Source organism: Xenopus laevis, chromosome 9_10S (genome assembly GCF_017654675.1).
Source record: "Xenopus laevis strain J_2021 chromosome 9_10S, Xenopus_laevis_v10.1, whole genome shotgun sequence".
NCBI lineage: Eukaryota > Metazoa > Chordata > Amphibia > Anura > Pipidae > Xenopus > Xenopus laevis.
The window spans coordinates 47,421,341-47,565,519 of NC_054388.1; the positions used below are offsets into that span (position 1 = coordinate 47,421,341).

General features: G+C 41.9%; 2 protein-coding genes across 2 annotated transcripts in view; both read left to right on the top strand.

Annotated features, from left to right (window-relative positions):
• Positions 1-24,144: 24,144 nt before the first annotated feature.
• On the top strand, positions 24,145-100,621 carry dpp10.S (dipeptidyl-peptidase 10 (inactive) S homeolog). Its single transcript, XM_018238631.2, has 26 exons — positions 24,145-24,381; positions 51,286-51,400; positions 54,827-54,922; positions 71,970-72,064; positions 74,399-74,473; positions 82,666-82,718; positions 82,806-82,887; positions 85,174-85,294; positions 85,819-85,973; positions 86,884-86,981; positions 87,114-87,237; positions 87,825-87,863; positions 88,201-88,308; positions 88,932-89,023; positions 89,121-89,168; positions 89,747-89,868; positions 92,715-92,762; positions 93,903-94,001; positions 94,512-94,581; positions 94,869-95,063; positions 95,681-95,735; positions 96,049-96,148; positions 98,476-98,534; positions 98,615-98,687; positions 99,512-99,585; positions 99,687-100,621. The coding sequence occupies exons 1-26, from the start codon at positions 24,325-24,327 to the stop codon at positions 99,822-99,824; spliced, it is 2,391 nt and encodes a 796-aa protein (XP_018094120.1). The 5' UTR covers positions 24,145-24,324; the 3' UTR covers positions 99,825-100,621.
• A 36,629-nt stretch (positions 100,622-137,250) lies between these two features.
• ddx18.S (DEAD-box helicase 18 S homeolog) overlaps positions 137,251-144,179 on the top strand; it is a 7,624-nt gene continuing 695 nt past the window's right edge. Inside the window, exons 1-13 of the mRNA XM_018238632.2 lie at positions 137,251-137,584; positions 139,390-139,578; positions 140,200-140,337; positions 140,872-141,007; positions 141,241-141,341; positions 141,506-141,705; positions 141,993-142,107; positions 142,250-142,389; positions 143,021-143,182; positions 143,353-143,505; positions 143,599-143,712; positions 143,890-143,946; positions 144,163-144,179. The exon at positions 144,163-144,179 is cut by the window's right edge and continues 161 nt beyond it. Of these exons, the coding sequence (XP_018094121.1) occupies positions 137,491-137,584; positions 139,390-139,578; positions 140,200-140,337; positions 140,872-141,007; positions 141,241-141,341; positions 141,506-141,705; positions 141,993-142,107; positions 142,250-142,389; positions 143,021-143,182; positions 143,353-143,505; positions 143,599-143,712; positions 143,890-143,946; positions 144,163-144,179 (1,616 nt within the window). The 5' untranslated portion in view covers positions 137,251-137,490. The remainder of the gene's footprint in view (positions 137,585-139,389; positions 139,579-140,199; positions 140,338-140,871; positions 141,008-141,240; positions 141,342-141,505; positions 141,706-141,992; positions 142,108-142,249; positions 142,390-143,020; positions 143,183-143,352; positions 143,506-143,598; positions 143,713-143,889; positions 143,947-144,162) is intronic.

The following is a 144,179-nucleotide window of genomic DNA, read 5'->3' on the forward strand; positions in this document are numbered from 1 at the left end:
GAGTGTTGTTCACTCTCATCCACCATTGTTGTCGTCCATGGACATCCAGGTCTTTTTGCGTTGCTGAGTTCCCCAGTGCTTGCTTTTTCTTTCTTTCTTTCTTTCTTTCTTTCTTTCTTTCTTTCTTTCTTTCTTTCTTTCTTTCTTTCTTTCTTTCTTTCTTTCTTTCTTTCTTTCTTTCTTTCTTTCTTTCTTTCTTTCTTTCTTTCTTTCTTTCTTTCTTTCTTTCTTTCTTTCTTTCTTTCTTTCTTTCTTTCTTTCTTTCTTTCTTTCTTTCTTTCTTTCTTTCTCAGGATGTACCAAACTGTAGGTTTTGCCACTCCTAATATTGTAGCAATTTCTTGGATGGGTTTTTTTTCTGTTCTTGCAGCTTAAGGATGGCTTGTTTCACCTGCATGGAGAGCTCCTTTGACTGCATGTTGTCTGTTCACAGAAAAATCTTCCACATACAAGCACCCTCCCCTTCAAATCAACTCCAGGGCTTTTATCTGCTTCGTTGATAATGACATAACAAAGGAATTGCCCACACCTGCCCATGAAATAGCCTTTGAGTCAATGGTCCAATTACGTTTGAGCCCCTGAAATGAAGTGATTGTGTTAAAAATGGCTTTAAGGTGGTCAGATAAAGATGACCAATTTGACAATTTATCTGCCAGTGTATGTGGGCTTCCAACGGGTCTTCCCGATCGTTATCTGGCCACGATATAGATCGGGAGGGTTTCATTTTTTCGTCGGAGCCCATTACTCCTCGTAATCCCATCGTTCCGCCCTAGGGCCGAATGTTTGGATCACCCCAATATAGCCCTGCCGTTGGTGGGCATATCGGTGAAAGATCCGCTCGTTTGGCGATGTCGCCAGACGAGCGGGTCTCTTCATGTATGCCCAGCTTTAGTTCCTCACATTTTTATGCAAGCGTTTTGTTCAACCCACTCAATTAAAGCTGAAAGTCTGCAGTTCAACTGCATCTGAGTTGTTTAATTTACTATTCATTGTGGTAATGTACAAAACCAAAATTAGAAAAAAAGTTCGCTGTCCAAAGATTTATGGGCCTAACTGTATGTATGTAGAGTATGTATGTATCAAACATCAGCTTTCCACCAGTCAAGACTCCAGATATCAATGGTTTGCACACTTAAAATTTTCTCAGATCTGTTAAACACAAAACACGCAAGGCTTTGTGGGAATGGAGGAGAGGTAACACTGATACAATATAATAATGGTGTGAACAATAGAGTCAAACATATGAGGTTCCCTGATGTCAAAGGTTTGCTTTGCTGTCTCTGCAGCTGAGGTGGCTTGGGCGTGAAATCAGGGGATTACCAGGGCATTTACAGCACAATACAGAATCCAGTATCAGGAAACTGGGTCCCAACAAGTCTAATTTACATCCAAAGATGCAGTGGGCAATTTGCACTTTTCTCTGAGTTATATCTAAGGTGTTTGCGTTAAAATGAGCTCCACACACTTTCATGTAGTTGCCCTTAGTGGCGATTAGGACTTCCGCTGGGCACATTGAGCAAGAGTCAGAAGCAACACAATTACGATTAACTGAATGGCCGCTTTGCATGCACAATGATGCATGAATTATGGGGGAAAAATGGTGGTTGCATCGAAAACTGCACTTTGCTCACTACATCAGGATAAGTGAATGAGCTTAATGCCCTTTGTTATACAAAAATCTAGTTTATTGTAAGGTTCCAAACACACAAAAGAAATAATATACTAACACTTCTTTTCCTCCATCACGTGTAAAATCCTGTTCCATAGAGCTAAGTGGAGCAGCCCTTCTACTCATGCACCATTAGTGCCCAGTGTCTCCTTAGCATTTCACTTCCTCCCCAACAATGTAGCCAGTGCTGCAAACTCCTGGGAGCTGATTCAGGCTAATTAGCATGTCTTTCCTGCTCATTGGGTTTTAGCCACCTGCTTAGAGGTACCTTCAGGCACTGCGATAAGTTACTGTGTGGGACAGGCCAGCACTAGATTGCAGTACTAATGAATTACAGTAGGGCAATGTGATAGGCTCTTCCTCTACCAATTGGATTTAAAGTAGACCTGTCACCCACACATAAAAAGCTCTATAATAAAAGTAGTTTGCAAATTAAACATGGAACCCAAATTCTTTTTTTTATTAAAACATCCATACCTGTTATAAATGTTAATATCTGAGCTGTCAATCAAATCGTGAGCTAGTCTATCCCTTTGACTTTCCATTCAGCACTTCCTAGATGTCACTGCCCTCCTCCCATTCCTCTTCCCTCCTCACGCTCTATAATTGTGTAGGGCACTGCGCATGGGCACTAGGTTCCCCATTCTGGTGCATACACAAGATTTTGGGGTGATACACAATTTGTCTTAATAACAGTGTCCACAAAATGACTCCTGTCTATGTGCTGTGATTGTGTCATTCCAAGAGTGAAGGAAACAAAATGGAAATAAATGGAATGTAAGTAAATTTTATTTTCCTCAACTAACATGATAGAAAATCATTTGGAATTATTTCTTAGGATGACAGGTCCCTTTTAAGTGCATATTGCTATATTTGTAAAAGAAGTGTCCCTATAGCAGATATTGTATATTTACCTGTGCCAGAAAGGAAGGTCTTTTTGTGGCCAGATGGAGAGAGTAGATCATTGCCATGTGGGCACTCGCAAAGGTAGTCTGCCAGCTCGGCGCTATTGTATAAAGAGGAATTCTACAATTTCATAACCAGCTCCTTGGTAATTAGGGAACCTACAAAGAAATTCCTGTGACGGATGGGGAAAGGGTATTTATTATATTGGTAGAGACTGCACAACTTCAATCCCCAAGGTCCTATTGGGGATAAAAACCAATTACGAAAAATAAAAAGAAGCTGGACTGCAAAACCAATATATTAAAAGTACAATTTATTATATAATCACAAACACACTGGCCGGCCAGAAAACACAGTGAATAAATTATGAATAAATAATTCTAAAATCAGTAATAAATACAATCCAGGTGGGCAATCACTTTTCCTGTGGAGAAAAATCAATTGACTGTTCCTTGGTGTTGTTATATCCTTCGAATTTAAAAAAAAGGATGGTTGTGAGTTGTAGTTCAACAAGATAGAAAAGTTATTTCCCAGAAGTTTTTTTTTTTTTTTTGAAGCAGTGGAGTGTGCCGAGTATTTAATTGGATATAGTAAACAGGCCGGCCGGTCGATGGCTGAATTTAGAGAGCAGATTATAAAAAGGGGTAGATTGGGGCGTCCCCCACTCCCTCCTCCTTGCCAGCTGCACAGGCCCCCAAAAAAGAAGTTGGAATAATCTCACCAGATACACAGTTCCGGAATTTCTCAAGGGCACAGCCGGATTGGAACTCTCAGCAGCCTTAAGCCTGTTTCACGAATTTCTCTGCAGATGTCCTTTGCACGATTCACAATGTAAGGGCTGACGGTCCATTGGTCAGGAAACACTGACATAAGATGCCACTCTTGCCATCCTGCCCTACTGTGGCCCCACCTGTGAGATAGGAGGGATCCCTTCTTCCGCTATATGGAAACTCATTATAACACATGTAAGAATCACGTTGCCCCTCTCGGGGGTACAAAGAGATCATGGGTTCAAGAAGGCTTAGGGCTGAAAGGTAGAATTGTTCTAATGGTACATCAAAGGGAAAATGAGGACAATCCCCCAAGAATTACCCAGTGGGAAACACTCTCCCCCAATCTGCTAGTATAGAAACCTCTATGCTGTAATGCCCTTGGTCCAATAAAGGCCGTTTTATTCATGAAACAGTGGGTGCTGGACTAACTTTCTTCGCTAGTATAGAAACCTCTACCCAATACTGTATGTCTCTGAGAGAGAAGGCTACAGGGCAAAGGTCCTATCCAGGTTCTGTAGGCTTTGTACTTGTTTGGGGGAGGTTAATATGACTCATAAGGACTGTGGCCAGGGGTACAATGAGTGACCAGCCATTAATTATAAGGCTCCCATATGCATCCTTTTTGTGTCTGCAAAACTGCACTGTGTGAAGCCAGTGTAAGTGATGATGTGATAAGCACATTGCTTGCCATTGGCGAAATAACTTTGTTACAGTCACATCTGGTCCACCGTCAGTTCTAGGCACGCTAGAGATTCTAGGTGGATAACAGAAGACAGAGGTTGAAGTTCTAAGACAACAGAATATGGAGTTGGAAATTCTACAAAGACAGAAGATAGAGTTGGAGGTTTTAAGATGACACAAGATGGACCTGGAGGTTCTAAAATGACAGGTGATGGAGCTGGCTGAAAGTTCAAGACAACAGAAGGCAGAGCAGGAGGATCTAGGACAGGGGTCCCCAACTTTTTTTTTTTTACACGAGCCACATCCAAATGTAAACAGAGTTTGGGAGCAACACAAGCATGAAAAATGTTGTTGGGGGGGGGGGTACAAAATTAAGAATATGATTGGCTATTGGGTAGCCTCTATGTGGACTGGCAGCCTACAGATGGCTCTGTTTGGTAGTACATCTGGTTTTTATACAACCAAAACTTGCCTCCAAGCCTGGAATTCAAATATAAGCACCTGCTTTGAGGCCACTGGGAGCAACATCCAAGGGATTGGGGAGCAACATGTTGCTCCAGAGACACTGGTTTGGGACTACTTATCTAAGACAATGATGATCTAAGATGGAGCTTGAAGTCCTGCAAAGACAGAAGACAGGGCTGGAAGCTCTAAAATGACAAAACATGGAGCTGCAGCATCTTCCAAATATCCATTCATTTTATGTTCTGATTGTGTTTATAGTTATGTGTAACTGTCATTGCTATTGTCACTGTCTGTTTTTGTTCTCTGCACTGCTGGCTCTGACTTCTGAAATAATGTAAGGCAAAGCAACTTCATGATATCTATTCATTGTTCCTTCTCACTGGGTTTATAGTTATGTGCCACTGCCATTGTGTCTGTCACTTTCTGTTCTCTGCACTGCCTGCTCCGACTTCTGAAACATTGTAGCTCTAAGCATCTTCCCAATATCTATTCATTCCTCATTCTCACTAGGTTTATAGTTATCTGTAAATGCCATTGCTATTGCCTGTCACTGTCTGTCCATTTGTGTTATCTACACTGCTGGCTCTCACTCCTGAATCAATGTAAGTCTAAGCAAGTTCATAATATTCATTTGCTGCCCAGCCACTGTTATTTTTTTAGAAGCACTGGGGATTCACTGAACTTTTTCCCCTATAAATAAGTGTTTCCCCAGAAAGAGTATTTCCCAGAAATAAAGTATTTTTTCCAATTGCTTTCTATTTTGTATTTGTGACTGTTTTTCCAATATTGATGTGTAAAGTGTAATTTTTCACTTTCTAAAGCAGCTCGGGGGGGGTCGCCGACTCTTTAACTGTTCTAAATTGATATATTTGTTAACTTTGTCCCTGCTGAGCAGAATCCATAAGTTTCATTAAAGGCAGCTGTTAGAATTGATACAATAGTAGATACTGCCTAGAAATGTATCAACTAATTGTAGCAACTAAATGTAGCAAATCGTAACAGTTCAGCTGCTCTTGGATCACTGAGCTGCCAGACTAAGACACCAGAGACATGAACATCATACTTTAAAATTCCATTTTGGAAAAACGATTAAAAAAAAAATGGGAAGCAATTGAAAAAAAACCAAAACCTTATTTCTGGTGAAAACAATTGTTTGGAAGGTGAACAACCCCTTTAATTCTTCATTCTCACTGGGTTTATAGTTATGTTTATATGTCATTGCTATTGTCTGTCACTGTCTCTATGGGGCAAATTTACTAAAGGGCGAAGTGACTAATGCTAGCGAAAATTTGCCAGCGTGATGTAATTTCGGTACTTTGCTGATTTACTAACAGTCGCCGACGTAACTTTGCTAGCGAAGGAGATAGACTCTAGTGGTACTTTGCTCCCTAACGCCTGGTGAATTTGCGCTCTGGTGAATGGACATAACTAAGCAAGTTCACTAAGATGCAGATTTAACTGAACGTTACCTCTTGCGCCAGACTTGCATTGGCCACCTCAGAACAGGCGAAGTGCAATAGAGTAGATAGGAGTTCCTCAGAAAATTTGAAAAATATTCTAAGTCGATTTTTCGGAGGTTAGTAAATTTGCCCTTATGTCTTTTGGCCCAGCTGACTCTTACTCTTGAAACCATATAGCAAAAACCAACAAACCTGGAAAATAACTTCTGTAGACGTGCAGAAAGGGACCATCGATCCCTTTGAATTACTGTAGCTGCTTTAGTGTTATTCTTTCATTAGACACATAATTTTGAGTGGCTACATCCCTTTTTTGTTTCAAGTCAGAATTAATCGACAATTATGTACCATGTCTGAGTTAAGGCAAATCCATTGTAGTCCCTATGCCCAGACAATGCAGAGAGAGACAGTAAAGAGGAATTTGATTATTTCAGGAAACAGGTCAGAATTTTCCACTCATTGAGAAAGTTCCTTATTTCCAAGCCAGTGTATTAGTTCCCCTTTAACTGCAGTGTCGCTACCAGTTCTGCAATGACTGGTGAAAGTTACAATCATCTCTTTCAGATGTAGCTACTCGTATTTCCCTTTGATATAATTGTATGTAGTGGTGCTTTTATCATATGGTCGACATTTGGTGACATTACAGCCCCTCCTGAGCAGCTCAGCTTTAGCCAATCTCTCTTCTGCCGCAGCGTCTGTTAAATAAATGATACATTTCATTACAACATAAAAGCGCTGTCTTTTTAGGCAAATGTTCTTTTTCATGTGGTGCTGCCGTAGCCTGGCACATACTGTATAAAGCAGAGGGTCTGAATGGCCTGAAATAAATGAGAGTTGAGGATATGATTAGATTTAATTCCCATCCTGGCTCTGCCTGTAAATGACACATTTATTAACCTCCCATTCCGTGTGTTTTAACTACTCTTTCTCTGCACACAATTCCGAGAGATAAAATTAAGCGAGTGTCACGTTGAAGTGCGCAATTTCATCAGAAAGTCATTTTCTCTCTCTTTTCATTGGGAAAGCAAAGCTCTTCTTTTGATGTCAAGACCTTCCATTCTTTATGGGGGAAGTGTCACAAAGTAAAGGCAAAGCTACTTCCTTTATAACTATTACTATTCATTCCTATTCCTTATTTACTAGCACAACCAATCCCTAGGAAGAGAGGGACAAATTCAAATGAACAAACCCCCTCTATAATTTGCCATAATCACATGTATTTACATTATAGAAAATGGGAACATCATTTTGACTTGCTGGCAGATACTGAAACACAAGGAGGTGCTGTTGGCCTAACTGGAGAGAAAATGGGTTTAATGTGTCCAGTGCTGATCCCATGCACAAGGAACAAGCATGATACATGAGGTGTGTAAGAGCCAAGTAAATAGGGAGAGTTCTCACTTGTACTCCAATCCCTATGCACTTATACAGCACGTGTTTGTCTGGGTACAACCCCTCTGGAAAAGCAGGAGCATGGGGTGCCTAGGTGCTGCACCCCCTATTAATTCAGTGCACCCAATAGTGCGAAACGCGTCAGGAGGGTGTGGCTTACATGAGGTATGGAGACAGGGGTGAGACGCTGCCGTGTGCTATGTAATGAATCTAGTTATCACAATTTTGTAATGAAATTGCTTTGATGAATTTGCACAAATAAATGCCTGAAGTGAGTTACAGAGCATTTTTGTTTTGGATTAATTGCTTAGTGCTTATGGATCTAAGCATGGTGCTTACTTATAGATAGCATATAACCATATCACTATATTGTATAGATTTGGATACTCCTTGGCCAGCACCTTGGAGATGCCAGACAACCAAGAGGATCTGTTACCCTCAAATAATTAAGATTTGTTTGGGGAGGGGGCTCAATGTTTAACGATCAGATCAGAAAGCTTTCCGACTGTCGCCTCTTAAATGAAAACGATACCCCCCCAAACAATGTAGGTCTCTGTAAAAATATATTGCATAAAACAGCTCATATGTAAAACACTGCTTCATGTAAATAAATCATTTTCATAATAATATCTTTTTTTAGTAGTATGTGCCATTGGGTTATCATGAATATCATTTTAAAAAATAAGGGCCTGGGATCGTACAATTCACAGTGCACACAAACATACCAAAAAAACCATACATGTAAGGTCACATGAGCCAATTAACAGACAGAGTTCAGTCTATTGCCTCCGCACTTCATCCTGTTACAGTTAGAGTTGACAAACTTTTCCTTGTTTGTTATAGTTATACAGGAGCAGTGACCAGCTCCATGGTGTAGCTCCCACCCTTCCAAGCTATAGTCAGGTGATCCCACTGTTGAATCCCACTATAGCCAGCTTAATTATATTGCAATATATGGACAAACAATCCCTGTTTTGTTTAAAGGGTAAGTCATTTTTCAGTAGCAGTATGCACAAAATGTCTCTGTATTGATTGGGGGTATAGTTTTCATCTGAATGGCGCTGCCACAAACCCTATGCTCACCAAGGGAGGGGGATTAAAGGGTAAGCAAGTGGGCCATCACAGTGTGGCAGGCGCCTGGTTAGGATGTTTGGAGGAGCATGGAGTTAGGGTCGGGTGCACATCACTACTGATTAGTGCTCCTTTATGTCAGGACACCATACATTTATAACAAAAGACAATTCACAAGTTTATTTAAATAGTCACAAGATATTTTCAGGGTACATAGTTACAGTTACATATGTAATCCACTATACAAACCAATTATGTGACAGCATTTCTCTTAAAATTCTCAGGAAAGGATAAAAACAGTTGCGCAATCTCAGCTTTTACAAATTGGATTTTCTGCACATAGAACTTTGCCTATATAAAAATCTTGCTCCCGGCTGGGGTCTTCAAGTTTAAATTTAAAATGAGGGAGTTCTTCTTTCACTGCTGTGCGTAGTATGATATCACGTAAATGTGGCATTTTGTGTCACCGCGCCTAGTCTTCCAGCGGGACTTGGGCAGAGCAAACTTTTGCGCGTTTCCCACTGTGTGCTTTCTCAAGAATCTTTAAATAAAAGTTACTTTTTTATAAATGTGTGCTGTTCTGATATAAAGGAGCGCTAACCTGGTTAATGGAACACTTGTCCCTGTGTCTGGTAAGTGGTGGGCACTGGCAGCCCTCCAGGTCTAAGGTGTATAAATATAAAATGAAGCCCTGCTTTGTCATAGTGCATGGGTTACTCAGGGCTCCTTCTCCCACATGGGCCCTTGTTGTTGGGCACCCACAGCATTTAAACAACTATTAACAAATAATTTATCACTAAAACAACACTAAGGCCCTAGGTCCACATATAGGCATGGGGTTCCTCTGAATACCCCAGTTTCCTCCAACGCCCCAAATCAGGACCGGAACTAGGGGTAGGAAGAAGAGGTAGGAAGAAGAGGTACGTGCCTAGGGTGCAAAGCTTGGGGTGCCAGGCACATACCTCATAAACAGCCTACCCCTAGTTCACCACTGAAAAAGGTTAAGTGGTTGCAACTGTGGTCAAAGTGTGAAGGGTTGACGTGCTCATTCACACACGTGTCCTTGCTTGCACACAGCCATCCGGAAGCGCTATGTGGCTGGGGTTGCCTGGGGTGCCCAGCGGCGATTTTGGGGCTGCTGCCCCTCCTCTCCCGCTCAGCGCTTAAAAATGGAGCTTTGGAGTGGGTCTAAAGGGGGCAGCATCACTAGTGCATTGAGCGCAATAGCTCTCTTTGCACTAGCAGAGCTGAATTTCCGTGGTTAAATCCCGGAAGTTCGGCTCTTAAAGTTACAAGAGGCGGCTTTTTAGCGCCCCTTGTTACTGGCCGCTCGTTGCCACCTGAGGCAAGGGTTTCACCTTGCCTCACGGCAGGAGCTGCCCTGCCGGCACTGCCCCAAATACATACAGGCGGGTTACTTGGCTCCTGATAAAACTAGCCAGGAAAAAGCTATGGGGTTCCCAAGCAAGTCCCTGCACATCACCACTAGAGGGCAGCCTGGGCCAGTCATTGCAGTGGACCCTAGTTCTGAAGGAATGATGTGTATATGGAAGCAAACTGTTCTGTAATTAATCTGCTCTTTGACTGTAATTAAAGAATTTGCATTTAATATCAATGCCCCCACCTCCAGATCTGCACCAGTAAGTTCTTCATCAGGAATGAATTGCCTCTGCTCTGATTAAATAACAACAAGTTCTGATTTCTGAGAGGATTCACCTCTGATCTGGGCTGAATACAGAGGGAAATGGGCTTTGGATCTTGGACCTTGGATCTTGGGCTTTGCTGTAAGGCAGGAGAGGAATGACCTAGGCTTACAGGTGCAGCCGTGGGAAGGAGGTAGGATTTTTCTGGCATCAAAGATGGCTCTGACTGCGTTGTTCTGGTTCCACTGGGAGGACAAAGCAGCCAGAAACATTGATCTGAAAATGACCCTTCCAACTTGCAGAAGAGCAGAGCTGTCAACTTTCTAAATTGCTTTGCTGGGGCTGGTTTTAGGGCTTCGCTCTCCTTTAACAACTGTGTGACCGAAGCTGAGACTGACATGTGACCTGTTTCCTACCCACCCTGTCAATCATAATCATGTGTACTGAACTTATGTACTGAAACGAGGGATGATAACATGGGTAGGGGGGACAATGACATGGTGATCTGTAGGATTAGTGGATGCCGTGATTGGTACCAGCTGCAGAGTTTTCAACTGGACAGCCCAAGTAAAAACCACTAGACCTTGCAATCAATTTCCCAAGATTAGTTTTAGCTTTTATAGAAAACGATGCTATTTCAGTACAATCAGACTCAATAGTGTAAATATTACACAATTATTTAGATAAACCTTAGTATTAGGGATCCCCCGAATCCAGGTTTCAGTTCATGTTCATTCGGATTCAGCCGAATCCTTCTGCCTGGCCGAATCCTTCTGCCTGGCTGAACCAAATCAAAATCCTAATTTGCATATGCAAATTAGGGACGGGGAGGGACATTTTGTGACTTTTCATCACAAAACTAGGAAGTAAAAAATGTTTTCCTCTTCCCACCCCTAATTTCCATATGCAAGTTTGGATTCGGTATTCGGCCCAATCTTTCGCAAAGGATTCGGGGGTTCGGCCAAATCCAAATTAGTGGGTTTGGGGCATCCATACTTAGTATACAATATACACAGGTGTGATATTTCAATACAACTTCTGGGGACCATTTACTTAGCTCGAGTGAAGGAATAGAAGAAAAAAACTTCAAATTTCGAATGGTTTTTTTGGCTACTTCGACCATCGAATGGGCGACTTCGACCTTCAATTTGAACAATTCGAACTAAAAATCGTTCGACTATTCGACCATTCGATAGTCGAAGTACTGTCTCTTTAAAAAAACTTCGATCCCCTAGTTCGCCACCTAAAACCTACCGAGGCCAATGTTAGCCTATGGGGATGGTCCCCATAGGCTTCCTAACAATTTTCTGATCGAAGGATAATCCTTCAATCGATGGATTAAAATCCTTCGATCTAACCATTATTCCTTCGTTCGATCGTAGGAATAGCGCAAAATCCTTCGAGTTCGATATTCGAAGGATTTCAATTTCGGCAGTCGAATAGCGAGGGTTAATTAACCCTCGATATTCGACCATAAGTAAATTTGCCCCTTTATGTAGAACCTAAACACTGATATGAAACAATAAGTAACATTGCACACAAACATGAGATGCTCGGGAATCCTCTATTGCAAAAGACTTTAAATATCTCCTCTTCTCTCATGGGTTTTAGTAATCTGCCCTGCTGGGAGGCTGTTCCGTGGATCTATCCCCCTTTCTGTAAAGTAGTGACCCCATGTGCTGGTTTATCTGTCGAACAGTGATGAGGTTCTTGCTGATACATCGCTTTGTCCCTATAACTGAAGGACCTGACATGGGGTCCAACTCCCCAATAACTCAGAGGCCGTATAACAGAGAGTGGGAAGGGCAGACAGGGAAATGGGAAGTAGATATATGGGAATGTACTGAAATGAAACTTACTCAGGAAATCTATATTAAATCAGAGCCAGTTCCATTTCCTCCATTAAACACATTCAATTAGAGCCACGGGCACTTTCTGGGTAACACTATTTTATAATTACTTGTCACTGTATAAAAGCCCTTCTGGCAAACACCATGCAGATATTACGAGATTTCCAAACTAATATTCGCAGGGAAACCATAAATGGAATTTAACTCATTCTGGCTGGGGAAGGAATATACAATATGTAGAGTCTTACTTAACTGCTTTGTACAGAACAATTCCAAGCATCACAGAGAATCCTTCTATGAATCGTAAAGTTCCCAAGAATGGGTTAAATGCATGCAAATCTCTAGCAATAGAATATCTGGCCCTTATTTTGCATAATATTCCATCAGTAATAATGTTAGCCCGAGGGTTACAACTCCTTTAAAGCATACCTTTAAAATAAGTGAATTTAAAATTGATAAAGTTGCTACTTTTGTAGTGTACATTAGTTATGTATTTTTTTAATTCAAATATATTATATATATATTATATTATTCATGTACTGTTAACATGAATGAATTTTGTTACAACAGCACCACCTGCGGGTCATTTTCTGACCATTCTGACCACCACGTAGTCAAGGAAGTTGTCAGGAGAAAGAACAATGTTCTAGGTAGAAAAAAAATCAGAAACCTTTCTCCAGTGGCGGAACTACCGGGGGAGCAGGGGGTGTGAGCGGGCCAGGGCCCGCACCCCCTCAGGGCCCCCCGGCAGCTCACGCGCCACTGACATGCGGCCAAATGCGGCCGTACGGAGGGGGGCGGGGCCCGGCTGCGCGTCACGCACCAGGGCCCGTCCCCCTCTAGTGACGCTACTCACATCTTTTCTAACCAGAAGAACATCAGAGCAGCCTCTTTCTTTCTCCTGACAATTTTCTTGACTACTTGGTGGTCAGAATGGTCAGAAAATGACCCACGGGTGGTGCTGTTGTAACAAAATGAATTCATGTTAACAGTACATGTATCCCTTAATGTATTGGAATGAAACAAAAAAGGGGAATGAGTGATTTATCAGCATAGGAAGGGTCCATGGGGGCCACGCTTCCTCTGTGTAGCTTTTCATAACCCCACCCATATATATGTATAACCTATGGGTTTTTTCTATTATGTCCCCATATGGAATGGTGTAAGGGATTGCGGCAGTAGCAGTACAGTAGCATCAAAGAACGTTATGTTGCATGGCTCTAGTCTCCAGCTGGAGGGCCTGGTTATCACTATTTACATATAGCTGTAGCCAAAGGTATATCCATTTTTGGGGTAACCTGAATATCCAGATTAGGATTTGGGTTTACATTGATCATTGTATTTTATGAGCCAACGAATAACAAGGGTTAAGAGGAAGAATTTCTGCAGAACATTTGTTAAATATAAATGTTTCCTGCCCCCCCAGTCATGTGTCTTCCCCTTTAAAGTTATGCCACTGGGTACGTCTTTTCCCAGCATGCTTGGTGCATCCAGCCACCTCTTCCCATAACACAATGGGGCCTACTGAGACTCTTAAACTGGGCATACATAGCAAGATTGACTTATTTGGTAATTATTATTGCACTGTATGGTTCCTATAGGTGCACAGGGCACTATATGAATATGAGATCTACAGTGGTATTAATAATACTATTAATACTACTAACTATTAAGCTATTAACAGCTGCTAAACAGAGGCTAGTATGTGCCTCTCTGTGTCCCTGGATATTGAGTCTATCAGTGGGGATGAAAGATGAACTTGTCCAAGTTGGAATTCAAAATCTTTGGAACAGGGCTGGTATAAGGAGTAGGCCGAAGAGGCACATTCAAAGCTGGTGGGGGCACCAGGCACAAACCTTGTCTGCAGCCTACTCCTAGTCCAGTCTCATGTCTCCACTCCTCACTGGAGCTGTGCTGTTCCCCATGTGTGTACATGAGATTATTCGCGCATGCCTATTCTCTTGTGCACGCGTGTCAGGGGTGGGAATCGACGCGGCCTGGCCCAGCTCTGCTTTGGATGACCTGATTTTCCTTACAATTCAGCTAAATAGGAGGCTTTAGTAAAAGTCTGTGAACCATCACCCTTTTGGTTCGCACCTAAAGCTCCCCCTTCCATCAAGATACCTCTTATCCTGAACCTGTGCAGATTGTAAACCATCAGACCAACGTTTGGGTGAAGAGATTGATTAAAATGGCATAGGCACAAATTATGTCTGTGTTGTGGCGAAACTGGCCCTGTTATTTGTTATTTTCCTCTATTTGTAATCATCCTGTGGCTTATTCTCCGTTACAGACCGTGTTCTTTTCTTTACAAAATTCGTATCAATTTCGACCGAAACAATCAGGAACACTACTTTGTATACTTACCTTCAGCCCTCAACTTTCCAGCATTAAAAGTATAATTAACAAACACCTTCCAATATTGCAGACAGGTGATAAACTTAAAACCATTTTAGGTTCAAGATGTAAATTTTTCACCAGGAAGTTCACACTAGGAAAGAGTTTATCACCTAGTGTGGTCTGTGATACAAAAAAATCAAATCCCCACTTGGCTTTCCTATCAGGGCACATTTAAATGTCGCTCTATACGTTGCAATTTATGTTCCTATATGCTTTGTGGTGACAGTTTACATTACAAACAAAAGTTACAAAATAGGACAATATATCAATTGCAGCACAAAAAATGTCATATATCTTATTACATGCAAAAATTGCAATATGTGGGACAGACTTCTCGTTGTCTGAGAGAAAGAATCAGAGAACACGTCTCTGACATTCGGAACAAGAAATCCAAAACATTTTATTCCTGCACAAATGGAAATACTAACCATTTCCAAATACAAGGAATTGAGTGAGTTACAGTACCCTGTAGAGGTGGGCTTATTTTACTAAGAATACTTAAATGGGAAGTTTTTTGGATATTTACCCTTGACACCAGGTTGCCCAAAGGCATGAACTCAGATTTCGATGTGTCTTGTTATTATGATTAGAGATACAACCATATGTATATTTAGGTACAGTTCTTAGTACTCTATCCCTGTTTATATTCATACTTTGTATAGGATCTGTTTATACTCATTTCTTTTTTTCTCTCTCTTCTTTCCCTCCACCATTTCCCTTTGTTTGGAATGGGGTGGCCCTTACATAATGATTTCCATATAATGATATTTGATGCCCAGAACCCCTCACAAGCTTTCAACTACCAACAGAAAATGCATGTATATAAAAAGAAAGAGGCTCAATACTTTTCAGATATATATACTTTCATCCATATTTATATATTCATATTTATATTTTCATATACCTTTTTAACATTCATAATAATATCCAAAGACTCGTTTTATACAATTACCATATATCTTGGATTCTCATATTTATACTCAAATATAAGTAAATTTCTCGTATACATTTTTCTCAAATTATTTATTCATCTACATGTATACATATTTTACTGGATAATTTTTCATAAGCGATTGTATAATCATCTTGATTAGTGATAATTGTTTTTATCTTTATATTGTATTGTTTTTTATTATTATCATTTTTTTGTATTTTTTGTATTTCTTGTAATTGGACACGTGTTGCCTTTAAATTTGGATTACATGTGTTATGTGATGTCATTTTCACTTTTCTCCTCCCCCTCCTTTTTGATTGGTGGCTCAGCCTTTAAATACTGATCCATGATTAAGTGTCCTAGTGACATGAAATTTGTCAGGTGAGAGATGTACCTGCCTTAATAAAAATCATAAGGAACAGCTGAATTTGGATGTAGTAGCTTCTCTATTATTTGCAGTACTCCCTTGACTCTGTAAACATAACCCACTCATTTATTGGGTTTTGTCGAGATTGACTTTCTGGTTCTGTTTTCCATTCTGAATTCTGCTGTAAATCTTTTGTTCAACTGAACTTTTGTCTGGCATTTCAATTCTGTTTGAACAAATATATCCTTTATCAGAAAAGTCCTTAAAGGCTATCTCTAAGAAAATGTGTTTGTGGGAAAGAATCAATTCCATGTTCCTCTTGTTCCAGAACTGCCTAACTAAGATTTTCTAAATTGTCAAGATTAATGAAGGGATCAAGTGAAAGAGCAGTTTTTGTTTGTATAAACGTATAGGAACTGCAAACCATATACTGATTTACCATGTACACTGACTCGCCATGGATACAGATGGTGCCATACTTATTGATAATCTGGCTCTGGCTACTAACTAACTGTCGGTGCACACTAGGTTAATAAAAAAATATATAATGTCCAATGTAGAACAACAGACACAGTTCTAAAATAGTGCCCATATCAGGGCTTATATTGCAATCGATGGATACACCACATGCCCCTCTCTTACACGTGACATAAAACCTCCATAAAAACACATATTCACAAAGTGAATGATGTACTGATCTTCCTGCTATATGGGGAACCCACACATCCATGATGTAAGTCACAAGCACATTATAATAGTTCTCTTCTATATAAAAAGCCTGCATATCTGTGATGTAAGTAAACGATATTGCTAATAGTAGCTGTGCACAGTACTTAGCATAAACATTCTATCTCACCATTCCTGGAAAGGCTGCATCATCCACCTGAGGCACTGGCACATCAGCACAGTGGTATTCAAGTTTCATAGCCAAACCATTACCATTTCCACAGAAGTGTTTCCATCAATGTGTGTTTAAAGCAACATACCGCCAACATGCGTTTCGTCCTACCAAGTAGGGGCTTTTTCAAGGCTCAATAAGTCCACATCATCAAACATGCCTTTTGGACTATGCAACACTCCAGTCACATTTCAACATTTTGCAAATGATGCTCTTTGAGATTTCCTTGACATCTTATCTTGATGATATTTTCATTTTCTAAAATTGGAGAAATTTCTTCGAAGAGCATCCAAATAAACTCTAAGAAAATTCCTGCTAGTTTAGACTGGCCTGCACCTATTTCTGAACTAACACATTCAAATCAAAAACTTATCTGGACATCCTGTTACATTTTTTAGATTTTTAGAGGCATGCTGCCCAGCCGCATCTAGCTGAGTTGGGGGGGGGGGGGAGGGGGCACAGGAGGCGGCTGGCCTAGTCGTGCATAATTTGGAAATCCAGCACTGATTGTGAATTATGATGTTTCTACATATCTTCTTGAAGATGACAACCATCTGATTCTTATATGTACCAACCAACAAAATCTCTGCTCAGAACCAGACACGTCACTGGGCAATGTTTTTCAGGAGATTCTATTTTCACATAACTTATCGCCCAATAGCAACAACATTAAAGCTAATGCATTATTCACATGTATTATTCTGATCCTGTTCTAAAATCTTCACCTAACACAATTCTTAAGCCAAGTGATTTTTTCCTTATTTAAACATTGATAACTAGTTGTGGGCCAATTTGCGCCATTTCGCTTCGCCGAAAATGTTGCGAATTTCGCACGAAATTCGCGAAACGGCGAAAAATTAGCGAAACGGCGAAAAATTCACGAAACGGTGCCGGCGTCTCGTTTTTGACGCCGGCGCCCGTTTTTGACGCCGGCGCCCGTTTTTTACCGCGAATTTTTGCGGGCGTTTCGCGAATTTATTCGCTGGCGGCGAATCGCGCAAATTCGCCGCGAATTTGAAAATGCCTCGCCAGGCTTTTTCAGGCGACTGTTGAAAAGCGCATCGCCTCGTGTGGTTAGCACAGGCGTTTTTACATAGGCGCCCATACAAAACTGTCGCCTGCGCCGGTCGCGGCGACTGTCGCTGCGCTTTGTCGCCGCGACCGCAAACGCGTCGCTATCTCCCCGTGTGGACTAGCCCTAAAGGGCAATTCCCCATCATTAGCAAAACTATAATAACTGGAAAAAAACACAGAAATGTGTTCAAACTTTCATAACCTGCCAAATTTTGTAAAATGAACATGCTAATTAGGGGGTGTGGCTAAAAAATGGGCATAGTCAAAAAAAAAATCACTATTCTCCTGTATTCTTTCCTGTTGTAACCCGGCTCAGGGCTGTCCAACTGGGAGGGTCGGTCCTTGTGTGGCCCCCCATATGAAAGTCTGCCTGCTGTGACTGCTTTCCTTGTTTATGCCTTAAAAATTATCAGTAGATTAACTGGCCCCTGCATTGTTTGCACCTCAAATTCAGACAGTAAACTCAGACAGTAAACTCACACCTGTAATCCCCCCCCCAGACCCAAACTGAAAGTGCCCACTTTGTTCACCTGTTCACATTTCAGACAAACTGTTGGAGGGGCACCAGCATTGTGTCACTGTATGTTGAACAGTAGGAACTGTCCATCTTAGAGTTCTGAAAGGTTTCCCTGTCTCCTGCTCTATTCTGCCTTCCCTATGCTCCCTGTTTGTGCCATACTCTGCCTGTCCAAGTTTGCCTGTGTGTGCCATACTCTGCCTGCCCTATGCTCTGTGTGTGCCATACTCTGCCTGCCCTATGCTCCCTGCGTGTGCCATACTCTGCTTTCCCTGTGCTCACTGTGTGTGCCATACTCTGCCTGCCCTATGCTCTGTGTGTGTGCCATAATGCCCTATGCTCCCTGGGTGCCATATTCTCATACCTCCCAACTGTCCCTTTTTCGGAGGGACAGTCCCTCTGTTGACAACTCAACCCACAGTCCCTCATTTGTACTGGAAAGTCCCTCTTTTCTCTGCACTGAACAGCCAGAAAAAGAAACAAAGTCTCTCCCTTAATAGGCTTTTAGCAGAGAGTCCAGAACAGCTAACAGGTGCAAATAAGATACTTTGTAACAAATTTGAGACACAAAAACACAGTTTATATAAGGAGAAATATTTTCAAAATTTCATAACCTGCCAAATTTTGTAAAACAAACATGGTAATTAGGGGGTGTGGCCACAGAAAGGGGTGTGGTCAAAAATGTGCTGTGCTACGTGCGGAAAAAAATTTTTTGTCCCTCTTTTTACTTCCAAAATGTTGGGAGGTATGTATTCTGCCTGCCCTAGGCTACCCATGGGACGTGAGCCTGGTAGGATTGTTAGCATTCGGAAATTGTTGTTAGGGGCCCCTAAGGTATTTAATCATGTGCTGGGAGTGCTGTGTTATCCACAGGGGAGGGGGAAGCATATGGATTTATGGGTATGTTTTAATATGATTTTTTTAATAATGAAAACCAAATGCAAATGGTCTGACTCTATATCACTCTCTACATCATATAAAAAGTTAACACAAAGGCGAACAACCCCTTCAACTATTAGGCTACATGAATATGTATTGTTGCTGGGGTACTAAAGTATGTATGAACTAGAATTTATAAAGGTGCTAGAATATTTATTGTTACTAGGGAATTTATAAACTAGAAGTTCCCAGGTTAGTACTAAGGTAGAATAATTTATACCCAGTGGAGAGGTTGTGCAGACAGTCGGAGGGACTGATAAGGGTTAAGTTTGGGTGAAATTACTGCAAATAATCAGTATTTTTGGTGTCTGATTGGGAGAGATCGGCCCATCGACGCTGGAAACAACCTTGGCTGATATTTTATTCATAGGAAACAGTTCACAGCGCGTTGCCTTAAGTGATTCCTGCTGGGTGTGGATGTGAATTTACTGCCTTTAAATTCAGCTTTGCCTCTACGTGTCCTTGGATCGGCAGTTACTTCCCACTCCCCCAACAAAATGCTACTGAGAACCTCAGGTGGGGCCAAAAAACTCATTATTTATCCATAACATTTTATTCACCCCTGCCACCATGCAAGGTCCACAGGAACCCTTATCATTTCTTCTGGAGGGCTGTGGTGCCAGTTTGCTTGTGAAGGGAGCAGGGAATTGGATTATTTTGGTCATATCTGTGGGAGTTGCCCTGTCACTTTTCAGCATTTCAGCGAATGGAGGTTTTACAGAAATATATGATATCAACTTTCTACTTGGTGCTCAAGGGGGAGTTTGATTTGGGTTGGGGATGTGATGGGCAAATAACTTGGCTGCACATTGGGAACACGAGTTTTAATTTATAACTGTATCTGTGCTATTAAACCAGTGGATCTAGGGGCACCATTGGCTGCACAGTGAGTATATGGTGCTGAATTAAAGGCTGTATCTGTGCTATTAAACAAGTGGATCTAGGGGCACAGTTGGCTGAACGTTGGGTATATTGCACTGAATCTATGGCTGTTTCTGTGCTATTAAACCAGCAGATGTTGGGGGGACAGTTGGTTGCATGTTGGGTATATGGCACTCCATTTATGGGTGTGTCCTTGCTATTAAACCAGCAGATGTTGGGGGCACCGTTTGCTACACATTGGTTATATGGCTGTATCAGTGCTATTAAACAAATGGATCTGGGAGCAGAGTTGGCTGCTTATTCGGTATATGGCTTTTCAATTTATGACTGTATCTGTGCTATTAAACCAGTGGATTTGGGGGAACAGTTGGCTGCACATTGGATATACAGAATTGAATTTATGCAGGTTTGGATTTGTGGCGAGGCAACCAAGGCCCGGGTCTAGGGCGGCAGGTTTTTCGGGGGAAGCATGCTGCCCAACCACACCCACATTGGTTTAGAAACACTGGGGAGACACAATAGTTTTTAAATTTCCTGTGTGCCAATCGCCATTGCTCGGGTCCCAATGAAAAATTTGAGCGAAAAAGGGAGGGGATTGGGGTGACGAACGACAGTGGGCCTAGGGGCACCTATTATGCAAATCCGGCCCTGAATTTATGGCTGTATCTGTGCTAGCAATGCCTTCAAAGAACCTCTCCTTTTTGTTTCTGGGACAATGTGTCTGTTTAATAGAAGGTATGCAAATACAGTAAATACTGTTATATGTGCATAGTTTAACCTGATTTAGCAAGGTTGGATGTAAAAATAGATGGTGCAAGGGGGTTATATAGTGCAGAATATAGGATAAATAACACATAGAGGGGTATAAGGGACAGAGTGTAGGGTACCGTATATACTCGAGTATAAGCCGAGTTTTTCAGCATCCAAAATGTGCTGAAAAAGTCTATAGTATAAGGGACAGGGGGTATATAGGACAGAGTGTAGGGTGTATAAGGGACAGGGGGTATATAGGACAGAGTGTAGGGTGTATAAGGGACAGGGGGTATATAGGACAGAGTGTAGGGGGTATAAGGGACAGGGGGGGGTATATAGGACAGAGTGTAGGGGGTATAAGGGACAGGGGGGTATATAGGACAGAGTGTAGGGGGGTATAAGGGACAGGGGGTATATAGGACAGAGTGTAGGGTGTATAAGGGACAGGGGGTATATAGGACAGAGTGTATGGTGTATAAGGGACAGGGGGTATATAGGACAGAGTGTAGGGTGTATAAGGGACAGGGGGTATATAGGACAGAGTATAGGGGGTATAAGGGACAGAAGTTATATAGTACAGAATGTAGGGTTTATAAGGGACCGGGGGTATATTGGACAGAGTGTAGGGGGTATGAGGGACAGGGGATATATAGGACAGAGTGTAAGGGGTATAAGGGACAGCGGGTATATAGGACAGAGTGGAGGGTGTATAAGGGACAGGGGGAATATATGACAGAATGTAGGGTGTATAAGGGACAGGGGGTATATAGGACAGAGTGTAGGGTGTATAAGGGACAGGGGGTATATAGGACAGAGTGTAGGGGGTTATAAGGGACAGGGGGTATATAGGACAGAGTGTAGGGTGTATAAGGGACAGGGGGTATATAGAACAGAGTGTACGGGGTATAAGGGACAGGGGGTATATAGGACAGAGTGTAGGGTGTATAAGGGACAGGGGGTATATAGGACAGAGTGTAGGTTGTATAAGGGACAGGGGGTATATAGGACAGAGTGTAGGGGGTATAAGGGACAGGGGTTATATAATACAGAATGTAGGGTGTATAAGGAACCGGGGTATATAGGACAGAGTGTAGGTGGTATAAGGGACAGGGGATATATAGGACAGAGTGTAAGGGGTATAAGGGACAGCGGGTATATAGGACAGAGTGGAGGGTGTATAAGGGACAGGGGGAATATATGACAGAATGTAGGGTGTATAAGGGACCGGGGGTATATAGGACAGAGTGTAGGGTGTATAACGGACAGGGGGTATATAGGACAGAGTGTAGGGGGTATAAGGGACAGGGGGTATATAGGACAGAGTGTAGGGGGTATAAGGGACAGGGGGTATATAGGGCAGAGTGTAGGGGTATAAAGGGACAGGGGGTATATAGGACAGAGTGTAGGGGTAATAAGGGACAGGGGGTATAATAGGACAGAGTGTAGGGGGTACAAGGGACAGGGGTATATAGGACAGAGTGTAGGGGGTATAAGGGACAGGGGGTATATAGGACAGAGTGTATGGGGTATAAGGGACAGGGGGTATATAGGACAGAGTGTAGGGTGTATAAGGGACAGGGGGTATATAGGACAGAGTGTAGGGTGTATAAGGGACAGGGGGTATATAGGACAGAGTATAGGGGGTATAAGGGACAGGGGGTATATAGGACAGAGTGTAGGGGTATAAGGGACAGGGGTATATAGGACAGAGTGTAGGGTGTATAAGGGACAGGGGGTATATAGGACAGAGTGTAGGGTGTCGAAAATTGTGGAATAGGAAGGAGCATTACAATCAGCAGTCTTAGCCGCAAAATTCCTTTATTGTCACATTTGTGACAATAAAGGAATTTTGCGGCTAAGACTGCTGATTGTAATGCTCCTTCCTATTCCACAATTTTCTGCATGAATACTAGTTTGGCCTGGCTGGTGTGGCCTAAGTAGGAAAGTGAGCTACACAGGTGGAGATCGTTTGAACAAATCTTCATTCTTGCAGAGTGTAGGGTGTATAAAGGACAGGGGGTATATAGGACAGACTGTAGGGGGTATAAGGGACAGGGGGTATATAGGACAGAGTGTAGGGTGTATAAGGGAAAGGGGGTATATAGAACAGAGTGTACGGGGTATAAGGGACAGGGGGTATATAGGACAGAGTGTAGGGTGTATAAGGGACAGGGGGTATATAGGACAGAGTGTAGGGGGTATAAGGGACAGGGATATATAGGACAGAGTGTAAGGGGTATAAGGGACAGCGGGTATATAGGACAGAGTGGAAGGTGTATAAGGGACAGGGGAATATATGACAGAATGTAGGGTGTATAAGGGACAGGGGGTATATAGGACAGAGTGTGAGGGGTTAAGAGACAGGGCGGTATATAGGACAGAGTGTTAGGGGTAATAAGGGACAGGGGTATATAGGGCAGAGTGTAGGGGGTATAAGGACAGCGGGTATATAGGACAGAGTGTAGGGGTATAAGGGAAAAGGGGTTATATAGGACAGAGTGTTTGGGTGTATAAGGGACAGGGGGTTATAAGGACAGAGTGTAGGGTGTATAAGGGACAGTGGGTACATAGGACAGAGTGTAGGGTGTATAAGGGACAGGGGGTATATAGGACAGACTGTAGGGGGTATAAGGGACAGGGGGTATATAGGACAGAGTGTAGGGTGTATAAGGGACAGGGGGTATATAGAACAGAGTGTACGGGGTATAAGGGACAGGGGGTATATAGGACAGAGTGTAGGGTGTATAAGGGACAGGGGGTATATAGGACAGAGTGTAGGGGGTATAAGGGACAGGGGATATATAGGACAGAGTGTAAGGGGTATAAGGGACAGCGGGTATATAGGACAGAGTGGAAGGTGTATAAGGGACAGGGGGAATATATGACAGAATGTAGGGTGTATAAGGGACAGGGGGTATATAGGACAGAGTGTAGGGTGTATAAGGGACAGGGGGTATATAGGACAGAGTGTAGGGGGTATAAGGGACAGGGGGTATATAGGACAGAGTGTAGGGGGTATAAGGGACAGGGGTATATAGGGCAGAGTGTAGGGGGTATAAGGGACAGCGGGTATATAGGACAGAGTGTAGGGGTATAAGGGACAGGGGGTATATAGGACAGAGTGTAGGGTGTATAAGGGACAGGGGGTATATAGGACAGAGTGTAGGGTGTATAAGGGACAGTGGGTACATAGGACAGAGTGTAGGGTGTATAAGGGACAGGGGGTATATAGGACAGAGTGTAGGACGTTGTGGCAGAGAAGGAGTGAGGGAAGATGGATAAGGAGTATATGGCAGGTAGAGAAAACAGGGAGGCAAAGAGAGCAGGGAGTCCTGTGCGGTCTCCCAGTCAGTGTATAGGACAGCACATAGACATTTATACACACACACATATATATATATATAAGGAGTCTATAGTGGAGGGGGTGCAGGGAGGGGGCTGGCAGGAGGGAGGGGCTCGGTGCAGCCGCATCTCTCCCCCCAGTGTGTCTGTGCGAATGTGTCGGTGTGTGCGTGCGAGTCGCTGCGCGAGTCCGGGAGACTGAGGGAACCGCTCGGCTTATTCCGCAGGATGCTGCCCGCTCTGCCTGCTCCGCTCTTTCTGCCCCGGGCCCCTCATTGACCGCTGCATTTACCCATAAGCCCCACATCACAATGACTGCCAGCAAGGAACAAGCAGCCGCCAGTCGGGGCCCCAATCCCCCGGAGCAGGTAAGAGCCTTCACCCCATCTCCCTCCACAGGCACCAATGGGCGAGCAGCTGTGTCCCCGGGTACCTCTCTCTTGTACAAATCATGTTGGAGGCGGCGGAGGGGGGACACCGAGATCTCCTGGGTATCGCTCAGCACTTGGGGGTTAATAACAAAATTCCCTGGCAGATTGGAAGGAATCTGTAACACAATACCCCCGGGCACCGCTAGGCACAGGAATATGTGTGGAGGGGGCAACCAGCAATATTTGATGATGAGCAGCAGTCAGAAGTGACACTCGTATATACCGTAGGCTTATATTCAGCAGCCTGGCAATGCAGGGGGGCACCATACACTTGTTATACACACTAACATATTCACATACACACACGTCTAGCTATAGCATCTATCTATTATCTATCTATATACGATGTATTATCCATCTCTGTATTATATATCTATTTATCTATCTGTTATCTATCTATCTATCTATCTATCTATCTATCATCTATCTATTCTATAATCTATCTATCTATCTATCTATCTATCTATCTATCTATCTATCTATCTATCTATCATCTATATACTTATCTATCTATCTATCTATCTATCTATCTATCTATCTATCTATCTATCTATCTATCTATCTATCATCTATCTATCTATCATCATCTATCTATCTATTATATCTATCTATCTATCTATCTATCTATCTATCTATCTATCTATCTATCTATCATCTATCTATTCTATAATCTATCTATCTATCTATCTATCTATCTATCTATCTATCTATCTATCTATCATCATCTATCTATCTATTCTATCTATCTATCTATCTATCTATCTATCTATCTATCATCTATCTATTATATAATCTATCTATCTATCTATCTATCTATCTATCCATCCATCCATCCATCCATCCATCCATCCATCCATCCATCCATCCATCCATCCATCCATCCATCCATCCATCTATCTATCTATCTATCTATCTATCTATCTATCTATCTATCATCTATATACTTATCTATCTATCTATCTATCTATCTATCTATCTATCTATCTATCTATCTATCTATCTATCTATCTATCTATTATATATCTATCACCTCACTGTTACTATTATTATACCGTTGTATAAACATGTAACACTGAATTCTTTACACAAACTGTATATAAATATTGATCTGTGCACATACTGACTTTACATACATGAAAACAAACTGTAATTACACACATGCTACTCTGTTTACGCACTTGCAACATACTGATTTCAGATGCCTGTATATTATATGGTGTAAAAAAAAACATGCTGTTTTATTTTTTTGGACTTTGAATTTAACCCTATTTAGTAAATGTGGCCCTGTCATGGACCTTTCAGAAAACTCTACATTCTGACTATTGGGAAGGTAAAAAAAAGCCTTAGCCAGGAATGAACCACCCCTGCTTAAATGCTGCAATGTATGTCCTCCCTTGCTCAAATAATGTATGTTGTCAGGTTAGCTCCTCCCATGTGTAAATGTTATTCAGTTCTAGATTAGCTCCTCTCCTGTTTAATTTCATTCAGTTGTCGTATAACTGTTTCCTTGCTTTAATTATATCTTGTTGCATGCTTAGCTCCTCCTCTGCTTAAATGTTCCTCCACTCCTTAAAGGGGAACTCATTTTGACAAATAAAAGAAAAAGTCATTCTAAGCAATTTCCCAATATCCATTCATTCCTCGTTTTCACTGGGTTTATAGTTATGTGTAACTGTCATTTCTATTGTCTGTCCCTTTTGGTCCTCAGTCTTGAAACAATGTACCAGAATCCAGATGTTTAATAGACTTGTGAAGAAGACTGTTGCAACACTGTTGCAAGAGTCACAACTAGCAGTGAAGAAATAACAGTTACATTAATAAATAACCAGTCGAAACCAGTGGCTATAGTGTTTAAAAGGCCAATAGCTATGTACAGCAGAGCAGTGCCCAGTGTATGCTGTTCAGTAGGCCACTATCAGTGTATATATAGGTTACTGGGTCAGTATTTAGTGTTTAGTATGGAACAGGGCAATATATATTGTATAGTGCACAGCTGACCAATTGCCAGTGATGCTGTTTAGTTGGCCAGTACAGGTATGGGATCTGTTATCCTGAAACCTGTTTTCCAGAAAGATCCGAATTATGGAAAAGACATTTTCCATATACTCCATTATAATCAAATAATCCAAACTTTTAAAAATGATTTCGTTTTTCTCTGTAATAATAAAATAGTACCTTTTACGTGATCCAAACTTAGATATAATCAATCCTTATTGGAAGCAAAACCAGCTTATTGGGTTTATTTAATGTTTACATGATTTTCTAGTAGACTTTAGGTATGAAGATCAAAATTACGGAAAGATCAATTACCCGGACAAACCCAGATCCCGAGCAGTCTGGATAGCAGGTCCCATACTTTGTAATTTGTGTGCAACAGACTAATACCCACTAAACACAGAAAGAAATCGGCATCTTGGTCTAACCCACGGTGAGTCGTTGACCAGCTGCTAGAAGCACCCTTGCGCCAGCACTTTATATGCTAAAATAGCATATATGCTATAAATGCTAAAAAAAAACAATATTTATACACAAAGAGAAAAATAAAAATAAAAAAGTGGGCTAATACCACTGTATAGTGTTCAAAAGGCCAAGCAGGGCAGGAACTATGGGTAGACAATATTACATACTTTTACACATAACTATAAACCCAGTGAGACAGAGGAATGAATGGACATTAGAAAGAGGCTTAGTGTTATATTGCTTCAGGAGGCAGAACCAGTAGTGTAGAGAATATAAACAGCCAAACACTGGCAGAAAATAGCAATGACAGTTACACTTTATCAGTGTAGGACTGAGGGGCTCCAGGGGCCCGCATGCACCCGCTCCAGGCCCCTGACCCCCCAACTTCAGGGCCGCCACCAGCAACAATCCCCCACCCCAATCGGCACGTACCTGCTTCTTCTTTCGGTTGGGACAGGGAGAGGCAGGTAGGAGAGATATACAACTGAATTACTAGCACTTTGCTTGAGGTCTCCCAAGAGATGTAAGGTGGCATTAGTTGTAATTTTTTGTAGTTTTCCCCAAGAGATACAAGATGGAGTTAGTAGTAGTATCTTTCGGGGTCATTCTTTATAGTGTTTTTAAGAAAGCTGACAGATTTTCATCCACTAATATATTAAACAAAGTATTTGTTAATTATCACTTGGTTTAAGCCAGGAGAAGCAGATCTGGGCCGACGGGGCCCACGAGGGTTTGTTTCCAGTGTCCCGCTAGCCCAGTATGACCCTGCACTTTGCAGGGATGGATATTCTGCTTAGAATTGAATTGTCTCTTAGCAAGCAAACCTAGTATTGGGGTGAAGTTCCCCTTTATTTTCTAATCTATAAATAGCATATCAAATGACACAAGCCCAGATCCTTAGGGAATAGTAATAAAGGAATGGAAAGTCATGCATTCACCAATCAGAATAGGAGGGTGTGAGTGACCTGAGACAGAGTCCAAATGAATTTTGGAAAAAATGTAAATACACAGAGAAATTTCACAAAGTGCTGGCCCTCTGGGTGGATTGGTTAAATGAACACTGACATGCATAATCTAGGCTGATTTAGGCCTGCCAAAAACTGGATCATTGTGGTGAATATTTTATACGCCATAGGGTGACCTGTTTTCCCTGCTTCACTGACACTGCAATAATGAATTATTTGCTGAATTGTGCCTATGCTGCCATAGAGATTATTCTTTCTCAATCACTATCTGATAGGATAACCAACACTTGGCAATTGCCCACAAAATGTCGCTCAGACAAAGTAACGCTAGAGAAAATTCGCTAGGAAATCTTCAAACTAACGAATCTTCGCTGACAAAAGTAGGGCAGTAGTGTTCTTTTGCTGAGACAAAATTCCGTATTTTGATGAATACGCGTATTCATCACAAAATAATGTCTGTCGTAGTTGCTTGAAGTATGGCGAAGATTTCAGAAGCAAAAATTTGAACAGTAAATCTGCCCCAAAGAGTGGTTAGTAGCATTTTCTTTGGAGCTTCCCCAATAGATATATGGTGGAGATAGCAGCACGATGCAATGTGAAGTTAGTAGCACTTCCCTTGATGTTTCCTAAGAGATGGGAGGTGAAGTTAGTAACAATATCCTTGTGGCTTCCCCAAGAGATAGAAGGTGGAGTTAGTAGCACTTTCTTCAGGATTATCTGAAAAGATATGCAAGTGAAGTTAGAATCATTTCCCTTGGGGTTTCCTAAGAGATGGAAGGTGAAGTTAGCAGCACTTTTCTCATGGTTTTCCAAGGGATGTAAGATGGAGTTAGTAGCACTTTCCTGGTGTTTCCTAAGTGATACAAGTTGGAGTTGGTAGGATTTTCCTTGGAAGTTCCCCAAGAGATACAAGACTGATTTAGAAGCATTTTACTTGGGTTTTTCCCAAGAGATGTAAGGTGTAGTTAGTAGTAGTTTCTTCGTGGTTTCTCCAAGTGATGTAAGGTGTAGTTAGTAGCACTTTCCTTTGGGTTTGCCTAGAAATGCTAGTAGAGATAGTAGCACATTCCTTGGGTTTTTTTTCCAAGAGATACAAGGTGGAATTAGTAGCATTTTCTTTGATGTTTCTCCAAGAGATACAAAGTGGTGTTAGTAGCATTTTCCATGGCTTTTTTCCAAGATATACAAGGCGGAGTTGGTAGCACTTTACTTCCCAAGAAATGGAAGATTGAATTAGTAGCACTTCCCTTCCCCAAGAAGTGGAAGGTTGAGTTAGTAGCACTTTTCTTGGGGTTTCAGCATGAGATGCAAGATTGAGTTAGTAGCTCTTTCCATGGGGTTTCTCAAGAGATACAAAGTGGAGCTAGTTGTACTTTCCTTGGATTTTTCAACAGAGATACAAGATCAGGTTAATAGCACTTTCCATGGGGTTTCCCAAATAGATACAAGGTAGAGTGAGTAGAACCTGTCATTGGCTTTCCCCGACAAAGTGGATTAGTATCAGTTTCCTTGTGGTTTCTCAAGAGATATAAGGTTGAGTTAGTAGCATTTTTCTGAGGGTTTCCCCAAGAGATACAAGTGTTAGCGACACTTTCCTTGGGGTTTCTCAAAAGATGTAAGGTGAATTTAGCAACACTTTCCTTCCCCAAGAAATGTAGTTAGTAGCACTTTACTTGGGGTTTCCCAATAGATACAGTAAATAGTGAAGTCTGTAGAAATTTCCTTGAGGTCTCCTGGAGCGATACACAACTGAATTACTAGCACTTTGCTTGAGCTCTCCCAAGAGATGTAAGGTGGCGTTAGTTGCAATTTTGTGGGTTTTCCCCCAAGAGATACAAGATGGAGTTAGTAGTAGTATCTTTTGGGGTCTTTCTTTATAGTGTTTTTAAGAAAACTGTCAGATTCTCATCCACTAATATATTAAACAAACATTGTATTTGTTAATTATCACTTGGTTTCAAGCCACAAATCTTGGAATGGCTGGAACAACACCTTATATGGAATTTAGCAGTGCAGTCACATATTCGATTCTGAAGGTCATTAGGGTCACAAACAACAAGGTTGTGTTTTGTTAAAAGGGTTAATGATAATATTGTGTCATGTCTGAATTTCTCTCAGGGACTTCCTGAATGCTTTAATTTTATAGAAGGGTTAAGCACATTTCTTCCTCTCCAACCAAATGAATAACAGCATTGCTGGGCAGAATTGTGATGGAAAAAAGGCTTTCTTTGGACCATGAATGCAGGTCTAGTCTTCAGCAGATAAAGAAGATGGCAAAAGGAATCACCATATTTTTCACTAGACTTATGCACCATGGTATAAGTGTTTTTTCCACTCTAACGTAAGGAGGTTTCTTCAGTACTAACATTCTACAGGTCTTTATATTGTTTAAACGTATTATTATTCTGTTCTATGTATCATATTACTATCTTGACTACTCCACCCCACTGAGTTGTGGTTTGGCTAAGCAAGAAGAAGCTTCTGGGATTGTTCATGTATTTTTTTTTTTTTAGAAAATACTTGTTTAGTACCTGACCCATCTGGGATATTGGCCTTACTTCTTGATGCATAGTTATCTGGCAAATATATTTCCTTCCCCAACTGACAGTCAATTAAGTCACTTCTAATGTATTTTCTTTTACTCTTACTCTGACTGACCATCTCAGAAATTTCCATCTCACTCTCCATCTTACCCCTTCACCTTACTTTCATCTTATTGTCCATCTAATTCTACATCTCACTCACCGACAGAACTTATCTCACTCTTCTTCTTGCTCTTCATCCAACTTTGCATCACACTCTTCATCTCTATATCCACCTATTTATCCATGTTGCTCTCACTATCCATATTTCTCTTCATCTCACTGGACATCTCTTTATCAATTAACTTTCCTTTCCATCACACTCTCCATTACAGAACTTATGTCACTTGTCTTCCTACTCTTCATCCCAATTTCCATTTCACTCTTCATCTCTTTATCCACCTCTTTATCCACATTACTCAAACTATTCATTTTACTCTGAATCTCACTGTAGATACTGTATTTTATCAACTTGCTTTCCATCTCAGTCCCCATCACAGAACTTATCTCACTCTTCCTCCTGCAATTCATCTCACTTTCCATTGCACTCTTACTCTCTTTATCTCATTATCCATATCACACTGTTAATTTTACTCTCTATCTCAGGCTAATTTCACTCATCTCATTCTCTTTATCCACCTTACTTTTCATCTCACTATTCATATTTGTCCACCTTACTCTATATCTCACTATTCATCTCAATCTTCACCTCACTTTCCAGCTCACCCTCCATCTCTTTATCCCCCTCCACACTATCAACTTATCCCCTTCACTCTCTGGGTGAGGGCCTGTGTGGATACTTTCCCTTCCCCCTTTAATCCTCATGAGAGGTGATGCTTTGTCTGCAACAGGGACCATAGTTACATTATATGTCACAACCCATATAATTATCAATTTCCCTGACCATGAGCTATCATTGTACATGGAAATGTTGGGGAGATGGCGCCTTTAGGCAGCATTGTAGAGTTGGTATGTCAGCAGACTTCTAAATGTACTCTGGATCAAACTCAACAAGCACTGAACACAAACTCTTTGCCAGAATTATTATTCTCCCTCAGTCTGAATTGCCTACAAATCTTTAACTGTTTTCTTGGGATAGTGTATCTCATTACAATGATTAATTATCACAGACGTGACCTTATTTGAAGTGTAGTCTGCCAGGAGCAAAAACGAAAGATAATTAAAATGAAATGTAAAATGTTGCTGCTGTACAGAGCACACGAAATCTGAGAAATAAAATATTGCCCTGATATGTCTTTTGTAATAAGAGGTTCTTCTCAATACACCTGCAGAATTGTGTTGTACTCTGTAGAGTTTGGGAAAACGCATGGCCTTCATTCTGACTCAAAGGTGACACAGAAGTGCTTTGGCTTTCTTCGTCCACATAATTCTATTCAATGAGCAGTGTGGTTCCTAGACACCTAACCTTTACCTGTTACTATGAATGGAATTCTTTCTTCTGTTATTGTCAAGTCTTAGAGACAGTAAACTTAGCGCATGTGAAAAAGGCGAGACATTAGATGTGAAGGTTCCCTGTGGTTTGAGATGTAATTTGGTTTGACAAGGGGAGATGCTTCCTGGATAATAAATGCCATCAAGTCACGTTGCACAGCAATTAGTCATTCTGGCCAACTCATTCCTCCTCCATGTGTACCTGATCTGGGAAGGACTGGATATACAATATAGGTACAGTGAATCCCCCGACCTGAGCAGATCTGAAAGGGCTGGAAATACAGTATATACAGTGACTCATGTTGTGTTGGGAGATGGGGAAAAGCAATTCATTGATTAAGTCAAGATCAGGGGGAAATAGTGGTAAGATGAATAGTGTTGATGGTAAGGGCAAAGAAGCTAGTCTTTTCTTTCATTCTATCTGGTTTTTCAACCCCCCATCCTGTTTCTATTTAGAGCCCCTCCATCTTGTTTACTCTTCTGATCCTCCATCCTATTTCCTCTTCCAACCTTGCCCTTTTATTTACCCTTCCCTATTCTGTCTACCTTCTCAATACTCCATCATTTCTACCTTCAAAAAGATTCATCCTGTTTCCCCATCTATTCTATCTTACCCACCAGCTCCCCACCCTGTCAACCCTTCCATTCTTTTCCCTCTTCCATCTCCACCATCTTATGACCCACTCCATCCCTCCACCTATTCCAAGGGCAACTAACATGTTTGTGTCCCGCATCCCTTACCCAGACCCCTTTCTTTTACCTCTCATTAACAATTCCCTTTCTTTTCAGTACTGCTGTAACTGTAAGTAGTGAACATGATGATATATGTATGTATATATATATATATATATATATATATATATATATATATATATATATATATATATATATATATATATATATATATATATATATATATATATAGGGATTTTATACTTACTGGAAAATCCTTTTCTAGTAGGCCCGAATTGTCAGTGCAAACGTGTGGGTTAATGTCACCTGATCTCTGGAGGCAGGACAGAAGAATAAGTCTCTTGACACCTCCCCTACTAGATAAATTGTGATTCCACCTCCCCTTGCCAGTTTGTTTCTAAAGCTTAATGAGGTGAAGTATCTCAGTGAAAAGAGGTTAAGAGAAAATTTAGTAATATAGAGAGAACCTAGTGTCCACAGACCCATACTAAAATCAGCCTGGGTGGGACTTATTGCACAGTTCGGGCCTACTAGAAAAGGATTTTCCAGTAAGTATAAAATCCCTTTTTCTCTAGTTGGCCCTCCTGTCTGTCCTGTAATTTAGGGTTTGTAATGAACAGAAACGTGTTATAACATTTAAGTTTTACAGTATAATTCAATAAAAACAGTGGAATTTTTACTATGCCAACTATAAAACATTGAAGGAATACTGTTACTGTGTAGTCATTAAACAATGAAGGCTTTACTGTGCTACCGCAGCCTGTAACACCTTGTGGCCAAACACGGTCAAAGTTAAAGCAACTTTATAAAAGTGTTAGGAGAAGCCCAAGTTGCTGCCCTGCATATCTGTTCAGCTATAGACAAGTTCTACAAGGCCCATGAAGTACTTTGTGCTCTAGTAGAGTGAGCCTTGACTTGGAATGGCTTCAGTTTCTTGTTCATTTTGTAAGTAAAATTGATTGTCTCTACTAACCATCTAGCAATGGTTCTTACGGAAACTCTTTGACCTTTGTAAGTTGTAGAGTGTGATATCAGCAGAGAGTCTGATTTCAGTAAAACTGCAGTCCAGTTTAGATATGTCCAAATTGTTCTCACCACATCTAGTTTGTGTTACTGTTTCTCTTTATCATTAGCTGGGTTTGGGCACAGGGATGGTAAAACGAACTCCTGATTGATATGAAATCCGGAGACTACCTTTGGAAGGAACCCTGGTACCATTCTGAGGACGACTTTATTCTGATACATAACGAACCATGGTTCTTTGCAAGAGAGCACCGCCATTTCTGACCCTCTTAGCTGAGGTTATTGCTATGAGGAATGCCACCTTTAGGGCCACCTTACTCCCCCTCGGTAAGTCCCAAGGGGGAGTAAGGTCTTTAAAGGACAAGGAAAGGCAAAAAAATAAAATCCTATTTTTACTTTAATGAAAAAGAAACCTATCTCTAATATACTTTAATTTAAAAATGTCTACCGTTTTTATAAGAAACCTAACTGTATGCAGTGAAATTTTCCCTTCATTTACTGCTGTGGATAGGAATTGTCAGACGGTCCCTAACTGTTGGGCAGGGAAACAATCATAGTTATGAACAGCAGGGGGAGCCCCCACCTTACTTCCCAGCCATGCAGAACTCAAGCAGCTTTGTTTTTTTCCCTGTAGGGCAGTCGGCGACTGTGTAGAGATTTGTACTGGATTTTATTTTTGCCTTTACATTCCCTTTACTGTTTCCAACTCCAGCTGCAGGGACAAAGATCATGGAGCCAGATTTAAACAGATAAACTGGGATTCTATTTGGAGGATACTTTGCTGCAGCCACTGGTTATGGAGAGTTGGAGAAAGTTTGTATTAAAGGACATGTAAACCCTAGAAACCCTTACCATGTTTTTAGGTTGGGCATATATTCCCCACACAAAATGCATCATTGTCTCTGTATTGGGTCAGGTAGTATCTGTATCCCCTATGTTAGCCTGCACTGTAGTGTTTTCCTGAATGCAAGATGAGCTTCTGGCAGATATTATTTGACTTGTGCTGTTTTGATAATTTATGATGATCCCTACGCAGCCCAGACCACAATGAGCATGTGCACAGTCTTGTCTTGCAAAGATGTTTAACAAAGTTACAAGATTGTGGTATGGTTTTTGAGCCTGGAGAAGTATCTTTATGGCCATCAAACTGAGCATGGGTAGGTTGTGGTGTCTGGCTGGACCCTGGATGAGGAGGTCTGGTCGTAGAGGTAGTGCCACGGTTTGGACACTGACATGTTGACTAAGTCCATGTACCATTGTCTGTTCAGCCAGTTGGGCGCAATGAGGATGGTTGCGACTCGCTCCTGCTTTATCTTGGCAATTATTCTGGAAAGGATTGTCAGTGGTGGGAACGCACACACCTTGTTGAAGGTTTATGGAATTACCAGTGCAAGCTGCTCCCGGATCTCTGGTCTTGACTAAGATATCTATGTCTGGTACGCCCCACTTATGTACTAGTTGTGCGAATACCTTGTCATGCAGTGCCCATTCCCCTTGGTCTATTGAATGAATACTGCTGATATGACTGGGATGGTGTTTTCTGCCCATGTCATCACCTTTGCTACCTCTGCTCCTTGTGCCTCCCTGTTTGTTGACATAGGCCACCGCTGTGGCATTGTCCGATTGTACTCAGACTGGGCGGCCTCGGAGTCTGTCGGACCAGCCCTGAAGCGCTAGGACTATCGATTGTAGTTCCAGGATGTTTATCAGAAGCTGTGATTCCTGGTATTCCCAACTCCCTTGTAGAGTGAGTGCGGTATACTGCTACCCATCCAAACTTGCAGGCGTCGGTTGTAACCACTTCCCACTCTGGTCGTGTGGAATGTGAGGACAAATGAGCATGGACTGTCCACCAGGACAAGCTGTCTCTGGTTGTGGTGAGCATGGGAATGATCTGTTGAAGATCCTGGTGATTTTTGTTCCAATGTTGGAGCAAGTTGTAGGGGTCACATGTGGAACTTTGCATACAGTATTGCTTCTAGTGCTGCTACCATGTAACCTAGTATCTGAAGACATTCTGCCACTGATACCCTGTCCTTGTAGAGGAAGGACTGAGTACTGCTGATTTAAGTTTGGACTTTGTCTTCTGTGAGTTGGACTGTCTGGTGTTTGGAGTCGAACATCAGTCCTAGAAATTGAATTCTTTGTGATGGCATGAAGGAGCTTTTGCATTGGTTTATTAACCACCGTGTTGTTGCAGGACTTGTATACAGATATCTGAGCTCTCAGGAGTAAATCGCCCAGGTATGGTAGGATGTGAATTCCTGTGCGTCATAGGTATGCCATAATTGGTGCTAGGACCTTTGTAGGACTGGTCTGAAGGAGCCTTCTTTTTTTCTCACAAAAAAGATGGAGTAGAAGCCGCAGAACTTTTGAAGTTCTGGAACTGGGGTGATGGCTCCTGCCTGTAGCAGAGAATAGATTGCTAGATCTAATGCCTTCCTTCTTAGTGGGGAGGGCAAAGGCGGAACAAATCATTTTGGAGAGGGGCTGAGAAGGGAATTTTGTATCCACTTCAACTCTTGTTGAGATAAGTCAGTTTCCTGGATTGTCTCGCTGGTTGCTGCCATTGAGTTCTATTACTTAGTGATCCCTGGTAGGCATTGTTATTTTGAAAGGATGAGGATTGAAAGGATCGATAATTTCTTTGTGGGGTAGACCATGTTTTTTTGTTAGAAAGCCTATTTGGCTGGTCCAGTCACCCTTTCTTTCCCATTGGAAGGAAGGTACTCTTACCCCTGTCACCTCTGTAATCTGTTTCAAAAAAAGGTCAAACAGTGAATCTCCTGAGAATTTGAGGTTGAGTAGTTTGTTCTTAGAACCTTTGTTGCCTGACCAGCGACGTAGCCATTAAGCCCTTCTGGCAACCACTGTACTAGCTGTGTATCTTGCCTCTAGTTGGGCTAGTATGAAGCATGAAGTTTGTCCACCTCTGCAGCTAATTGTTGTGCTGATTCAGGTGGCTGATACATCAGTTCCTGGGCCCAGTGTTTTGCTGTATGTTCCAGTCCCACTGCTGCGGTTGCTGGACCATAGGATTGCTGCTGATTGGGTATAAGCTCTTTTAAGAGCTGACTCCATGAGGTCTTTAAAAGCTGCATCCTCTGTTGAGAGAGCAGTTTTTTTTTTTTTCCATTTGAAATTTTTTATTTTTTATATATCAATATAATGCTGACATTCATCTTCATTATACAGAAATATTTACTCATCTTATAATATACCTTGTTATGCATACAATTAAATTTATAACCCCAACAAATTAAATAATAAAAGTTAAAAAAAAAATAATTACAATTTCGATTAAACAAATGAGTACACATGAGTACACATGAGGTTGTTGTAGTATGGAGTTATTGACCACTAACAATATTAAATATGACAGACCATGTAAAATATATACCATATCTTATAATCAACATCGGTCTATTCCCGTGTAAATTGGATATTTGGAGATATAAGGCTCCCAAGTTTGACGGAACTTATTTACTTCATTATTTACCAGTGCCGTTATTTTCTCCATTACCAATAGCTCCCTAATTTTAGCCTGAATAGAATCCCACATATGAGGAATAGAGCCTTTCCAATGTTTAGCTATGCACATTCTAGTAACAAGGCATATTTTAAGTATCAGTAATGCAGTAGGCTCATTATATGTTTTATTTTTTGGTAGTAGATTTAATAGAGCAATTTTAGGGCAAGGTAAAATATTTAACCTACATATCCTACATATTTCTTGAAATACCCATTTCCATACCTTTTTTACTTGAGGGCAATCCCACCACATATGCATATATGTCCCTACCTCCCCACATCCCCTAAAACATTGGGGAGAGATCGTATTTTGCATTTTATGGAGTTTTTGCGGTGTCATATACCATCTCGCAATTGTTTTATAGCCTTTCTCTTTTAATAAGGTATTTGTTGAGATCCTGAAAATATTTTGGTATATCTGACTCCAAGATTTCTCCTCTATTAAGATACCTAGGTCTTCTTCCCATTTAGTTTGAAATCCCGGAAGCCTATTAACTCCTGTGTGGATAAAGTGATCATATAATCTAGAGATAGATCCTTTAAACTTTAGACCCTGTTTACACTCCAGTTCATACCTGGTATAATTCCCATCATACCCCTCTTTTATTAAAGCCTTTATCCAATGTGATAACTGCAAATAGCTAAAACACTCACCTATGGGTATATTATAGCTTTCTATTAAACTATCAAATGATATGATCCTATTTCCAACTAGAAGATCTCCTACTCTTATAATCCCCTTTTGTATCCACCATTGAAAATACATTGTTATCTTACCAGGCTTAAATGTAGCATTTTGAAACAGGGGTGTCAACAGGGACCTTTGCCCAGATAATCCATCTCTGATTTTATGAGTTGACCACAGTCCTAGGGAATGTCCTACACAGGATGTAGCTTGTTTCTTTTCTTGCAATATGGGCACATTCCACATAGAGTCAGCCAGATTAAAATTGGGATGTAGCTCCTGTTCTAATAAGACCCACCTAGGCTTCTCTTTCTTCCTATGCCAAGCTTGGATCTGTGTAAATTGAGCTGCTTTGTAATATAAAAACAGGTCTGGCGTTCCTAATCCACCCTTATATTTACTCCTCTGTAACGTTTTTTTACTTACTCTAGCTTTTTTACCTTCCCAGATAAAATTCTCTATGGCTCTTTGTAAAATTTTTCCATTTGTCTTAGGATATTTAACGGGTAAGGTTCTAAACAAATATAAAATCTTAGATAATATGTTCATTTTTACACTATATATACGACCTAACCAGGAAATACTATATCCCTTCCATAGTATCAGATCCTTTTTTAACTTGTTTATCAGAGGTGAATAATTTAACTGCTGAGAGAGCAGTTTTTTTTTTGATAGGCGTGCAACTGCAGAATCAACTTTAGGGGTTTTATCCCATATCTTACCCTGTTCTTCTGGAATAGGGTAGGTGTTGTAAAATCGCTTGGTCAGTCCTGAACAGCGATCTGGTTGTGACCACTCAGTGTCTATAGTCTGAGTTATTGTTTTAAATATTGGGAAAGAATGTGTTTTTTTTTCATGTGCACTCCTAGTACTTTATCCGCTTTAGAAACTGCTACTGACTCATCTCTAATCTCTAGAGTCTCCATCATTGCCTTTAAGAATTTGGATGAGACCTTTGGTTTGGCAAAGGCATTTGGTTGCTCTACGTTGGAATCACTATCTGATTCTGATTCCTAATGTTTGCAAGTCAGAAGTATGGCCTAACTCCACCTTCTGGGAAAGAGGCTTTGGGTTCAGAGGAGTCTGAAATGATCTCCTGGGCCCTCCTAGCATGTGGTGTATGTGGAGGCAGTTTGGATGGGGATGGTTGTTCTTGTAGAAATGAAATCAGGCGTTCAGTTAACCCATTGTAGGTATTGTCTCTAAACAGAGAGTTATTCTCTGGAGTAGAAGAGATTTGTGGTGACAAGATTGGTGCCTCTGGTGGATTACAGTTCGAAAAATAATTGTGTTCAGATTTCCTCAGTGTGTGCTTGCATTTCCTGCATTTCACCACTTTTGGTGTGCCCTTTTAGTGGGTTTCTTTGCGGATTTGGCAGTCTGAATATCCTCCCTTAGCTCCCTCAGGTAATCTGATCTTTGCATAGTTCTGTTAATACAGAGCTCTTTTGTGGGCAATGGTAAACTCACTTGGAGCTGCAGAGCCCTGTTATGAATCTCCTGTGCTTTGGTGTAGAGTGTAAAATACTTTGTGTACCTCTGCAGAACTTCTCCAGTGTGTGTGAAGCACCGTTTGATTGTGACATCATGATGTCAAACGCATGGCATGCGGCTGTGTCAAATAATTAGTCACGTGCGTGACGCGAATGGTGCCAAAAGCTCCAGCGAATAAGGGCGACAAAACAAGGTACAATAATGGTCCCCCTTAAAAGTAGGAGAGTGACTGTAAAAAACTGTAGTTCTTTTTACCCTTACTTTATCCAGTTATACTAAAAGTGTTGGCCATAAAAAGTAATAAAAAGGTAGCTCAGCTTACAGTTTACTCCAAGTACAAGTGCTGCCGATTGGTATTGGACCTACAAACAGCATGTTGTGCACTGATTCCACTTGCTGTGATCTAAGCAAGGAGGGAATTACTGGTCTGGATGCCTTTTGTTCCTTTGTGCAGCATCTAGGGCTGACTTGCTTCTGGTGATTCCACTTGCTGCAGGCTGCTAGCAAGGAGGGAAAGACACCATACGTTGGGAGACAGTTCTGCATGCCTCCATATTCCATTAATAACTGCTCCAAGCAGTTTGCTTCAGGTGAATCCACTTGCTGCAAGATGCTGGCAAGGAGGGAATAAACACCAAATGTTGAGATATATGTCAGCATGTCCCCATCCTTGAAGGTAAAATTGTAAACCTAAGAAGAAGAAAATAAGTAAGAGTAAAACGTTTCTGTCCTTCACAAAAAACTTGCAAGGGGAGGTGGAGCCAGAGCTTATATGCTAGAGTTAGGGTCAATAGACTTATTCTTCTGTCCTGCCTCCAGAGATGAGATGAACCCACTCGTTTGCACTGACAGGAGAACCGACTAGAGAAATATATATTTATAGCTGCCAATAAGCACTTAGCTTTTAGTGGCCAAGTGCAGATAATAAGAACAAATAGGCCATAGCAACCAAGCTGCAGGTAGCTGTTACTTTCACAGTGCAGTGTCAATAAAGAGATCAAGTAACCTATAGCAACTAACAGAGTCAGACTGGGCCATCAAGACACCGGGAAAAAACCCGGTAGGACCTCTTGTGGGCCCCCCGCCAATCCGGATCTGCACCCCAATCCTTTGATTTGCTGGCTTCTTCCTGCGAGGAATGCCTGTAAAACATAGTGTGCGTGCTGGTGATGGAGGGGGCCCTGAACATAGGGTTGCCACCTTTTCTAAATTTTTTTACCGGCCGGTGGGGGGACGGGAACAAAAAGTTGCGGTCTGTGATGCAAAGGGGGCAGAGTCATGCACAGTGACGCAAAAGGGGCTGAGCAACACGCGCAATGGCCAGAAGCCTGAAAAGGTAAGTACTGAGCGAATTGGGGCGGGCCAAGGGCTTTTTCTTAAGGGTATTACAAATTACCAGCAACTGCATTGCCGCTAAATTTGTAATACTGGCCCTGGCCTTGGCAGGTGTTTTACCGGCTAGGTGGCAACCCTACCTGAACAGCCCCCCCAGTCCGACCCTGGCAACTAATCTTGAATTATCAGGGTAGTGCAGTTAGAGTAATAGAGCAATATCCAATAGGAACCAATTAGAGGTAAGCTACCACTTTCCTAGTGCAGTTGCAAGTATGAGATCAAGTAAACTATATCAACCAAACGACAGTTAGCTATTTATGGGGACCTGTCACCCAGACCTAAAAGGCTGTATAATAAAAGTCCTTTTCAAATAAAAGATGAACCCCACATTATTATTTTTTTCCTTAAAACATCCATACCTGTTATAAACATGTTTAAAATTCTTAGCTGTTAATCATTTATTGCCTGTGGGTGGGGCAGGCAGTTACTTTCACTTTCATTTCTGCACTTCCTAGACATCCCTGTACTCCACACATTCCCCCTATCTCCTTGCCATCTTTTTGAGTAGCCAGTGCACAATGAGCCATCAGATGCCATTCTGGAGCATAAACAGGAATTTGGCATGATGTAAAGCTTGCCTTAGTTACAGTATTCACAAAATGGCGCCTGCCTGCTTGCTGTGATCGTGATTTCTTAGACTAAAAGAAACAAGATTTAATCGTTTATATAGTGTAAGTGAAATTTATTGGGCTTGACTAACATCATATTATAGGATTTGGAATTATTTACTCGGGTGACAGGTCCCCTTTAATGACTTAATGCATTTAAAATAACGAGAACTATTACCTATAGCAAATCATCAGTTATCTGGCCGAGTGCAGGTAGAATAGCCAAAGCAAGAATCCCAGGGTAAATAGTTACTTGTTACTAGCTGAGTCCACTTAGTATAACAAGAGCAGACATCTGATTGGTAACTCTGAGCCCATAGAAACCAATCTATGGTTAGCTGATACTGATATAGGGTAATTAGAATAATGAGAGCAATAGTATATTCCCTTATTGGATTGATGGATTTAAAATAATGAGAGCATTACTAGTAATCAGTTTACAGTTACTAGTTAGTACACTGCTGCAATTAGAATATTGAGAGAAATAACCAACCAATCAGGAGTTAACAGTTATTCCCCTAGTGCATTTAGAATAATGAATGCAAGTAACCCATAGCAACCAATCAGCAGTTAGCTGTTGCTGACCTTGTGCGGTTAGAATAATGATAGCCGACATCTGATTGGTTACTATGGGCAACTAGATTTGAGAAAACTTTGCTTGTGTTTGTGCATGAATTATTCACATGCAGAGTCACTAGTTATTGCAGTGTTTGTATCAGGCACATTGACTGAGCTTTTCTTCTAGGAATTTCTAGTGTTCCTCTGTAGTCTTGGTGCCACTTTGGTGTCTTGGGTTGAGAGCACAAATGCCCATCTGGACTGAGATAGATTGGCATGATAAATTCAGGAGATTGTGTGGATGTTTTGGTGAGTTGGTGGCAATAATCTGGGGAACAGAGAGCTAACATTCTGGAGACTATTAAAATGTTGTGCAGATTATCTAGATATTTTCCATATTCCCTGGCCTCCCTGTGTTCCTCTCGTCATTCTGTGCAAGTGATTTTGTTTTGTTTTGTGAGGGGAAAAGCCTCTGGTGGCTGCGAATCTTGGGAGTCTGTGATTGGTCGATGGCTGTATGTTCCTGGCCAGGGGGCATTGTACAGCAACCTAATTACTGTGGCTGACAGATACAAATGAGTTAATGTTACTCCGTTGTACAGAGAATTTGATGGGAGTATAAACTAGATATGGGTAGTACGATGCAGACTGTGAGATTATTTGCAATTGGTCTATATATTTTATTAGGGAGGTTTTTGAATTATTTAGGTATTTGTTCAGCAGTACTCCAGTTTGGAATTTCAGCAGCTATCTGGTTGCTGTGGTTCAATTTACCCTAGAAACCAGGCAGTGTGAATGAAAGACTGGAGGATGAATAGGAGAGGGGATGAAGGATAAAAAAGTAACTGTAACATTATAGACTCACAAAGTAATAGGTATTTGGCTGCTAGTGTCAGTGACTCCCATTGGAATGCTTGAAAGAAAAAGAAGGCAAATAATTCAAAAACTGGAAAATATAAAATGAAGACCCAATGAACAATTGCTAGAAAAGGCCAATCTTCAACATACTAAATATTAATGTAAAGGTGGCCAAAACCTTTAGGGAGAGCTTTTTCATTCCTTTTCATTACCAAACAAAGACAATAATTGTGATATTGTTGTATATGTATACTCTCTATTTCAGCACAGTGCATGTAAAACAGTCATTGTGGTAATGAGTGTGTTCTCCTCTTGCCTGCATGGATTTCCTATGGACATGGTTGTCATCAAGCAGTGTTGGATCCAATACACCTGCCTGGTCACAGCTATGATGCAGCTAAATCTGCCCCACTTTATCCACGCCCTGCCCTTTTGGTGGAAAGAATTATGCCCCTTTTGCAGCAGCTCAGGGCCCCACAAGTTTGACAAAACTCCTGCCTATCCCCCATTCTCCCCCAAGCTGCACGTTGCGTCTTCATCCCACAGTCATGTCCTATATTTGATGCAATCAGTTTGTAGATGCGACATTTGTATTACCAACATTAGTTTTGGCGCACCCGACGTAACGCCTGCGCTTCCTTTCATTGTGTCGGAACGGAACAAGCCGCACCATGTAGTTCCAGCCTAAAGCCTTCTGAAAACAGAAGGTATTTGCTTGCCTCATGGCTCTAAAATATTAGGCTATGTCTGTGCTATAAAACCAGTGGTTCTGGATAAGGGGCGCAATTATAGATGAAGCAGACCCTGCGGCTGCAGGGAACCCAGGAGGCATAGGGTCCCCACAATGCCCTAATTCATATACAATTCCTACAAATATTGGTTAAACAGGTCAACCTCTAGACATTTTGGGGGCCTTAAAAATAATTTGCTGTGGGGCCCAGTAATATCTAGTAACGCCACTTTACTGGATGTATAGTTGGTCACAGGGACATAAAAGAGTGATTGGCATGTCTCTGCCCATAATACCTTATATGAAAATCTAACCCTTATTTTGGTTATTAAAGGTGTTTACCTTTAAGTTAACTTTTAGTATGTTATAGAATGACCAATTACAAATGACTTTCAATTTTTGAATTATCTACCTTCTTCTTCTGACTCTTTGCAGCTTTCAAGGGGGGGGGGGCCCTGACCCCATCCAAAAAACAAACGCTCTGTAAGGCTACAAATTTATTATGATTGCTACTTTGTTACTCATCTTTTTATTCTAGCCTCTCCTATTCATATTTCAGTCTCCTATTCAAATGAATGCATGATTACTAGGGTAAATTGGATCCTAGCAACCACATTGCTGAAATTGCAAACTGGAGAGTTGCTAAATTAAAAGCTAAATAACTCAAAAACCACAAATAATAAAAAATTAAAACCAATTGCAGATTGGTGACTTTATACATCGTACTAAAAGTTCATTTAAAGGTGAACAACCCCTTTAAGGCAGTGTTTGTATATGGCATGAGGCAAGTAAATACTTTCTGTTTTCAGAAGGCTTTACACTAAATATTAGCTAATAACCCTGCACTTTCATAATATGAGTTACTAACCCTGCACATCCCTAATTTTAATTACTAACTCTGCACTTCCCTAATATTATTTACTAACCCTACACTACTCTGACATTAGTTACTAACCCTGTCCGTCCCTATTATTATTTACTAACCCTGCCCATCCCTTATATTAGCTACTAACCCTGTACTTCCCTAATATTACTAAACCTGCACATCCCTGTTAGTTACTAACTCTGCACTTCCCTAATATTAGTCACTGACCCTGCACTTCCCTAATATTAGTTACTAACCCTACCCATCCCTTATATTAGATACTAACCCTGCACTACCCTAATATAAGCAACTAACCCTGCACTTCCCTGATATTAGATACTAGCCCTGTGTATCTGCAAGTTGTTTAAATGCCTCAGTTTTGCGTGTGGTTTCGTGGTTTTGTGGTTTGCATTAGTGTTGTAACTGAGCCCTGGCCCCTGGAAGGGTTTCAATTGCAAATAACCTCATAGAAAACCCCAAATATATAATGAATAGAACCTTACTTAGCTCAACCTCATTTGATATTCATTTTTAATGTCTAGCGGTTTCTGAGATATTGGCAATTTAGGCCGCTAATCCCTGGCTTTCTGCTCAGCAGTGTCGGAAACGCAAGGGTTAACCGGCTAGGCAGATAGGGTCAATGACACTCTGGTGCTCAGAACAGGGGTTTATTCCTTGGCTCCCTTACGACCAGTCTGCATATTGAGTACATGTGCAGAATTCATCAGCACAGAGCTTTTCAAGATTGTTCCCATCAGCTCCTGTATCCGTGAAGCTTACAATCAAAGGTCATTATCACATTCCCATATGCCCCTGCCCCAATGGAACTTACAAACTAAGGTCCCTATTTGTCTCTGATTTGAAAGTTATACATTCTCTTTATCTGTTATAGTCTGAATTGTTTTGGAATAGAGTGGTTCATTCTCTATTATTTTATACTGTATACACCATCCTTTATATGTAGAGTGGGAATGGCAGAGATTGGCTCCTGTTGAGTAGGAATGATGTGCTGGGACCCCTTATCACAAAGCATTAATTTCCATTGGAATTTAGAATTGTTCTATGGGAAATAAGTTTAGGGGGGGCACATGAATGGATACAAGTTTTACTTCCATGTTTGGGGGACCCTCAAGATTACAATACCTGATTACTGCAAGCTTCTCCCCTCTCAATTTATTCTCTTAGCCACTTTCATTGGGCAAAGGGGAAATAAATCTCCTGCCAAAAAGGGCACATTTTTATTTGATAAGTTCTAATTAAGCCTTCGGAATGTAAAATGATAGTAATTAATCAGCCTGTCTGAGCACATCCACCTACTGGTGCTAGGAACACAATGCGCTGCTATATTTATGAGGCACCATATGCATGACAGTTTAATGCATATTCAGGGGGGCCTTAAGGCAGGCTGCAGTGATACTGTACCCCATATTAGTGCAGACTGAGGGCTGGAGATTGTAAGAGAGAGAAAGAGAGAATATTATAACCCAGAGGGAAACCAATTCTTGAATTCTGTAGGTATTCTATAGTTCTTTCATCTCTGCCCCCCAAATCTTGTACTATAAATAATTCACCTAAGATAGTAAAATAATTGAAGGGGCCATAAATAGTATCAGTCCGCTGGGCCTGGTGTGTTGTTGTCATGGATGTTCCAGAATTCCATGCACTAGGGATTGTCAAAGCATTCAGGAATGGTGTCCTTTTCTAGGAGCTCTGGGATTTGGGTGGGGGTACTCTGTAAAAGACAGGGTTGGGTGGGTTTGGGGAGATACCTGTACAGAAGGGATTCTGTTATAGTGACCTTGAGCAGTTTTTAGCTATACTGAGATGGTGTTGTCCACATTAGTGAGGGAGGTACCTTTCCTGAGAAGGTGGCATCCACATTTTTGGCAGGGTACCTTGCCTGAGAATGTGTTGCCCACATTAGGAGAGAGGGGAATACTTTCCCTGGGAGGGATACCTTCACTGAGTGGCTGTTATTTACATTAGGACAGATCTGCACATATGCAAACCCCACACCTGCCCTAGAGGTCTTCCCACTCACTGGGAGATTTCTGCAGATGAGTTGCTAAATGTAACGCCGTCCAATAAGAAGAAGATGTGGGCAAAGGGTGATGAATTATTCAGTAGCTGAAATTTAGCCAGAAATCTGAGGCTTGTGGTGATGGGTTGAGGCTAAAGGAGGGCAGGGTGTGAAACAGGAGAACATGGTGTTTTCATTTGTGGTTTTCGTGTTTTCCTGCATGTTCAATGTATATACTCATTTATTGTACAGTTCTGCGAAATATGTTTGCATTTTATAAATACATGATATACAGGCACAATACACTCTCAACTATACACACAGTACATACAGTAGATTTACAGTATATATATATATGTTGCTGCAATCCTATTCTACGAAAACAACTCCCAGCATTCATTGTCAGCCTTGTATACACAAAGTTTGCTCCTCATGCTGTAACACTCCCTGAGTTATATTTTGACTTAAAGAGGAATTTTTGGTGGCTTCTGCATTCTCCTTAACCTGAACAAGGCGAGTCTGGGGCTTTTCAGTGCATCATAATTTTTAGCAAATCAAATCGCCCAAACTGTTTTTAAGTGGTTACCACTGGCTATGCGCTATTAGCGGTTGCTGAAAGCATTACTCCAACAGGAACTGATATCCTTCCCTTTTGTCCCCTATTGCCCTAATGCCTCTATCATCTCCTTCCACCTTTCACTATTGTCTCCATGTTGTCCTACTTTTTCCATCTTGCCCTGATGTCTCAACCTTCCCCTACTATATTGATCCTACCTTTTCTTCTCTGTCTTGCTCTACTGTAGGATATAAGGCAGCGCTCGTACACCCTGGCCTTCTGAAATAAACGCCTGGTGCACGGTGATGGAGAGATCGGCACCCTCCTAATCAGACAACTCCAAAGGATTCACTGGCACTCAAAGGCTAATGCATGCAGGGATGAATCCTTGTGTGTTTTGCAGTTGTGCAACGTTTTGGGGTTGTACCCATTTGTCTGACAACGTTGCACAACTGCAAATAAACACACACGGGTTTGTCCCTGCTTGCATTAGCCTTTGAGTGACAGTGAATCCTTTGGAGTTGTTCTACTGTCTCCATCTTTACCTATTGTGTTCTGTCTTGCCTCCATATTGTCCAACTCTCTCTATATTGCCATGCCACACTGTCTCAATAATGCCCATCTATTACCATATTATTCTACTATTACTTCTCCCTTACTGCCCTTCTGTCTTTCAGTTTTTTTCTCAGTCTTGCCATGCTGTCTATATCTTGTCTGTGACCATAATGTCCTACTGTCCTTGGTTTTTATTAAAAAGTGCCAATTTTCTCTTTGATCTCCTGCACTGACGACAGATAAAGATACAACGTTTCTGAAACTTATATAAAATAAGAGAATTTTTTTGCAGAGAGCCCAGAACACTAAGTACCTGCACTTCAATACATTTATAACAATTTAAGCTAAGCAAAGAAACAATTGTAACTGTTTAAGATAAGCAGGTCTCTTGGGATAATGGACTCAGCTTAAATGGCAATGTCACCTTCATAAGCAAAACTGTTTACACATAAAACGGCCCTAAGACTTTCATAACCTCCTTAATTTGTAAACTGGACATGATAATTAGGGGGTGTGGTACAAAAAACACGGTAGATCTTTTTGTCCCTCTTTTTTTTATCTTATTCTCCTGCCCTACTCTTTGCCCCTTTTTAGATTCATGGTAAGGCCTCACCTGGAGTGTTCAGTGCAGTTTTGGGCTCCAGTCCTTAAGAAGGATATTAATGAGTTGTGTAGAGTTTAGTGATGTACAGCTGCATTTGGAAGAGGAATGGAAGGATTGAAAGGAATGAAAGGTTGGGTTTGGAATGGGGGCAGTGAGGTTGTGGAGTGCCCTGTCAGGTGAACTTGTGATATCAGATATTTAACTGCTTGGATGGCTTCATGGATAGGCATAATATCCAGAGCAAAAGTGATCTCAAGGGCTGTAGTTAGTATTAGATATGTATGTGTATATACATTTGAATATGTAGGTGTTGAACTTAACATTTGGCTTTTTCAACCAAAATTAACTGTGTAGCTTTTCCATCTTACTTTGCTTGTCACCATTCTGTCTTTGTCTGCATCTTGCCCTATCATGTACTGTGTTGTGTCCATATTGCCAGTCATTTTGTCCTAGAGTCTCCATCTTGCTCTGCTGTTGTTATCCTGCTCTACATTATCTGTCTTGCCCTATTATCTTGCCAGGGCCACCACTGGGGTAGAGAGGGGTTTACTGTTTTGCCAGGCCTGTGAATTATTTTTACTATTCACTTGTATATGAACTACTACTTTGCCCTACTTCTTCCATCTTGCAATGTATTTTCCATATAACTGGAACTTTGTCCCAGAATGCCTGGTGGTTAATTGGCCATCCCATGTAACAAATTAGTGTAACAGTCAGTATTAATGTTGCCATTCTAAAGAGATGGGATAACCGGTAGCTCAATCTCACGTGAGCCTGCAGCTTTCTTTTAGACAGAGGGAAAACAGCACACAGACACCCTGCTTCTCTTGTTTAAAGAATACAAAACTTTATTAACACTTCTGCATTAGCAGACAAAGATCATGTCAAACGACACTGTATCAGTATCAGATTATTATGGGATCTGTATGAGAGCACACCCATTAATACATATCTTAGCAATTAAGGTGAGGTCGCTTAGCTCTGTGTTGATAAAATAGTCCCAGATTGTATATTTTGTACACGCCTATTGCCCAACGAGTCCCGTTATCTGATTTTTAAAGGAAACTGTGATTTGGGCTAATTTGTCTCTCTGCTAATTTGTCTCTCTGTGCCCCGGGCAACCCGGGCCGACTACATCACCCCCTGCGCATGCGCAGCAGCGTGGAAGCGCGAGTGCCAAGGACGCGTGAGAGTGCATGCGCAGAGGATGCGAGTCTGCAGAAGAGTGCAAACTAGCAAGAATTGCTGCCATAGCTTCTGAACACAGTGGTCCTAACTAGGGAAAGGCGTCAGAAGAGGTACGTGCCTGGCGCCCCTCTACCTTTGCGCCCTAGGCATGTGCCTCTTCTGCCTACGCTTAGTTCTGGCCCTGCTCCTGACAGCAGAATAATTATTCTGGGAAAGGGCAATAAATACAGTAGAAGTTTTATCTTAGTGGATCCTCCCGTACACGACTGAAACCCAGAACAGCAATAAAACTGCATTTATTGCAATAATTGTGTTCCTTGGTGCACCCCCAATGCCATGTGCACTGTTGCTTTTCTGATTCCTTAAACTTGGTTACAAGGCTAGTTTTTGTCTTTGGGAAAAAAGGGGAATTTACCCCAAGGACCCCCTTGCATCACAGGAAATAAACACAGAAAAATAGACCTATGTTCTTCTGTATCGGGCTGTGGATGTTGCAGTCAGACAAACCTTCCTGTTCGTCAGATTGTGCTGTAGGATTGACTGGTGGACCCTGTGCATCTTTTGTAGCCTCAGTGCTCCCAATTATCCAGAGGAAAGAAGTGGGTGCTGATGTGTCAGACTCTTATTAGATTTATGCGCCAGAGGCTGGTGTCACAGATTGGCTCTTAGCATTTCTTTTCGTTCGGCCCTTTGTACTTCCAGCTTTGAACATTCTCTCTTTTCAACTGAATCTTTTTCATTAGGAAACAATAGCAATGCAACTCAATATCCACCTTCACACTTGGGTAGTTTGCCTTGATTATTGTACAGAATCTCACAAATAATAGCCAGTTCTGATAGCAATGCTAAAATCATATTTTGCTTGGCCTGACTTTAATGTAAGCTTTGGTGGCCCCCTGGGGCCCATTCAATGGCTGTGGTGGCACCTACAGAAAAGAGGACAATAAATCTCATTAAGCTCTGAGTTCCAGAGATAACTGGTTACTGGTGGATAAAGGAGGGAGAGCAGTTACATTCAGAGTGACCCATGGGGAGTTATTAGGCCCCTATTGTAAGGCTGCTTAGAGAACTGGCCAGGATAAGTCTGTGATTAGAGTAATAAACCCTTGGCAGCTCCAGTGTTTAAACCCAGGAGGCTCTGAAGGACTGGGCCGTGTGTGGGGAAATCTCATTGGTGGTTGGATTAACACGGCTCTGTATTCTATCATTGCTTTAGTTCAGTTTACTTTATAAAAGGACGGAGGCTGTTAGAAAGGGTGGGGCTGATTTGAGTCTGTAAGAGTGATGCTAATGTAAAAAAAAGGACTGGCCCAAAGTGGCTGCATGGAATAGGTGTGGCCTGGTCAATTACCCCTGATATAAATGTTGGAATGGGGGGGACTCATGGAAGAGATTGGCACACGTTTTGCTGTAGGAGCCAGTGGGGCCCGCTCTGTTATTGGTTGGTCTTACTCTGCTTTCTAAAGACATTTGTGATTCAGGAGGAGAGCGACAGTTACCCCCGCTGAGATCTGATGTTGGGCACATAAAGCTGATTTCGTGTGATCTCCAAGCTCAGACTGAACCTTTGATTTGAGACTTTGGGAAACACATTAAAGATTCTGCTTTGGCTGCATTTAGTCTGTGTTGAGCCATTTGGGCAAATGGATTTCCTTGAAAAATATTTTAAATGGAAAAATGTCTAGTTTAACAACAAACAGGTATCAGTTTGTTGTCCTGTCTGATCCCTCAGTGTGTGTTCATCACTGTAAATGTTCCACTGTGCTGTACAGTAAACATACCATCATTCTTAGCAGAGGAGATTGTGGGGTGTTACGGTTCTTTATGAAAAATGTTGGGGGGAAAAATGCAAAAGATTTTCTTGCTTTTTTGATATGGGCTGCACACTCAGATTAAAGTTGTTGCTGCTATAAAAAAAAATCCACTAAACTTTGTTGGGTGCTCACCCTCGTCAGGGACAGCTGGTGTATAGCTATGTTTGTCTTCTGAGATCACACTCATATTTCTTGTTGTTCCTAGGAGTTGGGAGACAGCAGCCTCCCAGGGAGGAACTGGAAGGGGATCGCTATTGCTCTGCTGGTCATTTTGGTGGTCTGCTCACTAATCACAATGTCCGTCATCCTTCTGACTCCAGGTAAGAAATGAACCCAATAGTTACCCTGTTTTTCATTGTTTGTTGAATTGTGAGGAATGTCATTGTACCCTGAATCCTTAAAGTTCCCTCGAAACCAAGGGCTCAGGCCATGGAAGTAGCCCAGCCCATTATTTCTTCTCCACCAAACATTACCATTGGCACATCCAGGAAGGTAGTGTTCTGCAGGTATTTGCCCAACCCTGACTTTTTTCATCCTCTGATTAAGCCCTAAAGATAGTTCTGGTGTTGACATTGCTTTTTTGCAGACAGATGTATTTTCCAGCCAGATCTACTCTCTGCACAGTCACTTTCAGTTTAGAGTCCTGATAATGAATCCTCCTGGGGCTGCCCCTGTTTCCAGCCTGTACTCAATAGGCACACAGAGAAATACGCTGCTTAAGGTAAAAGTGGGGAAGAGCTCATACATTTTTCAGGATCTAGGGGTCTTTGTAGATAACACGTTGTCTAATTCTGGGCAGTGTCATTCTGTGGCTACTAAAGCAAATAAAGTTCTGTCTTGCATAAAAAAGGGCATTAACTCAAGGGATGAAAACATAATTATGCCTCTTTATAGGTCCCTGGTAAGGCCTCATCTGGAGTATGCAGTTCAGTTTTGGACTCCAGTCCTTAAGAGGGATATAAATGAGCTGGAGAGAGTGCAGAGACGTGCAACTAAATTGGTTAGAGGGACGGAAGACTTAAATTATGAGGGTAGACTGTCAAGGTTGGGGTTGTTTTCTCTGGAAAAAAGGCGCTTGCGAGGGGACATGATTACACTTTACAAGTACATTAGAGGACATTATAGACAAATGGCAGGGGACCTTTTTACCCATAAAGTGGATCACCGTACCAGAGGCCACCCCTTTAGACTAGAAGAAAAGAACTTTCATTTGAAGCAACGTAGAGGGTTCTTCACAGTCAGGACAGTGAGGTTGTGGAATGCACTGCCGGGTGATGTTGTGATGGCTGATTCAGTTAATGCCTTTAAGAATGGCTTGGATGATTTTTTGGACAGACATAATATCAAAGGCTATTGTGATACTAAGCTCTATAGTTAATATAGGTATGGGTATATAGAATTTTAATTAAAAGTAGGGAGGGGTGTGTGTATGGATGCTGGGTTTTCATTTGGAGGGGTTGAACTTGATGGACTTTGTCTTTTTTCAACCCAATTTAACTATGTAACTATGTTTAACTATATTTCTGCTGCTGTTAAAGCAGTGACATGTTTAGCCGACATCTGTGCTTGGCCCCAGGAGACTCGCATCTCAGTATCCAGCACTAGAAATGACTTTCATTCAAGTGCTCGTGAACTATTGTCACATTCCCAAACAGTGAGTGAGTTATTCTAATCCAATCTTTGCTATTTGCTTTCCTGTGCCCTTGTATGCTTTCTATATTAGGGCTACAATGCTCTCTCCAATGTGCTGAAATATCCAGAGCCCACAAATCCCTGAATTGGTCCAGTGTCTCCTCAGTCTAACAAGTGCCATGTAGTTGCTGGCACCCTCATGGGCATTTCTGCTCCTCATTAACCCTCTTTCAGTTCTTGTTCTGTTCAGTGACCTAATCTCTTTTGAATCAGAACCTAATGATGGTGTGGCCTGGCTTACTTTAATATTGGAATATGGCTTGAAAACTCACCTTGGCTTGTCCTTGTTGCTGCCAAATCCCCCTAGTTCTCCACAGAAAAGCCTGTTGCTAATGATCAGCTCAGAAATGCCAATTTCCTCAAAGGAGCATTTATTTCTGTCAGACTAATGGCCAGTCTGTAGTCAGATATTAAGCATTAGGCTGCATTACTTGCCGCTATATAGGGTATGAACAACATGTTGGAGGCAAAATACATGGGTTATTTATGGCAATAGGAGCTATAGTTATTCATTGATCTTTTTAAGAGCATTGAAAGAAAAGTGATTAAAATGCATTTATCTTTTTTAGATTTTAACAGCATCATGTATACTCATGGTTTCACAGGAGCCCAGAAAACGCCCACCATCAATTTCCCTTTCTGATCCTGTCATCGGAAAACATGTTTTTTTCAAAAGGCATCATTTAATAGTGCTACTCCAGCAGAATTCTGCACTGAAATCCATTTCTCAAAAGAGCAAACAGATTTTTTTATATTCAATTTTGAAATCTGACATGGGGCTAGACATTTTGTCAATTTCCCAGCTGCCCCTGGTCATGTGACTTGTACCTGCACTTTAGGAGAGAAATTCTTTCTTGCAGGCTGCTGTTTTTCCTTCTCAATGTAACTGAATGTGTCTCAGTGGGACATGGGTTTTTACTATTGAGTGTTGTTCTTAGATCTACCAGGCAGCTGTTATCTTGTGTTAGGGAGCTGTTATCTGGTTACCTTCCTATTGTTCTTTTGTTTGGCTGCTGGGGGGAAAAGGGAGGAGGGTGATATCACTCTAACTTGCAGTACAGCAGTAAAGAGTGATTGAAGTTTATCAGAGCACAAGTCACATGACTTGGGGCAGCTGGGAAATTGACAATATGTCTAGCCCCATGTCAGATTTCAAAATTGAATATAAAAAAAATCTGTTTGCTCTTTTGAGAAATGGATTTCAGTGCAAAATTCTGCTGGAGCAGCACTATTAACTGATGCATTTTGAAAACATGTTTTTTTCCCATGACAGTATCCCTTTAAGGAGTGGTAACTCTAGAGAAATGACCAAGTTAAGTGATTGAGGTATTGGGTTGGAGGTTGGTAGTAGACAGGGCTCGGTCTGGGTACATTTATTGGCAATTTGTACCACTTTTGCACTTTTCCTATTGCATTTGTGTTAAAAGTGATGAGTGACATTTTTAACCGAGTCTTGCCAAAAAAATGACACCCATAGACTACAATGGGTGAAAAAAATTGTTGCACGACATGATGCATCGCTCGACAAAATAAAAGTTGGTGCCCAATGCATTTTGACAATTTTTTGCCGTTTCGCCTAATTTGCATATTCAAAATGGCATCCTCTGATAAAAAAATGTCATTATTGCTTGTCTAGTGCTTCATAGTCACATGACTCTTATGGACTAGGATTGGGTATATCAATGTACAGGAACTGTGATCATGCAGCACCTCTTTCATTAGCAAAGTCCATGCTAGTTCCATGGATGCCCCTGATCACCTCAACTGTACTGCTCAGACGCAACTAATTTATGGGCAGAAACCACATAACTGTAGGAGATTAATTGACATTTAGTACTGATTTTTTATGATAAATGGCTCTGATACCTTTCATACCTTTTTAAATACCTTTCAGCAGGCAGCTGGCCAGAAGGTCCATGTTAAGGTCAATGTCTACGTCATTGTGTCCAAAACGGGACCCCATTGGTTTGCCAAGTTAATGTTTACTGGGGGTATACCAAAATAAAAAGCAAACATCATTAAATCAAGTCATTAAATATCCTCTCCTGTTACAGATGAAACGGGAAACTCTTCGAACAATCTCCTTGCATTGGAAGATCTCTTTAGGAATGAATTTGCCATCCACAACCCTGAGGCCAGGTGGATCCGTGGTAAGTCCCACTAGTTGGCTCTATCAATCCTTTTTTGAAGCATGGTTGTGTGCCAGATTGAAGGACTTTTGGGTCTGTGTTACTCATTCCTACTTTATTGCTGCTCTTTGCTACTTAAACAAGGCTCAGGAGAAGGTTATAGATTGCACCCTACCTGGGCTAACAAATTCACCACCATATGAAATGCCCAGGCAATGTTGATGCTGAATTTATATAACAATCTTATGGTCATTCATGGTTTGAATATAGCTCAAAATTCCTGGTATGATTTTGTTCTGGTATATAATCGAGCTGTCTATCTTTCTTTTCTTGAGGTAGTGCCGTCCACTGACATACGGGGGCGCTGCCATGTGTACATGCTTATTCCCATGTATTGACAGGACTGGGCACCACTGTGTTATTAACTTATTATCATATTATTAACCAAGGAGTATTCATATTATTAACCAATATAAATAGTACAAGTCACCTGATCTGATATTATGTCACTGTGGGAGGCCTTCTTCTGATAATGAAGAGTATCATCCTGTCAATAATATAAAGTACTTTTACTGTCTAGAGTATCTCCATGTGATTATTATAAGGGATCTTGTAGTTGCTGTTGAGAGTATCTCAACAGCGGGCCCGTACTGGCAATTTGTGGGTTCTGGCAATTGCCAGAGGGGCTGCTGTAAGTTCCCATAGACAGTCACTATTTATTGGGCTGGTGGGGTGCTGGTTGGGCCTCTGTGTATTTGGAATGCTAGGGCCTATTATGAATCACAGTCCGGACCTGCTCAACAGTTACAGTAGATAATAACTAGCGTGTAGTTACTATGGGAAGTATTATAATGTGATTGCTATGGAGTATCTGACTGTTATGATGAGGAGTGTGACTATTACTAAACTATGTCACCATTACTATTAGGAGCACTTGCCTGTAGTTATTGTGGCATGCACATACAGCCTGATGGTAGCTGAAGGCAGGTTTGTCACAGTGAAGATAAATAGAGCAGGACAGGCAGTGATGTCATTTTCATATATTTCTGGGTTAAAGCAAAGATGAAGTGGGTCAGTGCAAATTGTATGTGGGTCACCCAGTGTGATTGGCTGGTTTGGCAGGAGGTCACAGCTTTACTCTAAGAGAAATGTATGGGACTGACAGGAAAATCTCTGTGTCTTACTGGAAGATGATTGTAATGTCACAGTAAATAATGATGAGATTGTGTTGATGAAACGTTACATTGTAATGAAAATGGGATTGGGGACAGGGGGTGTGATGTGGGAGGAATATAACTGTTTGTGGTTCAGATATTTCCCTGACAGATTCGCCCTCTATTTTCTGCTCCCTGGACAGGCAGGTACTGTACATTTGTGTATTTATTCCTTGAAATAAAATCTGGGACATGCAGCTCTGCCTGTGTCTCACCTGATTGTGCCAAGCAACAGTTGCTAAGGATTCTGTCTCTGCCCATAGTAAACACATAAGATTTCTGTCTTTCTTTTTTTCTTATAGAAATACACTTTTTGGCAGGTTGTTTGGCAGATAATGTTCTGGGGCTTCTGGCCTATTGAGACAAGTGTGGGAAGGTTCCGAGTTAGCAAAATATACAGAAGAACTGAATGCAGGGGCTGCTTGACTATTGACTGAGCCCTGGATAATAATGTGCACAAGCGAAAACCTATACAGCTGCCACTTAATTAACTCACTAGTAAAATCTCCAGCAGTGCGGCCAATGCATAGAGCCCCCCCCCTCCCAACAGCCACTACCAGAGAGAGAGATTCATTATTAGCTTTGTGAGCAAGTCAGTCCTGTCAAGAAGAGCTGAAAACTGCATTGCCACCAACTGAGGCCAGATAACTGTCTGTCCCTTCTGCAGAGCTTTCCCCAGTGGAACGATATGTTGCTTCTTTGGGCGCAGAGTCTACACAAATGGTGAAATATCCTGCCCCTGCTAGGGGTGCAAAGTCTCCCCTTGTGGTACTGTAAGGCTTACCGGAGTCTGGAACAATAAGCTGAAGGAAGACCACTACAATACTCACACAGTATATCCTCAAACTGAACAGAGGAACAACTGGTAGGAGAAGGTATGAGAGCCGTGTAACCAATGGATGGTAGTTGTCAAACTTGACTCTCTGCAGTGATGAATTAGGAAGTCAGACAGGCCGAGGTCGGGACAGGCGGCAAACCAGCAGAAACGATAATCAAGCAGGGTCAAACCTGTAAGGTAGGATCCAAGAAGTGTAATCAATAACAGGCAGGGCCGGATTTACATAGTGGGTGCCCCTAGGCCACTGCCATTTATCACCCCTGTCCCCTTCCCTTTTATTTGTGCAAATTTTCATCATCAGGACCGGAGCAATGGGCACTGGCACACAGGAAATTTAAAAAATGATTGTATCTCCTGCGCATCCCCAATATTTTTGAACCAATGTGGATGTGGTTGGGCAGCATGCCGCCCCCTAAAATCCTGCTGCCTTAGGCCCAGGCCTTGGTGTCCTTTCCACAAATCCGGGCCTGGTAACAGGCAGGGTCAAAACCAGAGTAGCAGGAGGTACCAAGCATCGTAACAATTCAGGGAAGTTCAAGGAGAGTAGTCGGTAAGCAAATCCAAGTCAGTATTCAGAGGACAAAAGTTCAAAGATCAGTTGAGTTTGGGAAGTCGCCAAGACGATGTCTGAGCAAAGTCCTGACCTTGAGAAAGCTACAAATAGCTCCCCCTACACCAGCAGCGTCGGGTCACAACGCTTTCGTCATGACGCTCGCACCGACGTGCAGCATCAGAACCGCGGGGATCCTGGCGCCTGAGCCGACGTGCCGTGTCAGAGCCATGGGACTAGACAAGTACAATCAACTGCCCCTTTTGCTGGTACAGAGTATCTCCCCCAATGGAAGTGTATACCTGATTGTCTCTTCCTTGGATACACAATCTCCCCTATAACTGCCTGCCTCTTCTATGTATAGAGAAGGGTGTAGAGTCTCCCATTGTGGGTCTTACAATTGCTTAACCTTTCTGTAAGTGCCTGTCCTTTATCTGAATGCAAAATCTCCCTCAGTAGGACAATAACACTGACTGTCTCTTCTGTGGGTGCAGAGTCTCCTCCAATGGGGCAGTTTATCTGCTTGCCTCTTCCATGGGTGCAGAGTCTCCCCCAATGGGTCAATATACTTGGCTGGCCCTTCTTTGGGTGCAGAGAAGGAAGTGGATTTATGGTTAACTAGTAGTGATGGGCGAATCTGTGCCGAATCGACATTTTTTGTCTGTGAATTGTTGCTGCAGTTTCGAAAAATTTATTTGCCTGCCGCGAAACGTGGAAATTCGCCACAAATTAGTGTCTGCCAAATTTCTTTGCCCGTCACTATTAACAAGCAAGTAATGGGAAAACTAGTTTTATGATGCTGTGTAGAAATGTGATCGGGACCTTGGAATGTAAGATCACTGTTGGAGGGGCTGATGGGAATGTTATAGTGACCTTAGATTGTAAAATCATTTGGGTAGGGACGGATGGGAATGATATATAATCTCTGTACAGCGTTGTTGAATATTTCGGTGCCATAATAATAAATAGTGGATTGTAATTAGCATATGACAAGGGCCCACCAGATAACCTAACCTCACAGGGTGTTATATTGTCTTCTCTTCAGCAAATATACCATTTCATAATCTGTGTATTACTGGACAACTAAACCATATCATGTTGTCTAGTCCTCACTAAATATATTGTCTCACAATAATTGATTTTTCCTCTGCAATGATATCAGTTTAAGATTTCCATAATAAACACACCCAGGCACAGGGTATTATCAAATCCCCTAAAGAGGAATCTCATCAGAGGTCTGAAGTATTTGCTGAAGGGTTTCTGTCTATTCAGCTGAGTACTTGCAGAATGAAAACAATAGACTGCTGGTGAGTTGTGCAAAAAGGCATCATGTCCTTTCTCACTATCAATGGTGATCACTACTCTAATTGAATCACTTAGATTACAGCAACTGAAACCTTTTTCCACTGTCCTTTAATAGATTGTAAACTCTTTGGATATGGACCTTATCCTAAATGTGTATTGAGCCACCCAGTGTTGTCACTGTCTAATTTTATAATAACTGTACTCTTGAATGTGTGACTGTCCCTTGTAAAACACTTATACTTGAGTTGTGCTATATAAATATATACAATATGAAACCGTTTCATCCTATTCCTGGCCCAGTCTATAGTCCTTACAGAAAATCATTGTTATCTAAAGGAAAACCTGTTTGCAACCCCCTGACTCAGCTGACTGTCTCTGCACTGTGGCAATTAGATAAATTGGCCCTGGGGGATCCTCTCTCTGCACATTGTGCTACCAACCCCACAGCTGAGAATGACCAGCATCTACCCTCCCTTGGGATTCCCATTGATTCAAACTGTATATTAGGCTGTAAGCAGTACATTCAGGTATTGGAAGTATGTTTGGCAGAACTATGTAACGGCACTTTTGTGTATTTATTTATTCATCCAATGTAGATTTATTATAATTATTTATTCAAAAAGTGTCAACAATAGAAGAGTTCATAAATAAAACATATAGATTGCATACATGTACTTATTAATACAGGGAGTAAAGATGGTTCTGTTCATTCTAGCTTACAGTCCAAAAGAAGAAGAGTATGAGACATAGAGTATTGGACTGGGGACTCTTGTACCCACTGGTGGACCTGAGCTACAGTATACAGGGAATGAATGCTAGGCTAGAATAGGAATGGGGTATATAATATACGAATGCCCTTAGAGGAGGCAGTGTTATATAGTATATAGGGAAGGAATGCCAGACTAAATGAGGCAGAATTATATAGTATTTATGGAAGGCATGCAAGGCTTGATGACGGCAGAGGGATATACAGTAGTGTATCTTGAAAATGTTGGTAGGCAGGGGCATATATATATACATTGTATATATATATATATACATTGTATATATATATATATATATATATATATATATATATATATATATATATATATATATATGCTAATTATATGCTAAATTCTGCTACATCTGGCCAACTAACTTATTTTTTTTAAAAACTTCTACTATTTTTATAATATGGACACCCTTGAGAACCCCGTTTTTGCAATTGTTTATCTGTATAGTTTCTACATGTTTCTAAAAGATTTGACGATTCACCTCTTTTAATGTTTTTAATGTTTTTTCAATATGATCAATCTCTTTTATATACACGTATTTTGACTTTTTAATAGTGAATTTTGTAATTGATGCTGACACACTAATGCAGAACACACTCACCAGCATGAATAATTAATCAACACTGTGCACTGATTGGTTGATGTTTGTATTTATGGATCACGTGATGACTTCTGTGTGCATCCTGACGACGGTTCAGAGAGAACCGAAACGCGTTGATGTGGGGTAGATTGTAACACTCCAATAAAAGCTTTTTTCACAATACCCGTGAGTGCTCTTAACTACATATTCATATGCTATTTTTTGAAGAAGCACCAGGGACGTGATTGATCGATGGTGAGTGCCGGTTACCATCGATCAATATATATATATATATATATATATATATATATATATATATATATATAGACAAATACAAGATTCCTCTGCACTCAACCCATTATCAATATATTTAAGACAGAGACATTTTGTGCATACTGCTACTGAAAAATGCCTTACCCTTTAAACAAAACAGGGATTGTTTGTCCATATATTGCAATATATTTAAGCTGGCCAACTACGTCAAAGTCATCCCATATCTGGCCAGTCCTATGCTCAATTTTCATCTGATTCATTAAGAATTCTATGGTTTAATTATACATTTTATAAAAGGGACGAATACGTTTTACCTGCAACTTACTAGCTGCTTTCAAAGTAAAACTCCCAAACTTGGCTGCCCTTTTATTAGACACCAGTGGGATCACCTGACTATAGTTGGAGGGGGTGGGAGCTACAACATGGAGCTGGTCACTGCTCTTGTAGAACTATAACAAACAAGGGAAAGTTGTGCTCACCACTAGTTTTTAAAAACATTAGGCGGGGGTGCAATGAGGGTGTGACCACAAAATACATATAGACAAATACAAGATTCCTCTGCACTCAACCCATTATCAATATATTTAAGACAGAGACATATATATTGCAATATATGGACAAACAATCCCTGTTTTGTTTAAAGGGTAAGGCATTTTTCAGTAGCAGTATGCACAAAATGTCTCTGTCTTAAATATATTGATAATGGGTTGAGTGCAGAGGAATCTTGTATTTGTCTATATGTATTTTGTGGTCACACCCTCATTGCACCCCCGCCTAATGTTTTTTAAAAACTAGTGGTGAGCACAACTTTCCCTTGTTTGTTTTATATATATATATATATATATATATATATATATATATATATATATATATGAAATATAGTGTGACAAAATATAATGTAATATATATATATATATATATATATATATATATATATATATATATATATATATATATATTTAATAGAAAAATGAGTCCGCACTCATGGGTCTTTGTGATACAAAAAATAATTTAGTGTTTATTCGACGTTTCGGCTCCTAAACACGAGCAGCCCTCAGGAAGACACATAAGGGTTTTTAGTTACATCACAGATACATGATATCATGTTAGATCAATTTTTTATGATATGAGATTGAGTAGTCACCATATATAGTTTGTACTACACTGTATTAGAATATACTTATCACTTGAGAAAATGTATGACCAATGGGATACACTTCCTGTGGATGACGTCATGGGTTGGTTTGGCGCCATCTTAAGTTTTAAAATTTTGTGTGTTTGCTGTGTTGTATTCACTCCCTGAGGACGGCTTGAGTTAGGAGCCGAAACGTTGGAATAAACATCACTTAAACTTTTTTCACCTGACAAAAGTCCTAGAGTGCGGTTTGTTTGTTATTTTTTTATATATATATCTATATATACTTCTTATCTGCTGGAATTTCTTCTCTCAGTACTTCCCTATCTCTGTCCACCGTCCATCTGTAAACTCTGTATTTAGGTATCAGCCCATGATGTTACTCTTGGAACCACTCTCATTAGTTTTCCATGTGCCGTCACTTCTATGGAATCAACTGATTCTATATAAATACTGCATAATGCTACATTGATTCATTAGCAGAGAAATTCTAGCTCAGATCTACAAATATGTTGCCAGTGCGAGGCTCCTGCAGAGACACACAAGGACAGAGACGCCGGCCCGGCACATAGTTCCACGAGCTTCTAATTAGCTGTAATTTACACTGATCACTTTCCAGCTTGTTAGCAGGAGTGAGAAATCTGAGGCGGCAGGAGACGGGGGTAGACCCTATAGGTCTATCTCATAACCTCCTGTGTTTGTACTGGGGTGCAACTCTTGCAACTTGTGGGTTCAGATCATTGCTAGGAAACGTCATGGGGGGAAATGAGATATGCATAGATATCCCAACCGCTTGACCTCCTGAATAAAACATTCCGGTTTATTTGTGCTAATGGAATTCCTAAGGGCTTTGGTTAATAGAAGTCGACGGTGTGGGTTACAGCTCTCTCCTCACCATCCAAGGCCACTTTCATCTTCCCTTTGTTATTATAATGGAATTTCCTGCAAGGAAGATTGTGAGTTTGTCTGTATCTGCACTTGGTACTGGGGTGGGGTTAAGTGGAGTCAATTGTTCTGGTCTGGACACAAGACAAAGTGTTGGCTTCTTTTATTCAACCATTTCATGATCGATTGATTGAAGGTGATGAAAACCATTTCCCAGTTAAATGCCATTGTATCTGCCGCCAATGCGTCCTGGTCTGTAGCTTCAGAATGAGTAGGTACAGTATGGCATTTGCCCTATCCCGGCACAGGATAACCTCTCTCTATTCAGGTTCAATTTGGCAGAATAAAATGAGCGATTTGAAAATGATATTTATAGAAACTTTCTGTTGGTGGAGATAAATGGTGGAGTGCTACATCCCCAATACAACAACCCATAGAAAGAAACAGGTGCAGAGGCAATAGGGCAGATACGTAGAGAAACCCTTGGGGGATAAAAGATATAGTTCAGCATTAGAGCATGAGCCACGTTATCTACACATGGTTTACAGTCTGCTCCCTGTGCCCCATGAGACCTCACGATACTCTGTTCCTCTGCCATTAATCTGCCCCATTCTGACTCTCCTTTTGGCCTTGTATTTCTCCTTGCAGCTCAGACCTCCCCTGCAGAATATCCCAACACAGACTATAACAGAATGTTCCACAAGCAAATCTCAATGACAACTTTCTCCAGTCACTTTTCACTTTTACTGGGGATCATTAACTGGAATCTGCTAGGGCAATAGGCAGCCATGATGCCATGACTGTGGTGAGTCACTGTGGCCCCTATAAGACTGCATGTGGCTTTACAGTCTGCCCTGATCCCAATGAAGGAATTGGAATTAACTAACAAGAAGTATTCTTGGGGGGGGGGTACTTGTTAATTCACCAGCATGTGGCCCATTCACAGAAGTACTGCTTAAAAGGGAACTATCGCGCAAATGAACATTTAATATAAGCTTCATCATACTGAAATAAGAAACTTTCTAAATACGAACTATTAAATATTCTGCATCGTTTATGGAATAATCAAGTGTATCTTCACTATTCCTCTGTCAAATGTCTGTCAAAAATCTGACACCCAACTGCTGCATGAAGACAGAATGAAGAGAAACAGATGCTGAGAGAGGGATAGTGAAGATAAACTTGATTATTTCAGAAAAGGTACAGAAGATTTAATTGATTGTATTTAGAAAGTTTCTTATTTCAGTATGTTGAAACTTATATAAAATGGTCATTTTCGCGATAGTTCCCCTTTAATAAATAATCACCCATCTACAGTACATCACTACTCTGAGCTACAACCAGTCCAATATTAGTTATTGCAGGAGCAAAGCCAGAGAATAGCTACAGATGATAGTTTGGTCCAACAACCAACCTTCCTGTTGCCTGGATAACTGTATAACCCCCCTAGGCTACATAGCAGAAGAGTGGGTAACCATGGTAACTGGTTTAACCTATATTCCATCATCAGCATCAGCATTGATTCTAAATTCCTTGTAACACCCAGGGCATATAAAGCTGGAGATATTTCTACATCATTCTTCTGTCTCTATCTATCATCTATCCATATGTATGTATTAGAATTCATATAGTGCCGTCACATTTACACAGTGCTTTACAGACCATTGCACCTACCATGGAAAATTAATCTCCCTGTATGTTTCTGGCGTGTGGGTTAATGGGGACCTGTCATCCAAAAAAATTATTCAGAATCCTATTTTATCACATTAGTCAAGCAAAATGAACTTTAATTACACAATACAAATTATTTTAATCTTGTTTCCTTCAGTCTGGGAACTCATAATTATAACAAGCAGACAGGAGCCATTTTGTTATTAAGGCAAGCCTTGTATCATCTCAGATGGTGCACCAGAATGGAGGACTTGATGTCCATCCCCATGCCCTGGCTATACAATTAAATGGTGAAGAGAATGGGGGAATGTGAGGAGAACAGTGACACCTAGAAAGTGTTGAATAGAAAGTGAAAGTAATTGTCTGCCCCACCTCTATGCCTAAAGCTCCCTATAGACGCGACGATTCTTCTTGCCGAACGACCGATTTTAGGAAAGGCCGACCAATCCTTCGAAATTATCGTCCGGTTAGTGGGATTCGAACGATCGTACATCTTACGATTTTTCGGCCGACATCTGTCAGGAAATTGATCGGCCAGGTCAAAAAATCTTTGTCGGTCCCAGTGCAATCTATCTATGTTTGCAGGGCCAAGCAGGCAGCTACCCTTTGTTTTCCTGGCAAATTGGTCTTTTTAGTTGATGGTAAATTCATACGATCGTTCTGAGAAGATCGTGGTCTCACGAGCAGGATCTGATCTTTTAAAAATCTCAACATCTATGGCCAGCTTAAGGCATAGTTGAGGGGCAAACAATATTTGATTGACAGCTGAGATTTTTAAATGAGCTTACAACAGAGAGAGAAAGTGAAGATAATCTTGATTTTTTCAGAAACAATGCAGAATTTTTAATTGATTGTATTTACAAAGTTTCCTATTTCTGTATGATGAAGCTTATATTAAATTTAAATTTTTGCGATAGTTCCCCTTTAATTGGTTCCAAGGGCTCTTAAACCCATTTAACTGTCTATTTGCAGGATCAGACTTGCATTAACAAATTATATCAGTAGGTTTCACATATGTGCCAGTATGTTACAGATTTAGACAGATAATTAGTTACAGCAGCAGTACTTTCAAGCCCCCAGAATACATTGTGGTCCTCCACTTGGTTTCTCTCTATCCTTGAGCTCACCTGTCATCCCCAACAGTGAGCTATTTCAGGAGCTAGCTCTCACATTACTAGTACTACCTTACAGATCTTCCTCTCCTGTTGTCTCACATTGTGCTTCCTGCTCTCCAGTTATCTCCCCCCCCCCCGCATACTGCTCTCTACTGTTATTCCTCCAATGCCTCCTCCTTTCTCCTGTTATCCTCCGGTGCCTTCTCCTCTCCCGTTATCTCCCCCCATGTCTCCTCTCCCCTGTTTTCTCCCCTGTGCCTCCTCCTCTCCCCTGTTATGTCCCCTGTGCCTCCTCCTCTCCCCTTTGCCTCTTCCTCTGCCAGTAACGTAACTAGGTGGGGGCGGGCTGGGGGCGGGCCGTGCAGCTGGGCCACCCCCCACCACCCTCCATGCTGATATTCTTAGCTGCTGCAGCCGATTGCAGCTGGCTACAGTGTGGTGCCTCCTCTCTCCTGTTATCTCCCCTGTGCCTCCTCCTCTATCCTTTAGTCCTGGTGCGAAGGAGCAATCTAAGGCTGCTGTCAGTTCATTAATATAAATGTCTCCCACTTATCAACAGGGTCAGACTGGGCTAGTGGCACCCCGGGAAAAGACCTGGTGGGCCCCTGGCTCTAGTGGGCCCCGCCGGTCCAGATCCGCAACCTAGATCTCTTCCCGGGGTTTCTGTCTTAGGGCCCCACCTCTGGAGCCTGAGGGCTTCTGCCTCAGGGCCTCCCTTCCGGCAACCCCGACGCCGCTCGTGCGCGCAAGTGCACACTTGGGCATGCGCGTCATAACACAGCGGTTTTTTGCCGCGTCTAAACAGTGCGTGCGCTGATGCACATGCGCAAGTGTGCACATGCGTGGGGGGGGAGGAGGGTTACCGGATGGGAGGCCCTGAGGCAGAAGCCCCAGTGGGCCCCGGGCCCCCCAGTCCGACACTGCTTATCAAATTAAATCAAATTTAAATGCTAAAATAAATTTAGCATTGCTAAAGCAGGTAGGGGGGTATGGCACCTCCTGACACTGGGGGTATTTGGTATAGCAAGTCTATATCACAGTGTAGTTGGGGAGGATGTTCAGGTGAGTGGTGGTCGGTTGCAGTTGGTGCATAGGAAAGTTTTTGCCATTGTTTCCTGGATACTCAGTTCCCAGAATTCCTCACTTCTCTGTCAGTTTCACTTTCTACAAAGAATTTTCCATTGTATTTTTTGAGCGTCACAAATTTTCATCTTGTCACATACACCGCTGCTGGGCTAATTGGTGGGATTATTCCCTCGCTGCTAATGAGCACAAAGCTTTGCTGAGTTGCAAACTTTACAACCTCTTTCTCTGCCATTCCTTATGCGTTCTCATTGAAACTCTCGGCAGGAGATGGGGATGACAAAGCGTTTGTCAAAGTCTTTGGGAAAAGATGGGGGCAGTTTATCTGGTGACTTCTGGATAGTTTCCCGTCCCCATTGGGCAGCTACTAAATGTCCCCCAATTATTTCCCAGGAATTGAATGGACTTCTGGCCCCACATGTAATTCAAGAATAGCTAAACTCTAGCAGCTGTTATACTACAGCTCTCATCACTCCGCCTATGGAAACTACAGCTGGTGCTTTTACCTATTGAAAATATTTACGGTGGTTAGTCAGTATTTGTTCTTTTTGTTGTATCTTTCCTCCATGGGGCCCCTTTGATGCTGGGATTTACAACCACCTTAGGGGCAAATTCACTAAAGGGCAAATTTTCGCCTGCGAAGGCTTCACCAGACTCCCCGCCACTTGGCCAGGTGCAAATTCACTACCACTACGTTAATTCACTAAAATGCAAGTTGCGTCTCTGCAGCCGAACACTGGCGAAGTTTTGCTAGCGTTAATTCGTCAGTGCGATCATTTCTTAGTGATCTCTCCCTAGCGTTCATTTCTGCCTAGCGTAACTGCAGTAGTACTCCTATGCTTAGATCAATTTGAATAGGGCAGGGGTACATTTAGGTCATTTATAAGTCGTTATTGGAGATGGTGCAAATGCTTGAAGTGGCCACTTATAATTACACATGTCCAAGGAAGCTAAATAAAGACAAAAGAGATCCTCTAATGCCCTAGACATGAGCTAAACAAATTTGACATGCCCCTCAAATGGTTGGAAAAAAAATGTTAAAAGAAAAATCCCACTTTAAAATATGAACGAACGCCAACGTTTTTTAGAACTTTTATGACTTTTCTGCATGCAGGATATGATGTCACTGACATAAGATTGAGGATTATGTAACTACATCTTATCAGTTTGCCAGGTTTAAGGTGGCGAAGAAAACTCTGGTGAAAGAGGTAACGTTCTGTAAAATTCGCACTTTAGTGAATTTGCAGAGTAACAATTGTTCACCTGAGCGAAAATTCGCCTGCCGATAGGGCACAAAACTGCACTAGCGACTGTCTCTTTCGCTGGCGAATTGTCCTCTATGCCTATTAGTAAATTGGCAATATCCCTGCGGATTGGAATTCTGGCGTATTTTCGCTTGCAACGGGCACTTCGCCCATTAATAAATCTGCGCTTTAGTGTCTACCACTTGTGACAGTTTTTGAACATTTTATCCTCTTTAAATGTATTTAATTTCAGTTTGGTGATATAGACTTCTAAATATGTAAGTAAATAATATTTTACTTAATTTTTTTGCCATGTGTGGTTTTGAAGCAAATTTCAGCAAAAGTTTCATGAAAAAGCACACATTGTGCATACGACAAAAAAGACTCACGGTAGACAAAAAAGTTGTGCATCATACTCCCTTATCCTTTTAAATTAACCAATGGGATTTTAGCACCCATATGTCATTTTGGTGGTCAACTTCATTAGTTGTGTCTAGATTGTATAGCAACATAGAAAGTGTTGTAGTAAATACTATTGCCAGTTGACCAGAGGTAATGGCAAAAATCACAGACATGTTTTTAAGACATTTTCAACATGGGAGCCATATTGTATTCTATTGAAGAAGCAGTGGTAGCACAGTGGATAGGAGGTCCTCTAACAATGTAGGGAGCATGCATAGTAGTATACTGAGACTGAGTTGAAAATGCATGTGAATTATGCCTTCCCTTTGACTCCACTGCAATTCTGCGGATTCTGACACAAAGCAAAACCTGTCAGATTTGCTCAGCTCAGTCAACGAGATTTGAAAGTAATGAAAAAATGTTTTATTGATAGCCCTAAGACAGAAAAAAGGGGCCACTAAAAATTACCATAGACCCTGGTTTATTTTGCTACAAAGAAGTTGCCCATAGACTTTAATGTGTTTTGCAGATTTTTCGCTGTTTTGCAAATTTTCCCTTTGTTTCGCACATTTTTGATTAATAAACACACATGCACAGGAATATAACTGATTTGTGAAGTCCTGCATCTCCTGAATGCACCAATAATAATTATGTATTTTTTTATGGAGATTTATGACTTGTAGTTAAAAAAAACTCCCAGCAAATGACCAAAGCTCCATGCCAAAAATCTTCATACTTTAGATTTCAAGGCAAAAACAGTAGGGTTACCCAAGGCAAACATACATTGTTTGAAAAGAACATTCTGACAAAGCCAAAATGGGTAAATGTGTCTTTCTACTCCAAACTTCCAAACTGCATTCTTTTTTAAAGAAGGAGGAAATCACTTGGGGGGAATTGTTAGGCACCCCGAAGTGATTGTAATCATTTACCTGATACCCCAGGCCAGTGCTCCTATCAGCAGAAAGCTACCCTGACCCAGGGTTCTTTTTAGCGAGCACCACTGAGGTATCTTCTTCTTCTACTTCTTCAAAATCCCAGGACTGACACTTTGTGCATGTGGCACAGGAAGTAGAAGCAGGAAGAGGATCGCTCTTTGGTGCCCTCTGATAAGAATTTATATTCTGGGAGTACCATGCCGGGGTATCAGGTAAGCAAATACGTCACTGGGCAGTGACTAACTTTTGTCACCCCCTGCAGTGAATGCCAATAACATTAAACAATCCTACTTCCCATACGTCATTAGATACCAAAATAAAACATCCTAAACATCCTACTGAACAGTTTGATACCCAAAATGCATAGGTTTGCCTAACTACAGTCATTTTATGGAAAAAAAAAATAACTGACTCCACTTTCAACAAAAAAGATAACAGTGGTATGTCTTTCATTTCCCAGGAACATCTGGAGAGTTTTCTGAACAAAGATAATGAAATCAAATCAAATGTGAAAAACTGTCTGTGCAAAAATTTGGGTACCCTTGTAATTTTGCTAATTTGAATGCATGTAACTGCTGATTACTGGCAACACCAAATTGATTGGATTAGCTTCTTAAGCCTTGAACTTCATAGGCAGGTGTGTCTCATCATGAGAAAAGGTATTTAAGGTGGCCAATTGCAAGTTGTGCTTCTGCTTGACTCTCCTCTGAAGAGTGACAGCATGGGATACTCAAAGCAACTCTCAAAAGATCTGAAAACAAAGATTGGTCAGTATCATGGTTTAGGGGAAGGCTACAAAAAGCTATCTCAGAGGTTTAAACTGTCAGTTTCAACTGTAAGGAATGTAATTAGGAAATGGAAGGCCACAGGCACAGTTGCTGTAAAACCCAGGTCTGGCAGACAAAGAAAAATACAGGAGCGGCATATGCAGAGGATTGTGAGAATGGTTACAGACAACCCAAAGATCACCTCCAAAGACCTGAAAGAACATCTTGCTGCAGATGTGAATCTGTACATCGTTCTATAATTCAGCGCAATTTGGACAAAGAACATCTGTATGGCAGGGTGATGAGAAAGAATCCTTTTCTATACTCACACACACAAACAGAGCTCATTTAGACAAGCCACAGTCATTTTGGAACAAAGTGCTTTGGACTGATGAGACAAAAATTTAGTTTTTTGGTCATAACAAAAAGCGCTTTGCATGGCAGATGAAGAATACCACATTCCAAGAAAAACACCTGTTACCTAGTGTCAAATTTGGTGGAGGTTCCATCATGCTGTGGGGCTGTGTGGCTACGGCGGTGCCACAATTGGCAGCGGCTAACTGTGCTCCACCAAATACAGTAGGAAAACTGTATTTTTTCGTAAGTTTGTCTGGTTTGTTTTTGTGTTACTATTAGTCACCATGCATACCACCTACGACAGGCGCACTCTGCTCGAAATCGGGAAGAAATGCAAAACTTCTACGCCAAATATGCCGATGTAGATACTATGGAGTATGGGCCTGCTCTGTCGCCTACCCCGTGTCCGGTCCCTTCTCTCCCCGACTGCCACTGGTGGCGTGCGCATAAATGCTCTTCTGCGCATGCGCGAACACATTTTGCGCATGCAGCGAAATTTCGCGCATGCACGCTTGTGCGAAATTTTGCGCTGGCGCAGAATTTCACACATGCGTGCTGGCGCAAAATTTTGCGCATGCGCAGTCAAGCCGTGGCCCGCCAGGTTGCCTAGGGCGCCTGGCCGGGTTGGCCCGGCTCTGATTATACTGGTACAGCTGGGTATACTGATTATCCATTTTGCGTAGTATTTATACTGGCATACCTGGAATTAATATGCTGATTCCTATGGTATTATACTGGCACATCTAGGGTTGTGTTTTGTAAAATGGGTGTGGCCAGAAGTATGAGTGGATTAAAAAAAACTTCCACTGTGGGTCTTTGCCCAGTGCCCACAAAGGCTTTACAACAGCCCTGAGTATGTGGCCTGTAGGGACCCCAAATGAAATGAGTGCATATGAATTTTATCGGCCTCAGCTTTTATGCAAAACCCACTGACTGCGTATAATGTGTTATAAGACCTCATGAATGTACAAAGACCATAACCATATATTTTTTAAAAAAGTAAAAATTTTGACAAATTCAAAGAGACATCTTTCTATAGCAAACTATCAAAAAAAGTGCAAATCTCAATGAAAGATCAAAATAATTGATCCAGAAGCGAGATTAGTTGTCATAAAACCTGATCTAATAGTCACACTGCCAAATCAACAGCTTATAGGTGAAAAATAAAAAGACAAAATGGTAAAATGAATGAATAGTAAAATAAAGGGTTTACATATACGTGCATACACTCCTACAAGTTGTGTGACTGTGTATATGTGTATATATAACGGTGCAAATATTTGCAAAAGTTTACTTTACATACTTTAATAAATAGGTGTGTAATAAAAGGATTATACACACAATTTGCCATACATAACATACATACAGTAGAAACCGCTTTTTACATTTTGCAAGGGACCAGAAAAAAATGGTGAAAAATGTAAACTCAGGGAAATGTATTATGTATAATATATAGGAGGGACCACAAAACAACAATGTAAAAATGAGGGAAAACTTAAAATCAGGGGATGTAAAATGGGGGTTCTACTGTATGGCACTAGCAGAGATGGAGGGTGCTGCAGAGTCCCCAAAGCAGGAATTGCATGGGCACTTGGTGGAGGAAAGAGCAGGTCAAGCAGCAGACTTGTGATCCGACTGTGTCTGACGGTCAGCTCTGCGCCAATTGCATTGCAGGACCGACATGACAGCTGCCTTAGCTCATTGCCCAGTGGCCACCGTCAGAAATCACAGGTCCCTGTAGTACAACATTTTCTGGGCCTCCCCACAATACAAAGGGCACACAGACATAAACAATGGTAATAATGGCACAACATTGGTTTGCCCTACTAAAACACTGGTGGCCAGGGGTTTCATAAAAAAAATCATAGTGCTTATATAATTAAAAATGATAGTGCTGAAATGATGATAAATAAATTGGGAACTTTCTCTCGTCTGCAGATCAGGAACTCGTGTACAGGAACAGAGACGGATTTGTCTTCAGACTTAATGTGGAAACCAATGAAACAACAATGTTGCTGGAGAACTCAACTTTCGTGAGTGACTTTTCCCTTATCTGTTCTACTTGTGGGGCTACTGTGATGGAAGGACTTAATCCAGGGGTATCCCAGAGGGGTCTTGTATGCATTTGTAGTGTATTTAAACTGATGTGTTAATGTCCTTGCCTGGCTGTTTATTTTTGCAGCCAGTAACAGACATAGGGCACAGGAGCATTTCTCATATTGTGATGGCAGAATGACTTTGGAGACTGGCTTGTGATTCTGCTTGGCTATGTGGGCTCCTGTTCCCAGCAAGCTTTAAAGCAGAATGAGTAGGAGATGTACCCTTACATGGAGGTGCTAGCCCCTTGGCCTGTAGGTGGCTGTCACGGAATATAACCTAAGTAAAATGGATCCATTATGGCTCCAGTACCAAGGATATGGGTGGGAAAATGCTGTTACCCTCTCTGAGCAGCTCTGGATAAGGTTAAGGGCCACTAGTACTCTGGTGCAATTGGCAGCACTGATCTTTCATGTTGCCCAACAGGGTTATACCATTACATTACCCCCCAACTGTGCTTTGGGTCCGCACTGTTTGTTCTTATGTCAAGCAGAAAGATGCCCAATCTGACTGGATATTACACCTGGTTTGTGGGATCCCTCAGCTCTCACTTCTTGTGTTCCTAATTCTTGGTGCTCCCCCCCCCCTTTCCCCATTTACATTTCTATCCCCCTCTCTCCCCTTCATTTAGATCCCCCCTCCTTTATTTAGTTTTCTATCCCCCGCTCTCCACATTTAGTTTCCTTTCCCCCTCTATCTCTTTATTTAGTTTCCTACCCCCGTCTCTCTCCTTGTTTAATTACCTATCCCCATCGACCTCCCACCCGGTTAGTATATTATCCCATGTAGTTTCCTTCCAACTCTTTATTTTGTTTTCTCTTCCTTCTATTTATTTAGTTTCCTATCCCCCACTCTCCCGCATTTTGTTTCCTAACCTCCCTTTACCCCCCCCATTTAGATTCCGATACCATTTCTCTTGCATTATTTAGATTCCCATACCCCCTTTCCTTCATTTAGATTCCTATCCCCCTCTCTCTCCTCGTGCAGTATTCTGTCATCCTCTCTTTAGTTTCATATCCCTCCCCATTTAATTTAGTATGACCCTTTCTCTTTCTATATTTTATTGATCCTGCCTCTCTTCCTTTCAGTTTCCTCCACCATTTAGTTTTTATTCCCTCCCTTGTCCTTATCTTGTTTCTTAACCTCCTTTATCTTTGTTGTTTCATTCCCCACATAGTTTTATACCCCCCATTCTCTTTCCATATTTAGTTTCCTATTCCTCCCCCCTCGTGTTGTATTCTACCCCCCCCCCCATTTATCATGTCCCCTTTCTCTCCCTATTTGGATTCCCAGATACACATTTTTGTTATGTGCCTGCATTGGACAAGGCAAAGGTGCTGCCATTACTGGGTGATACATGTTCCCTCCTCCAGTAAAAATCACTTTTTATAATCTCTTAATCATGGTATTCCCTTGTAGTGTTGTGCGGGCCGGCCTGGCCCTTGTCTCCCATCAGGTCTGCCACTTTATCTCCCCCCATCTCTGTGACCCCCATTCCTTTCTCTCCCTACCCCTGCCTCCCCTTATCCCTGTTTCCGCCATTCTCTGTCTCTCACATCGCTACTTCCTCCATTCCTGCCTCCCTCTTTCTGTCTCCTCCATCACTTTCTCCACATTTCCTCTTTTTGTCCCCCCAATTCTGCCTTGCCCCTTTTTCTCACCCCGTTCTTGACTCCCCCCATCTCCCCCTATTCCTACATCCCACTTTTCCTGTCTCCTCCATCCTTCTTCCCCCTCAATTTCCCCCATCCCCGCCTCCCTCTTTCTGTCACCCCTACATTGCCCCCTCCTCTTCTCTGTCTCCCCCATTCCTACACCCTATCTCCTTTCATCCCTGTCTCCCCCAGCCCTATTTCATCCTTCTCTGTATCTCCCCATCCCTGTCACCCCCTCTTCATGTCACCCCAATTCCTTCCTCCCCTTCTCTATACCTCCCCCCACCCCTGCTTCCCCCTCTACTCTCCCCCCATCCCTGCCTGCTCTTCTCTCTGTCTCCCCATCCCTGCCTCTCCATCTCTCTGTATCACCCCATCCTTGCATCCCCCTCTCGCACCCCCCTGTCCTCCCATCACTGCCTCCCTGTCTCTCCCATCCCTGCCTCTCCCTATCACTGCATCCCTCTCTCTGTCTCCCCTCTTGCCTGCCTCCCCCTCTGTCTGTCTCCCACTTTCTGTCTCCCCCCAGCTCTGCCTTTCCTCATCCCTGCCCCCTGTCTTTCTGTTCATGTTCTTTATCTCAGCACAAAGCAACTAATGGACCTTCCCTTCCAGGTAACATTCAAAGCTTCAAGATACTCAGTGTCCCCTGACCTGCGCTATGTTCTCCTGGCCTATGACGTGAAGCAGGTACTTTTGAGGAGATAATATTTGCCCCACATAGAGATTATTTGGATCAATGCTGTGGGGAGGGGCTATGAGATAAAAAATAAATATTTTACAGCATGAGATATTTGACTGATAAATGTGATTTTTTTTCTACCCCCCCATGTGCTGGTATGGGACCCCTTATACAGACATTTTGATTTGCTTATAAGAACCTTGTACTAACTAGGAACGCCCCAATATCCTAGACGCCATCTTCATATAATTCAAGTTCTCTGAGAAACCCAACTGTAAGGATGTTGCCAGGGCAGATTCTGAGGCTTTTGGTGATGACACAGTCCAACAGAAAGTGTTCCTGCAGAGCTCAGGTTATGAGTTGCCCCATGGGTTACAGTACTTACAGTAATAAGTAAAATCCTCCCCCACTAGGGTTTCCACCGTTCCAGTTTTGACCGGACAGCCTGGATTTTTTGAAAGGCTGTCCGGGTCAAAACTGCCTACACCGTTTTCCAAATTAGGAAAACCAGGCAGGATTCCCTATGATTGATGCGGCGATCGGCCAATTGCCGTCATAGCCCCTGATGTCATGACCTGCCCCCGCAGCATCACAACCCCGTCCCCATTGCGCCACAGCCCACCCCCTTCCTGGATTCAACCAGGCCAAAAGGTCTCCTGGGACCCTGGTTCTTAACCCTTTAGGGTTTCTCATGGGTTTGTGAATAAATTAGCCCTGAGCGCAGCTGCCCCTTTGCATTTACATCTGCCCTGGGAGCTGGGGATCATATGGGGAACAGGCAGGAACATAAATAAAAGGAGTAATTACTCATCCACTCACTTACACAGCTTCTTTACATTTTAATTTATAGAAGCCAATGTCAGGATTCTCGTGTCAGGGCTTGGTTCTAAATTATAGGTTAATTGATCTGCTGCAATTAGGCATTAGCAGTCCTGTCACACCAATTACATACATCCCAGCACTAATCCCAGGGCACTGGAGTATTTATATCTCATTCACAATGGGAAATTCATCTGGGCTTGAGGTCAGAATAGGCTTAATTCCTGGTGCATCATGGTAAGCTGCTCTATAATTAGTATTGTGTGTGTGATAAGGCAAAGGGAAAGTACAGCTGGATGTGCATAATGGGACCTGTTGTCATTCAGTTCTCGGGTTTATCTCAGCCTGTGATCAATCATGCACACACAAACACATAATGATTATAGTGAATAATGTACCTATTATTTTAAAATATAAGGCTATAAATTATAATAATTCACAGATTAAATAAATGTACAAGGCCAGAGAATATTTTACAACAGGGATACATTATTTATTAAAATACACAAGTTTCAGTGAGTTATGTGACAGAAATGACATTGCTAAGCACCGATTTTAACCAATGACATCACAAAGCACCATTTATAAGGCTATCCTACAGGATATACATGGGTCTTGTGTATTAGGATATACTCTACAACAATTGGAGAGCAACACAAGCATGAAAAAAGTCCCTGGGGTGCCCAATGATTGGCTGTTTGGTAGCCCCTATGAGGACTGGCAGCCTACAGGAGGATTTGTTTGGCAGTACACTTCGTTTTTATGCAATTAAAACTTGCCTCCAAGCCAGGAATTCAAAAATAAGCACCTGATTTGAGGCCACTGGGAGCAACATCTAAAGGGGTTGGAGAGCAACATGTTCCTCACGAGCTACTGGTTGGGGATCTCTGCTCAACACCCTCAGTTCCATTGAGGTAGTGATTATACAGGTATGGGACCTGTTATCCAGAATCCTTGGGGCTTGGGGTTTTCTGGATAATGGATCTTTCTGTAATTTGAATTTTCTACTAAATTATATTTTCTACTAAATTATATAAACATAAATAAACCAGATAGGCTGCTTTTGTTTTAAATACGGATTCATTATATCTTAGTTTGGAGTCTTATGCAAGACAACCTTCCTGTAATTCAGAGTTTTCTGGATAATGGGTTTCCAGATAACGGATCCCATACGTGTACAGATTTAACTGTCAGGAAATACACATTTATGTCCCATAGAACCTTATATTTCAGTGACTGGGGGTCAAAGGAGAAACTGCCCTTTTGAGGCATTAAAGGGGAACTATCGTGAAAATGAAAATTTAATATAAGCTCCCTCATACTGAAATAAGAAACTTTGTAAATACAATAAATTAAATATTCTGCATTGTTTCTGAAATAATCAAGTTTATCTTCACTATTCCTCTCTCAGCATCTGTTTCTCTTCATTCTGTCTTCATGCAGGAGTTGGGTGTCATTGACAGTTAGATCCAATATATCTTATAGGGGGGCTTCCTTTCCTAGCAGATGAATTAGAGATCACTCAAATAACTGATTCAAGAACAACCAAAATAACTGCCTTTTGCACAAATTCTGCATGTATTAAGATGATGTCTGGTTATTTTAATAGAGTGAGCTCTAATACATTTTCTAGGCAAAAGGAGCCCCCCTATAAGATATATTGGATCTAACTGTCCATGAATATCTGACACCCAACTGCTGCATGAAGACAGAATGAAGAGAAACAGATGCTGAGAGAGGAATAGTGAAGATGAACATGATTATTTCAGTATGATGAAACTTACATGAAATTTTCATTTTAGCGATTGTTCCCCTTTAAATTCCTGTAACATGAAAAGTCTGTGACATGAGAAGCAAAAGTTAAAATATATTTTCTCAGGGTCCAGTCCAGTGTTTCATTCCTATTCCTCTCTCAGTAGATGGATTCTATTTGAAATGTGCTAAAGCATTTGATACAGTGCTGCAAAAACTGAAACAACTTTCAGCGGTTGGATAACACTGTTTGTACATAGAATAGGAAACTTCCAAAGAATTGGGTGCAGAGAATGGGTGTCATTAGCGGGTCTGTCTGGGAATTGGAAAATTCCCAATGGGCCTTTGTTAAGGTGGGCCCTTTCTGGAACACAGAGCATTTACAAAATTTTTCCAGGCTATTCTTGTATTTTAATTTATTGGCAGTAGTCAGTGGCAGAACTACCTGGGGAGCAGGAGTGCAATTGTACCAGGGCCTGCACCCCCTCTGGGCCCGCTGGTGAATCGCACGCCTGTGTTGCCGCTAAGAAAATCACTTCCGGAGGGGGGGGGGGTGGCTGTATGGCCTGCACCTGGACCAGACACTGTTTAATTACGTTACTGCCAGCAGTGCTTTTAGTTTCTAAGACTAGGGCCAGACAAACAGATTCACTGCCAGGCTGCTTCCCATCTCTTTCTGTAGGCAGGGTGGATTTCGGGGTGAAATGCAAAATGTTGTGTTTCAGCCTGATATCCTCCATGTCTGCTTGCACCCAAGAGGAGACAATGCTTCCAGGTGCAGGCAGTGGGGGGCCCCTGCAAGCCCAGACCCCCTCGCCCAATCTGCTGGGCCCCCAAAAAAACAAATAGTGGCGACGAGTGATGGGCTTTGCGCATGCCCAATAGTGCTTGCGCAACATTCCGGCATCCGCGTATGCATCCGCACAGGAGACCAGAGTTGGCACATGTGCGTGGGTTTGGAACCCGGTGGGCCCCCCAATGTCCAGTCAGACCCTGGGGGAGCAGATTTTTGGCCTGTGTTTCTCTGCAGGCCGAGAACGGCAATCATCTGGCCTCAGCCTAATCTCTGTGAGCTTCATGCTCGCTTAATACAAGATGTGCAAGGAAGACAAATCATAGAGGAAAGTTATGTTAGAAAGATAGGAAAGAGTACATTTATGGCTATTTGATTGGCAGGAGAATCCAGGGAGGCAGTTAAAGGAAAACTATACCCTCAAAATGAATACTTAAGCAACAGATACTATATATAATATTAAGTGGCATATTTAAAGAAATAATCTTGTCAAACTGAAATAAATATATTTAAGTACATTTTATGAAATTCTCTGTGCTACTTCTGAGATGACATGACCAGAAATACTGCAGCTCTAACTGTAAAAGGAAGAAGTGTGGAAACAAAAGACAATTGGACAATTGGCTCATGTGACCTAACGTATGGTTTGTTTGTGTGCACCGTGATGACGTAGGATCCCAGGGGACTGCACTTAGTTCTTAAAATTGCGGTTTTCTATTTATGACTACCCAATGGAACATACTACTAAAAACTGAAAATTGGCAGCACACACCTACGAGTAAGCTCTGGACCAATCCCCTGATAGGACACAAACAATTAAAAGCCTATAAACAACCTTAAAGAAGCCACCCTTAATTCCCTCCAGCAGTGTTTTCAGTTTTCTTTCAAGCAGCACACACCTATGGGACTTAGCAAGTTAAACCGGGGGGGGGATTTAGGATAATTATGAGCACTGAAGAGCTTAAAATTCTACTGCTGAAGGCTGAGATGCTGCGATGTGTAACTTGTAGTACTTGACAAATGTGTGAACACTGCTACAAGATTCTGCTCTGCATATCTCATTTATATTGACAGACGATCTCTCTGCCCAAAACGGGGAATAAGCCCTTAAATGAAGAGGAGGCTCTTTCCTCAAAGATGAGTAGGCCAAGGATATTGTATTCTTTAGCCAAGAAGCAGTTGTAGTTTCACCTTTTTCGATAACTGAACAAACAGGTGATCTGTGGATCTAATGGCCTTTGTCTTATCAAAGTACTCTGACAAACACATCCAAATCACTAAGCTTTCTTTCTTTGGAATTCTCAGGAAACTTACAGAATGCCTGTAATATTATCTGGGAATTGATGTTTGAAGCCATAGGAACTTTTGGAGTAAAATTTGGTTGAGTCCTCATCACTACTTTATCCGGAAAAGCTAATGATTGTAATTCACCAATTCTCATCGCTGATAATAACTACAAGGAAATAGCTACAAGGAAAGCCGTTTAATAGGACAAATGTATTAAGAATGCTTGCTGCAAAGGCTCCAATGGATTTTCACATTGCAGAGATAAAAACCAGATTCGAATACCAAGGAGGCACAACAGAATGAATCTTTGGTCTAATCCTCGAAACAAGCTTTTAAGAATCGTTTCACTAAAGGATCTATAGCCACATTTTGAGACATAAAATTCGATAAAGCTGAAACATGAACCTTTAGTGTGTTAGGTTTTAGCCCTTTATAAAACCCTTCCTGAAGGAATTGAAGAATTCCAGATATTGGACAGCCTTTTGCCACAAAATTCTTCTTGGAGCACCTAGAGGAAAGCATTTTGCAGACTCTCCAAACACTTTTGTTGCGACAGGTTTTTTGTAGACAGAATCGTTGCTATCCGAAGATATTCCCTGCTGGCTGGATGAATGGGGATGCGAAGAAATGCATTCTTTGTCTATTACAAGTCTGAACTTCATTCCTAGTTTTGGTACCAGAAAAAATTGAGAATAAAATCCTTTTTGAACTTCTGATAGGGAAACCGGTTCCAACACTTTCATGGATAGAAAATCTGTTATAGCTGTTTCTATGGCTGTGTTTTTTATAGTATCTGTTTTCCTTTGATTGAAGCAGAACTTCAGAACTTCAGAACTTCAGGTCGATGGAAATCTATAAAGGAATCGTCTTTTATTATGGAAAGAATCCATAGATCTGATGTGGTCTTTCCCAAGCATGAAGAAAATAGGCTAGTCTCCCACCTACTACTTCTTGACTTCTGGCATCAGAAATCTGCATTCTTTCCTTTTGCGAGGAATCTTTAGAAATATTCCTGGATCTGAACATTCTGCTGGAGAGTATGAAGGGAGGTTTTTTATAGGTTGTTTATTGGCTGATGGTTTTTTCTGTTTTACCAGGGGATCAGTCCAGAGCTTACCCATAGGTGTGTGCTGCCTGAAGGACGTAAAGAAAAAGTATATTATTATGAAAATGGTATATTTAGATGAAGCAGGGTTTTACATATGAACTATTTTAGGCAATATATTTTTTTTCTGGTGTATCGTTTAAGTTGTTATTATGGTTAGGACTCTTTGATGAGGGGCAGGGCAGATAATCAGGAGAATCCAGGGTGGCTGCTATTTATACAGGGCAGGTAGTGTTAGGACTGATAGGGGCGGGAAAAGACATATGCAATATATAATCCTCACATTTACTAAGGGAGGGTGAACAAAACCCATTTAGACCCATCAAGCCCACCCTCACCAAAAGTGACTGTTAAATCATATATATATATATACAGTACATATATTTAGATGCATATGCTGGAAGCACTCATGGAGAAAGTTTTTTATCAAAGCTTCACATGTTCCCCCACATCAATGCTTTCCTGCTCTCTTTTAACTGTCATCAAGATCATCACAATCAAGAAAATAGTTTCATTGGTTGTCAAATAAAGGCTGTGATTGGCTATTTGGTAGACTCTGTGTGGACTGGCAGACTACAGGAGGCTCTGTTTGGCATTACACTTGGTTTTTATGCAACCAAAACTTGTCTCCAATCCAAGAATTTAAATATAAGCACTTGCTTTGAGGCCACTGGGAGCAACATCCAAGGAGTTGGTGAGAAACATGTTGCTCACAAGTCGATGTTTGGGAAACACTGCCTTAGAACATTGGCCTACCCTCCAAAAATGTTTCCTCCTCTCAACCTCTTTATTCTCCTAGTCTCTTGTCTTTATATACTATAATCTATTTTTCCATCTATTAACCCTGTTTGTTCTCATACATAAATGACATGAAATAGACCAAAATGGTTAGAAGTAGGAGGGTCTACTGACACCTGGGCCCACCAGGAGTTTTCCCAGTATCCCAGTGGGCCAGTCCAACATTGAAGTTTGGCCTTTCTATAATTCAGAGTTTTCTGTAAAACAGGTTTCCAGATAAGGGACCCCATGCCTGTATATATAAGGATATGCTAAAAGCGAGCCAAGTTGGACTTGTACTTATATTTGTGCCACCAGTGAAGCATACTATACTATACCTGATAGATTTCTTGGCTTCTTGTACTATTAGTTTTACCCCAGGGTGTGGTTCAGTCTCAATGGGTACATCTATGGGAGCTGTAAAGCACTGTAAAGAGAAATATTCAAAGATGAGCTGAATATGGAGGAAGACAGAGAGTGATTCTCAAGGAGAATTCTCAGGGAACCCACATGGAGAAGATTAGGGACAGAGGTCTAATCATAGTAATTCCCATCCTCTACTTTTTCAGTAGAGAAATTCAGTGAAAGGTACTTACAGTAGCAGATCCCATAATGGCACTAATACAGGCTTCTGATGGGAACTCAACAACTTCAGTAAAAGTAACTGTTCCTTCTGAGCCTTCTGTACCTGCAAAAATCCAACAGAATTATATGTACATGTATGGGACCTGGGATTTTCCGGCTAAGGGGTTGTCCCATAATTTGGATCTCCATACCTTAAGTCTGCTAAAAAAAAGTTAAAATGTTAATGGCCAGGGCCAGAATCAGGGGTAGGTAGTAGAGGCAGCTGTCGAGGGCGCAACAATTGGGGGGCACTGGGCAGGTACCTCTTCTGCCTACCCCTAGACCGGACTCAACAATCGGTTTGCACAATCCTCAACCCACACATACGCGTGCACACAGCGTCACCATGCATGTGGGAAGGAAGGGGGCTTTGTTGCCTAGGGCGACTGGCCGGCCTGGCCCGCCTTTGTTGGTAGCCCCTGGGCAAAGAGTCTAATGGCAAGCCCACAGCACTGTGCCACACACAAATGAAAAATAAACCTTTCTGTTTATTTTCTGTTGGCGGCATTAATCAGTTGTTTGGTTTTGGCCACATCCCCAAAATACAACACCATTTTACTACAACACAACCCAGTTATGCCAGTATAATTAGTATAAGTATACAAAATGGATAACTGGCTTATATTAACCCCAGACGTGCCAATATGATACTACAGAAAATGAATCATCAGTATTTCCTTGTGCTCCAACAGCACCTTGGCCTTCTCTCCCTCTGTCTGCCTGCCTGCTCTATACACTGCACAAAAATCCAAGATGGCCATGTGTTCCACAATGCACGGCCCTTCACATAGAACAAAAAATGGGTGCGGGTAAAAAGAACAACAATAGCACATTGAGCCCCCGTAAATCAGTGGGCCCTGGGCAGGTGCCCCATTGGTCCTATGATTAAGGGGCCCTGATTGCAGTCACATGACAGTGCTTGTGCACTCTAGTTGGCTGACTCAGTGTATGACATCTCTGTGGGATTGGGTCCCATTATACAGAATTCTACTGGGAAAATTGGGTTTCATTTCTGTTTATGTGATTCTCATTCCTTGTTGCAGGTTTTCCATTTCTCCTTCACTGCGTCCTATGTCATCTACAACATCCACACAAGGTAAGTCATTCCTGTAACAGGAAGTGTCAGCTCCACTGCCCAGTGCCCACCATGGTTTCTAACTCATATCCAATCCTTATTCTGCAGGGAGGTCTGGGAACTGAATCCTCCGGAGGTGGATGATTCTGTGTTACAATATGCAGAGTGGGGCGTCCAGGGACAACAACTAGTAAGGCATTTACTCCCAGCTGGGGCAAAATCTTTCTGTTAATTTACTGTTGGGGGCATAAATCAGTTGTGTTTGAGGCTGAATAGAGCACAAGGAAATGTTGTACCACTAGATGGCATCTATTAGTAGAGTTAAAGCTCATGCCTATCCCAAACCACTGTGTGCTCTGCCAAGGTCTTATTTGATTGGCATTTGTGGATAAAGGACTGGGATTGGCTACTCTGCCTGGGCTGATAAAGGGATTGGATGAGGGGCATCTAAATACAGAGTTTGCTCAGTCCCTGAATTTACCCATACTGGAGCAGAATCCCAAGTATATGGACAATAGCCTGCCAGGGTTCCGGGACATTTCCTGATGGGCCATTCTGGAGCACAGAGAATTAACACTTTTCTACCTTTTTTAAGATTCTGCTTGTGTTTCATTTATCAGTTAGAAAGATAGGAAAGAGTTAGTTATTAGAATAGTCATATACATTAGTCCTACTAATCCTATAAAGTAATCATAGACACTAGTCCTATATGCTAGTTATCATATACACCATAGCAGCAAATTGTATTGAGATGCACTTGCCTTTTAATATTACTAGTACTGAACCCATTGTGCATTACACCCACATATTTAGGGGAAATTGTGGACTGGCAGTTTGACAGTGAACATTTGTGGCTTTTTGTGATCTTTATGTTGAAATCCAAGTTTGAGTGTTTCGAAGGCAGAGACTTGTGTTTCTATGAGGTGCCGAGGTCTGGCTAATCTGCGTGCAGAGGGGAATGAGACTTACAGAGAGTTTCAATTACCTGCCCAAACACTGGAAAGGCGATTAGCCCTAATAATACTGTAGTCGTCTTTCTTTATTAAATGCGCAAACGTGTCCTCTGTGTCCACGTAGATAAACCTGGGATTAGGTACCAACAGAGATAATCACCATTCAGTTGTGTAAATGTTACTAAAGCTCCATACTGGGAGTTATACAATACATTGAGAAGACAGTGGTTTATCTAAAAAACAAGAATATTCTCAACCAATGGTAATTTAATATGGAGACTATAACCATCTTTAACCCACTTGGAACTACTATGGAAACTTTTCTATGGAAACTTAATTTTTCTAATTGGGCAGAACATGGTCTCAGCCTATCTGGGCCAATATAAAAGATGCAAATTCGAAGCCTAAATCTAAGAAGCAGAGCTAGCTGCTAACTCTAACCCTAGCTGCTATCCCTATCCATAGATGCTAACCCTTGCTGCTACTCTGACCCTAAATCTTGCTGCTAACTCTAACCCCAGCTGCTAACCCTAGCTGCTAACCCTAACCCTAGCTGCTAACTTTAACCGAAGCTGCTTACCAAGTGTTTATTGGAACAGCATCTTTCCAGCCCAAGTGGCTTTGTTCAGACTTGGCCAGTGTACATGGATCAGATATAGACTCGATGACAATGATCAGTTACACTAATAATTTATAACGCGACTCTTTCTGATTTGCCAAAGTAGAAATTCAACCAGCTGTTTCAATTAAGGGGAAGAAATAAGAAGTGAATAAAGGAAAGTGGGAAGTGCACTGATTAGCTGATAATAACATGGAAGGCAGGATCAATACTACCATTGGGTCACCCCGGCTTTTATTCTTACAGCAGCCAAGAACCTTTTTGTGCCATATCCTCCTATTTCTTGGAAGTAAGCCAGTTCCTTTAGTACTAGTATTGTTCTGGCACCATTCCATGTACTAATTCTGAATCAAAGGAAATGTGAAGTATTCAGTGGGATTTGCCAGGAGTTATATAATGTGGGTGTAAGTGATGGTAAAGTTGGCCATAAATGTTAAGATTTTTAAAAGATCTTCTCATTATCATAAGACCAAGCTTATCTTGAAACAATCATATAAATGTACAATTTGGCCATCAACTAAAAAAGACCATTTTAAGTGATATTGTCGAGTTGAAGCCAGGAAACTGTGGGTCGCTGCCTGCTTGGCCCTGCAAACAATTGGTCAATGGATAAATTTCACTATGAACGATGAAAATCTTTACCTGTCCGATCGATTTTCTGACCAATGTCGGACGAAAAATCGCTAGATGCACAATTGTTTGGTGCCCACTTACCTCACGATCATTTGCCGGATTTGTTGGATCTCACTAAAACCAGTCGTTAGGGAGAGAAAAATCTTAACGTCTGTGGTGAGCTTTAAAGGGGAGGGGAGGCCAAAGTAATGAAGGTTTTAGGTAATGAAGGTTTTAGGCATCTGAAACAACATTGTTACATTATGCTTCTGGTTTTTTTTTTCTGCTCCAGATCTATATTTTTGAAAATAATATTTACTACCAGTCAGATGTGAAGAGCAGCTCTCTAAGGCTGACTTCTTCTGGGAAAGAGGGGATTGTGTACAATGGAATTGCAGACTGGCTGTATGAGGGTAAGTACAGTCCATCCATGTCACAACTAGAGCTACATACAGTACAACGAACAGTTTCATTGACTGCCCTCCCCCCCACAAGTAACACTACTACTCATCCACAGCTTTACTGTAACATCCCTAATAACAAGTGTTACATAACACTGACAGTGCTGTAACAGACCTCACTCAGATTCATTGACAATCTCACTCACTCACTTACTCACAGATTTACTATAACAGCCCTAGTCAACTCTGACATTGACGTAACAGCCATATCCATTGACAACTCTACTCAATTACTCAAAAATGTATTATACCAGCCCTACTATCCCAATCCTACTGTCATAGCCCCTCTGACAACTCTCCTATAGTGGCAAATAGACTGTAAGATATAAACGTTCCTCATTACCTCTTGGATTGCATGTAATCTGGAAGTCTGATATGTTCACCCTTCTATTGTGCAACTCTATAGAATATGTTGGTGTGTTAAATACTTGTTAATAATAAGAATAATCTGGTGCCCTTCTTCTGTTTGCTTGCAGAGGAGATTCTTCACTCCCATGTGGCACACTGGTGGTCCCCTGATGGTGAAAGACTGGCTTTCTTGATGATAAATGACAGCTTGGTCCCTAACATGATTCTTCCTCAGTTTACTGGGAGTTTGTATCCCAAGGGAAAGAAATATCCATACCCCAAGGTGAGACACTTGGATGTTCAGTGATGGGAAGAGGCCAATGGGGTGCAAAGAAAAGTAGGGTTCAGTGATGAGGGGAAAAATAGCATGGATGGACCCAGCCCATTCTGAACCTAATGTGCATTGGCCAACAATCTCATTGGTTTTAAGTTGGACTGTAAGGCTTTTTATGGCTGATTCTCTTTATAAAATGATCAACATTCTCAAATAATTTCTTATTTGAATGAAAATATTTCATGTTGAAGACATTTTCAGTGTGATCCTTTTCTCCGCCTCCAATCTGGTCTAATCCATTACGCCCTGTAGGCGGGGGAACTCCCTCCCCCTAATTTTATTATTAGAACGCTCAAAGTATTGTGATTGGGTGACTATTCCCAGAGACACATACTGATGCTTTATAAATAGGAAATACATAGTGCTCCTATTAGTGCACGTAATGACTAATCCATTGCTAAATATTCTACTTATAAAGCTGATAATTACTATTATGTTAAAGTCAAATGATACTACTGTATGTGTGTGTAAGCAGGGATTGTATCCTCTGCATGTTCAGTAACCATGTTGCATGGGATATTGTATCTGTATTATCTTGGCATTTATTCACATCAGTAAGAGCAGCCATACCATCCACGGAATCTTCCTGTCCCCAGTGGATATTCTCCATTCTATATATATATTTGTATGTTTAGTGAACAAACTGGATCCACCCCATATTGTACATCATCTATTAGGGCCATCATTCATTTATGCCACAATCTGGGGTCAAAACTGTGACTTTCTTACCCAGCTCTGCCCTCTTCTGATTCCATTACAAGTTTCTTCACCCTGTGATACAAATTCACCCTGAAACAGAATGGTGTTGGAGTTGATTCTAAAAGCTAAACTCATTTGGTTCTCATCGTGGTTCCCCTAGGCAGGACAGACAAACCCTACAGTGAAACTCTTTGTGGCAAATCTGTATGGACCCACGCACACACTGGAACTGATGGCGCCCGACAGCCTGCGGGGCAGGTACCCACTGCGAGTTTTATTTTCTCACTATGGGATGCTAAACCCACATCTACTAGGGATCGTTCATAGTACATTCATGTGATAAGATACAGACTAAAGCTGCAAATCTACATTTTTTTCCTTGTTCCCCAGAGACTATTATATCACAATGGTGAAATGGGTCAGTAACACCAGGACTGTTGTGAGGTGGCTGAACCGACTGCAGAACATCTCAGTTCTGACTGTGTGTGAAACGACCACTGGTGCCTGTACCAAGGTGAGTTGGAAGAGTTTTATTATAGGGATACTAGATTATGGTATGTAAAGAAAAGAGAAAAGAAGAATTGGTTGAGTGAACAGAGGAGGAAAGTAGCTGGAAGGGTGAGCCTATGGGCTAAGGTTTCTGATGGGCCCTTGACATCCCAGTCTGACACTGCTGTAATTTAGAGAATATAATGTACAGGCGCAAATATATTATAGAGACTGTAATGTACAGGAAGAAATGCAATAAAGAGACTGTAATGTACAGGAAGAAATGCAATATAGAGACTGTAATGTAGAGGAAGAACTGTAATATAGAAACTGAATTGTACAGGAAAAACTGTAATACGGAGACTGTACTGTAGAAGAGGAACTGTAATATAGAGACTGTATTGTACAGGAAGAACTGTAATATAGAGACTGTAATGTACAGGAAGAACTGTAATATAGAACTGAATTGTACAGGAAGGACTGCAATATAGAGACTATAATACAGAATATGAACTGTACAGGAAGAACTGTAATATAGGGACTGTAATGTGCAGATACAAAATGCAAACTGTAATTGAACTGTAATTAGTTGCTTTAACCTTTCTTTAATAGAAATATGAAGTGGCATCTGAGGTTTGGCTTTCAAGACAGGTAAGGGGACTATTTAAGAGACTGGGGGGGGCAGGTTGTATGTCTAGAATTTTAACATTGTGGAACTTCTGGTGTTGTCCAGAACCAACGTCATTTCACATACTAGGACTGGTAGGTGTTATTCCAGTAATATGATGAAGGGTAGTCAGGACTTGAATCTAAAATAATGAGGCAGAATAGAGAGAACTGCTATTGGTTATTGAACTATAACATCACCAAATCTTTTGACTTTAATTCTAAGTTGTTTACTCACATTAGGGTATTTGTTATCTTTGTGCATCATTGCATGGTGTGCCCAAAATTGGATTTTTAATCTGCCCTGTCTTCACTTCCAAAGAACGAGGAGCCAGTGTTCTCTAAGGATGGTAGCAAGTTCTTCCTGACGGTACCTGTAAAACAAGGAGGCCGGGGGGAATTTCACCACATAGCCATGTTCAGTGTCCAGGTGAGACATTTAGCAGGTCAATACCATCTCACATCTCACCATACACAGTACCCATGTCACATATTTCATTGTCTAAGTGAGACTTTCTGACCATGATGACCATCTATCACTTTTCTGGCTGAAGACAGAGAACTGAGTTTTGTGAAAGCCCCTTTTATAGGACTGGAGATATGAACTGATGGGTATGATACTCCAGCCATACAATTAATTATATAAAAAAAAGACTACTGATAATAAAGTTCATCTCCTCATTGTGTCTCCAAGCATCACTGACCCGCAGTAAGCTGAAATTTGTAGTGATGGGCGAATTTATTCGCCAGGCGCGAATTCGCGGCGAATTTGCGCGATTCGCGTCCAGCGAATAAATTCGCGAAACGCCCGCGAAAATTCGCCAAAAAAATTCGCCGGCGTCAAAATTTTTTTTCCGAAAAACGGACGCCAGCGTCAAAAACGGGCGTCGGCGTCGAAAAAACGGGCGCCGGCGTCGAAAAAACGGGCGCCGGCGTCAAAAACGAGACGCCGGCGCCGTTTCGCGAATTTTTCGCCGTTTCGCGAATTCGCCCATCACTAGAAATTTGTAGAATATCCTTGTTTTGTGCTCATGATGCTTTTCTTTTTCATAGGCCAGGAGCGACCTAGTCAGCACACGACACCTCACATCAGGCAGCTGGGAGGTCATTAAGATCCTGGCATACGATGAACCTTCTCAGAAGTTGTAAGGAGCTCCTTCTGTCCTGTTAGAATCACCAAAATGGGATCTTAATGCTTATGTGTATATTAATGTTCTTCTCTATCTCCAAATCTCCAAACAGATATTTTCTAAGCACCGAAGATTCCCCAAGAGGAAGGCACTTATACAGGTAAAGCACCTTGGGATCTGAGTGCTTGTTTTGGGCCATGTGTGATACATACGTCCCAAACTCCCATGGAATGCAAAACACCTTCAGTCAACCCTGTATTTACCCAGTAATTTAATATTAATTGAATAATGTTATTCTAGTTGCATCAGTGCCACTAACACTGTGTGTAGGGGGTTTAAATACAAATAAAAATATCATCAATGAATTAGAATGAAGACCAGCAGCGCAGGTTATCATGTTTGACCTATATATGGTCACTAAGTTGGTGTATATTGCGCATTTGTTTTTTTATGGGAATGAGTAAAACAGCCCTTTCCACTAGCTATGTATAAGCAACAGAAAAAGTTTATTTAATACAATTCTCCCAGCCAAATAAAATGACACTGCTTCGGAGATACTAAGTAATTTAAGTCCCTATCTAACATTACGCTGGGACCAAGCCTTTGAACTTGCAGCTAGAGTAGCTTACTGTAGGTAAGTGTGTATTTGAGGAGAGTGCAGCCCAACTCTGTTAATTAGAGATCAGGATTATTGTGTAAATGACTACATTAATTGCTTGTGACCATCATTTTTTCTAGTGTGTCAATCTTTGGTTTGTTAAATCGCCAGTGTCTTACGTGTGACATCGCCAAAGACCAGTGCTCCTACCTCAGTGCAAAGTTCAGCCCCTCTAACCATCACTTCCTGCTGCACTGCAAAGGTAGGCGCCACCTGGAGGAGAACTCAATGACAGTGAGGAAACTGATCTTAAATGGGGGGTCACTGGGGCCCAATAATATCTATGTCTGATACTGGATGTCATTATAACAACAGATAGTTTTACAGTACAGTAAGTGAGTGCTAGTTGTACAGTACATGGAGTATTTGCTAACTGTGCTGTGCAATGAGTGCTAGTTGTACAGTACAGAAAGGGACTGCTAGTTGCAGAGTACAGATACAGCATAGTAAGTGAGGGCTAGTTTTACAGTAAGTGCTAGTCGTAGAGTACATTGAGTGCTAGTTGTACAGTAAGTGCTAGTTGTAGAGTACATTGAGTGCTAGTTGTAGAGTACATTGAGTGCTAGTTGTACATTAAGTACTAGTTTTAGAGTACATTGAGTGATAGCTGTATATTAAGCACTAGTTGTAGAGTACATTGAGTAATAGTTGTACATTAAGTACTAGTTGTACATTAAAGGGATACTGTCTGCTCCAGCAGAATTCTGTACTGAAATCCATTTCTCAAAAGAGCAAACAGATTTTTTTTATATTCAATTTTGAAATCTGACATGGGGCTAGACATATTGTCAATTTCCCAGCTGCCCCAAGTCATGTGGCTTGTGCTCTGATAAACTTTAATCACTCTTTACTGCTGTAATGCATGTTGGAGTGATATCACCCCCTCCCTTTTCCCCCCCAGCGGCCAAACAAAAGAACAATGGGAAGGTAACCAGATAGCAGCTCCCTAACACAAGTTAACAGCTGCCTGGTAGATCTAAGAACAACACTCAATAGTAAAAACCCATGTCCCACTGAGACACATTCAGTTACATTGAGAAGGAAAAACAGCAGCCTGCCAGAAAGCATTTCTCTCCTAAAGTGCAGGCACAAGTCACATGACCTGGGGCAGCTGGGAAATTGACAAAATGTCTAGCCCCATGTCAGATTTCAAAATTGAATATAAAAAAAAAACTGTTTGCTCTTTTGAGAAATGGATTTCAGTGCAGAATTCTGCTGGAGCAGCACTATTAACTGATTCATTTTGAATTTTTTTCCCCATGACAGTATCCCTTTAAGTACTAGTTGTAGAGTACATTGAGTGCTAGTTGTACAGTAAATACTAGTTGTAGAGTACATTGAGTGCTAGTTGTACATTAAATACTAGTTGTAGAGTACATTGAGTGTTAGTTGTACATTAAGTACTAGTTGTAGAGTACATTGAGTTGTACAGTAAATACTAGTTGTAGAGTACATTGAGTGCTAGTTGTACATTAAGTACTAGTTGTAGAGTACATTGAGTGATAGTTGTATATTAAGTACTAGTTTTAGAGTACATTGAGTGCTAGTTGTACATGAAGTACTAGTTGAAGAGTACATTGAGTGATAGTTGTATATTAAGTACTAGTTTTAGAGTACATTGAGTGTTAGTTGTACATTAAGTACTAGTTGTAGAGTACATTGAGTGCTAGGTGTACATTAAGTACTAGTTGTAGAGTGCATTGAGTGCTGTTGTACATTAAGTACTAGTTGTAGAGTACATTGAGTGCTAGTTGTACAGTAAATACTAGTTGTAGAGTACATTGAGTTGTACATTAAGTACTAGTTGTAGAGTACATTGAGTTGTACATTAAGTACTAGTTGTAGAGTACATTGAGTGCTAGTTGTACATTAAGTACTAGTTGTAGAGTACATTGAGTGCTAGTTGTACATTAAGTACTAGTTGTAGAGTACATTGAGTGCTAGTTGTACAGTAAATACTAGCTGTAGAGTACATTGAGTGCTGGTTGTACATTAAGTACTAGTTGTAGAGTACATTGAGTGGTAGTTGTATATTAAGTACTAGTTTTAGAGTACATTGAGTGCTAGTTGTACATTAAGTAATAGTTGAAGAGTACAGTGAGTTCTAGTTGTACAGTACAGTGAGTGCTAGTTGTAGAGTAGTCTGAGCAGAGAAGTAACTTTAGAAAAAGCAGACCCTGCGGTCATTGGGGGCCCGCTTCCTTTAAAGTTAAATCTTCCCTATGCATCCATTCTCCTAACTGAGGACTGTCAGGGAGCGCCAAAAGCCGCCGGGTAGCGGGGGTTCTGTTTGGGAGTAGCTGTGCGGGTTGCTAAGAAGGTTGCTCTGCCAACTCGTTCCTGGATTAACCCACATTGGGAGAGGCACCTGCCAATTTGCCTTTCTGGATGGGAGCTGATATGCTGGGTAGATTCAGCAGCGAGGGGAGTGCATATTCAGATTTATTCCTTTCAGCGGGGAAAAGTCTATAATTTTGCTAAATGTTTTCTCATAAATATAAGATTAACATTTTTGAATGTTCTCATTATTACGCCTGAGAACTAGTTATGGGCGAATTTATTCGCTCGGCGAATTTGCGGCGAAGTCCCACGATTTGCCGCTGGCAAATAAATTCGCGAAAATTCACCGGCGTCATAAACGAGACACCGGCGCAGTTTCGAAAAATTTTCGCCGTTTCGCAAATTTCATGGGAAATTCACACATTTTTCGGCAAAGCACCCCAAATTCGCCCATCACTATTTGTCTGGAATTTTAATGAGATGAAGAAATAATTTATTGTACTAATACAGGCAAACGTGCAATACCCAGCAATGTGTCTGTCTGTGATTAGTTAATATAACAAAACCTAAAATCAACTGATGTGGCCCTGGGCCCTAGATCCCAGCCATTGTTGGTCTAACTGTGCTCATGCAAAACCTTTTAGCTTCTCCAAGCGGTGCCAGAAAGATTTCTATGTGTGGAATATTTATGGGAATTGCAAAGTTCCATTAGGGGAAAGTTGGATCCAAGCCTTGATTTGCCTGACACCAGTTCCTTTTGTTTCATAGGTCCGGGAGTTCCAACCAGCAGTGTCCATAGCACAGATGACCCATCAGGTGAGAAGGACCCATTTGTTGGTTTGAAAAATTAATTTTCAGGTTGTATGTTCCAAAGAAAGTCCTTCTCCCATTGCCAATGTTTTGCACATCTGTGAAACAATCTGGAGCAGGCACTCAAATAAAGGCAATCTTCCATACTTTACTCTATGGAGACTCCCTCTTTATCTTACAATAATGTTGTGCACATCATCACTAAAACATGGGGGTCATGCAGAGAAAAGCATGCCCCTCCCCTCATTCAAAGAGCATTAGCATACAGTGCTGCCCACCCCTCATGCATACAGTGCTGCCCACCCCTCATGCATACAGTGCTGCCCACCCCTCATGCATACAGTGCTGCCCACCCCTCATGCATACAGTGCTGCCCACCCCTCATGCATACAGTGCTGCCCACTCCTCACCCTCATTGGAGGACCACAGAGACCGGCAATAGCTCTAGGTGCAGAAACGCAGAGGATTGTGCCCACTTTTTGTGTTTTGCACCCTGTGCTGCACTTGATAAGTGACTCCTAGCAACCTACAAATAATCTCATGAAATGAAAACTTCCTCGTTATTTTATCTTAATGACCAATAAAATCAAGTGTAGGAAAAGCGAATTAACTTAGGAATTGACTTCCTCCATCTTTAAATCATCAAGGAATCGGGGTCTGAATATTTCTACATAATTACATGTATTTTCTCACTCTCCCCCCTGTTCTCTCTGGGATTTTAATGATCAGCTCAGCTAAATGTCATTTACTGCAGATAAGTCGGATCTTTTCTACAAAGACATTTATATGAATGCCCTTTCTTGCAGCATTAGCACAAAGTACTCATAATCCTATTTCATAAGTTTCTTTATCTGTGTATGCACCTGAACAACAAGGGTGATATATCAATACAGGTGTAATGATGTTGTAGTGGGGGTGTAATAATGTTGGGGTGGGCTGTAATGCTATTGGGGTGGGGGTGTAATGTTATCAGGGTGGGGTGTAACAATGTGGGGGTGGAAATATGGGAGATATATTTTATATATCAAGTGCAGTTCCATTATTTGGGGCAGCAGGTGAAACAGATCATTGTTTCAGAGTTATTGTCCTTGTGCTTGTCCTTTTTTCCGGATTTGTCACCTAATTCCTCTGTCTCTGTTTGCCTAGAGTTTTACCCCCTGGAAAGCAATTCGGTGTTGAGAGAGGCAATTGCAGAGAAGAAAGTCTTCAGGACAGAAATAAAAATGATTCATATTGAGGATTATGGTAACTGAAATCTTCCTTCTCCTCCTTCAACTACTGACATGGCTGCTGCCTCTGACTTTGCAGAATCTATATGTGGATATAAATCATTCATGTCCAGTGAGCATTCCTCCAGTTGTTGGCAAAATTCTGGGTTTTGCAGTTCAGAAACAGCTGGAGAGCCACACGTTAACCCTCTATACAATATGTACTGAAATTTAAATGACATATATATATATATACACAATATATAATCAGTTATATATGTATATGGGGAGGGGGCACTCAGTTGTATGTATATGGGGAGTAGAAGGACACCCATTTTGGGGTCTAGGAAAGACTGTCCTGGGAAACTGGGCAGACTTTTTATTCGAACTGTGAAGACTGTCAGAGGGATATAAGGACCCCTGTGATGAATAAGTGTTTGGGTTCTTTCACCAATAAGGTGGTTTTCCTGTCCCTTGTTCAGCCACTCAGGCTGCGGAAATTGTACACCCCTCATACTGCCTGTAACCTCTTTTCTTTCTGTTTCAGAACTTCCACTCCAGCTCTCATTTCCCAGAGATTTCTCTGTGAAGAACCAGTATCCCCTTCTGTTAATCATGTAGGTTTCCTTTTGGGATGGAGGATGCAGTAAAAGTATTGTGACTCCAGCGTATATCTAGATGTCCAATGCTGAACACTTGTTGCCATTAGATACATGTTTGTAATAATCTTTATGCTGTGGAAATAACCAACCAACTTTCCCTTTATAAACCATTTCCAGTTTTGTTACCAAACATGGCAAATAGTTACAATTGCAAGTTTCCTGTAGGCCAAGCATTTGGTGAAGTTGCCCTCAGATTGGGAACTGGGAAGGTTTAATACTATGTGTGTCTTCTCTTTATGCAGAGACGAGTTCCCAGGGAACCAGCTAGTAACCGATGAATTCCATATGGACTGGGACTCTGTGCTTATTAATATGGATAACATCATTGTGGCGAGATTTGATGGGCGGGGAAGTGGGTTCCAAGGGCTGAAGATCCTTCAGGAAGTTCACAGAGGACTTGGATCAGTGGAAGTGAAAGACCAGATAGCGGCTGTAGAGTGAGAATTGCTACTCCTTGTCCTCGTCTGGGTTCTTTCATTATCATAAACCACCTAAAGGCTTTGTATAAACGTTTTTGTACCCAGTATTTGAGAAACAAAAGCAGAATGGCCCTTTTATATCAGAGAAGAATGACAATATTGCTATTCGTGTAAATATCCATGCATAGAATTCAGTCTCTGAATTTACACAAAGCTCAGTATTATAGTAGAACATGTAGATCCAGCTTGTTAGCAGGAGTTGCAGTAACGCAGACGTGTGGATGTTAGATTCGGGTAGAGTTTCAGGTAGAGTTGAAGATCAAAAGGCTGGAGACTTACAAGGTGTAAGAGGAGGGGGGATAATGGATTCAGATAGAGGTTTAAAAGTTTAGGGTCGAAGTGCTGGAGATTTAAAAGTTGGGAGAGGATGGATATGGGGTTCAGAAAGAAATTTTGAAGTTAAAGATTGAAGGTGTGGAAACTTAGAAGGTGGGAGAGAAGAGAGTGGCTATGGGGACTGAGAGGTTTGGTTGGACACTAACTAGCATTTGAGACCGTTTTCAGTTCAGGATTATATTGTACAGATTCAGCATCTGTGTCACAACATTTCCTTGTATTTTCCTCCCCCACCCCAGGTGGCTGCTGAAAGAGCCGTTTATCGACCCCAGCCGGCTGAGCATATTTGGGAAGGTAATTATTTGTTAATATAAAAGCATCCCTGGTCAGTGGCAGAGGATTAGAGGCACAGTGACTTCACGTTAAATCTATTGATCTGTTAAATAGCAAATCAGTGGAATGATGCGAGGTTTCTCCGCTTGGTGAGCCTCCAGCAGTGCGACACAAGGCACACCAGCACAATTCCCAGAGTGGATGTGATAGATCTCATTACTGGGTCAGACCAGGGCTATAATCAGGCTGTAGGTGTTAGTTAGGGAGGTAGGAGTGGGGCCACAAACTGCCTGGTATTTCATCTTCTAACTGAATCACTTGTTTGTCTTCACAGGGCTATGGAGGATACATTGCTTCCATGATACTAAAAGCCAATGACAGACTATTTAAATGTGGGGCCCTGTTTGCCCCAATCACAGATATGAGACTTTATGGTGAGTGCTTCTCTGTATGTCTGTAGGCCCATCGCAGTGTAAAAGAGCTGTAAGTAAGACTAGCTCACTATCAGATTCATATGAATAGAGGAGGGGCGCACATAGGGTTGCCACCTTTTCTGGAAAAAAATACCTTCCTATATATTAATCCTTTTTTCCTATTAATAACATTGAGATCAACCATAATTTTTACCGGCCAGGCCGGTAAAATACCGTCCAGGTGGCAACCATAGGAGCACAAAATGTCCTGTGTTTTTTTACCACGATACTCCTTGCCTCCAGTATGTTGTGCAGTGTCGGACTGGTAAACAGGGTTACCAGTAAAACTTCCGGTGGGCCCAGGTGTCAGTGGACCTTTTGCTTCTAAACATTTGGCCTATTTCATGGTCGTTCCCTATTTCTTTATGGGAAAATAATGTGCAATAATGGAAGAATATAGTAGATATAAAAGACTAGGAGAATAAAGAGGTTGAGAGAGGAGAGGAGGAATAATAGTTTGGAAAGTGGGCTCATGGTTATCGCTTACACAAATTTCAAAATTGTGTCAGGGTCCCATAAGGTCACAGCCAATGTCTATTCACTCCTAAATAAAGGCAAATGAAGTTGATATGGACCAGAGTTCTCTGTCTCATCTGATGGGAATTTGGAATCTTACTCAATAATTGTACAAAATGAAATTCTCCTTGAGATATCTCATCCTGAGTCCAGGGGTTTGGAAGAATATTCTGGTTTGTTTTTAGAGAGGGGCAGTGAGATCCAGGCTACATCTAGATCCAGTTTTACACCAGTTCCCCAGACTCTACAAGGAAGGACGTGGGCTTTACCCCTGATATCCGCTGGATGTTTTTGGGATCAGATGGATCACTGTTTGAGAGAAAGAAGACTACAGGGAAAAACTGGTATAGGATAATGCACCAGTGAATGGCAGCTATGGAGTCCAGAGGACAAACCATGTGGATAACAACAATGATGGAAAGCCATTAAAGGCATAGAAAAGTTCCTGAGTATTACCTGGCTACCTAGATTTCCTAGGAAATCCTGGTTTCAGGGGAGGATTTACTACCCAGAAGAGTCAACTAAAGGAAAAGGTTATATCTATGGATGCTACACTTCCTTAAGAAGTGGACCACGAGCCAATGGGCAGCAAGGAATGTCCTAGAACAAGGGAATAAGGACACGTGTTTCACTTTTTTCCGGCATTCTTTCTATAAGACATGTTTATCTAATTTCGCTATAAAACATATTTTATTCTTGGCTATAAAATGCTTCTTATTTTATCTGTGTCCCACTATAAAACATGTTTTATTTTCTCTTGCTTGGAAATATTTTTGATATTTTGCTATAAAATGTGCTTCTCTTTATCTCTTACTGTAAATTGTCCTTTATTTTGTCTCTTCCCATAAAACAAATTTCTTTTTCCATCGTCCTCGTCAGCTGTGAAATGCTGACACACTTTTATTTGCTTTTGCTGTCAAAAATGTTATATTTTTGTATCTTTCTATAGGGCAATATGTGTAGGAGATGGGATAAAAGGGACTTTTTTGTTTGTTGCTCTGTATTGGATGTTGATATTGTTAAGGTCAGAGCCATAGGCAGAGAGTAATTAAGGCAAATGCAATACTTGGGTTTATTATTAAAATATTTCCTTAAAAATGCAGGGGAACCTCAACAGTCTTGCTCTGTCCAGAGGAACCTCATTAGTCTGACTCTGCCAAGAGGAACCTTATCAGTCTGGCTCCACCTGGAGAAATCTCAACAGTCTGGCTTTACCCTGAGGAAGGCTACCGTCAACCCCCAAAAAAACCTCCTCTGTTAGAGCCAGACTGTTAAGGTTCTCCTGGTGATTCAGATAAAATAAATAAACTGTACTCTCAGCTAAGATACCAGATCATTGGCCATTGTCTATGTTTAGATGTTGGTCAATATATAGATCCCATTGATGGTAATGTGGACTGATTTTGGAACCAACATTGTTCCAATGAGATACGGTGACAGCTCTGAGGGTAACTCTGGGTGGGTTCCAGAATAATATGGGAATGTTGGTATCATTTTTCTGGACCTGGATGACAAAATACTTGAACTATCATGATATAACTAAAAAATAGAATTATTATAACTGGTGGTGAGTGGGGTAATAGTTATCTGGCCACTGATCCTTGTGATACTTCAGAGTCTAATAAATAAAAGGGATGGTTGACTTTAGGAGGGTGTTCTTGGTGGTGATTTCAGGAAACTAATTTTGTGATGTGACATTGTCAGTGGCCCTTTCATCTATGAACCACTTTAGCATCCATCTGTAATCTCTTCTTACTCTCTGTCGCCTGCAGCATCGGCCTTCTCAGAGCGCTACCTGGGGATGCCATCCAGAGAGGAGATCACGTACCAGGTAGAAAAGAATTGGAGGAGAAATAGAATGAGGGTTATATAATTACATCACTTATTGTATAAATGCTTGATTCTCTCCAGGCTTCCAGCGTGCTGCACAATGTTCATGGACTTAAGGATAAGAATCTCTTACTCATTCATGGAACAGCAGATGGTGAGTCCACAGAATAATATAAAGGTTCCAATCTGTGCTCATTCATCACTGTAAGGGAGCATAAGGTGTAAGGGTGGTTGGTGTGTTAGAGAGGCTGCTGTGCATTGTCTGATACATTTATTAACTAGCAAACTGGTTAGAATGAATTACCTGCGTGCCTCTGACCCCTTTGATTTGCCACCTGCCAGATTAAAGATTTGCCTTTCCATAGCAGGCTTCATTGTGTATTCATTTTTTGGTTATTTCTTCTTACAAAATGGGAGCATTAAATCCATCCTTGAGAAAGACCTACAGAGTATTGATGCAAAGATATTGGGCCAGGGGATTGTACTTCAGAAAGGGTTTATGGTATTATTGGGAATATATGGGAAGATCCTGTAGGAGGATCAAAGTTACATGTAAATATCTGAACTTCCCATTGAATTGCCTTATTGTCCAGCAATTGCCTCAGTTGGTACGTTAAAGGTGGCCATACATGATAAGATCCGCTCGTTTGGCAAGGTCGCCAAACGAGCAGATGTTTCCCCGATATGCCCACGAACGGAAAGCCAATAGCTCAACAAAGAGACTGGGCACCAACGGGACTGAATCAACTAGCCAATGTGGTCCTTGATCACTAGAAAAATCAAACCTCCATGATCAATATCTTGGCAGATATCGATCGGGGAGACCCGTTGGAAACCCCCATACACTGGCAGATAAGCTGCTGAATTGTTCTAAAGGACCAATATTGGCAGCTTTAATCTGCCCGTGTATGGCCACCTTAAGTCTTCGGATCTGCTTCATGCAGCCTTCTTATTCTTCTCTCATTGTATTTCCTTTAGCCAAGGTCCATTTTCAGCATTCAGCAGAACTCATTAAGCACCTTGTTAAGGTTGGAGTGAACTACACAATGCAGGCAAGTTCTTGTTTCACCTTCTACAACCTACCCAATCTTCAGAAACATTAATTATTGTTTGTGAGGAAAGGTGATGAGTTGCCTTTTCTTTCCTGATCCAGGTTTATCCAGATGAAGGTCATATAATTTGGTCGGATAAAAGCCGGGCCCACCTATACAGCACGTTGCTCCAGTTTTTCAGTGACTGCTCTCGGGCACAAGCTGTGGTCGTTCCACAAGAGGCAGAAGAAGATGAATAAAAGTGAAAAATTATCTCAGGAGACAACGTGGCTCACTTGGAGCCATCAAACACAGCTTCTATCTTCAGCTTTCTGCCTGAGCCTTGGGCAGCTGAGGATCAGCACACTACAGACCATGAGCTACAAACTGGGAAGTTTCTAGACAAACGCGAGAGGACTCGTTACGAGGAATTCGCTTTCTACCTGGGGGAGACACATACAGAGCATTTTAGTTTCCAGAGGAACCTAGTTTTGAATACAGTAGTGTAGTGCATGCTTTTGTGCTTATTTTTAATTCAAAGGAACATTGTTTATCCTCCACTACAAGTTGACCTGTGTCTGGGATCCTCTCAGACACCCCCTAAGATTAGTCCCCCCACCACCACCACTACAAGCTTACCTATGTCTGGATCTTCTTAGAGACCTCCCTAAGATCAATCTTTTTAAGATGCTGAAACTGTTCTCACATCCAAATCGAAAGCCATTGCCACCCCCAGAATCCTCCTCTTGCTAATATGGATTCCCTTCCAGGCAAGCAGTTTTTGGTAGCGGAGTTTTGCTATGTATATTTCTATGTATACATACAGTCAGAAGACTCTCTCTCTTGTACAGTTAAAGGGACCTTATATTTTTCCAGCCTGAGGGCTCAGTATGACTCAAAAAGCCCCTTTTTGTCACAATTGTATTAGCTGATGATATTATTTCCTTTTGGTGTGTGTTTGGAATAGATTAGTTAACAAATATTTGGTTTGCATTCCCACTGTACATTTACTCCTGTGTATATAAACACATAAATATTAAATTATGGTTTCATACAATACACAATCGTAACGTCTTGCTTTGCAGAGAGTACAGCATCGTGGAGGAATTTAAAAGTGAGTGTTTACTGTTAGGGATAGGTTATATAATAAGAAAATAAGGTTTTGCTATTAGAAAGGAATGTCTTGTCTACACTGGTCTTGGGCCCTTGTACTTAGGGGGAATGAAAGTGAGAGTGAAGGAATGGATGAGGTGAACCACCTGTTAATCAAATGCTTAAAGCTTAATGTGTTAGTACTCAGGGAAGTGAGTTATACACAGCAAATGGAATTCTGCGAAGTTTTCTGATGCTGCAAACATGAGGAGTAGGGAAGGCACAATGGATAGAAAGCTTCAAGGCTCAGGACTCACAGGGCACTATTCCCAAACTGTGCAGGAAACTCCCATTCACTACATACCCAAAGCATATGACCAGGGTGCTGCAGATCAGCACTACTGTATAGATGTTGGGTAGGGACTTGTCTGTATTTTCTCATTTATTTTATCCACTGCTACTACCACACCGGGGCCATTTGCTAACCAGGGGTCCCCATTATCTGATCTCATGACGGTGCTGCGTATGGCACACACAGGGAGCATAGGGCAGGCAGAGTATGGCACACACAGGCAGACTTGGACAGGCAGAGTATGGCACACACAGGGAGCATAGGGCAGGCAGAGTATGGCACACACAGGCAGACTTGGACAGGCAGAGTATGGCACACACAGGGAACATAGTGCAGACAGAATATGGGACACACGTAACATAGGGCAGGCAGAGTATGGCACACACAGAGAGCATAGGGAAGGCAGAATATGGCACACACAGGGAACATAGGGCAAGCAGAGTATGGCACACACAGGTAGGGTAGAGCAAGCACAGTCAGAGCAGGGTTGGAGACAAGGAAACCTATCAAGTCCACTCTGATATGAACAGTATGTACTTTGTACAGTGACACAGTAACAGTGCTGCTCCTACAGTCTGTCAAAGAAGTGTGAACAGGTGAACAATATGAGCACACTGACAGTGTGAGGAATGAACAATAGAGGTTTTACAGCCGTGAACAATACAAGGGGGATTACAGGTGTGAACAATACAAGGTTTTATAGATGTGAGCTCAGTCCATTGGTAGCAAATATACTTCCTTGGGAAAGGGGTGTAAATTGGGGAAAAGGGAACAAATCTCCTTCAATCAATTCTGAGGCCTGAGATAAAAGGAATAAAAAAGAAACAGTCAGGCAGCACTAGGCCCCAAGATCCATCCTTTTAAAATTCTAATTTATTCAGAGCCTCAGTACTGACATTTTAGGTTTATATCTTTGTTGTGCAGCCACTCCTGCCTGTCACCCTTATTGATCTGTTTTCCAGTACATTTTTGGGTCCAGTCATCATAATCTCCCACACAGAACATATTTCCAATGCTAATTAAGGTTTCCAGAATGATAAATTCTAATCCTTTCTTATTGTCAGTACAGACCTCTTTATTAACCCCTTAATTAGTAGCTAGTCCCACTAAGTAGCAGTCAGTGGTTTAATCTTGCACTTTCTCCTGCTTCGTCTCAAAATCTCTCTAGGCTAGGAATAAAGTACTTTATAAATATTATAATTGTTGATCAATAATATTTTAGTTTTAGAGCCTTATGGTCACAGAACCCCTCAGTGAATTCTAATATCCTTATAATTTATAGTATGGGGTACATTATCCCTTATAATACATGAGTCATATTTAGAGTTCCCTGTATAACTCAGCCTGCAGCCTTGTGCCTTTTTACGCTCACAGAACCCCTCGGTGACTTCTAATATCCTTATAATTTTCAGTAGGGGGTACATAATCCCTTATAATACATGAGTGATACTCAGAGGTCCCTGTATAACTCAACCTGCAGCCTTGTGCCTTGTGCGCGTGAAGTAGGTATGCGTCGGGGAGAGGGACAGAGGGAGGTTTTGCTGCGACTGGGGAAGTGGGTTTTTAACTGTTGAGGGGGGCCCTTGGGAGGGTACTTGATGTGGCAGCCCCGGTGAGCCCTGATCCCCCCAATTCAGACCCTGGGTTTACTCTAGGGTTCTCACCATACAGGCTGGCTTCCACACTCTGGAATAGTCAGGCTTCTCACTAAGCCCCTTTTACTCTCCTCTCCAGGGACACAAATTCACCAGCTTGTGGCCTGACTCACCTTCTGGCTTTCCTTAATCACTTTAGACTCAATCTCAATCACCTGGTCACATCTCCCTCTGCTCCTTGCAGTGACAGGCAACACTCCAGCCCCTTTGGGAGTTCCTAACACAGACAGGAGTAACCTTCCTGTTCTGTGCCCTGCTTTGAGACCTTCCTAATACTTAACTATGATTACATTATTTTCCACAGGACAGCCTTCCTGTGGAAAGTGAGCTCCAATGTGCAAACTGGACCACTGGAATGGCTTGCCTGTTCATTCTAAAACACTATAGTTTATATGGCCAGACCGCAATATCCTTTAAACAGAGAGACCATTCTCTATTTAGACACATCATCTTAGTGACTCCTTGACCTATCAAAAAGAAAAGAGACTATGGGTTTACATTGAGGGGTCTTTCAGTCAGACAGAGGAGCAGCTGCGTAATATGTAAAACCATTGGCTGGTAGAATCCCATAAAAAGGGTGTGATAGTCAACCTGAGACACTATCCCGTATGTCTCCCCCATAGATAACCAGCTCAGAATAGCTTTTTGCCCAAACAGCTAATTGTCACCTCTGCTGCTGTTCTGCACATTGCTGGAAACACACATTATGGATTTTCAAGGGAAACAAACACTCAAAGATTCCACTTCAAACCCAATACAACCATTATTTTTATGCATTAGGGTCAGGTGAGCAGAGGGCATTTATTCTCTTTATGCTCCGATTCTAACTTTAACGCCAGTTCTTCACCAGCGACATGATTCTGCCTCTTCTCATTCTTCAAGAACGTGGGAAGGAGCTGAATCCCAGGAGAATTATGGGAGAATCTTAAGGTTTCAGCATATACAGGACAGTAATGATGTGATGAACAAAGACATTTCTCAGGCAGAACCCCCCATGGAGCCCCCCCAGGAAGGAAAGCAGGTTGGACAGGACTCGGGGGAAAAGCTCTACTTTGTTCCTTTGCCTTTAGTGTCACATGAAGTGACAATATTTATTATTAGCCATGACTTTACATTTATTCAGTCACTTTTCTCTTTCCCTTTGTTTTTTGCAGGTTCCTATGGAGGAAAAACCAAAGCCAAATCCATTTGTTAAATATATTGTGCCCCCTCTGCTATATCTGACTCACTATGAATATTTTATTCCCTACAACGATGTGCAACTCTTTGTAATTGCAAGAATGCTGATAATAAATTACAAATGTAAGATATTCTGTCTATTTTATTCTCAGTATAATATAAACACCGGCAGAGCCCAGATTCTCCCTTAAGTCCTACTGGGACTGTTCCATATGGTTCCAGTTTCACATCCGGAAGCCCCTAACTGATACAACAATTACCCCAGTGACACAGAAGAGAGGTCTAGCAATGGGGTCTGACTAAATAAGTTGCACAATGGGGTCCTGGGATAATGGGAGGGTTCCAATTAGACAGGCAGAAAGATCCTATCATTATAAAGGGACTAAATCACAATCCTACATGTAGGAGGGAGTTGAGTAAGATGGAGGGACAATACAAACAGGTCCATAGAGAATTGGTTCTCCAAAATTCTCTTCTGAGATGCAGAGTTGGGCAGTTGTTCCCAGTTTCTCTTGCTGAGACGGTTGGGTGGGGGCTTTACCCACTGTATTACAGTTTGGGTTATCTCATACATTATGATGACTGGGCATAAGAAATGAGTTTTGGGCATGAAAATAATGAAATCTTAGGGAGCCAATCACATGAATTAGGATTTATGAAGCCTGTTGGCTCTCCCTGTGCAGTCAGGTAATGAGAGTTCCCAATGCTCATTGCACCACATTTATACTTGAGATCCTGCAGGATATCTGTATATATATAGATATATCTCTCTATTTATATATATATTGTTTTGTGCAATAAAACCAGCTGAGTTCTAATGAGATTTGACTGTTTCAGATGTACAAGATGTACAAGCCATTAACCATCCCTATATGAAGCTCAATAAAAGGCGGCGATACATCTGATGTGACCTGGAATATTTCACTGGAAGTGTTGGAACGAATGGGGTGTATGTTATGTAGTAAATAGTTCTTTGTGGTTAAAACATTGGCTAACATTGACTGGATCAGTTCTGGCATCGGCAACCAAAGAGATTTTTTCTTATAGAATAAAGAGACTTTAGGCCTTTTATGCCCCCTCTCACTATCGCAAATGGTTGCCCCTTTTTTGGGCTGTTTTCATTAAAACTGTGACAGTTACAGAAGGTTCCATGCCGCTGCCATTAGACTCAGTGATTCACTACAATAACAAGATCACGGCAGATCCATAAAATGATGCCATAAAAGAAGTCTGGGAGCCAAAGGACTGTTGGAAATAAACAGGAAAAGCCCAGAGAGCCATAAATCAGGAGCCCGAATGCTCTAACATTCCCGTCCATGCCATGCGACTATTTATGGGTCAGGCTGACTGGATTCTCACTAAAGGGAATACATCCAAATTAATGATGGCTCAGTCTGTACATAAATCTGGGGAACTTCATCCAGTGAAAGACTGATTATTGGGGAAGGTTGTGACTAATATACTCTATATATGTTGGGGATTCCTGAGATTTGTGGGCATTATTAGGAGTTCAGTCCATCAGTCGCTTCTTATAGAACCAAGACCAATTCCTAGGGTATTTATTGTAATTGTAATATGTTTATTGGACATCCCTGGAAGTGTAGCAGGGTGACTGTTACCCCAATATAGTTATATACCTGTAACCTTGTTATGAGCTAAGTGCGCCCAGCCTGAAGGCCAGTTAGGGTGAGATTGGGGATGAGTGCAGGGGGTGTAACTACAGAGGAAGCAGACGGGCCCAGTAGGTATAGGGGCCCATTGAGGCCCTAATTCAAACACAATTTCAATAAATATTGTTAAAACAGGTCAATCTCTAGACATTTTGGGGGCCTATAAAATAATTTGCTGTCCGGGCCCAGTAATATCTAATTATGCCACTGGGTGAGTGCTTAGCAAGGTGCAGACAGGGGGGGCCTGAGCCCATCGGAGCTGCTACCCCAGGGCCCCCTCCGGGCCCCCAAGAGGTGCCGGCATGCCCCGTGTGTGTTGAATGATTATTAGCTTTTCTAGACACACCTAATAGCCCAGCTTGGGTGAGATTTATCCTAAATATTCTTGAGACTATGAATAATTGCTACAGGGATATACCTATATGTTGTTACCAGTATAAGGACTCTGACAAAATGTTGGATGGTCAAAGGGGGCTTGAATGGAAATAGTTAGGCAAGCAATGCTCTTGGTTGACCAGATATCTGTACCCCAATCTAGAATGCACTGGAATGTCCTATAATGTGGTAACACAAACTAAAATATAGTTTAAAGGGAATTTTTAGGAGGGAACCTCCTTGCACATGGAAGTTTTATTGGAATGATTGCTTTCTACTCAATTATTTTAAGATGATTATTACGTAACAGTTCTTTTACAGTTACTCCCTAATATCCTGACTGTAAAGTAACCACCAGTTACCAGTTACCAGTTCTGGAAAAAAATACCAGCCTTCTTATATATTTCCCTATTAATAACATTAGGATCAGCCATAATTGTTTCTGGTACTGGTACTGCTCTTGATAACTTTAAGAGCAGAATTTCTTTATTTCTACCTGCTCTCTGTATCCTTGTGTTCCTGTCTGCTCTGCCCAGTGTAGGATTGGGAGCTGCCGAATTATGGGCCCACATACACACACACACCCTGCAGGCTCCTCAGCACCCCTATGGCCTCCCGCCTACAACCCCTGTCTCAGCCACATATCCCCCGCCTTTCAACTCCCTCCCAACGCGTGCCTTCTTATTTTTTCATGCGGCCATGTTCATGGTGGGGTGAAACAGAGCAGATAGTAGTGGCTCTGGTGGCTGTAAAGGTGGCCATAGACGCAAAGATCCTATCGTACGAATCAAGGATTCGTACGATTTTCTACACCATGTGTGGAGAGTCCCGACATTTTTGTCCAGCGGAGATCAGTCATTTGGTCAGTCGGACAGGTTTGATTTTGTCCCGACCGAACCCTCCAGAGCTACTTTAGAAGGTGAAAAACTAACTGTTACACTTCGATATTAGAAAAATGGTTATAAGTAGAAAATAGAAAGTACTTTTAAAAAACCTATTTTCCTGTTATTTTACTTCTTATTTCAACTATTTTTACCTGCTATTTCATTTACTTGTTACCTGTTATATATCTATTTATTTACATGTGATAATACAGATCAGAAAGGGTTGGGTAGAATTGTACAATAAAATGCTATTTCCTTGGCAGAGCTGAGTGAGTGCAGTGGGGGGGGGGGGGGGGTCAAGCATCTAATGCTTCTATGGTGTAAATAATGAATTAGTGTAACTGGCAGAGCCCCAAAGCAGTAAAACAATCTTCCAACAGCTATGGGCAACTGGGCACAACAGCTAGGAAATAGTCAATTTCCTGCCAGTATGAACACATATAGGGAATAATGTAAATCCAACTATAAATTATAGCTAATGTATTATAAAGAATAATGTACCCCTACTGCAAATTATAAGGATATTAGAAGTCACTCAGGGGTTATGTGACCACATGAAGACACAAGGCTGCAGGCTCAGTTATACAGGGAACTCTGAGTATCATTCATGTATTACAAGGGATAATGTATCCTATATTGTCAATGATAAGGATATTAGAATTGACTGAAGGGTTCTTTGATATAAAGGCACAAGGCTAAATAGTATCACTAATGTATTATAAGGGCTAATGTAGCCCCTACTGTAAATTATAAGGATATTAAAAGCAGCGGCGATCCTGGGGCTGCTGCAGCCTGAGGCAGTAGCCCAGATGCTGCCCCCCCTCCTGCTCCGCACTTCAAAATCAGCTTCGGAGCAGATCAAGGGGGGCAGCACCACTAGCGTATTGAGCGCAATATTGCTCTCTGCACTAGTGGAGGCAAATTTCCGGATTAAAACCCATAAATTTGGCTCGTAAAGTTACAAGTGGCGGCTTTTTGCTGCCCCTTGTAACTGTCCACTCACTGCTGCCCGACGCAAGGTTCTCACCTTGCCTCATGGCAAGAGCGGCCCTGATTAGAAGTCACTGAGGATTCTATGACCATATAAAGCCACATGGCTGCAGGTTGGGTTATACAGGGAACTCTGAGTATCACTCATGTATTATAAGGGATAATGTACCCCCTACTGTAAATTATAAGGATATTAGAAGTCACTGAGGGGTTCTATGACCTTATAAAGGCACAAGGCTGCAGGCTGAGTTATACAGGGAACTCTGTGTATCACTCATGGATTATAAGGGATAATGTACCCCCTACTGTAAATTATAAGGATATTAGAAGTCACTGAGGGATTCTGTGACCATATAAAGGCATAAGGCTGCAGGTTGAGTTATACAGGGAAATCAGGGAGGCACATCTATCACCATTATGATTTTAATGGTTTTAGAAACCTCAAAACAGTTGTCTAAAACCACAAATAAATGATTTATTAAAACATAATATAAAAAAAAGCTTGAAAACAAATCCAAATACTGATATAAAAACTTCAAAGTCCTCTAATTTGTCCTGCAAATACAAATGAAAAAATCAAAAACCACCAAGATTTTACAATTAGAAAATGACTCCTGCATGACCTTGACGGTTTTTAGATGGCAGAGATCTGTATTAGTGTTTTTCATGTTTTTGCTCATTTAATAAATTATGAGTATTAGTTTTATCCATGAATGAATGAAATAAGAATGTTAGTAAATTGGCCCCTAAGTATCGCTCATGTATTATAAGGTATAATGTCCCCCTACTGTATATTATAAGGATATTAGAAGTCACTGAGGGGTTCTGTGACCATATAAAGGCACAAGGCTGCAGGCTGAGTTATACAGGGAACTCTAAGTATCACTCATGTATTATATAGTGAATAAAGTACCCCCTCTTGTAAAATATAAGGATATTATAAGTTACCGAGGAGTTTCATGACCATATAAAAACACGTTTTTATACAGGTCATGGAACTCCGAGGAGGATTATTTGATAATGGAAGCAGAAGTGATGCCAACTCTCATTGAAGAGATCTACAAAGCCTGTAGGCCTTGACAAACACTATGCAACAATGAATGTTAAATCCTTTCCTGATAGCTTTGTTATGAGGGCTTCCATGTTCCGAGCTGGCAATGTCCATCCTGCCTAACAGGGGCACATACACATTGTCACAGAAGCCCATTTAAGGGGATTTAATAGAAACCCGCAGTGAGATGGAAATGTGGATTTAGTGCTGCTCAGAACTTCCCATTGGCAGAGCCACTTCCAGTGGCGCCTGGAGTGTGTATATTTCATGCTGATACAGAAGTACATAACCCTGCCACATCTACTCCTTTATATCTATTTTACACTTTCCCTATAATAATATATGGGCTGAGAGGGCCGGGTGCCAACATCTGATTATACTCAGAACTGGCCAGAGAGCCTTCAGCTCTCAGGGGAATCATTCTATCCCATAATAACCCATGTTAACTACTATCCCATATTAATGTGAACATTCCCTTCTCTCCTAAGCTAAGCTATCACTAAACCCCTCTGATCTGAACCATTCACCCCAAGAACAGAAAGTGAAACAACTGTTGTTATTCCACAACTGAACCTTCACAGGAGTTCCCTGGTGTCCCTACATCCACCCCCACCCACAAATTCTGCTTCCATTCATCTCCACAATCATCTCGGGCTGTGGAGCACTTTGATCTGCCTAAAAAACTCAGCCTAAAGGTTGCAGAACCAACACTCTGTACCTGTGCCCTTAGCAGGAAGAATTTCTTAGTAACTTTCCTAATGGAACAAGGAAAAATTAATTCTTCCATTATTCTCCATTTGCCTTCCAATCAACACAAACAGCACATACTGGGCACTCTGACCTGGCATTTGGAATTGGCTGACAAAGTTCTCTTGCCCTTCATTGGCAGGATATTGGGGTGCCATAATGTACTTCCACATACAACCATAGAATGGAACTCTCACACAAGTGAGCCTTTTAACACAGGGAGATGGGTACCACCCTGATTGTGGTTGAGTAAGATTCAATAAGGGGTAATGACCTGCTAGGCAATCACTGTCTCTTTGGGTGATACCATACCCCAAATGTTCAAGGTGCGCAACCTAGCGTATGACTTTCTCTGCTATTGAAACAATTCAGACTTTTTCCTGTACATCCAGTCATGGAAGATTCAGTTCACAGTGGCAGAAAGATCCTGACAAAGAGGCAGAAGATTCTATTTGCAATTCACAAGAAAGAATAAAAAAGCTGGGGGCTCCTCATAAGATTTAGGATTAAATATAATGTGTATAATAATCATAGTAATAACATATAGTCATAGTGAGACTTTCCACAAAGACCCTTATTCCAGTGAGAAGATGGGGCAGAATTGAAAGATCCAGTGGAAAGGAAAGATAAATGGTGCGTAATTCAGTCGCAGTGGTCCTATGTGATCCACCGTTAGCAATTGCTGGAGTCGCTCATTCTAAAGACTTTTGGCTAAACCAGTTTGGTGAAGATGTAGACAATTAAGTCCATAAACAGGATTTTCTGCACTGTGTAGTCCAACTTTTTTGGTAACGATGGCCAAAGTTTTTCTGGCCTACGGGGAGTAGGGCTGAACATGGAACTGACAATCTGAGGTATGTATGTATGTATAATTTTATTTGTAAAGCGCTGTTAAGGAACCACAGCACTGTACAGTGCATAAAAGTACAATATATAAAAAAAGTAAACACGGGGAAGACAAATCGCATAATAAATATATACAGAATTATATCAGAACAAAAAGCTTAAGTGCTATGTGGTAAGAGACATAGTAGGAAGAAGGTCCCTGCCCCGTAGAGCTTACAGTCTGAGGTGCGATCAGTGCAGGTTATTAGAGGTTTTAGTATGAACAATGCAGGACTTTTACAGCCTGAATCGGAGGTGAGAACAATGAAGGAGCCAGTTAATCTCAGTTCTGATACATTTGAATCTTACACAAAGGTAAGCAACCAAAACAGCCATGCTTTAATGGAGGGCCACACAAGGGGCCCCCCCAGTTGGACATTACTGCTTTATAGTATTAATATTCCCCTACCCGCCACTTTTCTGCTTTAGAGGCCCCCTTTGCCCAGAGAGATGCAAGAAAACTGGGCAATGGGGGTGGCATTGGATAGGTCACCTCAGGGTGGCACTCAATGCTATATAATATCAGCCCTATAAATAGAGACTTATAATGGAAGTTACTGGCCATTACAACAAACCTAATACTTTTTGTAGCAAAGTCACCATACATCTTATACATAGAATACCCTGTAAAACTGTTTAACCAATGAACACACCAGACTGGCATCGCACTCGCCCCAAAGGAATCTAAATCACATCAACACAACCTAATTATTCTTTGTAAATAGGCCCCGTTGTGATTGCGCCTGTTTGGCAAATTAACTTGATTGCAGGAAACAACAAAGGGTCAGCTGATTGTGTCGGAAGATGACAGATTTCTCTTTTCAGAGGAGGAACAAAGTGTCGTCTGACCCAGAGGAACGCCATGGATTCCGAATAGAACCGTAAATTGCCTTTTGTGAGATGAGTCAATCTCCTGTTGCGTCGAACAAACACAGAATTACAGGATGAGTCTTCGGCGTTAATTCTAACCGAGATGCCAAGAATTCTAATTATTTTCTACAGCTGCTCCTTTCTTTCTTCTCCCCCATAGCTGCAGTAGACTGCTGGCTAAGCATCTTCCCCCCCATACAGCTGCTCTTTTCTCCCCCTCAGTATGACTGCAGTGTTTCTACTGGCACATCATCTGCCCCCCAACTGCCCCCCCAATATGGCTGCAGTATTTCTACTGGCACATCATCTGCCCCCAACTGCCCCCCCCAATATGGCTGCAGTATTTCTACTGGCACATCATCTGCCCCCAACTGCCCCCCCCCAATATGGCTGCAGTGTTTCTACTGGCTCAGCATCTGCCCCCCCATATAGCTGCAGTCTTTCTAGTGGCCCAGCATCTGCCCCCCATACAGCTGCTCCTTTCTCCCACCCCCATATGGCTACAGTTACTGGCACAGCATCTGTCCCTAAACCCCACTCCCCCCAGTATGGCTGCAGTGCTTCTACTGGCAAAGCACCTGCCATCATACAGCTGCTCCATTCTTCCAACCCCCTATATATGGCTACAGTTACTGGCACAGATTCTGGCCCCATACATCCCAGTGAGACTGGAAAACTGCCATACAGATTGATGAAGTGATGAAGGATCTAAAGAAACTGCCTCTGTAGGGCAAACAGCAAGTGACTTTAAATCTGGAGGGGCAAAGTACCTTCAGGCCCTCATGTAATATCTGGGACAGAGTGAATTCTACAAACTATATTTGCCATTTAGTTGTGTGGTCCCATGATGGGTGATTGTGACCCAGCATTATTTCACCAGAAATATGTGTACCACCCCCCCCCCATATTTAACTCTCACATTGCCAAAGTGCCCCTGTGCCATCAGCTACATAGTGTTTCCCATCTTGGTGCAGAAACTCCCCCCACTTGGGATCTTACCCACCTCCAACTCCTAATGGGCCTGAATGCCAAGGCCACTAGCATTGTGGGTGCCATTTGCATGCAGATAATGTCCCTGCTCAGCAGATACTGGAGACTTAGGATAAAACGTATGATGACAAAGACACAGAGTGTTTATTAGCGAGTGCCAACATGGCAATAAAATAAAGGTGATCCAAGCACATTTGGCAGAAATGCCAGAGGAAAGTAAATTGAATTCTGAATAATAAATGTATCTATGTTTAATGGGATTCAGCATAACAGCACTTAACCCTTGCCAGACCCCAGGCACTCACCAGTTTCTTCATTTAACTGCCCCCACAAGCTATACCCAGTAATATATTCTCTTCTTCCTTGGGCAAAATTCTGGGACCGTCATGTTACCTTTCTCCTGTATCGGCTTATATTAATCAGGCAGGTACCGTGCTATATATTTCCTATTATTGACAGTATTATTACCCGTAAACCCCGACTGATGTACCCTCAGCTAATAAATGCCAATATCTCATGCATGTATTTCACAGTTTTGTATATGGGGAGGCTGCTCTGTTCTCAGTGTGGGTTTAACAACAAGGAATTATAGTGCCACTTATATACCAGTTCCATTATAGTGCCAGTCACTAGCACAAGTATTGTTGTGAGTACTGTGTTAGTTATAGTGTAAGTGTCTTTGTGGCACTGGGTTAATTGCACTCAGAACATATTTGCATTGGTTTAGTAGCACGCAGAATGCATTGGCACTGGGTTAGTGGCACACAAACATATAGGGATGCACTAGAACCCATTGATTCTGGATTCAGCTGAATCTCAAATCCTTCTCACTGGCTTCAGACAAACATTGAATAGAATCTCAACCATCGCTGAGGGTGAAAATAGGAGATGCACGCCAGGATTAGCAAATTCTTCACCTGTTGCAGGGTTCAGATTTGGTTTGACCAGGCTTTTGGATTTGGCAGAATCCAAATCCTGCTGAAAAAGGCTTGGATTTGACTGAATTCCGAAACAAATCCTGGATTTAGTGCATCCCTACTCTACTCAAAACTCATGCCCCTGACTGAACTCACAGTTGGGATTCTGGCACAAGTCCCATACAGCAGCAGACTTTATCCATTATACATTTCTATTGTCATGCCTCAATTCTGCCCTGCCAAGAAATAGTACTACGGTAATGTCACTCACCTACCTACCTACAGTACTCGGTAAACAATAACAAATCGAATCAATAATGTGGATTATGTGGATTTTTTTCTATACATTCTGCATCTCTCCTCAACAGAATCACTCAACCTCACACACTCTCCTCAGGACTTCTACTCATTCATTGTGCTGCTGAGTTTACTCACACTCTTACTTACATCTTCATTTCTTCACTGGCTTCTGGAATTGTTCCCTCTCTATTCAAACAGGCCTGTGCCAGTCAATAAAATTGTAGTTTGAAAACATTAGACATGTCTGGTTTTAAAGGGGTTATTCACCTTCCAAACACTTTTTTCAGTTCAGTTGTTTTCAGATTGTTCACCATAAACAAATACTTTTTTCAATTGCCCTCCATTTTTTCCCAAAATTTACATTTAAAGTTCGTGTAAAGTTGGTGTTTCAGTCTGGCAGTTCAGTGATTCAGGAGCATATGAACTGTTACTATTTGCTACATTTATTTGATACAATTAGTTGATACATTTCTCAGCAGTATCTGTGGAATATTAGCAACTATTGTATCAGTTCTAACAGCTGAAACAGGATGCTCAGCAGGGACAAAGATAACAAATGTATCAACTTAATGTATCAATTAGTTAAAGAGTCGGCGACCCCCTTTCCAGAGCTGCTTCAGAAGGTGAAAATTAAACTTTACACTTCAATATAGAAAGTAATTGGAAAAAATCTTTATTTCTTGGGAACACTATGAAACCAACTGAACTGAAAAAAGTGTTTGAAGGTGAACAGCCCCTTTAAGGGGTCACTCACCTTATCAACCATGTTGCCTTTTAAATTTCAGTTTAGTACAGAGAGATAGAACTGCAGAGCCAGTAAGTGAATGTAAAGGGTTGTCAGATATTTTAGTAGATAGTATTACAGCCTATTAGCCTCAAAGAAAAAGAGTTGGACATCTTCACTGCTTGTTCTTCATCTCTCTGTACATATTTCCCTGGAACGAGACAACATGACTCACCGGTTCCTTCCTCCTGTGATGGGCCCCTCATTGCCTGTATGAATGGGATTCATGCCCGGGGCCTACATGTGGCTGCATTAACTTGATTAGCAATCACTGTACGTAGGAAATTCATTTCATTTTGCTCTGACAATGTTATTGGGGGCAGGAAATGAATTTGCACAGACGTTCGCCCCAAGGAGACTCCGCACTGTTTGAAGAAACCTCCTAATTTCAGAAGCCATTAATTCCAGGTGACATGTCTCCTGCAGAATAAAGCATTCAGTTGTATGTGTACGGCAGTATGGCAGTCAGACACCTGACCAAGGAATCTGCTCACATTGTGGCCCTCAGGAACATAGCCACTGTCAGGGGTTTATTAAAACAATAATCCTAACCCTATTACACTGGCAAGCAAAGACACCCCATGAGAGTCTAAATGTTGTAAGTTAGGTGCTGTGACTATATCCAGTTACTCAGGTACAGGTAGGGCTGGATGAATGCAGCAGGGCCAGATGGAAGCAGAAGCATAGGATGGAGACAGTAGAACACCATGGATACAATAGACCAGAATGAAAAGAATGAGTCATTTTAGGAACAGAACATGTCCCAAAACATTTGCTGCATGTGTGGGTATCTGTTTGCACCTTCAATACATTTGAGAACAACCTACCTGCATCTTAAGGACCTGCCTCCATTAATGAATTCATTCATTTGTACATAAATTACCACAACCAAGTATATTTTACACCCAAGATGGAAACAGTTGCAAGCATCTCTCATCCCTATGCAAGTAGTTGATGATGAAATACAAATCCAACCCAGACCTTCCATCTTTAAATAAAGTATGGGGTTTTATAAAGTCTTATTGGCCCCAAACCTCACCATCAGTAAAGGTGGCACTGGCTCTCTCAGCCTAGAGCCTACACTAGGGAAGGGGCTGTATGAGGAGTGCCAGGAATATTGCGAGACTGCATTTTTGCAGTGCAGGCGCAAGTGAACGGGGGGCAAGGAGGCTGAGAATAATGAATTACAAATATGAGCTTATCGGCTGCAGAAATAATTTCTTCCCAGGAACGTATTTTCCTGCCTCAGCGCTACGTCTGGGAAACAAAAAACAGAGATAAGTCAGAGGCAAATGTGTCCCCAGGGCCCTTTTATTATTCATTTCCTTTCAAGGCCTTTGATGAGATTCTGAGCAAGTATTCAGCCAGTAGGTACTGGGGAGGCAGGAGGGAATGAATGTAACTGGTTCTACCTCGTTATTAAATAGGAAGGTTCTTCTCTACAAATTAGGGCTGCAATCAGTGTGACATTTCCAGCTATAGGAATGTAACTATATGTGTGTTGCACTTCTGCCTGCTCATTTACTTACCCTATGTACATCCCAGCACAAAGGAAAGATCATTTCATACTTGCTCATATCTGCAGCCCCTGAAAATAATCATGCAGTATATTGCATTTCACAGCACCCCTGAACAATGCATCTCACATCACCCCTGCAAAACAATGCATCCCATGGTACCCCTGCATAACATTGCATCTCTCATCACCTCTTCAGTTCACTGTATCCCACAGCACCCCTGCATCCCATGGTGTCCCTGCAGAACAATGCATCCCATGGTACCCCTGCTAAGCAATGTATCCCTTGGTACCCCTGCAAAACAATGCATCCCATGGTACCCCTGCTGAACAATGCATCCCTTGGTACCCCTGCAGAACAATGCGTCCCACGGTACCCCTGCTGAACAATGTATCCCATGGTGTCCCTGCAAAACAATGCATCCCATGGTACCCCTGCTGAACAATGTATCCCTTGGTACCCCTGCTCAACAATGAATCATATGGTACCCCTGCTGAAAAATGCATCTCTCATCACCCCTTCAGTTCACTGTATCCCACAGCACCCCTGCTGAACAATGTATCCAGTGTCAGACTGGGATGCCAGGAGCCCACCAGAAGACCTTAGACCATGGGCCGACTTTCCAAACTATTTCTCCTCTTCCTCTTGTATGTATCCCACAGCACCCATGCATCCCATAATACCCCTGCTGAACAATGCATCTCATGCTAGTCCTGCAGAACAATGCATCCCATGGTACCCCTTCTGAACAATGAATCCCATGGTACCCCTACAGAACAATGCATCCCATGGTACCTCTGATGAACAATAAATCCCATGGTACCCCTGCTGAACAATGCATCTCTCATCACCCCTTCAGTTCACTGTATCCCACAGCACCCCTGCTGAACAATGTATCCAGTGTCAGACTGGGATGCCAGGAGCCCACCAGAAGACCTTAGACCAGGGGTCCCCAACCTTTTTTTACCCGTGAGCCACATTCAAATGTAAAAAGAGTTGGAGAGCAACACAAGCATAAAATAGTCCCTTGGGGTGCCAAATAAGGGCGGTGATTGGCTCTTTGGTTGCCCCTATGTGGACTGGCAGCCTACAAGAGGCTCTACTTGGTACTATACTTGGTAATTATGCAATTAAAACTTGCTTCCAAGCCTGGAATTCAAAAATAAAGCTTCTGCTTTGAGGACACTGGGAGCAACATCCAAGGGGTTGGAGAGCAACATGTTGCTCGCGAGCTACTGGTTGGGGATCACTGCAGTGATCCCCAACCTTTTGAATCCGTGAGCAACATTCAGAAGAAAAAGGAGTTGGGGAGCGACACAAGCATGTCAAATGTTCTTGGGGTGCCAAATAAGTGCTGTGATTGGCCATTTGTTAGCCCCTATTTGGATTATCAGCCTACAGGAGCCTCTGTTTGGCAGTACACCTGGTTTTATGCAACTAAAACTTGCCTCCAAGCCAGGAATTCAAAAAATAAGATTCTGCTTTGAGGCCACTGGGAGCAACAGCCAAGGTGTTGGAGAGCAACATTTTGCTCTTGAGCTACTGATTGGGGATCACTGCCCTAAGGACTGGTCATCAAGGGGACCCTAGTTAATACAGAGAGTAACTCCCCACTTTTTGAGTTTATAGCCTGACTCATAGCTATTAAGGTGGCAGGGTGCCCTAACGTAAAAGGGTGAACCAGGCAGCTGTAGGGGCTTTTTGCCAGTAGCTTCCCCAAGGGAGAAGAGGGAAGGAGTGGAATCCCAGTTCACCTGGACAGCCCGATATTTGTAAGGCAGGGATGCCCAAGAGGTAGATGGGGATCTACCAGTAGACCTTTAGCTGGTGATTAGTAGATCTCAAAACACTGTCAACAATCAGCTTGTCTATATCATCCTCCTATTTCGTGCTTTTCATTCAGATATTTATTAAGTTAAGGTTACATAAGAAATAGTTATCTCTTAAATTTAGCAATATACATATTCTCATAAATCAATTTTTAAGTAAGATTTTCCATGGAACAAAATGCTAACAAGGCTCTTTTGGATGCAGATCATCATGGGACAACATCACTAAAAGTAGACCCCGCATAAGTAAAGTATGGGCACTCCTGTTGTTAGGGCTGTTTGGATTTCCAAATTAGGAAAGCACTGATGTGCTTCCAAAGGAAGGGAGCACCAATGTTCTACATGTTGGGCTGGAGGTTCTCCTTTCCATGTACACAGTGTGTATGAGTGTAATGTCTGTGTAGCCTGTTGCACTGGGCAAGGCATAGACGGAGGTGCAGTTTGGCAGGTTGGCCCCTGTTTATCTGCCTGTGTAAGAATGAAAACTATTGTATTGTATTGTATTGTATGTCTGTGCTAAATGCTGCATATTGTGCTATGCATGTGAGTAATGATTGTTTCTGTACTCGGTGCTGAGCCTTAATCCATAGGACTGAGAGAGCAAAGAGATGATGTTCCAAGGAGCTAACACTCTGATCAGGTTCAGTGGCAGGAGTGATAAGAGCCACTATTTAAGAGGAGAACGTGGCCCCAGCTCTGGGAGCTAATCTTGTCCTATTGTATTGGAGCGGATTGGATAGGATTGTAGTAGCTGTGATTGAAACATCATGTACGGCGAGAAAACAGCAGATAAAGGCGAACATGAGGGAAATCAAATGAAATGCAACTTTGTTTTATTAACAAACCCATTGGCATTGGAACATGAATAGGAATGGAGACAATGGCGAACATTACATTAGCCAAGTATGGGAGCGATTATTCCCCAGGCCAGACGCCATGACGCACACTGAATCAATAACACATCCACAAGAAGTTCTGCTTCTCTCATTGGCACTAGCCCTACGGAAAGGGGGGGGGGGCATTGTGGGACTGAGCCTGTGGTATGGGGGCAGCAGTTTAACTCGTCACACAGAAGAGATACATTGTAGCAGCCATTTGTGCTCTTTATTGGGGAGCAGCTGCCATATAGCAGTGTGGCATGTGTGGCAGATGGAGTTACTTGGCAGAGCTTGGGGCAAAGGCACCTGCAGGGACCCAACTAAAATATTAACACAGAGACGCATTCTAGTGCCAGAAGGTCAGGCAGATGTCTGGAGATGGGATATTAGCTGCGTGGGCACATGGTATGATTCCAGGACATTCAGTGCTACATGTGGGCATCTGACTCTCTTACCTACATCAGCCACAAGCACCACCAGCCAGCAATGCTGTAAAGGTACAGGGGCCTTTCAGAAAAAAGGGAATCTAATATCAGCATCATGCATACCAGGCTAGTGTCCTGTGACTGTGAGTGTACACATTAATAGTCACATGTGGAAAAGAGGCAGCAGACATAATGCCTAGTATATGGGACTGATCCCTTATAAAGAAAAAGTTAGGGAAAATAACCCACCATCACTGACATATTATCTTATTGTGTCCATAATGTGCAGTGCCAGGGATTACCCCAAGAGGCTCAAAATCTGATCTTAATCCTGTCAATTGCAGCAAAACCACTGACCCTATAAATGAATGACTCTGCCCTGTGAGCTTACAATTTATTGGAAGTGGGAGCCTGCCCATGAGCTGGGAGAAGGGACATCTGTACAGCTAACAGGATTACAGATATTGGAAGGACACAGGGGATGTGTTGGCTGCTGGAAATAGGATAAAGGGGAAGTAATACAAATCTTGTACAGGAGAGAATGGGAAATCATTAGGAGATGGATGTACTGTGCCCGCCCTAATGTGGTTAGACATTATCAGATACTGCAATGTAGGGTCCACAGGGTCACAGGTTTTATTGGATTACAGGCTTATTGCATTTCCATGGAACTAACCAAGGACACAGGATATAGAAATGGATACAGAGCCACTATCAGTCCCAGGAGCCCATCATAATGAAATTGCATACAGAGCCACTATCAGCCCTGATGGCCCTTCATTCAGCAACTGGATACAGGACCACTGTCAGCCAACTGCATATAGAGTTTCTATCAGCCCTGAGGGCCCATAATACAGAAATCGGATACAGAGCCACTATCAGCCCAGGGAGCCCATCATACAGAAATTGCATTTAGAGCCACTATCAGCCCTGGGGGCTCATAATACAGAAATCGGATACAGAGCCACTATCAGCCCAGGGAGCCCATCATACAGAAATTGCATATAGAGCCACTATCAGCCCTGGGGGCTCATAATACAGAAAATGGATACAGAGCCACTGTCAGCCTCAAGGGCCCCTAATTCAGAAACTGTATACAGAGCCACTATCAGTGCTGAGGCCCCTCATTCAGAAACTCGATATTGAACCACTAAAAGCAACAAAATGTTGCAGCCTGTACATGGGTCACTTCATTTACTCAATTGGTATTTCGTTTGGGACTTTGTGGAAATCCAGTCATTTTCAACCCCTGATTGCAATGGTTTGGTTGTGTCCTCCTACCCAGGGGGTCTGGAAAATGTAGTCGCAATCCCCACAGCACATCTGCATATGGTCTTTTTGAAATTTATTTAGGATCCTTCCTGACAAATGCACCCTTTCAGGGTGTGGTTACTAAGAAATGGGTGGTGATTTGGGTAGGTTGAGTGTAACTATTTGTGACCCAGATCAGGGCATGATGTGCCAAAGGGACCAGTTCCAGCCCTCACCGACAATTTTGTTTACAGTTAATGGTACTCCAGTACATAGAATATTGGGCCTCAAGATTTCTGATGGCAGGCGTGCAACCCACGCACAGCCCTCGGCATGAAATATTAGACCACACCATTATGTGGGATTAATACAGGGGAGGCCAGACAGGAGCAATGTGGGGGGCTGCTCGTGCTGTCATAGACTATAGTGTCCATTTCTGTGCTGAAGTCACTGAATAACAGCAATAGCCTAATGCAGGGATCCCCAACCTTTTGAACCAGTGAGCAATATTCAGAAGTAAAAAGAGTCGGGAGCAACGCAAGCATGAAAAATTTTCTTGGGGTGCCAAATAAGTGCTGTGATTGGCCATTTGGTAGCCCCTAAGTGGATTGTCAACCTACATTGAGGCTCTATTCGGCAGGACACCTGGTTTTCATGCAACCAAAACTTGCCTCCAAGCCTGGAATTCAAAAAGAAGCTCCTGCTTTTGGGCCACTGTGAGCAACATCCAAGGGGTTGGTGAGCAACAAGTTGCTCACGAGCTACTGGTTGGGGATTACTGGCCTTATGGCTGATCTAATGGGCAGCTTGGAGAACCACTGGTCCCCTGTACAAGATTTGTAGAAAGATCCCAGTCTCCGTGGTTTTGTTACTTCTGTATTAATTAGTTTCCTGCTCTGATTACCAGTAACCTTGCCTCCCCCATGTGATTGTTTCCTAACGTCAGAGAGCGGCTGCAGGAAAGCGATGATTACAATCAGGACTTAATTGTATCTCTTGCAAGCGGGAAGAGATACGTTAATTAACTCAGGCCATGGAGCTGGAAATTTGCATAATTATTCTGGCAGATTACAGGACAAAGGTGAGAGTCTGGAAAAGCGGCAGGATAATTTATTGGTGCCGTCTCCGTACGGGTTTTATTTTTGTCTGTGGCAAGCCTGGAAATATCATATTTATGTGCAGGGACCCCTCCCTCTTCCTCATGTTCCATGACAGCAAAAAGAGATGCACTGCAGGAAGGTTGGGGCCCAAACTCATTCTATAACAACACCTATAGGTCTGCAGTTTGGACCTTCATCTATATCAAGTAAATATTATAGAATAAAATATGTATTTTGGGATTTAATCAACATCGACAGCATTTGGCAAATTGTATAGGTATCTTCCACACTCTTGTCAATGATTGCAACACAATACCGGTGTTTCCAACAGGGCTTTAGTAGGACAGCCACCATCTGATTTGTGCTGCAGGTAAGAGGCGAGTGTGTGAAATGTAATATGTAACAGAAATGTCACATTGGGGACTCTAAAACAAAATTGTAATATTAATTTCATAAAATGTACTCTTTAAATTAAACCAGTGTGGAAAGCCCATACTGGGAGACTGACCCAGCCTGTTCCTAACATACACTGTGTCACAAGGTATTACTGGATCAATGGGTTTTTTACTCAAGTGGAACCCTATGCATTGTGTGCCAATTACCCATCAGAGCATGAAGGAGTCGGAAGCTCAGAGGTGGGACTTTCCTTCACTCCTAAATCAGGGAAACAATATTGCATTTGTGCAGTCCCAGGTCTCTGACAGGGGTTGAGTTGAGCCTCACACTAAATGTTATCATGTTTGGCCTTATGAGCCTATTTTAACCCACGCTTTCCAGCTGGAATTGCCCTTCATACCATATGTTTAATCTTTGGGCTTCAGTCTCTGTAGGTCCCTTTGGGGTAAATGGAGAAAAGGAGATTATTGTGCTGTGACTATGGTTTGTGTCACATGAACAATAGCTGCAACAACACAATCCAGAGGAGTGAGGCCCATTGTTACATCATTGGTGACAGAGGTGGGATTAGAATCAAACAGTTCCAAAAGAATTCCAAAGAGAAAATTGTACCACAATTGGGCAGTGCCCAGAGTTAACATGGCAAGTTACATATCTTGCCCTTGCCTAAAGGAGGCCATACAGGGGCAGATTTAAGATGTCGATTCAGGTCCTTTAGACAGATTCAACAGCCTATCTGCCAGTGTATGGGGCCCTCACTGACCAATATCTGCCCAAAAATAAGTCAGATCTCGATCAGGCAGCTTCGTATTAGCATGATCCGAGTGCCATACCGCTGCCGATTCACATTTTAGCCGGCAGGAAAGCATTTTGGGGAGATTAGCCGCCCAAAGAAGAAGTGATTTGTCACTGGGTGACTAATCTCCCCAAGTAGCAGCGTGTGCCACCACCCTTAATGTTTAGCTGAGTTTAAGTGCTGAAATGATGTGACTACTCCTGACAAATTAGGCTTCCTTGAATTGGCACATGCCTACAAACCAAAGGCACACAGGATCAATGCAAGCAAGCTGCCTTGCGTGTTATTGCGAAGTGCCACTTCGCAATAAAGACGCAAGGCAGCTTGCTTGCATTGAACCTGTGTGCCTTTGGATTATATCTAAGGAGCATTTTATGTGAGGCGGCCGATCCTCTACCTTAGTGCACAGGTATCGCTACTTTAATCATTTACAGTATGTGCGAGAGCCATAGTTGATTCTACATACCTACAAACTGCACCCCCATGTACCCCAAAGGCACAAGTCTGATGGATCCTGCAGGGGTAGGTGATTCTAATTCCCCTTTCAGGACCTATTGTGTTTGTATCTAATATTCTTCTTTTGGGTAAATGCTTCCTATATAGCAGTTCAATATTTCAAATCCACAAAGAGAACTTAAGTCTGATCCACGTGACACAACATGTCCTAGCTTCTTAGTATCCACATAGATAGAATCAGTTGTTGGTGGTGTGTTGGTATCAGTGCCAGGGAGTTGCTCCTTCCCACAGTGCTAAAAGTAAATCCAGGCAGCTTTGCCTTCAGAGCTCAGATAACTATCTATAATTGGGTTTTCCTTAGAGAACATTAGGGCTTCAGCAATCCCAGATAGAAAGTGATTTTCTCTTTGTGCCAGGAAGATATATCTCCAATTACCATGTTTGACTAAGTCGTTTTTCTTTTCATCTCATATTTGTGTCTTTACAAACTTTACTATTTATTATTCTCTTCTTGATGCAAGTGCCTGGAAATGAGCAGAATAATGAGTGTAATAGCACATAGCGACCAATCAGCAGTTAGCTGTTACTGGCCTAGTGGAATAATGAGAGTTACTCATGGCAACCAATCTGCAGTTAGATGTCACTCATCTAGTGCAGTTACAATAATGAGAGAAATAACCCATAGCAGCCAATCAGAAGTTAGCTCTGGCCTAGTGCAATTAGAATAATGAGTGTAGTATCACATAGCCAATCAGCAGTTAGTTATTACTTAGCTAGTGCAGTTAGAATAATGAAAATTATAACCTATAGCAGCCAATCAGAAGTTAGCTCTGACCTAGTGCAGTTAGAATAATGACAGCAGTATCACATAGCTAATCAGCAGTTAGTTATAAATTAGCTAGTGCAGTTAGAATAATAAAACGAAGGGGCCAGTGTGCTCTGAAAGCTTGCAATTGTTACTTATTCAGTTAGCCAATAAAAGGTATCACCAAACTTTACATTTTCTGAATAATAAAAACAGCAACCCATATCAGCCAATCAGAAGTTAGCTCTAGCCTAGTGCAGTTAAAATAATGAGAGTAGTATCACATAGCCAATCAGCAGTTAGTTATTACTTAGCTAGTGCAGTTAGAATAATGCAAACAGTAACCCATAGCAGCCAATCGGAAGTTAGCTGACACTGTCCTAGAGCAGACAGAGTAATGAGAGTAACAACACAAAGTGTAGTGTTTCTGTATTACCAATTGGATGTGATTTGTTGCTAAAAGCACACAAAAAGCATGGTGGGAAATGGGATAAAATTGCAACTTCATATTACTATGGAACTATCACTGCTTGCCCCTATAGGTGTGACCTGTGCATAGACTTTTGCATCAGGTATATCACTGCTAATGCAAAGAGAATCCTGTATATTAACCCAACACACTTTGACTCCCAGAAAATAATGTGTGTCCCTGACAAAGACCCCCTAATGCAGGATTGCCCATACTTTACTAATGCAAGGTCTACTTTTAGTGATGTTGTCCCATTATGATCTACAGCCATAAAAGCAGTTAGCATTCTGTTCCATGGAAAATATTACTGAAATATTATATTGATTTATGAGAGACTTTATATGGCTATATTTAACACTAACTATTTAAAGGACAACTAAAGCGTAACTAAAAAAGTAGCTAGAAATGTTGCACATTATATTTTGGGCTTCTGTCCCAGCCCAAGACAACCACAGCTCTTTAGCTGGGAAGATCTGTGCCCCCAAAGATGCCCCAGTAGCTCTCCATCTTATTTTCTGCTGATTCACTGCTGTCACTTATTGAGCTTATGGACCCACTCACAACGTGCAGTACACATAGAATATAGATTATCATGTCACAATACAATATTAATAATTAATACAGATAATTACTACATGGCAGCACAGAAATCAGTGCAACTAGCATCGGTATTTAATAACCAGCCCTGGAGTATCAGCTTATATTATGTGGGCAGGGCACTATACACGTACAGATAACTGTATGTAACTTCTATGTATGACCTTACTGCAGAGAAAAGCTATTCGTACTATGAGTTTTATTGCTGCAGGAAAATAGCTGAGGGATTTTTACAGTATTAATGTATTTTGTCAGAACACTACATGCCCCTGTAATGCCTTGTGCATTGATCATGGAATGCCACAATTGTGCACATGGGATATCTCACTGATTAAGTTTAAAATCAACAGCACTATGGAGTCATTTCTGACATGGCTTCTGGGGTGACATCACAGCCCAGTAGTATGTTACAATTCAGGACTGTGTGTGCACCCATGGTACAGGCCAATGGCGGTGTCACCAATGATGTAAGGGAATAATGAAGTGCTCATAGTAATTCCTTCAAAGGGGTTGTTCCCCTTTAAATAAACTTTTAGTATGATGTAGAGAGTGATATTCTGAGCCAATTTGCAATGGGGTTTTCATTTTTTATTTTTTGTGGTTTTTGAGTTATTTAGCTTTTTATTCAGCAGCTCTCCAGCTTGCAATTTCAGTAATCAGGTTGCTATGGTCCAAATTACCTTCACAACCATGCATATATTTGAATAAGAGACTGGCATATGAATAGGAGCCCGAATAGAAAGATGAGCAATTAAAAGTAGCAATAACAATACATTTGTAGGCCTTACAGAGCATTCGTCTTTAGATGGGGTCAGTGACCTCCAGTTGAAAGCTGGAATCTATTAGAAAAAAGGAAATATTTCATAAACTATAAAAAAATAAATAAAAAAGAAGGCCAATTGAAAAGCTTCTTAGAATTAGCAAAATTTGATTTAAAGGTGAACCATTCCTTTAAAGGAAAACTTTACCCCCAAACAATTCAAGTCTCTATTCAAGTCAAGGCTCGTATGTAAAACTCTGCTTCATGTAAATAAACCATTTTCATAACAATTTACTTTTTTAGTAGTATGTGCCATTGGGTAACCATAAATAGAAAATTGCCATTTTAAGAAATGAGGGCTGTCCCCTGGCATCCTACGATTCAAACAAACCATATATGTTAGGTCACATGAGCCAATTACTGGACGTAGTTCTGTCTTTTGCTCCTAAACTTCTTCCTGTTACAGTTAGAATTGCAGTATTTCTGGTCAGGTGATCTCTATTTCTGGTCAGGTGGTGCAGGGGAAAATATTTAAAAGGACAATATTTACTTAAATATACAGTATATTCCAGTTTGGAAAGATTCTATAACATGCCACTTAATATGATGTAAACTATCTGTTGCTTAAGTGTTCATTTTGGGGGTATAGTTTTCCTTATAAGGAAGCAATATGGTGGCTGCATGCAGAACTCAGAACTTGCTATAGAACTCACACCAGTGCAGGTTAAAGTAGTAAAACTGGGAGTAGTAAGCAGAGTTAAGTAGTAAGACTGGCTTCAGTCTCATGCTCAGTAGAACAGACAGTTTTATTGGGTAGGAAGCTGACGGCCCACATGAAATATACTGGGGGGGGGGAGAACTGCACCCCAACACTGCACTGCATGAATATGATTAAGGTATGTACATGCTTTAGTGAAGACTCCCAGTACAGCTCAGTGGAGGCTGATATATTAAATTGTGGGACTAATGGTGGGAGTCTGGGAGATTTGTAGCCCCCGTGTCCTGGGCACAGGCTTAGACCACCTGCCACTTGGCACCAGATGTTACTGTAATGATCAGTTCCCTATTCAACTACATTAAATATAAATGTGTCAAGATGGCGAGTGACCAGCGCTTATTAAAAAGTTAATGAATGTTGGCGAGTGGGCACAGTCCTATTCATCTCTGTCACATTGTTGCTGGCAGGGCGGAGATATGTGTAAAGCACTGGCACATATGTATAACATCTCTTGGCTGTATCAAATAACAGCAGCACCCAATCCTAAAAATCCTTCTGCTCTGACAGTGGGGCATCCTGACTTCATTCCATTAATTACAACTATGTCACCAGCTGGCATGGGGCAAATAGAGACTGGGTGCTATGGCTGAACAGTCATTCAACTCCTACCTCACCTTTTCCTATGTTGCCTTTTTGCGCCTGAGGGGATCCAGGGGGGTCCACGAGGGCGGCAGAGAGGGCCAGTACGCTAGCGCAGAGAGCCTAACTGCGCTCTCTGCGATAGAAGAGCCAGATTTCCGGGTTGAAAACCAGAAATTCGGCTCTTAAAGTACCAGGAGCTGCATTTTTGCTGCCCCTGGTACCTAGTGGTACTAGCCTCAACTCGTCTCATTGGCGAAGCGCCCCTGGCGCTAAGCATATATCTCTTCTACCATCTAATCATTATTCCCTCACACCTCTTTCCCCGACCCCCCTGGGGAAATATGTATGCCTGGTCAAATGCCCTGCATATATTTTTTTTTGCAAGGAGGCCCCTCAGCCTCAGTAGCAGGTGTATGTCGGTGTATATCAGTGTATATGTATCTCAGTCTCTGTCACTTGACTTTCGCTTTTGTGAGATGATGGGAGTTGTAGTACAAAACCAGCTTGAGTGTAGCAGGTTGGATGCCACATTCACATTAGGTGGCACTAGGGTTGCCACCTTTTCTGAAAATACCAGCCTTCCTATATATTTATCTCTTTTTTCCCTATTAATAACATTGGGATCAACCATCATTTTTACTGGGCAAAAATACCGGCCAGGTGGCAATCCTAGGTGGCACCACCACTTGGCACCAAAACTTACACCATAGACAAATTGGTTTTGCCTTGTTTTCTTGTAGTTATTTACCTAACATGGAAGCCCAAAAAACGAATGCCCAAAACAACTCACACGCCATTCAGTAATAGTGCACCTCTTGGAGCCTGGCGCTTCTATCTTTGCTGGCAATAGCATATGAGCAACTAGTGAAAAAAAATAGACAGCAATTCTGTCCCATATGGGCATTAGGTAGAATTACACCGCAGAGATCAGATCTGCCTGCATATGTGGCTTACGCAGGTGCTGCTGGTGGAAACTACACATCATATTTAATTGGCAAATGACATTTGTACACGACCCCCAATAACAGCGTCTACTGAATGAGCTGATTAACTGTACAGATCCGAACGTGCCCCAAATTAATGAGCGATTTTCCCCATCTGTGTGAGCTCCCATCGCCCTCTGCTGGTTCATCGCTGTAGGCGCAGGACTGGGCACAGAGCTAGAGGACACACTACATTTACTGTATATAATATTGGCATGTGATAAGTGAGCTTGCAAGCTTGAGTTAGCAGCTGTACAGAGTGAGAGGAAATTAGCTGGGGTGGTGGGAGAGTACCCATCGAGGAGTGAGCATCCAGCAGAAAGCAGTGTCAGTAAGTAGTTGGAAGCACTGGGCTAAGTAGTATTGCCTTGGGCACAAATACTACTTGGCCCAGTTCTTCTCAGGCCTAAAAAGAGTGATGCTCTGCCAGAATATTCAGGGTGCCAGTATTGGCATGGATGAAAATATAAATGATAAATCATACTATGGAATAATCAGAGCTGGCCAACCTGCTGCCCTCCATCTATTACATTATAGCACTGACACACTTGCACTTGTGCTGCCAGACCCCAGCGGTTCTCCTCTTTTAGCTCCCTAATTTTTACAATTCTCCCACTTACTAACACGCTGTGCATACAGCCATCACACCAGGCTGGGGTCAATACAGGAATCCAATAGGCTAAAGCACAGATACTAACAGCTTAAAGGACTCTTGTACTGCCCCCAGCCTGCAGCAGCCATAGAAGAATTAGAACTCAGCAGCCCCATGAGGGCATTGAGATGTACAAATATTAAGGGGCTGTGCGTGGGGTAAAGATGAATTATAGGTTACTCTTGTTTGCCAAATGCACCAACCTTTATTCTAATGAGATGAACCTACAGTATGTGCCTACAAGCCAGCTGAAAGCTCTGATCTTTAGTCTTTCAACCCCAAATGACACCCTAATTTGGAACCACACTGGCATACTTCTTTGGACACTGCTATTCCCCAGTCTTCCTATTAAACACTGCCTTTTGATAATCCACTACGACTCCATGACAGTTGCCGTATATGCATCCCTCAGAGACAGACCAAGGTGTACCTTTATACCTTAGCAATATGCTAACATTTGAATATTATGGAAAAAAGACATTACAAGCTGTTTGTAGAGGAATGTGTCAGTTCATTAGTCACTCTGTTGTGCACCTGTTCCCATCTGCCAGAAGACTTTGCAATACTCTCAGAGCTGTGTATATTCAGAGGCAGGAGGGGTGCCAGGTAATGTGTATCTCCCCCCCCAAGCTCTTGAGGGATTGGCTGAAAGAGAGTGGATTAGGGACCAGTCAATTATCTGATCCACAGAGTCTACAGACAGTGACTGTTTGTTCTGAAGATGTTTGTTTGCTTGTACAGAACCTTGGGTTTGATTAGCAACCAGCTCACATGGCTCCACAGACTAGAGTACAGAGGCGGCATTGCTGGGTTCAGCACTGGGTGGCTCATTTATCCTCCCTTTGTTAACCAAAAGAGGCATAATCCTCTGTAGAGCCCAATCTTACATTCAATGGCAATTCTTTGCAAATAGCCCATTATGCCTTTGCGACCCAAGGGATGGGGCATATAAACTGCCACAGGGAATGATGTTTAGTACATGCAAATACCCCATTACTTCTCTGTGATGGATGGTAAAAGAGCAGATACATAACCTGCCTAAGCGGTGATAATAAGTACAGTATTTATATGCATACATAGACTCCCGGAGCCAGCCTCAGGAAATGACAGGTAGTATCTGCACAATATCACATTATGGCTCTCTAAGTCAGCTACCCTATCCATAGGAAAATAAATAATAATGCACTTATTTACACTATAAAAGAATAATACTTGGCTGCAGTACTTACTGCTATCCTCCTCTGTTCATTGGCTCTGCTTCTGCTCTGGGCTGAGCACCACCTACTGTCAGGAGAAGCTAATAGTTTGATTCTATAGTCTACTACAAACCCTAGTGAATAATATATAATATCAAATGGCGGAAGTACTCACTAGGGTTGCCACCTGACCGGTATTTTACCAGCCTGGCCGGTAAAAATGATGGTTGATTCCAATATTATTAATAGGGAAAAATTAAAAATATATAGGAAGGCCGGTATTTTTTTCTGGAAAAGGTGGCAACCCTAGTACTCACTGATATCCTGCTCTGTCCCTGGCTGTGCTTCCTGCTCTGGGTTGAGTACACCTATTGTTCTGTTAGGGGAAACTAATACTTTAATTCTATTACAGACCCTAGTAAATAAATTATAATACCAAATAGGAAACATATTTATAAACACACTACTTACTGATATCCAGATCTTTCCCTGGATTCTGCTTCCTGCTGTGGGCTGAGTTCCCTGCCCTCTGTTCCCTGGGAAATGCTATGTAAAGGTAGGTGTGACTATGAACTGGCAAAGACAGTATAAAAAGTAAAAGGGGGTATTTACTGTTGATGTGCATGTCTCTAGCAGAGGTGATGAAAAAAATAACCAGACCTCACCAGGTGCAAGTCAAATAGGTAATGTCTTTCTCGCCTCCAGTTTCCTTATTACACTTGCACACTAATGAGCCATGGGGGAGGCATATAATTGTCTATTATGAAGTTAAATAGCTCTCCTTCTAACACGGGGGGGGGGTTTGAATGGGACATCTCTGGGGGTAAAATCACTCAATGGTCCTTTATCTTATTATTTTCTTGTGAAATTAATCTGAATACAGATGATTCCCAGTTGAGAGCAGTTCTGTCTGTTAGGGGCCCATCACTGGATTTATAAAGATGTTTCCCTCCCAGGATATGCTGTTCCCTGTTACTTTCCATCATGCTGTAGTGGCCTCTGGGGCAGAGAAAAAACAACTCCCAACATCTCAGTGTGAGTGGCAAAATAACAAATTGTACAAGAACCAGTGTCAGATCCAGCCTCAGGTCCAGCAAAGATACACTTGTTTCCAATACTGAAAATCTGCATTAAGATGATAACTGACTTCAATCAGATGTAGCTGGAAAGAAGCAAAATGTTCCATTTATTTTATAAAACAGCAAAAACTGTAATGGGGCAATAGATCTTAGAAGGAACAAAGAGGAGTCCATTGTCCAAGCAATGGTTTGCAAAAGTGGAGTCTGGCAACAGTATGGGGGCTCAGTTCAGTACATCTCCCATCATCTGCACTGACTGAATTCCCAAAGATGATTCCCTTGTACTAAGCGCAATTCAGCAGGAACAGTTCCCTAAGTTTGCTCATAGCCTGTACCAAGAGATACCATAAAACTATGGCAGCATAGGTATCCCCCTGTACTAAACACAATTCAGCAGGAATAATACAGATTACAGCAGCCTCTTATCCTGAGAGATTATCTTAATTTGACCATACACTGAAATATCTGGTCTTTGCTGAAAGAGAGGTTGCTTTCCCCAATCAGGCTGATCCAATGGCTCTAGGGTCTGCAAACAAAGCACACAGTCTGGCCAGAGAACACTGGTAGATAAAGGTAGGTGTGCTATATAGAGCAGTAAAGCAGTAATTAATCTTGGATGTTGGTGTGGTTTCCTCACATGAACCTCACTTTAGGTCTTTCCACAGCATTTCTATTGGATTAAGGTCAGGACTTTGACTTGGCCATTCCAGAACATTCACTTTACTCTTCTTTAACCATTCTTTGGTAGAACAACTTGTGTGTTTAGGATTGTTGTTTTTCTAAAATAAAAATCTCCCCAGGAAACGCCCCTAAAGGAGAGCACAATATGTTCAAAAAAACTTTGCAAATGAAATCCGAAATTCTGCCGGCACTTAAAGGGTTAACGTGCATTTAAGACGCATATTTGAGTGCACCTAGACACATCAGCTAACCGATTCTATTATATTCTGTTTAGTTGTACTCATGTTCAGAGTTGCATTTTTTCCATACGCATTTCATTACATTTTTTTTTACCAAATGTTGCATTTACTTGCTCTTGATGTGCATTCAGAAGACAATTAGAACTGAGAAAAACGCACTTAGGTGCATGCACACATGCAATAAATGAGTTTATAAGTACTTGATGTGTGATTGCAAACGCATAAAAAACAACAGACAAGAATTGTTCTGCTTAGTCCCAGCAGAGCTATTTTCCGGGATTGACCCTTTCCAGTAGCTCCCTGCGCTAGTGCAGCAGTGCCGTGGGTTGATTGGAATGTCAGTAGTGTATTCTGAGCACATCAAGAAAAGAGGCAGCACAGAAAGAACAGCGAGCTCAAAGTGATACCTCAGAAGAATATTGATTGGCTCCCTTCTTCTTTATAAATCTCTTTATTTTGTGAGTCGCAGCCGGAGGGAGAAGCAGAATCGTGAGGCATCTGGCACAATTACATTTCTTCTCTGAATCCATCAGGGAGTCCATTGTTTCCGCATCTCCCTGGCGGCTCCAATTTACTGGCCAATCCTCATTCCTGACACAAAAGGAAGGGAGAAAACCATTTTCTATTGAACAGAAATCATTATGTTATTACTGATCCCCTCTCATCCGCTGCTTTTCCCAGAATGCCCCACTCATACAATGCGCCCGCACCCAATTGTTCCCAAAAGGTCATTTTGTGACTGAGGGCAATAACAGTGCAATGAGATGGGAGATGGAATCAAACTGACCCTGTGTCGGGGTAATTATTAATAAGACCCAATGTAATGAATAATTGGGGGTAATTTCTTTACTAAACACAAATCAAAAGCAACATGCAATATCCCCCAGAGGGGGTCTGGCCCTGCTGGGGCCCATGATGGTCGGGCCCACCTGTTTTTTTCCCGGTGTCCCGCTGGGCCAGTCCGACACTGACGAAGGGGGTGAGCAGCCGTTCAGTAACAAGGGTTTAAGAGAAACTGCAAACAGCGTCCAGACTCAGAAATCCAGTGAGTAATAATAATGGAAAATGTCAATGTGGTCCCCAAGTTAGGAGGCATGGGGATCCAGTGCATTCTTTAGCAAAGGGAAGGAAGGGACAAACCATAGCAAATATTCATGATGTCTCCATAGACCTCCCATGGACTATCACAAAAAAACTGTCTATATTTGCTATTACTTTGAATATTATGTATTCTTTTGTTTGATTTGAAACATTTTATAATTTGATAAGTTTTTACTAATAAAAAATCCCTATCTGATCCCTTTAAGCAGCAGTCCTGCCCTGCTTTATTGCTGATATTTTATCTATTTGTATAGCAGAGCATTCTGTTACAGTTTCAGAGAAAAAAATAGAGAAAGCTGCGGCATAAAAGGTTCTAAACCACAAAAGATGGAAAAGCAAAGCAATAGCAAACCAAATAACTACAAGCTACATCAAACTAAAGTCAATTTTTAGGCATGCTACCACTTTAAATAGCTGAGGACGTCCATTTATCTTATTAGCCTAATTGTATAAAACAGCCAATAATACTGGCCTTACAGCATCACCAGTGCATCACCAGCAAGAGTCACGACTGACAGTAACTGAATGTTCTGAATGTTTCTAGGAGAAATAAAAGCTCTTCCATGCGTAACCTTGAGACAAGGAGCATGGCAGTACACTTCCCAGAATGCACTGCAAATGGCTTTGTATCTCAGGCACTGAGGATACTGCCTTCTCTCCCCCATCTCTCTATCTGGAAGGGTTTATAAATAGGGATTTCACTAAATAATAGAATAGAAATGCACCACTACCAGGAACTGCCATATTGATGGTAGATAAAATGGGTTAGCTGCCCCCTGATGCATAGAGGCAAATTGAGAGGACGCAAGACCCAAAATGCAAGAAAATGAGTAAGCAACAAAACTGCTGTCAGACCCCTGAAACTTACTGCTCCTCTGAGTTGTTTGTGGATTTAAAGGGTAAGTTAAACTGTATATTGGCTTTTTATACATTGCTAATGGAAGTATAAACGTCTGTTTCATGACCACACCCCCTAATTACCATGTCAATGTTACAAAATTTGCCAGGTTAAGAAATTTTGAACACATTTCTGGGAGTTTTAGGGGCCATGTTTTATGTGTTATAACAGTTTTGCTAGTGAAGTTGAAATTGCTCTTTAAGCTGCTAGTCTCAGTTCTCCCAAGAGACCTGCTTATCTTATATCTTATAGTTATCTTTACTTATTTCAAATTGTTACAAATGTATCTGAGTGCAGGTGTTGCTCTGGGCTCTCTGCCAAAAAGCCTCTTAGTTTAATTAAACTTCAGAAACTTTTTCTGGCATTAGTGCAGGAGATCAAAGAGAAAATCATGACTGATAAAGTTGAAATTAATAAAGTGAATTAGTGATGCGCAGGCCAGCCCGATATGGGTCGACCTTAAAACCATTTGCGGGTCACGGGCAGGTTCGGGTTGAGCTCTTCTGCTTGCCCTCCGCACTCGAGACCTTACAATGTAGCTTCCAGCTTTATAGGTGAGAGCCTGCCCCCTTTGTGATGTCATTGGCGGGGTGGGTCTATAAATAGAGGGGAGAAGCCTGGTGTGGGTCGAGTTTTTGTCAGAGGAGTATTCTCCTCTTCTGCCCTCTATTGTGTCTGGACATAAATGAGTTTCTGTATTCCACATTGCTTGAAAAGCAGGTGGGTATAACATCTATATATATGGCTCGTCTTTTAACCTGTTTGATGTGGATGACCGATGTTGGGGATATCTATCTAGCTGAGTGTAAATGACCTATACCTGACACTTGTAGGGCAGTGGCACATGGGAAGATTAGTCACCCCCGTTTTTTAAAAACTAGTCTTGGGGACAAATTGTTTGTTTTGTCTTCCAACAGTCAATAATGCAAATCACCAGCATCAAAACACATGAAGCTACTTCAAATCGCATGTTGTTTCAAAACTAACAGAGACCCTTTAGGGCAGAGACACACACTGCTATTTCGGGAGATTAGTCGTCCAGCGAGAAATCGCTTCTTCTTTGGGCGACTAATCTCTCTGAAAAGCCGTCCCGCTGGCTAGAATCGTAATCACCGGGTGGAATGGCACTCGTATCGATTTGGCTTTCCAAAGTCTCCCCAAGTTTCCTCGTGAGGCAACTTCGGAAAACTAAGCATTCCGAGTGCCATCCCGCCGGCAATTTTCAATCTAGCCAGCGGGAAGGCAGTTTGGGGAGATTAGTCGCCAAAAGAAGAATCAATTTGTCGCTGAACGACTAATCTCCCGAAACGAAAGTGTGTGTCTCCGCCCTAAAGGGTCTCTGTGAGTTCTGGGCCCTGCGACAAATCGCTTCTTCGAGCGACTAATCTCCTAAAATAGCAGCATGTGTCTCTGCCCTTAATGAGTGATTTTACAAATAGCATTACTATTGACAAGTACTGAAAGCTATGAAAGAAAAACACACTGGAAGATTAGTTGCAGCGATAGTATGCAAATCTCAAGTAATGACATCCACATAATTTCCTGGATTGTTTTGTCCCAGCGTCTTGCGAAGAAAAACACTTATGTTGCCAGGAGGAAACACTGGGGCAAATTTGCACCTGGGCAGTTACCCACAGCAGCCAATCAGATGTTTGCTTTCATTGATTTGCTTGCAGCTGGGTGGAAAAATCTAATCACTGATTGGTTGCTATGGGTTACTGCCCAGATGCAAATTTGCCCTGTGTTTATAAATGAGCCCCCCCTGTGTCCTATTTCCGTTATGTGTGTGGCACTATGGGAAGTAAATTGCTCAGAAGCAAAAATCGCTTGAAATCTTTGCATCAAAAAAATAAACGACTTGTCGCCAAAACGCTCTTTTAAAAAATTGCGGGTGCTGCCCTTAAGCCTGTCATTTACTTGTATATCTTAACTATGTGCAGACACAACTAAGGGCGGAAGAAGAGCACACTCCTCTGAGCCTTCATAATTATGGGTAACATTATTTATCTTTTGAAATAAGCATGTATGATGTGTGGGAAGGAGCTGTTCCACTGTGATATCATGGTGTTTATATTCTCTTATATATAACATCAGATGGGGTATATGATGGCTAATTGGTGGTGCTGTATTATTGGTAAATGTTTTTAGTCTGTATTTTTGGTCTGTTAATCGGCTTTGGCTATGTCTATAAAGAAATTAAGTATGCATTTTTTATTATACTTACCTGTGATGTAGGGTTGCCACCTGTTTGGTTTTGAACCGAAGAGTTCGGTTTGTAGAAGGCCTGTTCGGGTCTGAACCTTTTGTTCGGTTTTCAATACTGTACATGAAAAGCATTTAAATACTTAGATATCTATCTGCCCAGCCCCGTGATCGGGTTTAGCCATCAGCAAAGGTGGCAACCCTATAGTGATGTAATTGATGGAAGTAGAATTTATAGTTTTTAATTATATTATCACTTTTCATTCCCTTTAATGATAGACTAACTTCCCATTCATGGATTCCAGACACGTGACCTGGCAATACAGAGCTGACTCTGATCCATTCCAGTCTATATGTCTCATACCAGTTATGGGAGACCCAATGGACTGAGACAATCAATGGTGGTACTTTAGGGATATTGCAGGGTTAAGGGCACAATAGCCACCCTGCACCCTTACTGACCCTCATATTTCTGCACTCTTGTGAATTGGGGGGGGGGGTTTGGCAATTTTTAGACCAGGGGTGTCCAACATGCGGCCCAAGGGCCACATGCGACCCAGGATGGATATGAATGCGGCCCAGCCTGAAGGAGGGAGAAAAGGAAGAGAAGGGGAAAAAAAGAAAGAAATTAAGAAATGTGTATGGAAATACAGAGAAAACGAGAGTGAAATAACACTTTGTGCTCTCTAAGTCCAGACACATTAACCACCTCAGTCTGTCGTCTTGTTAGGAACAGGCTTACTATGCCAGGCTGTAACAATGTGGTGACGTATGGAGCAGGGAGTTGGGGGGACTCTGCCCATTGCCCAGTTAGTAATAATAATAATAACAATGTCTGTTTAATATTCAGGTGTCCCATATTCCAATATATAGCTCCATCTGGTTATCTGACTGGTATTGTAGTTCTTTTCTATGTATTTTCTTTAATTTTACAAATCAGAAGTGTTTGTGTATTTCCTGTGTGGCTAGAATTGCCACTTGGTCAGTATTTTACCGGCCTGACCAATAAAAATTATACTTGACCCCAATGTTATTAATAGGGAAAAAATATAAATATATATAGGAAGGCCGGTATTTTTTTCCAAAAAAGAACCAACCCCATGTGTGGCCACAGACAATTTTTCTTTTTCCAATGTGGCCCAGGGTCAGGAAGCCAAAAGGTTGGACACCCCTCTGTTAGACCCTGCAGAGGAGCTCTAACCAACCAAACTCCAACTCATTTATCATATAGGCTGCAAAGAACATGAGCAGGCCAAGCTGGAAGGAAACGTGTGACAACAGAGAATGGGAAATGGTATTGAGTAATTGAGTACTGGGAGAGGCCACTACCACTAGGCGTCCCACAGGCTCCCAATGCGGAAGTGGAAGGATAGAAACAAGTGCCTGCGTGAAACGTCTTCAGCCCCGCCCCCTGTCTCCCTAGTGTCGTCACAGTCAGTCATCCGGCATCGCCGTGCTTACCTCAGTCTGTAGGAGGCTTCCGGACACTTCCTGTCTATCCCACGTGTGCCCAAGATGGCGGATCTGCAGATGAAGTTGCTGCGGCGGAAAATTCAGAAAAAAACCGAAAATATTCGGAACCGCAACCGGGAGCGACGGGAAAGGGAAGGTAAGTGCCCTTGGGAGAGATTTCTTGAGCACCGGGTCGGCTGGGAGGGAAGCGGATAGGACATTGGCAGCATGAATGGCATGATCTAACTACAAGGCATGGGGGATAAAACCGGCGGTAGATACATGGCCGAGACGGTGGGGGCACTGAGTTTTTGGGAGCAGGAACTGGACTCCCGGGGGGGTTCGATAATGGACTATTTACTGCATGAGATGTGAGGGAAAGGCTGCACTGACTGGATGTCTCAGTGGGGTTCCTTGGGAACAGGAACTTGTGTCTCCAGGTGCCCAGTAAGAGCATCAGCCTTGAACCAGTCACACACCGAATAGTGCAGGGGATATTCACCCATTCACGTCACAGCGTGTGCACTGAACTGTATGTGGGGAAAACCCCAAAACCTTATAGATTTTTGTCACTCTCAGGCTGAAAACGTGTGATGTCCTGCTTCATTCCTTACAGATGGGACATGAGAGCCATTAGAGTAAACCCTGCTGTGCTGCCTTGTTTAACCAAAGTTTACCCAGTTGTTGCTGGACTACAAGTTCCAGCATAATGTAACAGAAAATGAAGGTTCGGGTAGTTCAGCAACATCAAAGCAATATTGCACAATAAAACTTACTTACCCAAATCTCCACAGCCAGTGGCTTCATTAAAGGAGAAGCAAACCCAAAAGTTAAAAGAAACCCTACCCCACATAGACCCCCCAACCTAAGTGTTACCCCTGGCAAATGCTCCTAAATTTTTAATTACACCTCGGGGCAGATTCAGGCATCTGAGTTCACGGGCGACATCTTCAGACGCTTCAGAATGAGACTGGCGCTTCGGCAATTCTCATGAGTTTCGGCGCATGCGCAGGTTGTTGCAAGACAGAAAATTGCTCCAACTGCGCATGCGCCGCTACCCCGGTCTCATTCTGAAGATTACCGAAGAGAAGAAGATGGCGCCTGTGAACGCCGCTGGACAGAATCTGCACGGAGATGTAAGTAAAGACTTGGGGGCATTTGCCTGTAGGGAGGGGGGTCTATGTAGGGTAGGTGTTTAACTTTTGGGTTTGCTTCTCTTTTAAAGGGGTTGTTCACCTTCCAAATACTTTTTCAATTGAGTTGTTTTCAGATTGTTCACCAGAAATAGACTTTTTCCAATTACTTTCCTTTTTTTATGTTTTACCTTTTTTACCATATTTCCAAAATCTTACATTTTAAGGTACTGTCTTTGGTGTTTGAGTCTGGCAGCTCAGTAATTCAGGTGCAGATTCTGAACTGTTACAATTTTGCAACGTTGAGTTGATACATTTCTCTGCAGCATCTCTGGCATATTAGTAACTATTGTATCAATTCTAACAGCTGCCTGTAATGAAACTCAGGGATTCTGCTCAGCAGGGACAAAGATAGGAAATGTATCGACTAAATGTTTTTGCAACGAGGGCCAGATTTAGTGAGGTGAAAATGTGTGAGGGCAGACCATTCAGCCTGACATCAATTCCGAGGTAGCTAGCTTGTGATCAGGATAATTCACTCCTGGACATGGACACGTACACGGCGTTTAGGAAGTGGAGTCTGTTTGGACTTATTCTCCGCGCCTCATTTAAACAAGAAATCGCGTAGCTTAAGCTTTTTGAAAAGTAAACATACTTTCAAGCAATTTTGTAATATACATCAATTAAAAAATATGCATACTTTTCATGGTTTTTAATGGTTTCTGACAGTTCCCTAAGTCTAACCCTTGCTCTCCTGCTGATCTGTCTGACTGTTACTTTGTATCCGCAATGTTATTGTATTGTTACACACACACATACTTTCTTGCAGAAATTTTATTAGCCAGTAAATGTGAGGAGGAAACTGAGGGAGTTGCAGAAACGCATGAAGAAGGCAATGAGGTTGATAATAGAGAGGAAACTCAGGAGCACATAGCCCCTGATGCGGAGGAGACCTCACAGACCCCCCCTGCCAAGAGGAAAAAGAAGAGGAAGAATGCAATCAAGGCTGAGGGTGCAGGTAGGAGAGTTAATGTGATTGGGTTGCACTTTCATGCACAGACATTGTGCTATCAGCAGCGTGTTGTGTGTGTGGGGGGGCATTGCAATGAAAAGATACAGTAAAAACAACTGCATGCACTAGTGGTGCGACTAATTACACACCTGCTTTATTCTTAGCATTTTCAGCTCATTCAGGTATGACTATCAAAGACTAAAAGCTAAAACTATCTGCATGCAGACAACACACACTCTTAGGAGAAACTCTACTGCCTACCAAATATGCCCCAAGTCTAGCAATAGTTAGATATTTTAGTGGGGGGTAAGTGTTTTCCATGATTTACACGTATAATATATTGCTACGGCTATATTGCACAGTGAAACAGTTGTCAGTACTGCTGTGCGTCGCTCCAACAAATGAGTGTATCATACAAGATTAATGCACTCTAGAGTGCAGTGTTGTCTCCATAAGCCCAGTCTGTCTGTGGAACTGCCAGTAGTGTGCACAGAGAGTCCAAAATGGCTGGAATAGTCACAGGCCTACGAAGGGGTGAACCACTGCATTAGCAGAAATGCAGGAAGGGTCAGACATCCCTGCAGGGTGTCCGATACATCTTGTATTACTGTGTATTGTCTCTGTTAGATGCAAAGAAAGCAAAGCAAGATGAAGAGGCTCCTGAAGCTTCTGACAAAGAGTCCAGATGTGAGAACCATGTAGAAAACAAAGAGGAGGAAGATGGGGAAGAAGAGAATGGCCCAACCTTGCCCATGGGTCTTACAGGTAGGCTTGAACGAAAGTGCTTGAACCATGGGGAAGAACCAGGATTGTGAAGAAGGAATCTTCTGTGGCACTGGAAGGAATTGGGGAAAAGCTGTTCAGGCCTTAAGTGTTAGTGTTGGGAAGTGTAATTGCAAGATATGGAGAGAACTATGGGGGGGGGGCAGTGTCATGTGATGGAGGACATTATACATATTGAGAATTGCCCCCTATTGCAGTTGTGGGAAGGGATATTATGTACCTAAACTGGTTCTTTTCACTTGGACTGAACTAGGAAAGTGCAGGTGCCTATCCTGTGCCACAAACAAAAGCTGATTTTGCCCCATGGGACAGCAGAAAAATATGTTTCAGGCAGATTTGCCAAACAAGCAGGAAGTAGTTCTGGATAAGTGGCACAGCTACGGGCACAGAGCTCATATCTGCCAATGCTGAAGGTTTAGTCAAGGTGGTAAGGTTTTTTTATTACTGGGTTAGTACCCAGTGATGGTTGTTGTTACTCAGTGCTTAGTACCAATCCAGTCTCTGCTTTCTGCTCAGGGGCATTTGAGGACACCGCCTTCTCCTCTTTGGACGATTCTGTCAATGAGAACACTCTCAAAGCCATTACTGAAATGGGCTTCACACACATGACTGAGATTCAGCACAAAGCCATCAGACCCCTTCTAGAGGGCCGGTAAGAAATGGAAAATTATTTTGCATTATGGGCTGATTTGGGCAGTGATTTGAATGGTTCACCCTTACACAATCCCCCTGGTTCTGTTGTCTCCCACATATCTGCACCGCTGTGCTTTGTCATCTCCTGAATATCTGTCCATTGTTTTGCCTGGTGCATATGGTTTTGGTTGTGTTTTTACCCCCAGCTAAATTTACTGTTTTCCAGTAATTCCTGTTTGACTTAATTTTTAGGGATGTTCTGGCTGCTGCCCGTACTGGCAGTGGGAAGACTTTGGCTTTCCTAATTCCAGCCATTGAACTGATTTACAAGCTGAAGTTTATGCCTCGGAATGGTAAGATCTGATATTACTGTAGTCAGGTTGGTGCTTCTACAGTCTTACCCCACCTGATTCACACCATCTCTTTCTGTGGTACAACTGACATGCTGATACTTTCTTCATTCTATAGGAATTCTTATATTGTATTTCTACTGACCTTTTCCCCCTCCACTCCATAGGTACCGGAGTCCTCATCTTATCCCCAACCCGAGAACTAGCCATGCAGACCTATGGGGTCCTGAAGGAGCTAATGGCGCATCATGTTCACACGTACGGCTTGATCATGGGAGGTAGCAACCGCTCTGCAGAAGCACAGAAACTCGCCAATGGGGTGAATATTGTGGTGGCAACACCTGGACGACTTCTGGACCATATGCAGGTAAATGGACTTAAGCTTGAAAGTTTTGGTAACTGGAATATTGAAATTTATTGATTTGCTTGGGTGATTGGGAGCTTTCCATTGCCACTGGTTTGTGTGTAATTGTCAGTCTGAATGGGCTTTGGTTGGTCCCTGTGTCTCATGAGTCTGGGTTATTTACACAAGAGTTGATGTTGGTTGGTCCCTGTGTTGTATGTGAGTCTGGGTAGATGCAGCACACATCAGTTGGGCAGTCTCTTCAGTACTTGTTTTCCTATTATTGATTGCCATCTTGTGTGACTGTGCAGAACACGCCGGGATTCATGTACAAGAACCTGCAGTGTCTAGTAATCGATGAAGCAGATCGGATCCTGGAGGTTGGCTTTGAACAGGAGATGAAGCAGATCATCAACCTGTTGCCCAGTAAGTGCCAAGCAGGAAACAATTCCTGTCCCATGACCCCCTTGCTTTATTGCATGCATTAGTGTATCATTATTATGCTCTGCCAATATCCCTGCATCCTCTTTCTTGCCTTGAATTTAACCCTAACCCTTCTGTTTCCCAGAGCGGAGGCAAACAATGCTCTTCTCTGCCACTCAGACACGGAAGGTGGAAGATCTTGCTCGGGTCTCTCTGAAGAAGGAGCCTCTCTATGTTGGAGTCGATGACCATAAGGAAACGGCCACAGTGGATGGTTTGGAACAGGTATGGGAAGAGGCACCAAAGATAGATGGCTCTCCAGCCTAGAGCAGGGGTCCCCATTTTTTTCCATTTGACTGTGAGCCACAGTCAAATGTAAAAAAGAAAAATTGGGGAGCAACACAAACATAAAGAAGGTCCAAGGGGATGCCAAACAAGGCTGTGATTGGCTATTTGCTAGCCCCTATGTGGACTGGGAGCCTACAGGAGGCTCTACTTGGCAGTACACGTTTTTTCTGCAATTAAAACTTGCCTCCAAGCCAGGAATTCAAAAATAAGCACCTGCTTTGAGAGCAACATTCAAGGAGTTGGTAAGCAACATGTTGCTCATGAGCCATTGATTGGGGACCACTGTTCTAGAGGGTTCTTTGTGGGTTGTAGTCGGGTTGGGGGTAGTTGAGGTTTTGAGCAAATCATTGCTTCAACCTGGCGAGTTGGAATGTTGACATTGAAAGTTTTCTGGTTGTGGAATGCCCAGTCAGGTGATGTTGTTATGGCAAATTCTGTTAATGTCTTTAAGAGGGGTTTGGATGATGGTCAGACAATGGGTATTATTAGGATTGATTGAGTTGAACTTGATGGACTTTGATATTTTTTCAACTCAACATAACTATATAACTGTCTGTCTTTCCCACAGGGATATGTTGTTTGTCCATCTGAGAAAAGGTTTCTCTTACTCTTCACATTCCTAAAAAAGAATCGGAAGAAGAAGATGATGGTTTTCTTCTCCTCCTGCATGTCCGTTAAATATCATTATGAGCTTCTCAACTATATCGACCTCCCCGTCATGGCCATTCATGTAAGTAAAAGTAATTCAAGATCTTTGCCTACCCAAAGTTTGTTACTGTTGCTTTGTGGGATTGTCTGCAGGCGTATCCTATTAAAGTGCCAGCCTCCCCCCAAAGTTAGGCTAGTGCGGGATTGGGTGCAAGAAGTGGCTCTTCTAACTGATACATTTGTGCTCCACAGGGGAAACAAAAACAGACCAAACGCACCACCACATTCTTCCAGTTCTGTAACGCAGAGTCTGGGATCCTGCTGTGCACAGACGTGGCTGCCAGAGGGCTTGACATTCCTGAGGTTGATTGGATTGTACAGTATGACCCTCCAGATGACCCTAAGGTAACAGCTGAATTCTCTGTCAGTGGCTAAATGCAGAGGAGCTGAGATGGGGAGATCTCTGTGGTGCTGACAGTGACATTATTTTCTGTACAGGAATATATTCATCGGGTTGGCAGGACGGCTCGGGGGATTGATGGAAAAGGCCATGCTTTGCTGATTCTAAGGCCGGAAGAGCTTGGCTTCCTGCGTTACCTGAAACAAGCGAAGGTATGAGATGCTGCAAGTGTCAGCTTGCCCTGTAGTCTGTGGCCCCTACCATGTTTCTTAGGAATAACTCCATCTTTCCTCTATAGAGGTTTTCATTCTTGGCCTCTGTAGTTACCCCCTCTACCCTCAAGTTCCTTGCTCCTGTAATCGCAGCTAATGGGTTTCCTTCTTTTCTAGGTGCCGTTGAGTGAATTTGAGTTCTCCTGGACTAAAATTTCTGATATTCAGGCTCAGGTAAATTTGAATTGCTTGCCCTTTATACTGTTTGATTCAGTGTCCAATGAAAAGGAGTAGCCAGCTTGCCAAAGCTATAAGTTTCTAGGTCATAATGGGAATCTGTCCCTGATAATCAAGTGGATTCTGAGAATGTCCTGGCCCAGTCCACACCCTGCAGTGGGATCCTATAGATATTTCTGCAGGCCCTTGAAATAACTCTGCTTCATGTTTCAGCTGGAGAAGCTGATAGA

Bases quoted from the DNA above. Each gene is read 5' to 3' on its own strand.
- dpp10.S (XM_018238631.2), top strand. From the start codon at position 24,325: ATGACTGCCAGCAAGGAACAAGCAGCCGCCAGTCGGGGCCCCAATCCC. The intron at 82,888-85,173 runs GTAAGGCATTTA...TTTCTGCTCCAG, and splicing joins GCGTCCAGGGACAACAACTA to ATCTATATTTTTGAAAATAA. The intron at 92,763-93,902 runs GTGAGAAGGACC...CTGTTTGCCTAG, and splicing joins TAGCACAGATGACCCATCAG to AGTTTTACCCCCTGGAAAGC.